The 144179-nt window shown below is 36.5% G+C and overlaps 2 long non-coding RNA genes across 2 annotated transcripts; both read right to left on the bottom strand.

Annotated features, from left to right (window-relative positions):
• Positions 1 to 32932: 32932 nt before the first annotated feature.
• On the bottom strand, positions 32933 to 126705 carry LOC145525367 (uncharacterized). The gene is made up of 10 exons (XR_014068142.1): positions 126543 to 126705; positions 115097 to 115170; positions 111284 to 111443; positions 104883 to 104939; positions 79109 to 79159; positions 76493 to 76563; positions 70842 to 70878; positions 64776 to 64859; positions 64285 to 64504; positions 32933 to 35819 (listed from the first exon to the last, which is right to left on the bottom strand). It is a non-coding gene; the product is annotated as an uncharacterized LOC145525367 (long non-coding RNA).
• On the bottom strand, positions 95743 to 99295 carry LOC145525368 (uncharacterized). Its single transcript, XR_014068143.1, has 2 exons — positions 99253 to 99295; positions 95743 to 96954 (listed from the first exon to the last, which is right to left on the bottom strand). It is a non-coding gene; the product is annotated as an uncharacterized LOC145525368 (long non-coding RNA).
• Positions 126706 to 144179: the final 17474 nt, after the last annotated feature.

Genomic DNA, 144179 nt, shown 5'->3' with positions numbered 1-144179 from the left:
GCCAACCTTAAAGGATTTTGAGCATTTCCTGGCTAGCATGGGAAATGAGTGCAACTGTACTGTAGTTTGAACATTTTTGGCATTTCCCTTCTTTGGGATTGGAATTAAACTTATCTGTCCAGTCCTTGTGCCTCTGCTGAGTTTTCCAGATTTGCTGGCATATTGAATGCAGTACTTTCACAGCATCATCTTTTAGGCTTTGAAATAGCTCAGCTGGAATTCCATTACTTCCACCAGCTTTGTTCGTAGTAATGCTTCCTAAGGCCTGTTTGACTTCACACTCCAGGATGTCTGGCTCTAGGTGAGTGACCACCTTAGTGGTTTTGTGGGTCATTAATACTGTTTTGGTACTGTTCTTCTGTGTATTCCTGCCATCTCTTCTTAATCTCTTCTACTTCTGTCAAATCCTTACTATGTATGTCCTTTATTCTGCCCATCTTGCATGAAATGTTCCCTTGATGGCTCTAATTTTCTTGAGGAGATCTTTAGTCTCTCCCATTCTATTTTCCTCTATCTTTGCATTGCTCACTTAAGAAGGCTTTCTTATCTCTCCTTGCTATTCTTTGGAACTCTACATTCAGTTAGGTATATTTTTCCCTTTCTCCTTTGTTTTTTGCTTCTCTTCCCTTCTCAGATATTTGTAAGGCCTCCTCAGGCAAATGTTTTGCCATCTTAAATTTCTATTTTGGGGGATGATTTTGGTTACCATCTCCTATACAATGTTACGGACCTCCATCCATAGTTCTTCAGGCACTCTGTCTATTAGATCTAATCCCTTGAATCTGTTTGTCATTTCTACTGTATAATCGTAAGGGATTTGATTTAGCTCACACCTGAATGACCTAGTGGTTTTCCCTACTTTCTTCAATTTAAGTCTGAATTTGACAATAAGGAGCTCATGGTCTGAGCCACAGTCAGCTCCCTGTCTTGTTTTTTGCTGACTATGTAGAATGTCTCCATCTTCGGCTGCAAAGAATATAATCAATCTGCTTTTGGATCCGGTGATGTCCATGTGTAGAGTTGTCTCCTGTGTTGTTGGAATAGGGTGTTTGCTATGACCAGAGCATTCTATTGGCAACAGTATATTAGCTTTTGCCCTGCTTCATTTTGTACTCCAAGGCCAAATTTGCCTGTTACTTCAGGTATCTCTTGACTTCCTACTTTTGCATTCCAGTCCCCTTTGGTGAAAAGGGCATTTTGTGTGTGTGTGTGTGTGGGGGGGTGTTAGTTCTAAAAGTACTTGTAGATCTTCATAGAACTGTTTAACTTAAGCTTCTTCAGCATTAGTGGTTGGGGGCATGGGCTTGGATTACTGTGATGTTGAAAGATTTCCCTTTGAAATGAACTAAGATCATTCTATTATCTTTGAGATTTCACCCAAGTGCTGCATTTTAGCCTGGAAAAGGGCATGGTAACCCACTCCAGTCTTCTTGTCTGGAGACTCCCATGGACAGAGGAGCCTAGTGGGCTATGGTCCATGGTGTCGCACAGTCAGTCATGACTGGAGGGACTTAGTTAGCATGCACACAAGCACTGCATTTTGGACGCTTTTGTTGACTGTGACAGTGAAAGTGTAAGTTGCTCAATTGTGTCCGGCCCTTTGTGACCCCATGTACTATACAGTCCATAGAATTCTCCAGGCCAGAATACTGGAGCGGGTAGCCTTTCCCTTCTCCAGGGGATCTTCCCAACCCAGGGACTAAACCCAGGTTTCCCTCATTGCAGGCATATTCTTTACCAGCTGAGCCACAAGGGAAGCCCTGTTGACTGTGAGGGCTACTCTGTTCTTTAGGGATTCTTTCCCACAGTAGTAGATATAATGACCATCTGAATTAAATTCGCCCATTCTGGTCCATTTTAGTTCACTGATTCCTGAAATGTCAGTGTTCATTTAGTTTTTACACATGTTAATTATCTTTGAATTCTACTTCATGGATAAACATTGCTACATATGATATTCTTTTAAGATCTATTATGCAACCAGCGTGACTTTTCTAAGTAATCATTTGCTCCATGATATACATAATATTACATATACTTATGGGACTTCCCTGGTGGCTCAGACAGTAAAGCGTCTGCCTACAATGCGGGAGACTTGGATTCAATACCTGGGTGGGGAAGGTCTCCTGGAGAAGGAAATGGCAACCCACTCCAGTACTCTTGCCTGGAAAATCCCATGGACGGAGGAGCCTGGTAGGCTAGAGTCAGTGGGGTCGCAAAGAGTCGGACACGACTGAGTGACTAACACTTTCACTGTCACAGTCAACAAAAGTGTCCAAAATGCAGTGCTTGTGTGCATGCTAACTAAGTCCCTCCAGTCATGACTGACTGTGCGACACCATGGACCATAGCCCACTAGGCTCCTCTGTCCATGGGAGTCTCCAGACAAGAAGACTGGAGTGGATTACCATGCCCTTTTCCAGGCTAAAATGCAGCACTTGGGTGAAATCTCAAAGATAACAGAATGATCTTGGTTCATTTCAAAGGGAAATCTTTCAACATCACAGTAATCCAAGCCCATGCCCCCAACCACTAATGCTGAAGAAGCTGAAGTCAAACAGTTCTATGAAGATCTACAAGAACTTTTAGAACTAACACCCCCCCACCCCACCCCACCCCCACACACAAAATGTCCTTTTCATCAAAGGGGACTGGAATGCAAAAGTAGGAAGTCAAGAGATACCTGAAGTAACAGGCAAATGTATACATCTATATATGAATTGAGGATACTCAAGGGAGATGTGCTGAATTAGAATTCACTTTATGTTTTGTTTTACTCGACATAAATTACAGCATAAGACAGTATGCAATATGTAATGAAAATTTTGTTAACTATTAGGCTCTTGAGCTTTGGTCATTGTTACCATTTTGTATTCTGATGTAAATATTGGTATGTCTGATTTAGAAATTATAAAATGCTTTAAAGATCTACACTGGCAATGATAAAAATAAAAGGACTATCAGTTCTCATGTTTCAAGGTGCTAGCTGCTTTCCAGATGGCTTGAAAGAAAATATACCCTGTGGTACGGTATTAGGTGTATTAACTAGGTTTTATGTTTTTTTTTCTTTAAAAGTTAGCAATGGTGACTTTGGAACAAAATAGTCAAATAAATGACACTTTATTGTGCTTTGCCAATTCCAGCAGACACTTTTCAGTTTGTATAACATCAGAAATCAAACACATCTCACATTTCTTTTTTTGTTTGTTTTTCTTTTTTTTTAAATTAGTTTATTTATCTATTTTTTAACTTCACAATATTGTATTGGTTTTGCTATACATTGACATGAATCCACCATGGTAAACATGTGTTCCCCTTCCAGAACCCCCCTCCCACAGAGACACATCTCACATTTCTATAGCTTTCACAAAGTACATGATATTATTGCTACTTATGAAATATTGAACATTTCTTCCTTTTTCAACACATTTTAACAGATAAGTATAACTTTTATTGTAAAATTTGTAGGTAAAATATTCATTTAGCTCTCTAATCTTAAGTGCTGAATATTTCTGAAGGATTTTAAGAAAGAGAAGAATTTGATGTGTTCTGCTAAGTGCATAAGTCAAAAATGCAGTATTAATTGGATTTCAATGACTATATTCTATTGAGAATTCAATTGTTGAACTAAGAATTTAAAGTCTTAAACAAACTTAAAAAAATGAGTACAGAGATAGATTCTTTCTTCTTATAATTTGGCATGCATCACAGCTACCTGAAAATTTCTTTAAAATAGAAGATCCTTTCTAGGATTTCAGAGTCATTAATGCGTACCATAACATCAAGCTTTTAATCTTCTATGTAATGCTAAAAATAAGTGTGATGTGTATTTGGACAGTATTCCAAAAATATAAGTAATACTTCTGTTATATGTTTGAGTTAAAAAGTTCAACATATTTGAAATTGTAGTGCATATTTTAATAAATTTAAAGAGAATATTTTAATAACATTGGGTTAATAGATGAATATATCTTCTATATAGTTAAGTCTTTATTTTCTCTCAGTCACTTTATAGTTTTCAATGGAGATATTTTTCAAAATCTGATTATTCTTAAGCATTTTATATTTGAACAGTTATTTTAAATGCATTATTTTAATATTTTCCCCATTGATTCCTGACAGAAACGAACATATAATTGATTCTGTTTACTCCAGAGTAAATTGTAGAAATGTGTACCAGGAAATATTTATAAGAAATTTCTTTGCAGTACTCTTCACAATATCAAAAACTGCAAATACATGAAACAATAGTCTACTTTAAATAGGCTGAGTAAAGCATGATATTCACATATTGAAAACAAATGATGAGTATATGCAATATCTTAAATTAAAACATATATGAGAATGAAAAAAAGCTAGTTCTTGAAGACTACACATATTATATAATTCTGTATAATTTAAAAGCCAAACAATACGTTTTTAGATGAAACGACTTTTTAACATTATAGAAGTAGCAGGGACCGATTTGATTTAATTGTTACCAAGGAGGGAGACAAAATAATTGAATAGATGAGAAAAATACTGGTTTGGTAATACCAGTATTTAATATTTATTAAATACTATATTAAGTATATATTTAAATATTAAATGTAAATATTTAAGTATTTTATTTAAATATTAAATGTATTTCAAATACTGTATTAAGTATTTAATATTTAAAATGGAGGTATTTAATAGGTGCTTATTGTAATTATATACCGTATAATTATATATATTCTTCATCCAAATCATTATATTAAAAATAAAAAAAGTATGTTACATACATAGGTAAAAATCTGTTTTACAATATTGATATTTTATTCAGTAACTGATTCAACAAAAAATATCAATATTTGTTATTAATATTAATATGCCAGGAAGTAGTCTAGATTGTGTTTTGTACAGCAGAAGGGAGAAGAGCCAAAAATATATATATACCCTCCTTTTATGAACATTATGTTTTCATAGGTGCAGCTAGACTACATAATTGAGCAAATAACTATGAAACACAAAGACAGGGGTTATAAAAAAAAAAAATAAGGTGTGGCATCTGTGGTGAGGGGCAGAGAAGATAAAACCAGACCCATATTTATGGACATGATGTTATCAAGAGCATGGGGATAAGTGCTAGCATTAAGGGATTTGAAGGCTGTCATGTGCTTGAAAATGTTTACGGACTATGTGGGGTAAATATTGAAGCTCTCAGTTTGACACCACCATAAATGAGATGGGAGGGGGTGGCTCTCTGAAGGCAGTAGGAGCTGGCCCTAGCACACCAGGGTCAAAGACAGATGCAGGGAAGGTTAAGTAAGTAAGGTTCTAAACAGTAAGTAAGAAAAGAATGAGTTCAATTTGGAAGAGAATGAAAATGTTTAATAAATTATAGGTCCCATTACATTTGAATATTTATTGGAATTGGGACATTAGAGGGAGAATATTCAGCAGACATATGGCTGTGTTCCAGAAAGTGGCATTTAAATAGAGATAATGTCATTAGAAATAATAGGTTTTTCATATATCATCACATAAATGAGTAGCTGAGATGGTATACAGGATAAAAAGTCAAGGTAATAGAAGAATAGGCTACTGAAAGGATCTGATGTGTTGGTACTGAAATAATAAATTATATAAGAAGAGAGGGAAAATTCAGGTGTTAAAATCTTTAATCAATGTAAAGGAAGTGACTTGTAATTCCAGAGAGTTGAAGGCCTTGAGAGCCACAGAAAACTATATGCAAGTGGCTCTGAGGAGCCTGGAGATTATATGGTCAATCTCCAAGTTTCTGGGAATGGAGTTTGGTAAAGAGAACCCATTCTGTACACACACACATACACACTTGAGATAGTTGTGATTTTACACATCCTAATCTCTGAACAGTGGGGTCATGTTCATCAGCCTGCTTTGAGTAAGAGAGAAGGTGAAGAGAATACTCAGGGGGGGAATGGGGTTATTATACACAAGACTTTTCTAAAAATTGGGTTCTGTTTGCAGGAACACAGTAAAAGAGTTTCTAGGAATCAGTCAGTTCAGTCGCTCAGTCACGTCCTAATTTTGCAACCCCATGAACCGCAGCACCCCAGGCCTCCCTGTCCATCACCAACTCTCTGAGTTTACCCAAACTCATGTCCATTGAGTCGGTGATGCCATCCAACCATCTCATCCTCTGTCATCCACTTCTCCTCCTGCTCTCAATCTTTACCAACATCAGGGCCGTTTCTAATGAGTCAGCTCTTTGCATCAGGTGGCCAAAATACCGGAGTTTCAGCTTCAGCATCAGTCTTTCCAATGAACACCAAGGATTGATTGCATTTAGGATGGACAAGTTGGATCTCCTTGCAGTCCAAGGGACTCTCAAGAGTCTTCTCCAACACCACAGTTCAAAAGCATTGATTCTTAGGTGACAGCTTTCTTTATAGTCCAACTGTCACATCCATACATGACTGATGTAAAAACCATAGCCTTGGCTAGACGGACCTTTGTTGACAAAGTAACGTCTCTGCTTTTTAATATGCTGTCTAGCTTGGTCATAACTTTCCTTCCAAGGAGTAAGCGTCTTTTAATTTCATGGCTGCAATCACTACTGCTGTGATTTTGAAGCCCCCAAAAATAAAGTCACCCACTGTTTCCATTGTTTCCCCATCTATTTCCCATGAAGTGATGGGACCAGATGCCACGATCTTAGTTTTCTGAATGTTGAGCTTTAAGCCAACTTTTTCACTCTCCTCTCTCACTTTCATCAAGAGGCTCTTTAGTTCTTCTTCACTTTCTGCCATAAGGGTGGTGTCATCTGCGTATCTGAGGTTACTGATATTTCTCCTGGCAATCTTTATTCCATCTTGTCTTCATCCAGCCCAGGGTTTCTCATGATGTGATGGACAAGGGAGGCCTGGTGTGCTGCGATTCACGGGGTCACAAAGAGTCGGACATGACTGAGCAACTGAACTGAACTCTGCATATAAGTTAAATAATCAGGGTGGCAATATACAGCCTTAACATACTCCTTTTCCTATTTGGAACCAGTCTGTTGTTCCATGTCCAGTTCTAACTGTTGCTTCCTGACCTGCATACAGGTTTCTCAAGAGGCAGGTCAGGTGGTCTAGTATTCCCACCTCTTTCAGAATTTTCCACAGTTTGTTGTGATCCACACAGTCAAAGGCTTTGGCCTAGTCAATAAAGCAGACATAAATGTTTTCCTGGAACTCTCTTGCTTTTTCAATGATCCAGCAGATGTTGGCAATTTGATCTCTGGTTCCTCTGCCTTTTCTGAAACCAGCTTGAATATCTGGAAGTTCATGGTTAACGTATTGCTGAAGCCTGGCTTGGAGAATTTTGAGCATTACTTTATTAGTGTTTGAGATGAGGGCAATTCGGCGGTAGTTTGAGCATTCTTTGGCATTGCCTTTCTTTAGGATTGGAAAGAAAACTGACCTTTTCCAGTCCTGTGGCCACTGCTGAGTTTTCCATATTTGCTGACATATTAACTGCAGCACTTTCACAGCATCATCTTTTAGGAATTGAAATAGCTCAACTGGAATTCCATCACCTCCACTAGCTTAGTTCATAGTGATGCTTCCTAAGGCCACTTGACTTCACATTCCAGGATGTCTGACTCTAGATGAGTGTGAGTGATCACACCATCATGATTATCTGGGTCGTGAAGATCTTTTTTGTATAGTTCTTCTCTATATTCTTGCCACCTCTTCTCAGTATCTTCTGCTTCTGTTAGGTCCATACCATTTCTGTCCTTTATTGAGCCCATCTTTGCATGAAATGTTCCCTTGGTATCTCTAATTTTTTTGAAGAGATCTCTAGTCTTTCCTATTTTATTGTTTTCCTCTACTTCTTTGCATTGATTGCTGAGGAAGGCTTTCTTATCTCTCCTTGCTATCCTTTGGAACTCGGCATTCAAATGGGTATATCTTTCCTTTTCTCCTTTGCTTTTCATTTCTCCTCTTTTCACAGCTATTTGTAAGGCCTCCTCAGACAGCCATTTTGCTTTTTTGCATTTCTTTTTCGTGGGGATGGTCTTGATCCTTGTCTCCTGTACAATGTCATGAACCTCCGTCCATAGTTCATCAGGCACTCTGTCTATCAGATCTAGTCCCTTAAATCTATTTGTCACTTCCACTGTATAATCGTAAAGGATTTAATTTAGGTCATACCTGAATTGTCTAGTGGTTTTCCCCACTTTCTTCAATTTAAGTCTGAATTTGGCAATAAGGAGTTCATGATCTGAGCCACAGTCAGCTCCCGATGTTGTTTTTGCTGACTGTATGGAGCTTCTCCATCTTTGGCTGAAAAGAATATAATCAATCTGATTTCGGTGTTGACCATCTGGTGATGTCCATGTGTAGAGTCTTCTCTTGTGTTGTTGGACGAGGTTGTTTGCTATGACCAGTGCTTGCTTTTGGCAAAACTCTATTAGCCTTTGCCCTGCTTCATTCTGTACTCCAAGGCCAAATTTGCCTGTTACTCCAGGTATTTCTTCACTTCCTACTTTTGCATTCCAGTCCCCTATAATGAAAAGGAAATCTATTTTGGGTGTTAGTTCTAAAAGATCTTCTAGGTCTTCATAGAACCGTTCAACTTCAGCTTCTTCAGCTTTACTGGTCGGGGTATAGACTTGGATTACCATGATATTGAATGATTTGCCTTGGAAACAAACAGAGATCATTCTGCCATTTTTGAGATTGCATCCAAGTACTGCATTTCAGACTCTTTTCTAGGAGTAGGAGACTGTAAAATCTGCTCATATTTTTTTATCCATTTCAAATCTGGATTCTTTTGAGTTTGGAGAGTTATTTTTATAATGCAGATACAATCTCTGTGTTAGTTTATAAATAGATTCTCTTAGACTTCAGCTTTCCTTTTAAATGTATTTTTTGTTTGTTTGTTTGATATCTATTTGAAGTCCGTTATCTATTTTAAGTAATTTTGTATAATAAAGTGTGAAACATAGTGGGTTTTTTTAGCCGATAGATTTCCAATAGCTCTAGCATCATTTGTTGAAAAGGTTATCTTTCCTCCATTGAATTACTTTGCACCTTTGTCAGAAGTCATTTAGGGATATTAATGAGGTCAGATTTAGAGTTCTCCGTTCTGTTTGATTGATCTGCGTGTCTATGACTGCACCAGTATCGTTGATGTCTGTAGCTGTATAGTAAAATTCAGTATTGGGAAGAGTAATTTCTCCTTCCTTATTCTTTTTCATGATTGTTTTAGATGTACTGGGGCCTGTGACTTTACTGTATAAATTTTGGAACAAGCTTGTTTGTGTCTACATGAAATGTTCCTTGTTTGTTTGTTTGTTTTTAATAGGAAATGTGTTAATCCTGTATTGCAATGCGAAGAGATTTGAATCTTTGAGTTTTCCTTTACATAAACATTATGTGTCTTTCAATTTAATTGGGCTTTTTAAAATCTCTTTAATCATTTAGTAATTTTAAACACACAAACCATACTCCTGTTCTGTTATATTTTTACCGAAGCGTTCCATTTTCCTTGGAGAAACTGTAAGTGATATTGTGCCTCTAATTTTAGTTATCACGTATTTGCCATTTTTATATAGACACAATTGATTTTTCTGATTCTGCATCCTGCTAACTTGCTGGACTCATTTATTTGTTCTACAAGTATTTTTGTTGTGGTGGTTGTAATTTCCTTGAGATTTTCTATGTAGACTATCATTTCACCTTCAAATATAGACAACTTTACTTTTCTCCTTTCCAATTTTTTCTGCCCTTTAATTGTTTACTTTGCCATAATACATTGAAGAGCAGTATGAGAGCAAACATTCTTGCCCTTTTCCTAATCTTCCAAACAAAATGTTTAGTATTTCAGCATTAAATAAGATGTATAAGTTTTTTTGTTTGCTTTCAGATTCTCTTTATCAAATTCTAATGATATTTCTAGTTTACTGAGAATTTTTATCAATGGACCTTGGATTTTTTTTTTTTTCCAAATGATATTTTTCTCTGATTATATGATTTTTTTTATTATAGTGGATTACATTGATTAATCTTTGAATGTTAAAGCAGCCTTGCATACCCAGAAAAAGTTTCAGTGGGTTATGAGACTTAGAATTCTTTTTATGTAATATTATGTCCAATTTGCAGATATTATTTTGAATATTTTGTATAATAAAGTGATGGAAGATTTTTATCTGTATTTTTTTGCCATTCTTTGTCTAGTTTGGTATTATAGTACGACTAGTCACGTAAAATAAATTGGAAGGTATTACCTTTTTTAAAAATATTTGCAAATACATGAAAAAAATAGTAACTTTCATCTCACCAGTATATGATCTATTTGATGAAATTAATATAATAATGTGAAATGCTGGAGATAATGTGAATAGAACAAGTTGTTTCTAATAAATAGATGTGTTGTAATTCTGGCAGTCATTTTTTTTACTTCACTTGGGAAGATTAGCCAGGTAAAGAGGCAGTACTATAAACAAAAAAGTTCTACATAAGAATAATGAATGTGAACCAGTATATGATAGAGTTGTAATGATTTTTAAATAGTACTTTTTTGAGGATGTGAAAATCAATTGAGCAGACAATTGTTTATAAAGATTGATATATTATAAACAGATTTAGAAGTCAGCATGAAATAGATTATTTGACTGAGGGCAGTGATATAATTCTTGCCTGGAGAATCCCTGGGACAGGGGAGCCTGGTGGGCTGCCACTTATGGGGTCGCACACAGTCGGACACGACTGAAGCGACTTAGCATGCGTGCATTTATGCATTGGAGAAGGAAATGGCAACCCGCTCCAGTCTTCTTGCCTGGAGAATCCCAGGGACAGAGGAGCCTGGTGGGCTGCCGTCTATGGAGTCGCACAGAGTTGGACACGACTGACGCGACTTAGCAGCAGTAGCAGCAGTGACATAATTGTTCACTTTAAGTGGAAGTGATTCTTTAAAAAATTCCAAAAAAGAAGAAAATGTGAAGCGAGTCAAATATAAGTAATGTATAGAACCTTTATTGATTTTCTATTTCCTACTTGTAATGAAATTTTAACCACAAGGATAATTTGATACTGTTTATTTAACCTGAGCAAAACAACAGAACATCATGCAAATAAAGGATAACTGACAGACACATGAGGTTCACTTAATAATTATTATTTCGACTCCTCTATACACCAGGTTTTATTCTAGCTCCTGGGAAACATGCTAAGGTATTAGACAGTCAATACTTCAGTTCTATAAAAATTTGACCAGTCATTAGCAAGTAAACAAAGAAGATTTTTCCGTAGTGATAATTGCCTGAATAGAGGGCACAGAAACAGAATAGGGAATAAACTGAGTGAGTGGCTAGGCAAAGAGGGTCTACAGACAGTTGCATGTGAAATTTAACCTTCATGACTCAAAGAAGGAGAGTTAAAGAGTATGATGAAAGGTAGTATCCATCCTGGCTAAGATGTAGCTGCACTATAGACTTAATGGAACATCAGTGTGTTAATGAGGTACCAGTGGCCAGATTTTTTCCATTTTAACATAAATTAGAAATGGATCTTTATAGGAAAACTCAGAATTTTTAAATGTTGCCAATGAAGTTCAAATTGGAATCAAGACTGCCTACCTACTCAGTTCATTGCAAAGGCAACACATTTTTTAGTTAAATCCCTCAGGCCCCTAGTGTGCAATGTCCCTGATAGATCATCTTTGTATACATTTCAGCCATATACAGAATTCATTTGCTTCATTAAAGAAATGAGAATTTTTTAAACCCCGTAAGTCCAGTGAATATTTAGTCTCTTAATCCACCAGTTTGTCATCTCTATTGTAGATCATTAAATTTTCCCTTCTTCCATTCTTATAGAGTTCATATTGTTTAATTGAAGAAGTGGGAATTCTTAAAGTCCAGAGGTCCAGTAACTATTTACTGCCTGGTGATTTATATCATTTTACTCTATAGATTTTATAGGTTCACTTGTTACGGTCCATGATAAATATGCTTTGTCTGAGCTGTAGTTCTAGGATAAGCATCAGGTTGGGAGCCCCCGAAACAATTAAATCACCTCTCATAATTTTTGATGACTACAGGGATCTCATTATTCTGATTTTACGGAAGGAGTGCAAATAGATGGAAACTTTGGATATCATTTTCATCTTTCCTAATTATGTTTTGGAGTTTTAAAAATGCACATCCTCAATCATTATAATTTTCGGCATTATTTTTATTACACTGCTGTGTCACAAAGTCTGAATTATTTTCTTGTTTCATTGATTTAGCAGTGACAATAAAAGTCAAGGAATAAATAGCAATTGAAATATTAACACTAAAGCATTTTTTAGGGTAAAGCTTATAGGCATACCTAAAATAGTTTTAGTACTCTGAAAATCTAAAAGCAAACATAAATTATATTTTCTAATTAAAGACACAAATAATAATTGATTTCAGTGTATTTTACACACCTTAATCAACATTCCTAATTCTTACTTATATTTCATATTATTGTCTACATATAAGTGTATGAGGATAACTTTTGTCTAGAGGATAACTATTACTTACTTGCTAAATCTGTTTTGTCCCACTGACTACTTTTTCGTGTGAAAAATTCTGCCATTATAATTTCATGTAGTACAGACTTTCTACAACTAAGAAGTTCTTTGCATAATAACAGATGCATTTAGGGAAGCTCAGGGATTTGAAAAAGGTCATACATGCCCTTACAGATTAATAGTTGTTATCAGCAATTTTCTAGAAATCACCTGTTTACATACTTTCTTTTCTTCCTGATTAACAATCTCCCCCAATATAGCAATCCACAAAAATAAGAGAACAAATAAATCATAGTGCAATGGAGAAATCTCTGGAATTGTGTGCCACATTTTTAAAAAATTTGAGTCAGATTCATGCCCAATGTAAATTTTTTGAAACATGTTTTCCTTATATAAAGATAAAAGACATTGGATAGCTCATTAAAAACATTAAGTAACTACCTCATAGAAAAATATCATTGATTTTTTTGATATTTTTATAAACTTGATAACATACTAACATTAGGATTAACATTTAATATCTGTGCAAATTAGTTCTTTTAATTTTAAAAACATTTTAAAAGTTCTCATGCTTTTTGACATTTATAGAAAACAAACAACTACTGTTGTATTGAATTTAGTCATTTTATAAACTAATTTAGTGAAAATAATACTTGTTTTGGTTGTATTTGAATGATTTCTTTTTTGGATATTAACAATAGCCTAGAAAAAAAGATATAGGTAACTTAAATGCTCAAGATATGTTCACTGGCAGTGTATCACCAAAAAACTTACATTGATTTTAAAAAAGAAATTTTCAAAACTCAAAGTTTATTAATTCTTGTTTTGGGAAAAATAGACTTTTAAATTACTTCTTGAATAGATTTTCATTTTCTCTGTAGTGATGTTGAGACATGAATCTGGTTCTTTTGTTGAAATGGCAGGGCATAAATAAGTATTAATTGCTTAAGATTTTGTCAAAAAAATACTGTCCATGTTGTAGTTCAGCTAGCTCTCACAATTAATCGTAATTAAGGACCCTTCTCAGAGAAGGCAATGGTAACCCACTCCAGTACTCTTGCCTGGAAAATCCCAAGGACAGAGGAGCCTGGTAGGCTGCAGTCCATGGGGTCACTAAGAGTCAGACACAACTGAGCGACTTCACTTTCACTTTTCACTTTCATGGATTGGAGAAGGAAATGGCAACCCACTCCAGTGTTCTTGCCTGCAGAATCCCAGGGACGGTGGAGCCTGGTGGGCTGCCATCTATGGGGTCATACAGAGTCAGATACAACTGAAGCGACTTAGCAGCAGCAGCAGCAAGGACCCTTGTGGAGATGCATTATAAACACAAAGCAAGGAAAGCTGTATTTGCAATATAAGACTATGCTGGGGTTTATGCAGTGTGTTAGTATGTCAATAAACTTAAATATGTCATAAATTAATAATGGTAAAAATATGAGAGTTTAATATAGTTTATAGTAAAGAGTATATTCTAATATATAAAGCTATTGGAGGTGAATAATGTGACATCTGATGAAACATAAGAGATAAAGTATTTTTTAGTCCCAGATTTTCATCCTGAATTTTAGAAGATTAGAAAATTAATCGCTCTATTTCTAATTCTGCCAAAGTCTCACTTTATGTCTTTCCACCATTCTACATTCATCCCTTCTAAGCAACAGAGTTAGAAGTAACTATTTTTCATTCTTCTTATATAAAGAGACAACTCTCTTCAGAATACTAAATTTAAGAATATTGGAAATGAAGTACTAATAAATAAAACTTTTACTCAAACTAGTAAAAGTACTTTATAGAGATTCTTTCTCAAATTCCTCCTGGAACAATGTGGAAATAAAACATGTGCACATGCCAGTGGGCATGGTAAACATCCAAAAATATTACCAATAAACTGAGTAATCTTTAAATTAAGGAGAACCTGAAGAAAACACAATATTTTCCCTGGAGCTGTTTGCCATTAAATTATAGAGGATAATAGACAATAAGATGATAACTAGACTTAAAAATGGGATTTCAATTCATAAAATATTTTCCAGGTTGGCCCAATTTAGAATAAAATAATCATGAAAGTATAGGAGGAAACAAGTAAAAAAATTGTTCATTTTATTACATATGTCCTATGGCAGTGTTTACATAAGCTATACCAGAAAGTTTGATAGTGTTGATGTATATGGGTGTGAGTGTGTGTTCTGTGTGTATGTTTGTGTCTGTGGATATGTTTATTATTTGAAGACTAAAACTTCTTTCAAAGCACTTAATATTTTATAATCAACTAAAGAGCCCATTTGAAGTATAAACTTGTGTAATTTAAGTTAATAACTTCTCCTGCTGACAAAAGAACTCTACAATAGCCGGTTGTTTTCCTGACATAGCAACTCAGAAAGAGCCATTGTTCAATGGGTTTGTGGCCTTTGAGCATAGATAATTGATCATAAATCTTTAGGTGGCCCAGCTGGGCTTCCATATGACTGTAGAGAAGCACCATATGGCCTCTAGAACTCACAGGGATCCTCTGCACTCACAGGTTACAGATTGAAAATCTGTCACAGTATTGAGAAGCAAGCTGCTCTCAAACTAGTGCAAAATAACTGATATTCTACAATAAAACAAAGTGGAGATTTTCTTTAATAAGCTTATGGCTGTTTCTACAGTTCTCATACTTTTTTGATAATGTCCAGATAATTTTGGGTCTTCAACAACCCAGAGTGGATTGTCTTATAAGGTCCCTAAGCCTTGAAGAAAAGCACCTTGTAAGTCTTGGCTCATCCTAAGAGAACTGGGGACACTGCTTGGAGCTTACTATCTCGCTTCCGTGCTTTGTTCTGCATACTGGCATTATTTTCTTAGATTTTGGTCCTGATGGTTGAAAATAATTGCTTTCCAGATAGCGCTCTCCTATCCCATACCTCAAAGTTTCTCTAATTCAGAGAGACCTAGTATCCTTTCGTAATACTCATCTACCCCTATGTCAGAATAAATTATGTATTTGCGATCAGGCCAGAATACCAGAGTGGGTAACCTTTCTTCTCCAGGGGATCTTCTCAACCAAGGGATGGAACCAAGGTCTCCCACATTGCAGGTGGATTCTTTACTTGCTGAGTCACCAGGGAAGCCAGTACATCCTTAGACGTATGACAAAAAGAATGGTCCCCACTATATCAGTTCAGTTCAGTTCAGTCACTCAGTCGTGTCTGACTCTTAGCGACTCCATGAATCGCAGCACGCCAGGTCTCCCTGTCCATCACCAACTCCCGGAGTTTACCCAAACTCATGTCCATCGAGTCGCTGATGCCATCCAGCCATCTCATCCTCTGTCATCCCCTTCTCCTCCTGCCCCCAATCCTTCCCAGCATCAGGGTCTTTTCCGATGAGTCAACTCTTCGCATGAGGTGGCCAAAGTATTGGAGTTTCAGCTTCAACAACAGTCCCTCCAATGTATAGTGATGGTTAAAATAGAGGATAGCAAGTTCTCTGAAATACATGAATTGATGTTCATGAGGAAAATTTGTTGTTAGAAAGATGATGATCCATATGTCTACTCATTTATTTATGTTAGTTAGGATTCATGGACAATATCAGCAAATGTGGTAATAGAATAAGGTTACATCACATCTGCTGCTGCTGCTAAGTTTCTTCAGTCGTGTACGACTCTGTGCGACCCCATAGACGGCAGCCCATCAGGCTCCTCCGTCCACAGGATTCTCTAGGCAAGAATACTGGAGTGGGTTGCCATTTCCTTCTCCATACATCACATCTAATATGCAGTATAAACTGTATCATTTCTATACCAGAGGACATGCCCTGGGAGGAGTCTTTAGAGCCGATGAGTCATGATGAACCAAAACTGAGAGGTTCCCCTTCTGGGCCATATTCTAGGTATCCAGGACCTTAGAAGGCCATGTCTAAATGCCCAGACCTTGTTCCCAGTTACTGACTAAGCCTTTCCTTTGAGTCTGTCCTCCTTAGGGCAGAACACACTGAAGTGTACCTGCTTCTGACCCCAAAGAATGTCCAAGGGGAGGCTCCATAGATAGGTTGTTGGAATGGAGCCTAAAGTAACAGCTGGGATGTAACCACTTACATGCATGAGGTCCCTCCAGGAATAAGGAAAGACCAAGGATAATGGGGGCAAGCTGTGAGCTGAAGACATGAAGCTGGGATCTAGCTCTCCCCTGGCTAACACATTCAAGTATCAGGTTCCTGAGGGGCCTGAGAGCTTTAAATTCATCCTAGCCTTCCTGGTTGTTTGGAAGGTATATTTTTCATGGTGCAATATAGAACTAATTTTGACTGACAGTTCATTAGCTTGATTTAAAATCTCTAACAATCCAACTATGAACATCTATTTTTATTCGAAGTGTAGGGTCTGAAGGGAACCTATCCTTAAATGTGGATAAACTGTTCATCTATACTCGTATCTCCTCCTACCGTTCATCAAAGTGATTGCCTATCTAGGAAATTCCATATTTCAAGAGTTTAGTTATAACTTCTCAGAATGCAAAGACTTTTAGGTGGAAAACTTATAATTTGCATTGTGAGTGTGCAGTATTCAATAAATTGTTAACCTTTTAGACAACAAAGTTTTTTAGGCTTCAATAAAACATTTAACAAACAGTGGATCGGAGGGTAACCTTTATTAATAGTCTAGTTATAATTTAGGTTCCTCATTTGTAAAATGAAGCAAGATCTATCTGTCTGTCTATCGTAGGTGTGTCCTGAGGATTTATATAGCATTTAGGCACATTGCAAGAAATCTGTGAATATTACCTCTTATTTTTAATGAACATTCAGTTTTCCCAAATATCAGGGTGTATCAACTAATTGACTTAATATTGAGTATATACTGAATGACAACTGATAGAAAATTTTCAGATTTTAACCAGTAATTTAAATGTATAGCATGCAATGTATTTATTACATTATGATGCAGATTGAATTTTGAGTGTTGAATGGAAAAGAAAAGCTAGAAATACATTAATTCAAGAGATTTGATATTGACTAAAAGTCAAAATTCTCAGTTTGATACTCCTAAAGTAGGCTGTTACATAAACCAGTTTGACTTCAGTCATTATAAATTAAGGTTAAATGAAGAAATAACGTTTCTGATCTATATCATACTACTCATTTTAACTTAACTGAGTATTTTAATATTTGAGTATCGTTATTATATTGTTTTAACTTGATAGATATCATTGTAGCATTTTTAAATTCATAGAGAAAGGAGATACCCATCACAAAGAAAAAACTTAGTTTTTTATTAATAATGAGTTCTAATTCACAAAAATATAAAGTGATTATAAAATTGTTAGCTTTTTATATCAGGTCAGAATATGGTTATATATAAAATCTTATTTATTTGTACTAAAAACAAGCAACAACAAAAAATGTAGCCTCGTTGGACATTTAAAAAATTTAAGACCTGTATTTTTCTGAGATAACAGAATTATTGAATTCTTTGCAGAATATATTTTAACACATAATTTGTACTATTGAATATAAAGTTTTGGTGAAAGCTCTTTTCACTAAATAAATGTTTAAAAAAATGACCAATTATATATATGTGTGTGTGTATGTATATATTTGGCTTTTTCATTTTTTTTCATTTTTTTGCACTATTTTATCACACTATTGTTGATTCACACCATTATATTAGCTATAGATGTTCAACCTAGAGATTCAATATTTTTATAGACTATGCTCCATTTAAAGTCACTACAAAATAATGGCTATCTTTCCTGTGTTGTGCAATATACTCAATTCTCCAAGTTTACCAACAAAAAGGTAGTTGTTTATCTCTAAGAGAATATATAACCTTGAGACTGGCTTTTTCATTGGGCTCCTTCCTATAATTACCTCTTTATTATTGAGCTAGCATTAGACCTGTTGGGTGAAGAAAGTGAAAATGAGTAAAAAAGCCAGTTTCAGACACACACACACACACAAACACAATTTTTTTTGCCATCAATCCTATATTCATTAAGACTGTGATTCAGTATTTTTATAGATTATACTCCATTAAAAGTTGTTATCAGTTAAGTCACTCAGTCGTGTCTGACTCTTTGCAACACCATGGACTGGAGCTTACTCAAACTCATGTCCATCGAGTTGGTGATGCCATCCAACCATCTCATACTTTATCATCCCCTTCTCCTCCTGCCTTTAATCTTTCCCAGCATCAGGGTCTTTTCTAAAGAGTCAGTTCTTCACATCAGGTGGCCAAAGTATTGGAGCTTCAGCATCAATCCTCCCAGTGAATATTCAGGACTGATTTTCATTAGGATTGACTGGTCTGATCTCCTTGCAGTCCAGGGGACTCTCAGGAGTCTTCTCCAACACCACAGTTCAGAAGCATCAATTCTTTGGTGTTCAGCTTTCTTTACAATCCAACTCTCACATCCATACATGACTACTGGAAAAACCATAGCTTTGACTAGACAGACCTTTGTTGGCAAAGTAATGTCTCTGCTTTTTAATATGCTGTCTAGTTTGGTCATAGCTTTTCTTCCAAGGAGCAAGTATCTTTTAATTTCATGGCTGCAGTCATCATCTGCAGTGATTTGGAGCCCCCCAAAATAAAGTCTGTCACTGTTTCTATTGTTTCCCCATCTATTTGCCATGAAGTGATGGGACCGGATGCCATGATCTTTGTTTTCTGAATATTGAGTTTTAAGCCAACTTTTTCACTCTCTTCTTTCTATTTCATCAAGAGTCTCTTTAGTTCCTCTTCACTTTCTGTCATAAGTTTGGTGTCATCTGCATATCTGAGGTTATTGATGTTTCTCCTGGCAATCTTGATTCCAGCTTGTGCTTCATCCCACTCAGCATTTCCCCTGATGTACTCTGCATAGAAGTTAAATAAACAAGATGACACTATACAGCTTTGACTTACTCCTTTCTCAATTTGGAACCAGTCTGTTGTTCCATGTCCAGTTCTAACTGTTTCTTCTTGATCTGCATACAGATCTCACAGTTGGCAGGTCAAGTGGGCTCGTATTCCAATCTCTTTAAGAATTTTCCAGTTTCTTTTGATTCACACAGTCAAAGGCGTTGGCATAGTCAATAAAGCAGAAGCAGATGCTTTTCTGCAACTCTTGCTTTTTCTATGATCTAGTGGATGTCGGCAATTTGATCTCTGGTTTCTCTGCCTTTTCTAAATCCATCTTGAACATCTGAAAGTTCACAGTTCATGTACTGTTGAAGCCTGGCTTGGAAAATTTTGAGCATTACTTTACTAGCATGTGAGATGAGTACAGTTGTGCAGTAGTTTGAACTTTCTTTGACATTGCCTTTCTTTGGGATTGGAATGAAAACTGTAGCAGCTATAATTGCTGTACTATACAGTATGTCCTTGTTTTTCTATTTTAAAGATAATAGTTTGTATCTCTTGATGCCCTACCTGTATCCTGCCTCTCCCTACATCCTTCTCCCCACTGGCAACTACGAGTCTGTTCTCTATACCTGTGAGTCTGTTTCTATTTTGTTATATTTGTTCATTTTGTTTTATTTTTTAGATTCCATGCATGTGATAACATACAGTATTATTTTTTCTTGATCTAACTTATTTCACTAAGCATAATAACATTTAGGTCCATCTATGTTGTCGCAAATGGCAGAATTTCATTAATCTATGCCTGAGTAATAGTCCATTTTTTTGTGTTTCTTTTCACGGCTGAGTAATATTACATTGTGTGTGTATGTACTACTACTCCTTCCACCATTCATCTGTTGATGTACACTTAGGTTGCTTCCATAGCTTGGTTATTATAAATAATGCTCCTATGAATATTGGAGTGCATGTATCTTTTTAAATTACCATTTACATTTTCTTTGGGTATATACCCAGGAGTGAAATTGCTGGATCATATAGTAGTTCTATTTTTAGTTTTTTAGGAACTTCCATACTGTTTTCCATAGCTACTGCACCAATTTACATTCCCACCAATACTGTACTCGGCTTCCCTTTACTCCATATGCTTTCCAACATTTGCTATTTGTTTTCTTTCTGATAATAGTCATTCTGACAGCTGTGAGGTGACATCTCACTGTGGTTTTAATTTACATTTCTCTAATGATTAGTGATATTGAGCATCTTTTTATGTGTCCATTGGCCACCTTCTTAGAATAAGATGCAAATGGCTACTGACTGATGTGCAAGTATATTACAGGAAATATTCCTTCAGAATACAGATCATTGTTTGAAACACACAATTCCAAAATATATTGTATTATCAAAATTATTTTCAGAACTCAAAAAGCCCCAAGATAATACAACATAATAGAAAATAGAATATATAATAAAATATAAAAATAATTTAGAAAGAGATTTCCAAATATGCGTTCCTAAAGCACCAATTAAAGAGTCGTGATCATTTTACAAACACATTACAAAATAATTCAATAATGGAAAATGTGTGATTCAATATTTACTGCATCATTGAATTTGATAGGTTAAACACAAGCCATTCGATGTACTCTTAAAAATCGTAGAATTTTAGATGCATGAATTTGCCCAAGACACAAGTCTATATATTAGCGATAATTCATATCTTAAATGATATAAAAAGATTAAATATGTTTTAAATAAGATGAATCATGAGGCAAGTATATGATTCATGCTGAATAAATAGTGTATTTTTCTGGTTACATCATTACAAATCAATTGTAAAATATATATAAATAATATATAAACTATTCAAAGGTAAAGAAATTTATACCATTAAAAACATGACTTTGAATATTATTATAATAAGAGACCAAATCAATGTTAGAATGTAATTTAAGAAATAGTGAATCAATGTTGGGAATTATTTTTTAAGTGAACATTTAAAACCTTTAAGAAAATATCTAGTTATGATAACCAGGTTATAAAATGCTGCTGGAAAGCTATCTAAGTGGAGCTAGGAAGGACTTACAAATCATATAATCTGATATACTTACAATCTGATAACCTGGCACTGAGATCAGAGAACTGAGACTTCAAGAACGTAAGTTCAGTAAGCATTCTCTGTGCTCTAGACTCATACCCCAAAGAGAAGGAGCAGATGATAGTATCTAACTTCATGTGCGATAAATGCTTTTACAAAGATATAGTCCGAGAACTGCTCAACCAAGGAACTGGGTGAGTGGTAGGGTGAGGAGTCATATAAAGATGGTAAAACATTGCAACTTTCAAATTATAAACTATCTAGTAGGGCAACTGTGTAATTATACCAGTTATACCTCATCTGTGGGACAGCCCTGGGCAGTCCTGAACTGTGTACTGAAAGAGTTCCCCCTATTCTGGCAAAGGCATTTCTGGCCACTCCTGCCATCAGCTGATACTTTACTCCATTTGTAATTAGTTCATAGGATTAGTGTCTTTGTTATGCGCTCTGGATCTGTCTGCAAGACACATTGACTTGATATGTTGCTCAGTTACCACAAAATCATCATGTTCTAAGCTGAATACATCAGGCTGTTTCTCACCAGTGCTCTATCACCATTTATGACTCAAGGGCCCAAGTCTGAAACACGCAAACCCTTCTTTTCCTCTCTGTATGCCCTTCCTACATTCAGTCAATCCTGTTCTCACCATTCTACCTACAACACACAATTCTGATCCAACACATTCCTCACTATTCTCATCATTCATTAGGTATCAGAACCCCTCACCGAAGCAATTACATTTCCCTTTCTTGTACCTTCACAATTGTAACCCCTTTCTCTCCATTTTGTAGCTCATATGGCGTTCTAAACTAGAATGTATTTTAAAACCTTAATGTAGGTTAGGTGAGACCTCATGTCCTGGCTCATGACATTTTATCAGCCTCCTTTACTTAACATTTTCTACTTCACATCCCTGCTTAGCCATGATGAATTTCTTTTTCTGCACATTATCAATAAACCAAACTTCCCTTGCTTTCATGCCTTTGCACATTTTCTTTTCCCTTTCTACTACATCTCCACTTACCTATACAATTGTTTATCATGCTTTTTGTTTTAATTAAACTATTATGAAGAAGTTTTGAATATTATGAAATAACTTTGCTAGATAACATCTAGATAAGTTTAGACCCTCCTGTTGTGCACAGCAGTTGCTCCTTTAATGTAATATTGTTGGTCTAATTTGTTTAATATCTTTATCCCTGAAGAATGCAGAGCTCTAGGGGGGCAGCTACTGTGCATTTCCTAATCATGCCATATCTCCTGAACATGTTACTATGTGTGACATAGTAATTGCATAAAAATTATTCTTGGTGAACAATTAATGTGTCTTACAGTGGTTGATTTCCATTAAAATTCAAAGGTATCTACAATTCTGAGATAGAAAAAAAAATATTTGTGGTAGGAAACATTTGGTTTATGGATTTGACACAAATAAGGAATTATTTCTCACAAGCAACCCTATAGATTTTAATTTATAATAAATTTATGAACAACTATGAGAATGAGTTGTTGGATCTCTGTTGAATTAATCTATAAGTTCAATTTAAAAGCACCAATTCTTCCACCTCAAGAGTTCTTTTACTATTTTTCTGTCTGTTACCATTTCCACTTCCTGCATTTTTTAAGATGAATGTTCCCAAGAACACTGAACATTCACAGTGATGTCAGTTGAACTCATCCATATTGAGGAAGATCAATAGAGAATCCACACATGCATATAATTAAGAGGAACATATTGGTGGTAGAGGACATTGTTCTTTCAACACATGGTGCCTCCCTCGCAGATTATTCTGAATATATCAAGGGATAAGACTTTATAAAGAATGGAATTAAGGTTTAATATGCTCTTCCCATATTTTATACTGTGACTATTAATTTTTATAATTTATGCATGAGGAAAACCATACTATTAAAAATATGTACATATTTTTTCTTGATTCAACTTATCAGTCAGTCAGTTCAGTCACTCAGTCCTATCCAACTCTCTGTGACCCCATGGACTTCAGCACACCAGGCTTCCCTGTCCATCACCAACTCCCAGAGCTTCCTCAAACTCATGTCCATCAAGTCGGTGATGCCATCCAACCATCTCATCCTCTGTTTTCCTCTTCTCTTCCTGCCTTCAATCTTTCCCAGCATCAGGGTCTTTTCTAAAGAGTCACCTCTTCACATCAGGTAGCCAAAGTATTGGAGCTTCAGCATCAATCCTCCCAATGAATATTCAGGACTGATTTTCATTAGTTTTGACTGGTCTGATCTCCTTGCAGTCCAAGGGACTCTCAAGAGTCTTCTCCAACACCACAGCCCAGAAGCATCAATTCTTTGGTGTTTAGCTTTCTTTACAATCCAACTCTCACATCCATACGTGACTACTGGAAAAATCATAGCTTTGTCTAGATGGACCTTTGTCGACAAAGTGATGTCTCTGCTTTTTAATATGCTGTCTAGCTTGGTCATAGATTTTCTTCCAAGGAGCAAGCGTCTTTCAATTTCATGCTTACAGTCACTGTCAATAGTGATTTTGGAGCCCAAGAAAATAAAGTCTGTCACTGTTTCCATTGTTTCCCCATCTATTTGCTATGAAGTGATGGGACCAAGTGCCATGATCTTCATTTTCTGTATGTTGAGTTTTAAACCAGGCTTTTCACTCTCTTCTTTCACTTTCAACAAAAGGCTCTTTAGTTCGTCTTCACTTTCTGCCATAAGGGTGGCATCATCTGTGTATCTGAAGTTACTGATATTTCTCCTGGCAATCTTGATTCCAGTTTGTGCTTCATCCAGTCTGGCATTTCACATGATGTACTGTGCATCTAAGTTAAATAAGCAGGGTGACAGTATACAGCCTTAACCTACTCCTTTCCCAATTTGGAACCAGTCCATTGTTCCATGTCCAGTTCTAACTGTTGCTTCTTGACCTGCATACAGATTTCTCAGGAGGCTGGTAAGGTGATCTCATATTCCCATCTCTTTAAGAATTTTTCACAGTTTGTTGTGACTCACACAGTCAAAAGCTTTAGCATAGTCAAAGAAGCAGAAGTCGATGTTTTTCTGGAATTCTCTTGCTTTTTCTGTGATCCGACAGATGTTGACAATTTGATCTCTGGTTCCTCTGCCTTTTCTAAATCCATCTTGAACATCTGTGAGTTCTCCGTTTGCGTACTGTTGAAGCCTCACTTTGAGAATTTTGAGCATTGCTTTGCTAGCCTGTGAGATGAGTGCAATTGTGTGGTAGGTTGAACATTCTTTGGCGTTGCCTTTCTTTGGGATTGGAATGAAAAGTAACCTTTCCAGTCTTTTGGCCACTGCTGAGAAATCATTAAAGCAAATTATGGGAATTGACTTGCATTTGTTATCCATAATGTGTTTCTTCCCTGCAAATTAAAAAACTTTGGGGATTACTATATACAGACTAAGTTATTTGTCAAGTTATTATTTTATATTGAAGATAATTTACCTACCATATTGATCCTACAAAAAAAGGGGACTTCCCTGGTGTCTCAGATAGTAAAGAATCCACCTGCAATGCAGGAGATCCGAGTTCAATCCCTGAGCTGGGAAGATCCTCTGGAGAAGGCAATGGCAACCCACTCCTGTATTCTTGCCTGGAGAATTCCATGGACAGGGGAGCCTGGCAGGCTGCAGTCCATGGAGTCACAAAGAAGTGGGCACAACTGAGCAACTAACACAAAAATACTCAAACAAAATTTCTAATTGTGTACCTTTAAAAAGTAGCTGTAATTAAGATTTGGAGAAATTGCATCAGGCTCACATGCAGTGGTATTGCTGATGGAAATGACCTCACATTATGTGAGTCAGAAAGATAAATGGTTTTACTAGTCAGGGTTACAGTGGTAGTAGCGGCATAGGAATTACTTAGTTGAGGCTGTGTGCATGTGCAGTGAACACTGAGAGGGCCCATGCTAAATACATATTTCAACCAACTGTGACTATGAGAACATGTGCATAGGATATAAAGAAGGGTCCAGTGTAAAATAAAAGCCAGGGCAAATCAGTAAAAAAAAATATTTAACTCTGAGTGTACTTTTGGTGGTGCTAGTGGTAAAGAATCTGTCTGCCAATGCAGGAGATGCAAGAGACATAGATTAGATCCCTGGGTGGGGAAGATGCCCTAGAGCAGGAAATGACAACGCACTCCAGCATTCTTGCCTGGAGAATCCCATGGACAGAAGAATCTGGGGGGGCTACAGTCCATGAGGTCCCAAAGAATTGGACACAACTGAGTGACTAAGCACACAGTAGTAGTACTCTTCTTTCCACACAGACATTTTAGCAGAGAATGAAATATTTATTGACTCATGGAGTTTGGAGAAAACTGTTAAATAGTGACTAACCGCTAAGCTAAATAGACAAAGTAGTGACCCCTTGAAAGCCAAAGAAAAAGAGAAAATCTTGAAAGCAGAAAATCAGCTCGGTAGGTATACTTGTGCATTGATATACTTAATGATTGGCTTCTCATCTGAAACAATGAGGACAAAATGTATTAAGATGACATTACTTTCTAGTGACTCTTTCTAAGCAAACTTTTTCAATATAAATTGTTCTAACTATTGCTTAATCTTTTTTTTTAATTGTGGTTAAAAAAAACCCACATACAATTTACCATGCCAACCATTTCTAAGTATATATTTCAGTAGTGTTAAGTATATTCATATTGTTGTGCAAACAGTCTACAGAATTTTTCATTTGTAAAACTGAAGTGCTCTTTCTAATGAACAACTCCCCATTTCCTTTTCCCCACAAGCCACTGGCAACTACTATTATGGTTTCTATTTCTATGAATTTAACTACTCTAGATATCTCATAAGTACACTCATGCAGTATTTGTTCATTTGTGTGGTTTTATTTAACATAGCATAATCTCACTGATATTGTAGCATCTGATAGGATTTTCCTTTCTGTTAAAGCTGAAAGCTTCCTTTCCTTTTCATTGCATGTAGGTACCACATTCTGTTTATCCATTCATCCATGAATGGTCATTTAGTTTGTTTCCATATCTTGGTTACTGTGAACAGTGCTACATGATATTTGAACATGGGTATGCAAATATCGCTTCAGGATCCTGTTTTCAGTTCTTTTGAATATATACCCAGAAGTTGAATTGCTGGATCATATAGTAATTTAATTTTCTGAGGAACCTCTTTGCTGTTTTCCATAGCAGTAACACCATTTTACATTAGGACCAACAGTGTACAAGGATTCCGGTTTCTCTCAATCTTCACCAACGCTTGTTATTTGCTGTTTTGTTTGCTTTTAGTGGTAGCCATCCTGATGGATGTGAGGTTATTTTTCATTCTGGTTTTGATTTGCACTTCCCTCATGATTAGTAATGATAAGTACCTTTCCATATGTTTCTTGGCTTTTTACATATAGTCTTTGAAGAAATTTCTGTTCAGGTTATTTGTCCATTTTAAAATTGAGTCATGTGTTTTTATTACATTTTAAATAGATATTTTGATTTCCTTCTGGAATTGGTTAAGCAGCAGAATATGGGAGAATGTCTTAAAGATCATGTACTAGCTATATCTTCTTCCATTTCTGTAAGCCTCATTATAGTGACTATTTTTTATATCAGCAAATATTCATGAAAGAACATTTAAACTAAGTTGTTTAGACCAATTTTATTCCTTAGGGTACTAATATCTTACACATAATGTGAGCAAACTTGTCACAACACTTTTTCAAATTAAAAAACAAACAAACATGGAATAATAAAATGGTAATTCTCTTAAAAGTGATGTAAATTCAAGGTAATTTTTTTCTGTGTTATCTCATTTAATTGTTTAAGGATTTATCTTAAGCCATAAGAATAAATGTAAAGTAATTGATAGGTGTAAATAATACTCCCAAATATAATAATCAGAGGTTGTTTAAAATCTGTATTATTTAAACAACATGTTGGTTTTTATTACAAACTATAAATCATGGCACATCATAGAGGACCTCTGCATCTCTGTAGCTCAGCTGACTGAGCTTAGTGGATCTGCATCAAGAGGCAAAAGAAAACACTGCAAATAGCTTATCTTGGAATCCAACCAGGATGTTTTTGTCACACTTTTATTGCCTTCCAGTTACTCCAGGCTTGCACAACAACCTTTGCAAAATCCCATCAACATTTCCAGTCACCTCTGGGAATATTGTATTCTTTGTCTGTCTTTATTTTCTTTTAAGTATATAGAACTACTACTCTAAGACTAACTTTTTAAGGGTAATTTGAAAGCATAATTTTTGCTTTAAAAATGAACATATTTTCATAACATCAGTTTATACTGAGAGAAAATTATGTTTTAACAGGTAGATTCTTTTTATGCCTAAAGACGAAATTTGATTTTTACATATTATAGTGTAAAATAATTGAACATATATGTTACATTTATAGTGTAGTGACACAAAAAATAACTGAAACACATATGAATTCAGAACCCATCTATCTTTGTAACACTGAAGACTTAATATATTGATTTCCCATGATAAATGCTTCACAATTTTTCTGGAACTTATTTTCATATTAAGATTTCTTTATGTTTAATATTTTATACTTCTTTAGTATTTATCAGAATAAATACATATACTGCATACTATATGCAACCCATTTTCCTAAGTGATTTACATATTTTAAAACATTTAACAAAATTTAAAGGAAGAAATATCAATATTCCATGAAGTTTGAGAAAGATTAATCTGTTATTTAAAATGTCTCTTAATATAAGCATATGAAAGTCAATAGACTACTTAATATTCTGAATAATTCAAATAGAGCTGAACAATTTTGATTTTGTATGATAAAATATTTTCATATCACAAAATAAATTCATTCAGAATTTTAGAAACTCTTAACCATTTCCAAATGTCAACATGTGTGTTCAATTAATCTCAGAGGAAAATATGAAATTATGCACAAAACAACAATGGTAGTACTTTCCTTAAAATGAAATTAGCATAAACTCCATATGTTTCATTCACTTGTTGATGTAGAATCTGATACAAAACAATTGGCTTCACAAATATTGCTTAATTGAAACTTATCTCTCATTTTTAACCATGAAAATAAACATATTGATTATTATGGCTACACAAATACATGGTATTTTTTTAATGCCAGTTTGAAAGTAGGAAGCTGGCACCTTGATAATATCATGCTTCATCATCTTTAGCTGACCAGAGAATATGAAAAGAAAATGCCATGTTTTTTGATTCACAGAAAGTTATTTTATAAGCTTTAGTGTCAGATAAATAAATAGTGTTTTATGTTTTAAATAAAGTGTTTATTAAATAAATAAAACTATTAAATATATCTATTTACTAAATAAATAGTTTCACTGAAACAAAATTAGAATATTAGAAACAAATATTTGAAACTGACTATTAGAAACAAATCCATGAAATATTTGAATAGGGACACTATTTGAATAATGTTCCGGGTGTCTAAAAGCAATGCCTATAGAATATGGCAGGGTCATTTGAAAGGAAGTCATATACTCTATTTAAAGAGAACTAGAAATTTTCTGGGGCACAAGTGAAGGGCTGATTAACAGGAATAATCAACTTGGGAAAGTTGACTCTTCCGAGTAACTCAGGGTAAAATTAGGCACAAGAGAAGAGGAGCATGTTATGTTTCAGTGGTTGTGGTTGACTTTGTCACAACAGTGCAGCAGCCTTTAAAAGAGTTATCCCCCCAATCCTGCTTTTCCAGAAAGAACCATCAACTCTTCTGGTAGCGCTCCAACTGTTTGGTTTGGGTGGAGAGGAATTTTACCAGACTTCCATTGTGAAATGTTCAGATTTTTCCATGCAGCCTGCCAGACTGAGAAGGTAAAGGGAGCTGGACACAGGATTCTTAGCCATACCAAAGAATAGGCATTGAGAAAATTAGTTAAAGGTGACTCAAGTCAGCAGTTGATCATTTATCACACAGGATGTATTGATCTGGAATTGTACATGGGTTGGGAAATCTCAGTGTCATTCTAACAGATTTAGTCTGAGCTGCTGCACTTGACTGATGAAAGAGTGAGGACCACCGTGTTAGAATACTGGTGGTGAAGATGATGAAACCTGTACTTATTGTCAGACTCCTGGAGTTACCAAACTCTATACTGTCCTTAATCTAATAAATTGAGGTCTTTTGGAATGGAATGTGCATAATGGGATACTAAAGAGTTGCCTGAAGCTATTTAAAGGTCTGTCATATGGACGAGTGATGGTACTGAGCTACTCTATTTTCTGAAGTCAGCTGGGAAAAAAGCATAGGAATAGGCAGGTGAGACACACAGGGGGACGGACTCCTCATTTTTGAAGAATCTCATTGTTTCTTAAAGAAGCAAATTGTACTGATAAATTTTGGAAGGTTTCTCTTTACTTCAAGTCCATTACAAGTCTAAATAGTCTTGTTTAATTAACCCTGGAAGCTCTTCAACAATCACATTGTCGGAGAAAGGGAAGAGCCTCTGAATGGTAATACAGCCCTTAGGACAAAGGTTTTTGTTTTTGTTTTAATTAATTTATTCATTTATTTTAATTGGAGGAAAATTGCTTTACAATATTGTAATGGCTTTTGCCATACAATGACGTGAATCAGCCATGGGTACACATGGTTTTATTTCTTCTTTAGCTTCCATATTATCAGAGTGATTTTCTCTCATCAGATGTTCAAAGTGCTCTTGACTGTCTCTTACATAGGCCTTACCATCTTGGCTTCAATCATTTTTGACTGGTCTTCAGCCAGAGTGAAGTACACCTGCATTGAATGCCTCTCTGAACTAGGATGATCTTAACTGTAGTGCACTAGCCAAGATATTTCTCTTACACTGGACTGTCATTATGCCTTTGTAGTGTATGACTGTGTAAGTTAGATAGCCACAGGAATACATGCTAAATTCTCTTTAAGCTCCCAAACAATGGTTGGTCATTTTTTGACTACAAAGTGTTAGTCAAATTTTGTAGGAAAATATATTTTTTGCTTCAAATAATTTGGATGTTTTAAATATTCTAGTAACTATTTATATTTTCCAATAGTTTCTATTCTGCTTAAATAATAAAAATAAAAATATTAGTTTCCCTTTTTTTCTGGTTATCAATTAAATGTGATTAAGATGAAATAATTTAATATCAACAGAACATTATAAGAATGAAATAAATGAATACAAACATGAATACAAATGTATGTAAGGTATTATTTCAGTAAGACAATTATTAGTGTTATTATCCAGTGACTTATTTATTAATTTGTGTTCGTCATCTATAAAGTTGCAAGAAAAAATACCTATAATAAACTTACTCCCCTATAGTTGAAAATCTAAAATATAAAAGTTATAACTTTTTCCTATATTAATGAAGAATTATAAAATATAAACATTAATAAAAACTGCCCCAAAGAAGTCAGGCAGCATATTGGCACTGTCCAAAATTGTCTTACTGTGTTACGTGTGTGTGTGTGTACCACTGTCTGTGTTTAAGGAAATGCCTGAAATAAATGACCTTTAGATGGTATTAATAATGTTGTAAGTGACATGCTTCAGATTGTTGAGGTAACGGATCATAGGATATTTTCCCTCAGAAATGTAGGTTGATGTTGAGGTTGGCAGATTATTTACTTAGGGCTTATAGGCAACCTTGTAAGCATTTGCATTCTGAGCTAAAGGCCATCAAATTAATTTTTCCATATTTCTGATGTTCAAGAAATGTTGCTATATTTAGCAAATAACAAAGTCATTCAAATCCAAGCTGACTGGCTCTTGAGGCCACACTGTTAACCATGTCACAGCACGACCTCTCTCACTGCAGTAAGGTAAACAGACCTGGAGGGATATTCTAAACAAATCCTGTGGTCTAGGGAAAGTAAAGAATAGTAAGAAAAATGGCATCAGAGGAGACTTCATGGATTAATTAATGAATGGATGAATAACAATATTTTTAAATATAATTGTGGCATCTTTCTAGTGAATAAAACAAGATACTCTGTATTGTAATTTGGAGGTGGAAGGGGGTTCAGGATGGGGAACACATGTAAACCCATGGCTGATTCATGTCAATGTATGGCAAAACTACTACAATATTGTAAAGTAATTAGCCCCCAACTAAAATAAATAAATTTTAAAAAAAAGAAAGAAAAAAATTCAAAGTATTTATCAATACCTAAGAATTTGTTCCTTTTAAAAAATACCCCCTAAATACTTCAAAAAAAATTTCTGACCTGAGATTCAGAAGGTAAGTAAAAAACAATGTCTTGATAATGAAACTAATGTAGTCAGAGTATCACTATTTCCTTTAGGATTTTAAAAAAGTCTGTTTCTGCCTTTGGATTTGTCTATAGTTTAAAGAATAAAAATTAGATATGCTTGATTTGGTAACTTTTACTTGGATGCATCAAATAGTAATAGAAAAAGATTTTAAATTGACTCATAATTCATCTCATAAATCATTTTAACATAATATATTAAGGAGGAAGACATAAGCACTAAGTATAGATCAAGTCGTGTTTTACTTTTAATCAGGGATACTTTTGTGAGTCATATGTGGTGAGTTCATTTAGGAATCTCATATCTCAAAATATGAGCCAAATGATTTAAATGTGGGTATTTTTATTTCGTTTATTTCTTATTAAGTATTTGTTAGCTCTCTAATATACCAAATACTGTAAACACTAGGGATGCGTGTGTTTTAGAATCCAGAGCAGAAAGACACACATAAGACAATTAAACATAAATGCAATGAATTGTCAGAAAGAAGTATTGAATCTTTACAAAGTGTAGACTGGAGGAGCTAATGGAATTTGGGGAGAAGCTGTCATAGAAAGAGGAAGAGCTGATGGACACGTGGAATGTGGTGGTGGGTGTAGTATTCTTGAAGGGTGAGGCAAAGAGAACCCCATGCAGATAGAGAGGCCTATAGGTGGATAAAATTTGGAATGCTTGAGGGACTGAATAATTCTAGATATGATGCCAGAGAATGATGCTAAGCAAATTAGCAAGGGTGGATAGGAGGAAAACATTTGGGAATTACACATATTTGGAAATATGCAAGTTTTGTGTAAGAGTGGGTTGAAATGGCATGACAAACATGCATCTTTAATATTATTCAGTGAGATAAGAGCCTTTATAGGGAAAATAGTTAGAAATTTATTGGTGAAAAATGATAGTGCCTAGCCTTGACAGGTTGAAAAGAAGAGGTTTGATAAGATATTTATAAGACATATAAAAGTATTTAGGGCCTATTGTTGTTGTTCAGTGGTAAGGTGTATCCAACTCTGCGACTTCATGAACTGCAGCATGCCAGGCTCTTCTGTCCTCCACTATCCTCTGGAGTTTGCTCAAATTCATGTCCATTAGGTCAGTGATGCTCTCTAACTATCTCATCCTAGGGCCCAGAGATAGTTAAATATGGGAAGTGGTGATGAAGAACAATGTATGATGCACTGAGGCATTCAGCCTTGGTATAAATACTGAAAATGTTGCTAGTAAACAGCCTTCTTACAGTTAAGGGCATGTAAGAGACAGAGAAAGTTACTTTTTTTTTTTCTTTTCTTTATTTAGTTTCTTCTGTTTTTTTTCCCTACATTTTACCTGAAACATGCTTTATTTGTCCCAGGTCAGGGTGGATTATATATTAGAAGACACAATGGGTATATAGTATACAGTTTTGTAAACTGTAGGCAATATGTTATACAGTAGATCTAGGAGTTACTCATTTTGTGTATTTGAAACTTTCTATCCTTAGACTGGAGAAGGGAATGGCAACCCACTCCAGTATTCTTGCCTGGAAAACCCCATGCACAAAGGAGCCTGGTGGCCTACAGTCCATGGCATTGCAAAGAGTCAGACATGACTGACCAACTAGCACATACATGCAACATATATCCTTAGACTGTCTGTGTCCCCAATGGCTCAGTGGGTAAAGAATCTGCCTCCAATGCAAGAAACTTGGGTCTGATCCCTGGAGAAGGAAATGGCAACCCGCTCCAGTATTCTGGCCTGAAAAAACTCAATGGACAGAGGAGCCTGGTATGCTACTCTTCATGGGGTCACAAGAGTCAGACACCAATGAGTGACTAAGTATGCCGCACACGTGCTTAGATTAATACTTCCCTGATTTACTAAAAGAGTAAATCTTCTGTTGAGTGTTTCTGTTGTACAGACAGGCACATTAATAGTAAAGAAATAGTGCAGGAAAAAGCTTTTGGAGGGAATGAGTTTATGGCATATGTATGGTGATAGTTTCAGGAGTGTATACTTACCTTAAAACTCAATAAGTTAGTTAGTTCAGTCGTTCAGTCATGTCCGACTCTTTGCAACCCTATGAACCGCAGCATGCCAGGCCTCCCTGTCTATCACCAAGTCCCGGAGTCCACCGAAACCAATGTCCGCTGAGTCAGTGATGCCATCCAACCATCTCATCCTCTGTTGGCCCCTTCTCCTCCTGCCCTCAATCCTTCTCAGCATCAGGGTCTTTTCAGATGAGTCAACTCTTTGAATCAGGTGGCCACAGTATTGGAGTTTCAGCTTCAGCATCAGTCCTTCCAACGAATATTCAGGACTGATTTCCTTTAGGATGGACTGGTTGGATCTCCTAGCAGTCCAATGGACTCTAAAGAGTCTTCTCCAACACCACAGTTCAAAAGCATCAATTCTTCAGCACTCAGCTTTCTTTATATTCCAACTCTCACATCCATACATGACTACTGGAAAAACCATGCCTTGACTAGATGGACCTTTGTTGGCAAAGTAATGTCTCTGCTTTTTAATATGCTGTCTAGGTTGGTCATAACTTTCCTTCCAAGGAGTAAGCGTCTTTTAATTTCATGGCTGCAATCACCATTTGAAGTGATTTTGGAGCTGAGAAAAATAAAATCAGCCACTGTTTCCACTCTTTCCCCATCTATTTGCCATGAAGTGATGGGACCAGACGCCATGATCTTAGTTTTCTGAATGTTGAGCTTTAAGCCAACTTCTTCACTCTCCTCTTTCACTTTCATCAAGAGGCTCTTTAGTTCTTCTTCACTTTCTGCCATGAGGGTGGTGTCATCTGCATATCTGAGGTTATTGATATTTCTCCCGGCAATCTTGATTCCAGCTTGTGCTTCGTCCAGCCCAGCGTTTCTCATGATGTACTCTGCATAAGTTACATAAGCAGGGTGACAATGTACAGCCTTGATGTACTCCTTTTCCTATTTGGAACCAGTCTGTTGTTCCATGTCCAGTTCTAACTGTTGCTTCCTGACCTGTGTACAGGTTTCTCAACAGGCAGGTCAGGTGGTCTGGTATTCCCGTCTCTTTCAGAATTTTCGACAGTTTATTGTGATCCACACAGTATCTGTTAAATATGTATAGCTTTTATATGTTAGTTATACCTCATGAACTGATTAAAAAATGTAATAGGTCAGAAACTAAAGACAATAAGAGATAAGTAGGAGTCAAGGAAGAATGAGGTGGGTAAATAGAGCGACCAGAGATAGATGTACTTTGTGGTAGCCATGTAATAGACCTTTAGCAAAGGAGAAGAAGAATAAAATAATGACATGTGCAGTCTGTTCCACTATTTCTTCCTGAGCTTTTGATTTATTCTTTGAAACTTTCCATTTGGTGTTTCAGTGTCTCCAGCTTTTTTCATTTACAGGAGACCAAAAAATCCATAAAGAATAGTAAGTATTAACTTTGCTGTCATACAAATATAAAGTTTACATGCCAAAGTGTGAAGGAACAGGCTACTTAGCTGATAGGTGAACAGAAATGATTAGTTGCATTGATACTTAATTCAAGTGCATATATATATTATAGTAAAATTTTGCACAAAATTATGTGCTTTATTTGGACAGATAGTTCATAAAAGACTTGTTTAAAATACTAAGATTTACTTCTATGACTCAGATAATATATTGTAGAAATTTTAAATATGAAGCATACATAGTTTTTTTCATCATATTTGAAGGACAGATTTTATAAGGAAAGTTATAGATTAGAGTGACATTTGTAAATAAGAAAACGTGAAAATTGAGGGTCTAATAGATTGATACAGTTCTTGAGAAAATATTATTCTTCACAAATTGAATTCAGTTTTAACACTCCTAAAAATACATAGGACATTGGGTTTCCCAAGTTTGTTTCAGGAAACTTTAGGACAGAGTGCAATACAGCTGGAAGAAATTGCTCAGAATATTGCAACATATGTTAAAGCTAATATATATTTCATAGGATATATCTTAAGATAATTTAAGTGTAATTATTTTTAAATGAAATGTTTTAATATTTCGAGCTGTCTATTGGACTTAGATCACAGCAGTCATGAATAGAAAAATACCTGTGAGGTTATCGTGTCCATCCTGCTGGGGAAGGATCTGTCTCAATCCCAAGGGAGAGGAGTTAGCACTTCACATTTGCCAAGGAAGAATAATACTGTATAGGGTGCATAAGGGAAAGCTTGTTAGAGCCAAGTCAATATAGTGTTTGACTTCTATCCAATAAATCCCTCAAAAAATAAACGTTCTCTGTCAGTCCAACTACACAGATCCTGGCAATCACATTCTGTTCCAGTTGGAGCATTTGCAAAATCTTATCAAGAAAACCATCCAATAAGGATATATTGCCATGCTATTTAAGGAAAGAAAAATAGAAGAAAATATCTTCATGTTAAAGAGAACTTAGGATGAACACATTCCTGAAACAATATGTTGGATTACAAAAAATGTTAAACCGCAAATGATAAATATTTCTGATAAAAAGATAAACTGTATATTCCGTTTACTAGTTGAACAACTAGCACTGCAGCTTATGCCATGGGCGCATAATAAATCCTACATGATGAAGATGAACAGTAGGAGATGGAAGGCAATGTTGTGAACGACTTCAATACAGACTGTTTAATATTTGAAGCAGTTTCCAAGCACAAGGATCTGTTATCCCACAGCTTATCACCACTTGCTTGTGGATAAGGGAGTCTGTTAACTCCTTAAAATCACTGCATTTGTGTATCTCTGTTCATACATTCCCAGTCTCCTCTGTTGGTGTTCTTTTTTCTCACTTCATCTCTTAAAATGGGGTGGCTCTATGTAGAATCTGATCAACCATTGTGTTTTGTTTGGCACTCACAATGTTTAAAAATTTGTTAACAGTATTTAAACAATTATATGAATATCCAGAGTTTGAGCTTTCCTTGATACATTTTATAGTAAGAAAGATTGTTCAGAGTTAACTAACAGCTCTACCTGAAAGGCATCTGTTCTGTGGCCACTACAGCCTCCATCACCTCTTTGACCCTTAACCTTGAATCCCAGTGTCAGTGGTCATTTATCATCTCTTTATGCTATTACTGTTCTTTATTATTTGTTTATACCATCTGACTGGCCCCAGAAGAAATCTGAGTTTAAAATTTTCATCTCCTACTCTGGATTCCTTGATGATTCTGTTCAAGAACCTGTCATCTCTCCGGGTGAGATTAACAACTTTTATGTTACCAGCTCTATGTTGAAATTCCATAGTATTCTCTGTGTGGAGCTCACTGTTGAGTTCCAGATTTTTTTTTTATCTATTTTGCTAGTTGGATACTTTATAACATACAGGAAGGTTAGGTTCAATATGCATAAGCCTAAGCTTATTTTTCTTCTCGGTGTATTGATCTGTTTTATGATCACACAGTGTGGCACTACCAAACCCCCAGAGTCCTACCCACAATCTTCAGAGACATCCGTGATGCTTTTATCTGCAGGTTATCTATACGTAATCTACCACTAAGTTCTTAAATTTGTATATTGTAGATCTCTTTCAAATCTGTTCACTTGCTTGTCTTCACTCCCTCTCCTATAAACAAAGCTGGTATCATATCTTCAGTCTATACTAATATTTGGTATCCTTTGAATAACCCAACAGGCTTCAAACTAATATCTTTACCTCAAGCTGTATTTTTCTTCAGTTAATGCTCAACACTAGCCAGAGTGTTCTTTCAGATCAACCAATCTTTTGATGTAAGTGCCCTATATAAAATACTTTTCATAATTCCCTCTGAATAAAATTAAAACTACTATCCATGTCTTACCAAGGTCCAGATGACCTAAACTTGACTGATCTCTTTTTGTGATCATCTTCTTCCCTTACTAATACCCTTACTCAGGGTATTAATCCTCATTTAATTTCCAACAATTCACTACAGTGTTCACCCCTGGACATTCATTTCTCTTTTAAAAATGAATAATAAGTGCTTTTATCCTAAGTTTATATTAGATGATAATTCATGAAAAGTGTTGTTAGTTTCAGGTATACAGACAAGTGATTCAGTTATGAATAAGCATGTATCTATTCTTTTTCAAATTCTTTTTAAATTCAGGTTTTTACATAATAGCAGAATTCCCCATGCTATACCATAGGTCCTTGTTGATTATTTATTTTAACAGTAGTAGTATGTATATACTACTCAGTCTCAAACTCCCAATCCCTCCCTGCTATGTTTCTCCTTTGGTAACCGTAAGTTTGTTTTCTAAGTCTGTAAGTTTCTGTTTTGTGAATAAGTTCATTTATGCCTTTTAAGATTGTACAATAAGCAATATATTTGTCTTTCTCTGACTTACTTCACTTAGTATGCTAATCTCCAGATCCATCCATGTTGTGGCAAATAGCATTGTTTCATTCTTTTTATGATGGAGTAATATTCCATTGTGGGTATGTATGTATGTGTGTGTGTATATATATATATCACATCATTATTCCTCTATCAACGGACATTAGGTTGCTTCCATATCTTGGCTATTGTAAACAGTGATGCAATGAACATTGGGGTGCATGCATCTTTTTAAACTATGATGGTCTCTGGATATATGCCCAGGAGCAGTGGGATTGTTAGATCATACGGTAGCTCTATTTTTGGTTTCTGAAGAAACCTCCATACTGTTCTCCAATGTGGCTAAATCAATTTACATGCTCACCAACAGTGTAAGAGGGTACCCTTTTTTCTACACTCTCTCCAGTGTTTATTGTTTGTAAACTTTTTAATGATACCATTCTGACTGGTGTGAGGTGATACCTCACTGTAGCTTTGATTTGCATTTCTCTAATAATTAGAGATGTTGGGCATCTTTTTATGTGCCTGGTGGCCAGCTGTATGTCTTCTTTGAAGAAATGCCTGTTAGGTCGTCTGCCCATTTTTGAATATGGTTGTTTGTTTTTTATTGTTATTGAGTTGTATGAGCTCTTTGTATATTTCAGAGATTAAACATTTGTTGATTGCTTCATTTGCAAAGATCTCCCATTCTGTAAGTTGTCTTTTCATTTTGTTAATGGTTTTCTTTGCTATGCAAAAGTTTGTAAATTTGATTTCAAATTTATGCTCCACACTGTATGGATAAAATCAAAATGATGTACACAATTTCAGTGTTTTATCAGATAACTTCTAAGCTGAAAATTACTGCCATGATTTCTATCCCTAAGTTTAACCAGATGTAAATTTAATTATTTAATTGAAAAAAAAATATTTCCTGACTTTACTTACAAAAATATCATATTTCTGTAATCTCATACATTCATTCAAATAAATCATTATTGAGAACCTAATAAGGCAGTATCTTAGATTCAGGAGATTTTCTTTGATGAATAAGAAAATATTTTCTTTCTTGAACTTTAGATTCTAACAAATCTCGAAGACTTTAAATAGCAAGAAGATTTAGACACAGTTATCATAGCAATGAAAGCACAGTATATGAAAATTAAAATCCCAACTATATCTGGATAACATGGCCCTGAAAACACTGAGTGATGTAAATTCAAAATATTACAATATGCAGAATATAATTCAAAAACAGTATCTCATTATAGGATTTTCAGTCCAAATTGAAACTATTTTATTCCTATCGGTTCAGTTCAGTCGCTCAGTCATGTCCGACTCTTTGTGACCCCATGAACCACAGCACGCCAGGCCTCCTTGTCCATCACCAACTCCCTGAGTCCACCCAAACCCATGTCCATCGAGTTGATGATGCCAACCAGCCAGCTCATCCTCTGTCATCTCCTTCTCCTCCTGCCCTCAATCTTTCCCAGCATCAGAGTCTTTTCCAATGAGTCAGCTCTTCACATCAGGTGGCCAGATATTGGAGTTTCAGCTTCAACATCAGTCCTCCTGTACAAATATTTGTTAGGTGATCAACTGAATGAATGAAAGACTATGTCAGTACATCTTTCTCTTTATGCAGATCCAGTGCTTAACCTCAATCAGTGTATTTCATCATCTGGAAATTAGTTATAAAGCCTATCTCAAATATTTTTCTTAAAAATTAACCTGAGATAATGTATGAATTCTAATACAGTTGGCTTTTGTAAATTTTAGTTTCTTTGCTTCACTGTATACTTCTGTTTACCTTTAGAGAACAACAAAAAATAATAGAATAGTGAATTATGGAAACCAAAGATGAAATGGGGATGAGATTGTTGTTTTTATTTTTTAAAATTTAATTGGAGTCTAATTACTTTACAGTATTGTGGTGGTTTTTGCCATACATTCACATGAATCAGCCATGGGTGTACATATTTTCCCCATCCTGACCCGCCCCATCTCATCCTTCAGGGTCATCACAGTGCACCAGACCTGAGCACCCTGTCTCATTCATCAAACCTGGACTGGTGATCTATTTCACATATGATAATATGCATGTTTCAATGCTATTCTCTCAAATCATCCCACCCTCGCCTTCTCCCACAGAGTCCAAAAGTCTGTTCTTTACATCTGTGTCTCTTTTGCTGTCTCGGATATAGGGTCATCATTACCATCTTTCTAAACTCCATACATATGCATTAATATACTGTATTTTTGTTTTTCTTTCTGACTTACTTCACTCTGTATAATTGGCTCCAGTTTCATCCACCTGATTAGAGTTGATTCAAATGCATTCTTTTTAATAGCCGAATAATATTCCATTGTGTATATGTACCACAGCTTTCTTATCCGTTCATCTGCCGACAGACATCTAGGTTGCTTCCATATCCTGGCTATTGTAAACAGTGCTGCGATGAACATTGGGGTCTTTCAATTCTGGTTTCCTTGGTGTGTATGCCCAGCAGTGGGATTGCTGGGTCATATGGCAGTTCTGTTTCCAGTTTTTTAAGGAACCTCCACACTGTTCTCCATAGTGGCTGTACTAGTTTGCATTCCCACCAACAGTGTAAGAGGGTTCCTTTTTCTCCGCACCCTCTCCAGCATTTATTGTTTGTAGACTTTTTGATAGCAGCCATTCTGACTGGCATGAGATGGTACCTCATTGTGGTTTTGATTTGCACTTCTCTGATCATGAATGATGTTGAGCATCTTTTCATGTGTTTGTTAGCCATCTGTATGTCTTCTTTGGAGAAATGTCTGTTTAGTTCTTTGGCCCATTTTTTGATTGGGTCATTTATTTTTCAGGAATTGAGCTGCAGTAGTTGCAGTATTTTTGAGATTCTTTGTCATTTGCTTCATTTGCTATTATTTTCTCCCATTCTGAAAGCTGTCTTTTCACCTTGCTTATACTTTCCTTCATTGTGCAAAAGCTTTTAATTTTAATTAGGTCCCATTTGTTTATTTTTGCTTTTATTTCCATTACTCTGGGAGGTTGGTCATAGAGGATCCTGCTATGATTTGCGTCAGGGAGTGTTTTGCCTATGTTTTCCTCTAGGAGTTTTATAGTTTCTGGTCTTACATTTAGATCTTTAATCCATTTTGAGTTTATTTTTGTGTATGGTGTTAGAAAGTGTTCAAGTTTCATTCTTTTACAAGTGGTTGATCAGTTTTCCCAGCACCACTTGTTAAAAAGATTGTCTTTTCTCCATTGTATATTCTTGCCTCCTTTGTCAAAGATAAGGTGTCCATAGGTGCATGGATTTATCTCTGGGCTTTCTATTTTGTTCCATTGATCTATGTTTCTGTCTTTGTGCCAGCACCAATACTGTCTTGATGACTGTTGCTTTGTAGTATAGCCTGAAGTCAGGCAGGTTGATTCCTCCAGTTCCATCTGTCTTTCTCAAGATTGCTTTGGCTATTCGAGGGATTTTGTATTTCCATACAAATTGTGAAATCATTTGTTCTAGTTCTCTGAAAAATACTGACACTATCAATTCTGACTGGTAGCTTTCAAGAGCATTAAATAATTTCACCTCACACTGCGAGTTGCTGTTAATCTTCAGGGCATGCTGGAATCTCACTGTATGTGAAGTTTGGCTTCAAGGGCATTGATTGCCTTAAAAATAAACTTAGTATTACATTCCTATATATAATTAGCTCTAAAGTTTGGCTGCAGTTTCAGATAGCTTAGGAAAAGAGGATTTTAAGACTGCCAGTCAGATCATATTCACAGGCTCAAGAATCCTTTTACCAATTCCATCTGTGACCTTGGTTTTTCTATTCATATCATAGGTCCTGTGTAGCATGCAGTAGAAAAGAAGAAAGAGCATAATGTTTAGAAGCATTGAATATTGCAATTATACTTGAAAAAGTCTCTGAACACACAAGAGCATTTTAGAACTCAGTGAAACTGTTTAGCTTTTCACATATATTCCCAAACAAGTAATTGCCATATACCTACATTAAAAGGAATTTAGAATGGAGTAACACAAGATTTTAAAATACTGTGTGTGTGTGCATGCACACACATGTGGAAACAAGAAAATTTTAATATTGCCATTTGTAGTAGCACATTAACTGCTAGCATGATGCATTTCACTGCACCTGATACATAGGCATATGATAAATACAGTGGAAGGAAGAAAAAAGGAAGGGAGGGAGGGAAGAAGAAAGTTAGTTTAACTCTTTCAAGAACAGTTTTATTTTAACCTATCCCTTCATGCAGCTAGCAATGAAAATTTTTAGGATTTTGTTTAGGAGACCCAAGTTCAATCCCTGGGCTGGGAAGATGCTCTGGAGAAGAGAATGGCAACCCACTCCAGTATTCTTGCCTGGAGAATTCCATGGACAGAGGAGCCTGGCAGGCTACAGTCCATAGGGTTAAATACAGCTGGACATCAGTGAGTGACTAACACTTTCACTTTACCTGTAAAATTCTGTGAACTCCAGATTAGAATTGAAGAAAGTTGATTATACTTCTCTATTATTTAAGAATTTGGAGGAATGCAAACTTAAGGCCCAAATTCTGTTCAGTAAGTCTACTGTAATAACCAGGAGCTCTTTTTCCAAGGGCAAGAATACTAACCTGCCTAAAAATGTTAATGTCTCAATATCATTTGTGTCTAAATTCTTTCTTTAAAAAAATTTTTTTAAATTATATAAATCCAAGTTAACACTGAATAAATTTATATGGTTGTTTACACATCTTCTATGGAGACAATGAAATTTAGTAGATCCTCGTCTTCAAAACCCCTGTGACTTTTCAGTAATTACAATAATATTTTTCAGTAAATTCTATTTTAATTGAATTCTGTTGCTAAACTGAGAATATGACTTTGTATATGATTATCATGATGATATGATTATTATCAATCTACTCCAGAATGGTAGGGTATTTTATCAATCAGATTGTCAACTTCTAAAATATTCTCTAGTAATTTTTTTTCTATTTGAAGATACAAAGCAAATATTTCTTGCATTCAGATAAAAACCAGATTGATAAGGTAAGTACTACCTGAGTACTAGCAAGTGGGATCATGAACTTAAGAATTCGCCATATAAGGGTAGAGATTTTCATTATGTTGGGCAAAAAGGAAACAGAATAATTGATTTTTTTCTACAAATATTAATATTTTTAACTAGTATTTGACAGTATTAATTTTAAGCAGGAACATGATTGAGGTAGGCCTTACTATTATAAATATAATTTACATTTTGTCATATTTGGCAAAAGTTAGGACGAAGGGCTTCTAGATTTCTTAATTCAGAGTGCTTTGATACTTAATTTATCAGGAAGGAAAATAGCGGCATATTTTACCACTTAAAACTTAGCATACAATAGACCTATGCATTCATTAAGATAGTAAATCAAATATATACAAGATATAATATAAAATAATATACAAGGTATAAAACAATAAATCAAGAAATCAAATATTTTAAAATTTTATTTTATTGAAGTATAGTTGATTTACATGTTAATTTTTACTGTATAGCAAAGTTATTGTTACATACATATACACACATTTTCATATATTTTCCATTATGATTTATCACAGGATACTGAATGTAGTTCCCTAGCTATACAGTAGGACCTTGTTATCGATCCATCCTATATATAGTATGTATCTACTAAACCCAAACTTCTAATCCATCCCTCCCCCAAATATAGTGGAAGTGGGAAATAGATTCAAGGTATTAGATGTGATAGACAGAGTGCCTGAAGAACTGTGGACGGAGGTTTGTGACATTGTACAGGAGGCAGTGATCAAGACCACCCTCAAAAAAAAGAAATGCAAAAAGGCAAAATGGTTGTCTGAGGAGGCCTTACAAATACCCAAGAAAAGAAGAGAAGCTAAAGGCAAAGGAGAAAAGGAACAAGGAACGAGATACCCATTTGAATGCAGAGTTCCAAAGAATAGCAAGGAGAGATAAGAAAGCCTTCTTCAGTGATCAGTGCAAAGAAATAGAGGAAAACAATGGAATCAGAAAGACTAGAGATCTCTTCAAGAAAATTAGAGATACCAAGGAAACATTTCATGCAAAGTTGAGCACAATAAAGGACAGAAATGGTATGGACCTAACAGAAGCAGAAGATATAAAGAAGAGGTGGCAAGAAAACACAGAAGAACCATACAAAAAAGATCTTCATGACGCAGATAACCAAGATGGTGTGATCACTCAGCTAGAGCCAGACATCCAGGAATACGAAGTCAAGTGGGTCTTAAGAAGCATCACCACGAACAAAGCTAGTGGAGGTGATGGAATTCTAGTTGAGCTATTTCAAATCCTGAAAGATAATGCTGTGAAAGTGTGGCACTCAATACATCAGCAAATTTGGAAAACTCAGCAGTGACAACAGGACAGGAAAAGGTCCATTTTCATTCCAATCCCAAAGAAAGGCAATGCCAAAGAATTCTCAAACTACCACATAATTGCACTCATCTCACAGGCTAGCAAAGCAATGCTCAAAATTCTCCAAGCCAGCCTTCAACAGTACATGAACCATGAACTTCCAGATGTATAAGCTGGGTTTAGAAAAGGCAGAGGAACCGAGATCAAATTGCCAACATCCGTTGGATCATTGAAAAAGCAAGATAGTTCCAGAAAAACATCTGTGTCTGCTTTATTGACTATGCCAAAACCTTTCACTGTGTAGTTCACAAAAAACTGTGGAAAATTCTTAAAGAGATGGGAATACCAGACCATCTGTCCTGCCTCCTAAGAAATCTGTGTACAAGTCAAGAAGAAACAGAACTGGACATGTAAAAACAGACTGGTTCCAAATCAGGAAAGGAGTACGTTAAGGCTGTATATTGTCACCCTGCATATTTAACTTATATGCAGTGTACATCATGCAAAATGCTGGACTGGATGAAGCACAAGCTGGAATCAAGATTGCCGGGAGAAATATCAATAACCTCAGATATGAAGATGACCCCACGCTTATAGCATAAAGTGAAGAAGAACTAAAGAGCCTCTGGATGAAAGTGAAAGAGGAGAGTGAAAAAGTTGGCTTAAAACTCAACATTTAGAAAACTGAAGACTATGGCATCTAGTCCCATCACTTCATGGCAAATAGATGGGGAAACAATGGAAACAGTGGCAAACTTTATTTGGACTCCAAAATCACTGCAGATGGTGACTGCAGCCATGAAATTAAAAGACACTTGCTCCTTGCAAGAAAATTTATAACCATCCTAGACAGCATATTAAAAAGCAGAGACATTACTTTGCCAACAAATGTCCATCTAGTCAAAGCTTTGGTTTTTCCAGTAGTCCTGTATGGATATGAGAGTTGGACTTAAAGCTGAACCAGGAAGAATTGATGCTTTTGAATTATGGTGTTGGAGAAGACTCTTGAAAGTCCCTTGAACAGCAAGGAGATCCAACTTGTCTATCCTAAAGGAGATCAGTCCTGAATATTCATTGGAAGGACTGATGCTGAAGATGAAACTCCAATACTTTGGCCACCTCATGTGAAGAGTTGACTCATTGGAAAAGACCTTGATGCTGGGAATGATTGAAGGCAGCACAAGAAGGGGGCGTCAGAGGATGAGATGGTTGGATGGCATGACCACCTCAATGGACATGAGTTTGAGAAAGCTCCTGGAGTTGGTGATGGACAGGGATACTTGGCATGCTGCAGTCCATGGAGATGCAAAGAGTTATACACTACTGAGTGCCTGAACTACACTGAACTGATGTATAAAATAGTTAACTAAACTACTATAAAAATAGTTAACTAATATAAAATAGTTAACTAATGCAAACCTATCACATAGCACAAGGAAGTCTACTCAGTGCTCTTGTGGACCTAAATGGGAAGAAAGCTAAAAGAGTGGATATATATAGGATTCACTTTGCTTTACAGTAGAAACGAAACTAACACACTGTGAAGAAAATATACTCAAATAAAAATTAAATATAAAAATTGTGAATAGGTAATTAACTAATAAAGAACTTTAACTAGTAATTAAAACTATATCCATAAAGAAAGCCAGGCCTAGATAGTTTTACTGGTTTTTACTGATGAATTTTCTCTATATTTAAAGAAGAAAAATAACACCAGTACTTCAGAAATTCTTTCAGAAAAGAGAGAATTAGGGAGGCTTTCCAAACTCGTTTTATGAGGTTGTGCTCACCTATATAACATAGCCAGGAAAAGACATCACAAGGAAAGTAAACTAAAGGCTAATATCCATCACGAACATAAACATTAAAATCATTACCAAAATATTTTCAAACTGAATCCACAAACATGTATGTCTTGACCCCATTGTGGATTTAGCATGGCAAAGGCTATTAATGTGTCATAATTCATAAAGAAGGATTATAAAAAAAGGCTTATCTCAGCTGATACAGAAAAATCATTTGAGAAGACCCACACTGTATAAAAATCCTCAGTAAATTATAAATAGAAAAGAACTTCCTCAATCTGGTACGGGACATCTAAGTAAAACCCACAGCTAAAACCACACTTAAAGATTGAAAATAGAAGGGTCTCAGTCCCTTAAGAAAGAGAACAAAACAAGGATGTCCATCTACCCTATCCCATTTAATATAAAACTAGAAGTTCTAAGCCCTACAGTAAGGTACATGCACACTCAAGAAGCATGAGAGGAGGGAAAGAGATTAAAGGCACACATATTAGAAAGAAAAGAGTAAGACATTATCCTGTTTTTACAAATCACATCAACTAGTAGTTATATAATTCAAGGAATATATACACACACAAACATAAACATATCTTAGATATACACAGAAATACTTTAGAATTAATACATTGTCTACCTAGTTTGTAGAACTGTTGTTGTTGTTTGTGGAGTAGCCAAGTCATGTCTGACTCTTTGTGACCCCATGAACTGCAGCATGTCAGGCTTCCCTGTCTTTCATCATCTCCCAGAACTTGCTCAAACTCATGTACATTGAGTCAGTGATGCCATTCAACCATCTCATCCTCTCTCATCCCCTTCTCCACCCGCCTTCAATCTTTCCCAGCATCAGGGTCTTTCTAATGAGTCAGCTCTTTGCAACAGGTGTTCAAAGTATTAGAGCTTCAGCCCTTCCAATGAATATTCAGGGTTGTTTTCCTTTAGGGTTGACTGGTTGGATCTCCTTGCAGCCAAAGGAACTCTCAAGAGTCTTGTCAAGGACCACGGTTCAAAAGCATCAATTCTTCAGTGCTCACTCTTCTTTATGGTCCAACTCACACATCCATACATGACTACTGGAAAAACCATAGCTTTGACTAGATGGAACTCTGTCAGCAATGTGATAGCTCTGGTTTTTAATACACTGTCTAGGTTTTACATAGCTTTTCTGCCAGGGAGCAAGTGTCTTTTAATTTCATGGCTGCAGTCACCAACTACAGTGATTTTGGAGCACAAGAAAATATAGTCTGTCACTGTTTCCATTGTTTCCCCATCTGTTTGCCATGAAGTGATGGGAATGGATGCCAAAATCTTCATTTTTTGAATGTTGAGTTTTTAGCCACCTTTTTCACTCTATTTCACCTTCATCAAGAGGTTCTTTAGTTCCTCTTCATTTTCTGCCTTTAAAGTGGTATCATCTGCATATTTGAGTTTGTTGATATTTCTCCTATCAATCTTGGTTCCAGCTTGTGAGTCATCCAGCCCAGCATTTTGTATGATGTACTCTTCATATAAGTTAAATAAGTAGGGTGACAATATACAGCCTTGACATACTCCTTCCCCAATTTTGAACCAGTTCATTGTTCCATGTCTGGTTCTAACTGTTTCTTCTTTCGATGCATACAGCTTTCTTAGGAGGCAGGTTAAGGTGGTCCGGTACTCCCAAGTGTTTAAGAATATTCTTAAGTTTGTTGTGATCCATACAGTTAAAGAATTTAACATAGTCAGTGAAGCAGAAGTAGTTTTGGTTTTTAGAATTCCCTTGCTTTTTCTATGATCCAGTGGATGTTGGCAATTTGATCTCTGTTTCCTCTGCCTTTTCTAAATCCATCTTGTACATCTGGAAGTTCCCAGTTCATGTACTGCTGAAGCCTGCTGCTGCTGCTAAGTCACTTCAGTCGTGTCCGACTCTGTGCATCCCCATAGATGGCAGCCCACCAGGCTCCCCTGTCCCTGGGATTCTCCAGGCAAGAATGCTGGAGTGGGTTGCCATGTCCTTCTCCAATCCATGAAAGTGAAAAGTGAAAGGGAAGTTGCTCAGTCGTGTCCAACTCTTTGCAACCCCATGGACTGCAGCCTACCAGGCTCCTCCGTCCACGGGATTTTCCAGGCAAGAGTACTGGAGTGGGGTGCCACTGCCTTCTCTGACTGCTGAAGCCTAGTTTGAAGGATTTTGAGCATAATCTTGCTAGCGTGTGAAATGAGTGCAATTGTACAGTAATTTGAACTTTCTTTGGCATTGGGATGAAAACTGACCTTTTCCAGTCCTATGGCCACTGCTGAGTTTTCCAAATTTGCTGGCATATTGAATACAGCACTTTAACAGCATCATCTTTTAGGAATAGAAATAGCTCAGCTGGAATTCCATCACTTCCACTAGCTTTGTTGGTAGTAATGCTTCCTAAGGCCTGTTTGACTTCACACTACAGGATGTCTGGCTCTAGGTGAGTGACCACACAATGGTGATTATTTGGGTCATTAAGAGGAGCTTTTTTTTTTTTGGAGAGTTCTTCTGTGTATTCTTGCCACTCTTCTTCTGTTAGGTCCTTGCAGTTTTTGTCCTTTTCTGTGCCCATCTTTGCATGAAATTTTCCCTTGGTAGCTCCAATTTTCTGAAGAGATCTCTCGTCTTTCCTATACTAGTTTTTTCTCTATTTCTTTGCATTGTTCACTTAAGAAGGCTTTCTTATCTCTCCTTGCTAATCTCTAGAACTCTGCATTCTGTTGGTTATATATTTCCCTTTCTCCTTTGCTGTTCCCTTGTCTTCTTTTCTCAGCTATTTATAAGGCTTCCTTAGACAACCACTTTGCCTTGTTGCATTTCTTTTTCTCGGGGATGGTTTTGGTCATCTCTTGTACATCATACTTCCCTTTAGCTCAAATGGTAAGGAATCTGCCTGCAGTGCACGAGACCAGGGTTGGATGCCTGGGTTGGGAATGTCCTCTGGAGAAGGGAGTTGCAATCCACCCCATTATGCCTGTCTGGAGAATCCCATGGACAGAGAAGCCTGGCAGGCTACAGTTCATGGGGTCAAAAGGAGTCGGACATGACTGAGTGACTAACACACTCATCCTGTACAATGTTACAAACCTCCAACCATAGTTCTTCAGGCACTCTGTCTACCAGATATAATCCCTTGAATCTATTCACCACCTCCCCTGTATAATCATAAGAGATTTGATTTAGTTTCTACATGAATGGCTTCATGGTTTTCCCTACTTTCTTCAGTTTGAGCCTGAATTTTGCAATAAGGAGCTGATGATCTGAGTCACAGTCAGGTCCGGGTCTTGTGTTTCTGACTGTATAGAACTTATCCATCTTGGGCTGCAAAGAATATAATCAATCTGATCTCGGTATTGACCATTTGGTGATGTCCATGTGTAGAGTTGTCTCTTGTGTTGTTGGGAGAGGGTATTTGCTATGACCAATGCATTCTCTTGGCAAAACCCTGTTAGTCTTTGTCCTGATTCATTTTGTACTCCAAGGCTAAATTTGTCTGTTACTCCAGGTATCTCTTGACTTCCTACTTTTGCATTTCAGTCCCCTGTGATGAAAATGACATGTTTTTTGGGTGTTAGTTCTAGGAGGTCTTGTCAGTCTTCATAGAATTGTTCAACTTCATCATCTTCAGTGTTAGTGGTCAGGGCATCCACTGACTTAGATTACTGTGATGTTGAGTGGTTTACCTCAGAAACAACCCAAAATCAATCTTTCGTTTTTGAGATTGCAGCCAAGTACTGCATTTTGGCTTCTTTTGTTGACTATGAGGGCTACTCCATTCCTTCTAAGGGACTCTTGCTGACAGTAGGGGATATAATGGTCATCTGAATTAAATTCACCCATTCCTGTCCATTTTAGTTCCCCAATTCCTAAAATATCAATGTTCACTTTGCCATCTCCTGTTTGACCACATCCAATTTACCTTGATTCACGGACCTAACATTCCAGGTTCCTATGCAATATTGTTCTTTGCAGCATCGGACTTGACTTTCACCTGCAGCCATATCCATAACTGCATGTTGTTTCCACTTTGGCTCAGCCTCTTTGTTCTTTTTGTAGCTTTTTCTCTGCTCTTCCTCAGCAGTGTATTGGACACCCACCAACCTGTGGGGCTCATCTTTCAGTGTCATATCTTTTTTTAAAATTTTTTGTACTGTTCATGAGTTTCTCAAGGCAAGAATACTGAATATGACCCGGTAATTTTACTGCTAGGAATCTAACCAAGAAAAATAAATGTGTCATACAAGATTTGTAGGTAAATGTTCATAACAGCATTATTTATAGTAGCCAAAGCAGGAAACAATTCAAATGTCTACCCAATAAACAAATGTGGTACATCCATACAAGAACTTATAATAAAAGGTAGCGAAGTATTGATACATGGCACACCATGTATGAGTCTCAAAAATCAAACATTTTATCAATAAAAGAAGCCATATACAAAAGACCATAAGTTTCTTGGTTCCACTAATATGAAATGAACAGAAAAGGCAAATTTATAGTTAGAAAGCAATTGGTGGTTTTCTAGGACTACAGTTAAAGAAGGAATTAATTGCATACAGGTACAACTATCAATTTGGGGTGGCAGTAATGTTCTAACAGATGTTAGAACAACTTGATAGTTTTATTAAAATACCCAATTTTATAATTTTATTAAAAATCATTGAATTTTACACCTACAATGCAAAATATACTGTACGGTATATAAATTATCCCCAAATGGGGTGGTGGTGGGGGCCAACAGCAGTGTGAGAAACTCTTTGTAATTTACTCCTATGAATTCAAGGATTGCCTTTCATCAGGTCAATTCTTACACATCCATTCATGAAATAATTCCTGTGGCTACAAGGAAGAGATAAGAACCAAAATATCAGTAGCCAGCAATCAGTATCAGAACCAAATAAAAAGAAGTGAAGATGTCATCAGTGGGTCTGAAATCTTCCTATTGGGGATAGTGAAAAGACTGGGTACCTGGACTTCTCATCACTGCTTACTGGTCTTGGAGCACATAGGTGGGTCTGTCTGTTCCATGATTGGGTGTCTGTAGCATGATCCACAGTCCCGGCATGAAAACTATCCCTGGCTAATTTCCTACTTTTGAAGTGAAGATAAAAATTAGCCTCTAACATTGAAGGAAGGCAGAGAGAAAATGTAGTTGTAATTTATCCTTAATTTTAGTTGAACATCCTTTAACCTTGTTCTCTTTAAAGGTAGCTGAAATTCCAACATTCCAATATGTGCTTGTCTTACAAATGACTAAAAAATCTCATTAGATGTTTTTTCATGGCAAAGTTGAAAAGCAAGTCAATGAATTGGAGGAGATCATTAATAGGTTCTGACTCTGCCATGTGCTAACTCTGTTTTGGCACTAACATGACCTTTAATGTATCTGAGCTTTAGTTTTCTCATTATAAAGTTATGATAGCAATATTTTTCAACTCTCTTTATATGAAGTGAGAGACTTTATGAAATCACTCAGTAAATCACAGAGTTCTTTAGAAATTGAAGTTATATTTTAATTTTTATTAAGTCAATAAGTGTATTCTTCCTAGAAAGCATATGTTAAGTTCTAGACTTATATTAGATACCTCTGAAAGATACTCTAAATATATAGTATAGAAAAACTGCTTAAAATGCCAAGTATTTTCCTATAGAGTGAAAAGATTTCTTGGTTCTCCCACTGATTGTGTAGATTTTTTATACTCTGCCTGTCAAAGAGATTTGTTAAATATTACATTATTAAAGTTTTTATTTTAGAAATATTTCAAAAATGATAGAGTTCCTATATACTCCACACTTAGTATCTCTATTTTTAGCATCTGATATTAGTATGGTATGGAGAAGGCAATGGCACCCCACTCCAGTACTCTCGCCTGGAGAATCCCATGGACGGAGGAGCCTGGCGGGCTGCAGTCCATGGGGTCACTGAGTCGGACACGACTGAGCGACTCCACTTTCACTTTTCACTTTCATGCCCTGGAGAAGGAAATGGCAACCCACTCCAGTACTCTTGCCTGGAGAATCCCAGGGACGGGGGAGCCTGGTGGGCTGCCGTCTATGGGGTCGCACAGAGTCGGACACGACTGACGCGACTTAGCAGCAGCAGTAGCAGCAGCATTAGTATGGTATATTTGCCACAACTGAACAACTAGCACTGGTAGTTAACACCAGATTTATGCGGACATCCTTACCTTTTACCCAGTTTCTTTCTTCTCTTCTAAGATCTCATGTAGGGTTCACACTGCACGTACTCATTGGGTCTTCCTGGTTTTGATGACCTTGGTAGTTTTAAGGAATGCTGGTCAGGTATTATGTAGAATGTCTCTCAACTGGAATTTGTCTGTTCTTTTTCTCAGTATTACTTTGGTTTATGAGTTTGGGGAAGGAAGACCACAAACATGACATTTAATCATATCATATCTTTCAGTTCAGTTCAGTCACTCAGTAGTGTCCAACTCTTTGTGACCCCATGGACTGCAGCACGCCAGGCTTCCCTGCCCATCACCATCTCCCGGAGCTTACTCAAAACTCACATCCATCAAGTCGGTGATGCCATCCAACTATCTCATTCTCTGCCGTCCCCGTTTCCTCCTGCCTTCAATCTTTCCCAGCATCAGGGTCTTTTCAAATGAGTCAGTTCTTCGCATCAGGTGGCAAATGTTTTGGGGTTTCAGCTTCAGCATCTGTCCTTCCAATGAATATTCAGGACTGATTTCCTTTAGGATGGACTGGTTGGATCTCCTTGCAGTCCAACGGACTCTCAAGAATCTTCTCCAACACCACAGTTCAAAAGCATCAATTCTTTAGTGCTCAGCTTTCTTTATAGTCCAACTCTCACATCCATACATGCCTACTGGAAAAACCATAGCTTTGATTAGACAGACCTTTGTTGGCAAAATAATGTCTCTGCTTTTTAATATGCTGTCTAGGTTGGTCATAGCTTTTCTTCCAAGGAGCAAGTATCTTTGAATTTCATGGTGGCAGTCGCCATCTGCAGTGATTTTAGAGCCCCCCAAAATAAAGTCTCTCACTGTTTCTATTGTTTCCCCATCTATTTGCCATGACGTGATGGGACTGGATGCTAGATCTTAGTTTTCTGAATGTTGAGTTTTAAGCCAACTTTTTCACTCTCCTCTTTCACTTTCATCAAGAGGCTCTTTAGTTCTTCACTTTCTGCCATAAGGGTAGTGTCATCTGCATATCTGAGGTTATTGATATTTCTCCCGGCAATCTTGACTCCAGTTTGAGCTTCACCCAGCCCGGCATCTCACATGATGTACTCTGCATATAAGTTAAATAAGCAGAGTGACAATATACAGCCTTGACATACTCCTTTTCCAATTTGGAACCAGTCTGTTGTTATTAATACTAACCTTGATAATCTGGCAGAGGTAGGATTTGCCAGCTTTCCCTGTTGATCAGATACTCCTGTACCCGTTTTATATACTGTGATCTTTGGAAGTACATCATTATGTGCAACTCATGCTTAAAGAATGGGTAATTATATGCCGTCTCCTTGAGCATGAAATAATCCATAAATTATTTAAAATTATTTGATTTAGAAGATTTGTTTCATATCCTCTATGTATTTATTTATTCAGTCATTTCTATCAGTTGTAATTTAAATATTTATTTTATACACTGAGCTATAATCTAATGATATTTACTTATTTTGTTGTACAAGCTGTTCTCTCTTTGGCCACCTAGAAGCTCTCTAGTGGGTGCTGTGTCCTTTTCACATACCTCCATCATTATAGTTTGCTTGCTTTGAAGGGTTCCCTGCCTTCCAGGATTACATAATTTAGGCACATATTGTGTATTTCTCACCCTAGAACTAGACTCAACCAGTTCTCCAAAGAGTCCTGCCTCTTTTTTATTGGAGAATGGTATTAAAAGCTAGGTATGTTCTTTGCTTCTTTGAGTTCTTGTTTATAGGGCCTCCTCAGCTGACAAAGCCAGCGTATATTCACCCATGTAGTAAAACATATCTCTATAAATATTTCTATATGTAACCAACTATATTTATATTAAGCTGAATGTGAGTTCATACTGATGTCTATACCTCTAATCCATCACCATATGAATCATTCCAGCCTCCTCCCTTTAAATATAGCCTCCTCTCTATATATAACCTCCTATGCCAACAGTGAGAAATTTGTGTCCCATCATTTGCCATACATTTACTAAGCTGTTCGGTTCAAGTGTAAATATATCTATCCTAGGATCCCCCAACCTCCTAAGTGATTTTTTAAAATTTGCATAGTTTCACTTATGTTGTTGAGTTCTGTGGGTTTTGACAGATGATTTTTGGATCTTGACAATTTTTATTAAACTTGTTCCTTTTCAATCTTTCTTTTAATTAACTTCATCTCTGTCTTAGCCACTGACTTTGAAATTTATCTTTATAATATTCTTTAACTTAAAAAAAAAAAAAGAAATAGACCCACAGACATAGAAAACAAACTTATGGTTACCTAAGGTGAAATGGGGTTGGGAGGGATAAATTAGGAGTTTGAGATTAACATCATACTACTGTATATGAAAGAGATAACCAACCAATCTTTTTTAATCACCTATAAGGGAAAAGGACCTGGAGAAAAAAAAAAAAAACATATGCATGTATAGCTGCATCACTTTGTTGTACACTTGAAACTTAACACAATGGTGTAAATCGACTGTTTCAATATTTTTTAAAATTTATAAAAGTAAAATTTTTAATGAATGAAAGCTTCTTTAAATTCTACAGTGCATTATAATTTCAGAAGTTTACACACATGATTTCATATAATCCCGTGATAATCCTTTTACTCCCTACCCCAATATTATCCCTTCCCCCTTCCCCATCTCCCCTGGCATCCACTACTTTGTTCTCTATATCTGTGTTTGCTTCTTTTATTCACTAGTTTTATAGATTATACACATAAATGATTTCATACATTATTAGTCTTTCTGACTTATTTCATTTTGCATAGTGCCTCCAAGCCCATTCACCTTGCTGCAAAAATGAAAAACTTTCATTCTTTTTTGATAGCTGAGTAGCATTCTATTGTATGTATACCATATCTTCTTTATCCATTTATCTGCTGATGGACACTTAGGTTGCTTCCATACCTTGACAATAGTAACTAACATTACTATGAATATTAGGGTGCATGTATCTTTTTGAATTAGTATTTTGGTTTCTTTGGATATATTCCCAGGACTAGTGGATCATATGGTAGTTCTATTTCTAGGTTTTTTGAGAAAGCTTCATACTGTTTATCACAGTGGCTAAACCAATGTACTTTGTTACCAATAGTGTAGGAGTATTCCCTTTTTTCCACATTGTGGCCAGTTATTTTGTTTGTTTGTTTCTTTGTGGTCGTTGTGATGATAGCCATTCTGATAGAAGTGAGAGGATATCTCATTTTAATTTTGATTTGCATTTTTCTAATAATTAGAAATGTTCAAATCTTTGCATATTTTCATGTGACCATTGGCCATATGCATTTCCTCTTTGGAAAAATGTCTTTTCAGTTCTTCTGCCCATTTTTTAATCAGGTTGTGTTTGTGATGTTGAATTGTATGAGCTGTTTATATATGTTGGATATTAACTGTTATTGGTTGTATCATTTGCAAATATCTTCTTGCATTTTGTAGGTTGTGTTTTCATTTTGTCGATGCTTTCCTTTGCTCTGCAAAAGCTTTTAAGTTTAATTAGGTCCCATGTGTTTATTTTGCTTTTACTTCCTTTGTTTGGGAGACAGATCCAAAAAAATATTGCTGCAGTTTATGTCAGAGTGTCCTGCCTAGTTTTCCTCTAGGAGTTTTATGGTATCCAGTTTGACATTTAGGTCTTCAATCCATTTTGAGTTTATTTTTGTATATGGTATTATCAAATGTTCTATCTTCGTTCTTTTACATGTGGCTGTCCAGTATTCCCAGCATGACTTATTGCAGACTATCTTTTCTCTGTTGTATATTCTTGCCTCCTTTGTCAACAGTTCAGTCGCTCAGTCGTGTCTGACTCTTTGTGACCCCATGAACCGGAGCACGCCAGGCCTCCCTGTCCATCACCAACTCCCTGAGTCCACCCAAACCCATGTCCATCAAGTCGGTGATGCCATCCAACCATCTCATCCTCTGTCGTCCCCTTCTCCTCCTGCCCTCAATCTTTCCCAGCATCAGGGTTTTTTCCAATGAGTCAGCTCTTCGCATCAGGTGGCCAAAGTATTGGAGTTTCAGCTTCAACATCAGTCCTTCCAATGAACAGCCAGGACTGATCTCCTTTAGGATAGACTGGCTGGATCCCCTTGCAGTCCAAGAGACTCTCAAGAGTCTTCTCCAACACCACAGTTCAAAAGCATCAATTCTTCGGCGCTCAGCTTTCTTTATAGTCCAACTCTCACATCCATGCATGACTACTGGAAAAACTATAGCCTTGATTAGACGGACTTTGTTGGCAAAGTAATGTCTCTGCTTTTTAATATGCTGTCTAGGTTGGTCATAACTTTCCTTCCAAGGAGTAAACATCTTTTAATTTCATGGCTGCAATCACCATCTGCAGTGATTTTGGAGCCCAGAAAAATAAAGTCAGGCACTGTTTCCACTGTTTCCTCATCTATCTGCCATGAAGTGATGGGACCAGATACCATGATCTTAGTTTTCTGAATGTTGAGCTTTAAGCAACTTTTTCACTCTCCTCTTTCGCTTTCATCAAGAGGCTCTTTAGTTCTTCACTTTCTGCCATAAGGGTTGTGTCATCTGCATATCTGAGGTTACTGATATTTCTTCTGGCAATCTTGATTCCAGCTTGTGCTTCCTCCAGCCCAGCATTTCTCATGATGTACTCTGCATGTAAGTTAAATAAGCAGGGTGACAATAGACAGCCTTGATGTACTCCTTTTCCTATTTGGAACCAGTCTGTTGTTCCATGTCCAGTTCTAACTGTTGCTTCCTGATCTGCATACAGGTTTCTCAAGAAGCAGGTCAGGTGGTCTGGTATGCCCATCTCTTTCAGAATTTTCCACAGTTTATTGTGATCCACACAGTCAAAGGCTTTGGCATAGTCAATAGAGCAGAAATAGATGTTTTTCTGGAACTCTTGCTTTTTCAATGATCCAGTGGGTGTTGGCAGTCTGATCTCTGGTTCCTCTGCCTTCTCTAAATCCAGCTTGAACATCTGGAAGTTCACAGTTCACGTCTTGCTGAAGCCTGGCTTGGAGAATTTTAAGCATTACTTTACTAGCGTGTGAGATGGGTGAAACTGTGCGGTAGTTTGAGCATTCTTTGGCATTGCCTTTCTTTGGGATTGGAATGAAAACTGACCTTTTCCAGTCCTGTGGCCACTGCTGAGTTTTCCAAATTTGCTGGCATATTGAGTGTGGGTTTATATCTGGGCTCTCCAGTCTGTTCCATTGATCTATGTGTCTGTGTTTGTGCCTATACTGTACTGTTTTTGATTACAATAGTTTAGTAATATAGTCTGTAGTCAGGGAGCATGATTCCTCCAGCTCTGTTGTTTTCACATATCAAGTACTATGGCCAAGAAATATAATGATCAGAAAATTCCAAGTTTCTTTTTTGGTTCTGGGATTGATCTAAAGTAAATAAAATTAATAAATTTAATGAAATAATTAAGCAGTGGAAAGTAACAGAGAGTTAAGGAGCCATCCAGAAAAGGAGAAGGGGTACTGAGAATCAGTACACTGAAAGAAGAAATGGGAACACTGGGTAGGCTGTCAGACTTTGCAGAGGACACAGTTTAAAATGTTACCAGGTAGGATAGGATGGAATGAGCCCAAAGCCTATTCAATTTACTAGGTGACAGTCAAATTCGTTTTGGTTCCAGGCCTTTATTATCAGAATTAAACATCAGGACTAAGCTTCTTTTGTCCCCCAGAAAACATTAGACAGGAAGCTAATGATATATAAATTCTAAATACAATTTTGCTTACAATATGCTGGGTGATTTCTCGTTGTATTATCTGTGTAGAAAAACTATGTAACACATACACTTCATCTAGTATTGTATAAAGGAGAGAGGTTCATCTTTATATAGCAATACTTGAATTAATCTGAAAAAATTAGAATCTTGAATTAGAGGCTCATGAAATTCATAAAACTATTAAGTAAATTTTTGTCATAAATCCATTTTATGTATTTAATCATCATGTGACATTACAATTTTATGGCTAGGTAAATGTGCACTCAATTAGTTCAGGCAAAGCAAACAAGCTATACATATAGTTAAATAAATGTTTTATAGGGAAAAGCACTGAGTAAACTCTAAGAGGAGCTAGTTGGCTTAACTACTTCAGGAATTAGTTTGTTGGAAAAAACTAAATTGTGAAGCTATAGACAAACCTTAAGTTTGTGTAACAGCGAAATTAGAACTAGAAGGAAATGAAGTGATAAAAGGAAGAATATGAGTAATTTAGAAAATACACTTTTACTGATGAAGCAATAAAAAACTACATTCTGTGCTCAAAATCATTATTGTCTTTAGGTGTTACAGTGAAACGATTTTGGAGTTAACATTTGTTTTCTTTACTCAACTTGCAAACTACTACTAATTTATTGAGCACTTACTGTGACGCAGGCACCCTGTTAATGTCTTTCTAAACATTACTTCATTAAGTCCTTCCAACGATCTTGGGAGGCTGATATAACTATCTCCAGACATTTGAAAACAAATACATCAAGGTTTAAAAAGTTTTTATGCATGTGATTCATGGGCACACAGGTAGAATATACAGATTCAGTATTTAACCCAAAGTTTTACTTACATATGGATAGTGTGCATATGTACACACAAGTGTGTGTGTTGTGTGTGTCTGCTGATATTGTGAGGAATTCTTCTCCCATCAAAAAGTTTCAACCCCTGGGGGTCAAAATAATCTGTCAGATTTCTCAAAACAGAGGTTTTGGGAAAGATTTCAGAGTCACGTTGCACCCTATAGTATATTAGTGATGATGAATGGGTGAACCATGTATGAAGCAGCAGCAATGGAGTGATAGTATTTTCTTTCACATGGAAACTTTTGGGCAGCCATGAATATATAAAAGAATGACATTACACTGTATACATTTCAAATACTTCTTACAGTATATAATTTGAAGCTATCTGGAGTTCAAGCAATCATCCCCTTTTATATGTTTTAAAAATGTTTTGTAACGTTAAGACCTATGATACACAAAACTTCATAGATATATATTTTCTTAATTTGAAGGAATGCAATGAGAAAGAAAAATACTTGATCATAGAGAAATGCAAGACAAATGTAACTATATTTCAATTAATAGTTCATTAAACATTGTAAGGGCTTCCCTGGTGGCTCAAACAGTAAAGAATCTGCCTGCAATGCAGGAGACATAGATTCAATCCCTGAGTCAGGAAGATCCGTTGGAGAAGGGAATGACAACCCACTCCAATATTCTTGCCTGCAGAATCCCATGGACCAAGGTGCCTGGTGGGCTACCAACCATAGGGTTGCAAAGAGTTGTACATGACCTAAGTGACTGAGCACGCATGCACACACTGTAAATCAATAGCAGCTGTTCACAATGACCTTTGTAATCTAGAAGGATAGAGTTCCAGTGGAACTTGGAATCACAGAATTGGAGGATATCTTTGCCTTTGACTCCATTCAATATTGTGAGACCTCCCAGCATTCTAATATTCTACACATACCTGAAAATTTCACACAGGGTTGTGTGTGGTGCTAGCCATTCTTATTTTTCACACTCCCTGATGTCTGTTGATACAAAGCTTAAAATGCCAATGATAATATCTAAGCAGTGCCAATAATGCAGCTATTGACCCTGCAATGGTACCAGACTGACACACCCTATTCAGCCACTAATAGTGCATATTACAGCCCTAAGTTGCTACAGTAGTTTTAATATACAATTCTGTGTCAAAATTACCCTACTATATCTTCACCAGTCTTTCCAAGACTTCTGTCTCATGCTTCTAGTACTTTATAAATATTTTAATACAATTTTGGTTCTATTGCCCACTTTTCTGAAAACCTCAGGCTGGAGGTTATGGTGCATGCAGAGTTTGAGGTCAATCTGAATGATCAACAACACTGACCTTCCTATTAGTATGACCTACCTGTGGTCATAGCCTGTTCACTTGGCAAGGGCTCTTCCAGTTGAGGCTTCTGTGTCCCTTTTTACTCATTCTCACCTGTCTTGTTCTGTAGACATTTTATGCAGACGCAACCCTTCCTCACTCATCATTGCAAACATATTCATTTCAGTTGCTCAGTCGTGTCTGACTCTTTGTGACCTCATGAACCGCAGCACACCAGGCCTCCCTGTCCATCACCAACTCCCGGAGTCCAACCAAACCCATGTCCATCGAGTTGATGATGCCATCCAGCCATCTCATCCTCTGTCGTCCCCTTCTCCTCCTCCCTCAATCTTTCCCAGCAGCAGGGTCTTTTCAAATGAGTCAGCTCTTCACATCAGGTGGCCAAAGTATTGGAGTTTCAGTTTCAACATCAGTCCTTCCAATGAACACCCAGGACTGATCTCCTAATTCTTTGGCACTTACCTTTCTTTATAGTCCAACTCTCACATCCATACATGAGTACTGGGAAAACCATAGCCTTGACTAGACGGACCTTTGTTGACAAAGTAATGTCTCTGCTTTTTAATATGCTGTCTAGGTTGGTCATAACTTTCCTTCCAAGGAGTAAGCATCTTTTAATTTCATGGCTGCAATCACCATCTGCAGTGATTTTGGAGCACAGAAAAATAAAGTCAGCCACTATTTCCACATCTCTCTGCCATGAAGTGATGGGACTAGATGCCATGATCTTAGTTTTAAGCTTTAAGCCAACTTTTTCACTCTCCTCTTTTATCAAGAGGCTCTTTATTTCTTCTTCACTTTCTGCCATAAGGGTGGTGTCATCTGCATCTCTGAGGTTATTGACATTTCTCCCAGCAATCTTGATTCCAGCTTGTGTTTCTTCCAGCTGAGCGTTTCTCTTAATGTACTCTGCATATAAGTTAAATAAGCAGGGTGACAATATACAGCCTTGACGTGCTCCTTTTCCTATTTGGAACCAGTCTGTTGTTCCATGTCCAGTTCTAACTGTTGCTTCCTGACCTGCATACAGGTTTCTCAAGAGGCAGGTCAGGTGGTCTGGTATTCCCACCTCTTTCAGAATTTTCCACAGTTTATTATGATCCACACAGTCAAAGGGTTTGGCATAGTCAATGAAGCAGAAATAGATGTTTTTTCTGGAACTCTCTTGCTTTTTCGATGATCCAGCAGATGTTAGCAATTTGATCTCTGGTTCTTCTGCCTTTTCTAAATTAAGCTTGAACAAATGGAAGTTCACGGTTCACCTACTGCTGAAGCCTGGCTTGGAGAATTTGGGGCATTACTTTGCTGGCGTGTGAGATGAGTGCAATTGTGCGGTAGTTTGAGCATTCTTTGCCATTGTCTTTCTTTGGGATTGGAATGAAAACTGACCTTTTCCAGTCCTGTGGCCACTGCTGAGTTTTCCAAATTTGCTGGCATGTTGAGTGCAGCACTTTCACAGCATCATCTTTCAGGATTTGAAATAGCTCAACTGGAATTCCATCACCTCCACTAGCTTTGTTCATAGTGATGCTTCCTAAGGTTCACTTGACTTCACATTCCAGGATGTCTGGCTCTAGGTGAGTGTGAGTGATCACACCTTCATGATTATCTGGGTTGTGAAGATCCTTTTTGTACAGTTCTTCTGTGTATTCTTGCCACCTCTTTTTAATATCTTCTGCTTCTGTTAGGTCCATACCATTTCTGTCCTTTATCGAGCCCATCTTTGCATGAAATGTTCCCTTGGTACCTCTAATTTTCTTGAAGAGATCTCTAGTCTTTCCCATTCTGTTGTTTTCCTCTGTTTCTTTGCATTGATCTCTGAGGAAGGCTTTCTTATCTCTCCTTGCTATTTTTGGAACTCTGCATTCAAATGGATATATCTTTCCTTTTCTCCTCTCTTCTTTTCACAGCTATCTGTAAGGCCTCCTCAGACAGCCATTTTGCTTTTTTGCATTTCTTTTTCTTGAGGATGGTCTTGCTCCCTGTCACGAACCTCAGTCCATAGTTAGAGAAACACTATTCCACTGTCACCATGAATAAAATATTACCATAGTACTGAGCAGCTGACATTCTATGAGTGAAAAGAAATACCTGACTGCTTTGGGCTGACACATCATTTTTTCCTGCCTTTGGAGTGGACCCATACCATTAGCTCTGCTGTATCTCCACCTTGCAGATTGTAAATCTTAGAATTTAGCCTCCACTGTGAAGGGGGAAATGGTTCACATTCTTTTGAACCATTTATAATAAATTTTTAAAATAAATACATCTTCTTTTTCTCTTTTTCTCTTTCCTTCTCTATTCTCACTACTCTTTACTCTATTTTCCTTCCGCCCCTGCTACTCTCTGTCTCTCTCTATGAAGTGAGGTGAAGTGGCTCAGTCATGTCCAACTCTTTGCGACGCCATGGACTGTAGCCTACAAGGCTCCACTGTCCATGGAATTTTCCAGGCAAGAGTACTGGGGTGGGTTGCTGTTTCCTTCTCCAGGTGATCTTCCCAGACCAGTGATCAAACCCAGGTTTCCTACATTGCAGGCAGATGCTTTACCATCTGAGCCATATATGTATATATAATATACTGGTTCTGTTATTATTTCTCTGGAGGACCCAGACTAATAAAATATGTAATTATTATAGAGTCTAAATAAATATAATAAGTATATAATTATAATAGGCTTCCCAGATGGCGCTAAATGTAAAACACCCACTTGCCAGTTCAGGACAAGTAAGAGGCAAGGATTCGATCCCTGGGTTGGTAAGATCCCCTGGAGGAAGGCATGGCAACCCACTCCAGTATTCTTGCCTGGAGAATTCCATGGACAGAGGAGCCTAGAGGGCTATATAGCCCATAGGGTCGCAAAGAGTTGGACACAACCGAAGCGACTTAGCATGCATAAAAGGCCTAAATGCTATAAAGGAGAGTTCTATGTTGATGGGTACAAATAATATATGAGATACAATATGAGGATAAATTTAGGAAGTACCTAGGCAAAGGAGAGTAAGAGAGGATTTTGGACACAGAATGACATATACAAATGGCCTGCAATGTGAAAGAGGGTAGTATGTTCCACAAAGGGAAGGAGAGTTATTTCTCTGAAAGGCAGAGAGCAAGGAGGGAATGGTTAACAAGATGACTCTCTAAAGTTAGAGGGTAGCCTCTGTGTGCCTCAGTCATCATTTTGAGTGTGTCCATCTCTAGGACAATGAGACAACTCAGAAGTGTCTTAAAGGGGAGTAATATGATCAGATTTGCATTGTGAAGCAATCACTAAGTGAAGTTTGAACCGATAAAATAGATTTAGTGTCATAGAAGTTATAGTGTTGTTACCTTGATCTGTTTTGGTGCAGGCAGTCCATAGTTTTTAGATGGACTGGGTACAGCACAATTACAGAAACATATCTGGTTGCTGCTACTGGGAGGGGGAAGCCGAGAAGGGTACACAAGTGTGCCTTATAACAGTGCCCATAACGAGCCTTACTGCTCTTGTGTGGTTTATTAGGAATCATTTAAATGTTTATTCTCTCTGTTTAGGTAGACTTAACATAGATGTTTTATCATCACACAAGTCAGCTATATCTTTCAATGCTGGTAAGTACTGAGGCCTAGAGATAAAACTTAACCCTGTGTTTATTTATGAATATCAAAAAGAAACAGCATATATCTGAGGTATACAAAGTGCATAGACTATTTCAAAATGTACAATAAACTTTAAGAGTTTAAAATGAGACCTTGTATTTGATGTCAGAACTCCCAACATTCCAGTCTAACTCTCTGGATTGTTTTCTCTGTGTTACTCAAAATATCTTTGGAATTATTTAATGTAGGTCACATTTTTCTTCTAGAAAATCACTGTGGCAAACTGTTGGAGACATGTCCAACCATTCAAATAGCAGACTGAATTCAAAAATTATCTGATAGGTGTACTCATAGTGATAAATCCGCCCCATTCATATGTTCTTTCCAGCATGGTTTAACAGATTTGGAATTCATTCTAAAACATATTCTACATATTTATATTTCTGCCAATGTAAATTAAAAAAAAAAACTTACTTTTTTTTGGACAAAAAATTCACCTTGTAGAAGTCAGATTCTGTATTTGGCATGGAACATGCTGCAACTTCATTATAGGTCTGGAGGATATGCAGGTTGGTAGGTAAAGATCATGAATAAAATTTTCATCTTCTTGAAAGATAAATGATTGAAGCTGGCATTCTATGCTCTTCATTCAAAGCAGAAATAGATTCATTAGATAGGGGAAATGTTGCTTCTCCTAGCAAGGGAACAACAGCAGCAGTAAGGGAATGTACATGTTCAGACTTAGCCAAACCCACGATAATTTTTCTACTCTAATATGCAGATTCCCACTCTTTTCCAATCAAATTCCCAGATGTAGCACCAGAAACTGCTGAGACCATGATGTTAACTTGTTAACTTACTTCTTAATACTGTAAACCATTGAATCAAACTCAGTCTCTGGCTTTCATCAACGCAGGGTGACAATTCTACCAATGTCAAAGAAGTTTACGGTGCTCTGACTATACCTTGAATGAATATGTTAAAATCCTCAGCTTGTCAACTTGAAGCTCACCACTGCAGTCAGAAGTGTAGCCTAGAGTATCTGTGGGCTAAAAGCATAAACCATAACAAAATGTACATTTTAGAATATATGAATTATAAAATAATATTCCTCACCTCCTGTAAGTACAGCAAAGCCCTCAGATTAAGGCCCCACCCTTATGACATCATTTAACTTTAATGACTTCCTTAAAGCTCAACCGTCAGAAAACTAAGATCATGACATCTGGTCCCATCACTTCATGGCAAATAGATGTGGAAACTGTGGCAGACTTTATTTTTTGGGCTACAAAATCACTGCAGAAAGTGACTGCAGCCATGAAATTAAAAGACACTTACTTCTTGGAAGAAAAGCTATGACCAACCTAGACAGCATATTAAAAAACAGAGACATTACTTTGCCAACAAAGGTCCGTATAGTCAAGGCTATGGTTTTTCCAGTAGGCATGTATGGATGTGAGAGTTGGACTATAAAGAAAGCTGAGCACTAAAGAATTAATGCCTTTGAACTGTGATATTGGAGAAGACTCTTGAGAGTCCCTTGGTCTGCTAGGAGATCCAACCAGTCCATCCTAAAGGAAACCAGTCCTGAATATTCATTGCAAGGACTGATGCTGAAGCAGAAACTCCAATACTTTGGCCACCTGATGCGAAGAACTGACCCATTGGAAAAGACCCTGATGCTTGGAAAGATTGAAGGCGGGAGGAGAAGGGGACGACAGAGGATAAGATGGTTGGATGGCATCACAGACTCAATGGACATGAGTTTGAGTAAACTCCGGGAGTTGGTGATGGACAGGGAGGCCTGGCATGCTGCAGTCCATGGGGTCGCACAGCGTTGGACATGACTGAGTGACTGAACTGAACTGAAAGGTCTTATCTTCATATACAATCACATTGGAGGTCAGGGCTTTAGCATATGAATCTGCGAGGTGGGGGGAGAAGGGAACATAGTTCAGTCTGTATCATTTGATTTGTTGAAAAATTAAATTAGATCATTCATACAAAGTATTTGAACCTAGTAATCAATCATTCACTGTACCATCAGATACAACTGCTGTCGTTTGAGTACAGAGCACCATCTGACCAGGACAGCCAGATCTCCTGCTGGACACCCACTAGTAGGGTAGTTTACTGAGTACAAACTAGGTAAGAAAGACACAGTGCTGACATGTGGTATTAGACAGAGATTAAAGGGTTCAGCACAGTGATTCAGTGGCAGAAGCATGACTTAATTACAAGACTGGACTGTCTCATGCACAAGCTTGGTGCTGTGGACAGAGAGACTGGAAGATGTAGTCCCTTCCACAAAGTTATTATTTATTAGGAAGAGGAGCTGTTTGCTAGCTGTTTGCTGTTACTAAAGTCAATGCATATAATCACTTCTTGCAGCACTTTGAAAAGGCTCAAAGAAATACTCATCTGCCCATAAATGCACTGATCCGATAGTAGAAAGTGAATGGGAACTAAAGAGCCTCCTCTTGGGGGTGAAAGAGAACAGTGAAAAAGCTAGCTTGAAACACACCATTAAAAAAAACTAAGATCATGTCATCCAATCCCAATGCTTCATGGCAATTAGAAGGGGGAAAAAGTGGAAGCAGTGACAGATTTTCTTTTCCTGGGCACCAAAATCACTGTGGACAGTGACTGCAGCCATGAAATTAAAAGATGCTGGCTCCTTGGAAGGAAAACTATGAGAAACCTAGACAGCATATTGGAAAGCAAGGACATCACTTTGCTGACAAAGGCCTATATAGTCAAAGTTAATGGTTTTTCCAAGAGTCATGTACCAATGTGAGAGTCAGACCATAAGAAGGCTGAGCACTGAAGGATCGATGTTTTTGAACTGTGGTGCTGGAGAAGACTCTTGAGAAGAATGCCTTGGAATGCAAGGAGATGAAACTGGTTAATCCTAATGGAAATTAACCCTGAATATTCATCAGAAGGACTGATGCTGAAAAGCTCCAAAACTTTGGCCACCTGATGCAAAAAGCTGACTCATTGGAAAAGACCCTGATGCTGGGAAAGACTGAAGGCAATTGAGGAGGGGGTAGCAGAGGATGATATGGTTAGATAGTGTCATCAACTCAATAAACACGAATTTGAGCAAACTTTGGCAAACAGTGAAAGAGAGGGGAGCCATGTATACTGTAGTCGATGGGGTTACAAAGAGTCAGACATGACTTAGTGACTGAATAACAACAACATACTGAGCTGAAAATGAATATATAAATTGAGACAAAAGGAGTAAGGGCATTGTATCAGTTGGCTATATCTTGCTACTGCATAACAAGTAATTCACTCCAAAATTCAGTGGATTAAAACAGTAATCATTTATTCTTGCTCACAGGTCTGCAAGATATTGGCTCAGCTAGGCTAGTTTCAGCTAAGTGGCTCTGCCTGAAGCTGTACACCCAGTTGCAGTTGGCTCCATGCTAAAGTTCCCAGTGCATTCTTCTAGGCCCTATGTAGAGGAGTAGTAGATGCCTGGGGAAAGCTTTTCTCAGAGAGATGGGAGCAGTGATACCTTTTAAGTCCCAAGTGCAGAACTGGCACCGGGTAACTGCCACCCACATCCCATTGGCCAAAGCAAGTCCTAGCCAGTGGAAAACTCTCTTTTGTGGAAAGGGTTGCAAAGTTATATGGTAAAGGGAATAATTCCATCTATCAAAGGCATTTTTTTATTTTGATGGGGAGTGGCTGACACAGCAGAAGTAGAGTGGGTAGAGAATCTGTAAAATATCACTAACTTCCAAAAGGTTTGCAGGGGAGAATTTCCTATGAACAAAACACCCCATTTCTTCATTTTCCAGCAAGATAATGAAAGACAAACCCTCCCACTCTGCTGTCCTTTTCAATTTTTTAAAAAGTATACAAAATTGTAGGATGACAGAACATTAGGCAAGCCTGACTAAAAAGAGATTCCCCTAGTCTCAACTTTCAACCACCTATAAAAAGTAGTATTTAGAAAATACCTGTGAAAAATTGTGTTCTGCATTTGGATCTCAGAGTACCACTGGATGGTTTATTTATACCTATGTAATCTACAGACATACAGACACTAGCCTAACTGGTTGACAAATAGGAACAAGCATGCTTATAAAATAGAAAAAAGGAAACACTATAGAAAATAAACAATTGGAGACAAAGGAGACAAGAATATATAATGGAGAAAAGATAAACTCTTGAGTAAGTGGTGTTGGGAAAACTGGACAGCTATATTTAAAGACTAAAATGAGAACATTTTTCTAATACCATATACAAAAGTATGCTTAAATAGGTTAAAGACCTAAGTATAAGACTGGAAGCCATAAAACACTTAGAAGAAAACACAGGTGGAATACTCTACTCTGATAAAAACAGTGGCAATATATTTTGGATTTGCTCCCTAAGGCAAAGAAAAGATAAGCAAAAATAGAGGGGACCTACTTTAAAGCCTTTGCATAGCAAAGGAAAGCATCAACAAAACAAAAAGACAACCTACCACATGGGAGAAGATATTTGCAAATGATATGACCAATAAGGGGTTAATATTCAAAATGTATAAATAGCTCATGCAACTCAAACTCAATATCCAAAAGAAACAAAAAACAAGCAACCTGATTTAAAAATGAACAGAAAAACTGAACAGACCTTTTTTCCAAAGAACACTAACAGATGGCTTGTAGGCACACGAAAAGATGCTCAACATCACTAATTATTAGAGAAATGCAAATTAAAACAACCATAACATATCACCTTACACCTGTCAGAATGACTATCATCAAAAAGACCACAAAATGGGAAAAAATATTTACAAACCATGTATCTGATATGGGACTAGTAATGAGTTAAAATGCAATAAAGGACAAATAGCCCAATATAGAAATGAGTAAAAGACTTGAATATACATTTTTTGAAGAAAGTATACAAACAGCAAAGAGGCACATGAAAAGATTCTCAGTGTCATTTGTTATCATGGAAATGTCAGTCAAAACCCCAGAGACACCATTTCACACCCACCACAATGGCTGTAATCAAAATGACAGATGAGAGCAAGTATCAATAAGCAGACATTAAAACCCTCATAGACTGCTAGGAGGAATGTAAAATGATACAGCTACTTTGTAAAAACAGTTTGGCAGTTCCTCAAAATATTAAACATAGTTACTAGACAAACGAGAAATTCTATTCCTTGGTTATCTATCTATACGAGAGAAATAATAGATACACAAAAACTCATAAACAAAGGTTCATAGCAGCATTATTCATGATAAAGGGCCAAGATGTAGAAACAACCCAAATGCCCATTAGCTGTGAGATGGATAAATAAAATGTGGTACATCCATACAATGAAATATCACTAAGCCATAAACAGAAATAAGTACTGATATGTGCTACAACATGATGAATTTTTAAAACATTATGAATGAGTCATAAGACACCATATATTGTACAGTTCTTCTTATAGTAAATGTCCAGAAGAGGGACAAATCTAGATGTTTTATTTCAACAAAAACATAGTTCATCACTTAAAAATTGCATAGTGAAGTTTGTCAACAACAGTCTGTATGCTGAAGTCATACCAATGTGTGAAGTTAAAAAGTCCTTTGAAGACAGGGACTTCATATTGGTTTCTCTTAAACCATGTTTGCAATTATACGCAATTTAGAGAGATAGAAAATCTAGAGAGATAGAAAGTAGCTTGGTCTTTGCCTAGGACTGAGGGTGGAAGAGTGGAAGAGAGCAAGATTTACTGCTAATAGTACAGGGTTTCTTTTATTGGAGAGACCGAAATATTCTAAAATTACATGGTTGCATCCCACTGTAAATACACTAAAACATTGAATTGTATACTTTAACTAGATGAATTATATAGTTAATGAATTATATCTAAAAAGCAAAAATAACACAAATAACAAATGTTGGCGAAGATATGGAGAAAAAGAACCCTCATACACTGTGTGAATGTAAATTGGTGCAGCAACTATGGATAACAGTATGGAGACCCCTGAAAAATACTAAAAAATATAACTACCATATGATGCAGCTATTCCACCCGTGGGTATATATCTGAAGAATCTTAAGAAAACAAAAACATTAATTTGAAAAGATATATGCATGCCTATGTTCATTGCAGCATTATTTACAATTGCCAAGATATAGCAGCAATGTATTCATTGTATTTTATGAATGTTTACTTTTAATATTCTTCCCTTTCCCCCCTTAGGCCCATGTTGCCAAGTTTATTGCTGAATATGATTTCCTCCATCTATATAAATTCCCATTTCACGTATCTACGATTTTGTTATTCTTTCTTTCTTCCTCTCCTGTGCTCTGAATGCTTCCACTTCTTTTTCCAGACCACTACTTTAACTTCCTCACCGGTATTTCAAGTCAATATATAACTCATCAGTGAAATTATACTCATTTGTAATTTTCATTAGTTAGTAATAAATATGAGAATATATTTAGATTAAACAACACACTTTATACAGAGATAACACAAATATAATAAATTGCGTATAATTGCAAACATGGTTTAAGAGAAACCAATATGAAGTCCCTGTCTTCAAAGGACTTTTTAACTTCACACATTGGTATGACTTCAGCATACAGACTGTTGTTGACAAACTTCACTATGCAATTTTTAAGTGATGAACTATGTTTTTGTTGAAATAAAACATAGAATAACACTTGCGTGTAAGATTACCTCATCATAGGACTTTCCTGGTGGTTCCAGTGGTCTGAAACCTGCTTGCCAATGCAGGAACACAGGTTGAATCACTGGTCTGGGAAGATCCCACATGTCGTGGAGCAACTAAACCTGAGTACTGCAACTACTGAGCCCATGCTCTAAAGCCTGTGCTCTGTGACGAGAGAAGGCACTGCAATTAGAAGCCAGCACAGGGCAACGGAACAGTAACCCCTGCTTGCCTCAACTAGAGAAAGCCCCTGTGCATCAACAAAGATCCAGCGCAGCCATAAACAAGTAAATGCCACTGACCATAAATTGAATATGCTCAAATATATTAAAAAAAAAAAAAGCTTACCTTGTCAGTGCATGCCACTTGTCCAAGTATAATGATCCTAAGTAAGAAAATAAAAAAAATTCAGTTAAAATATAAAATCTTACTTTTCTCCATTTTGGTCTCCTACTTTTTATAGTTCTAATATATTCATTACCTTGTTATTAAAATTGTAGGAAAGCAGATGCTTTCTTTAAATAAAGCTTAATTAATATAATTCTATTATTCTCTATTCATTTTCTATATTGGTATGAAGAGTATGGAATATAAGAGGAGCAAGAGAGTGCTGGTCAGAGTGAGGTGCATACCACAATTGAAGAGAAAGGTCAACTTTCCATTGTTAATCAGATGAATCTTCTATTTTCTCTTTCCTGTGCCCATCTACCACTATACAAAATATAACTGTACATTAAAATGTGTAATCACACTAAGTTATAAACTGACCAAGAATAATTAATTTCATATTCATTCCACTGTACATACATGTATGTATACTTTCTAAGAGAATGAATGTTCATAAATCCGTATAAACTTGGTGTTTATCAGGTATCAAATGCTTATAAAATATTTCATAAGTGAATCCAAGCAAATAAAATATGCTATAATATTCCTTCTTCATATATATGATTGATTCTAATTATTCATGGATTCTGTATTTAAGGGTTTGCTTACTCACCAAAATTTATTTTTAATCCCCATCAGTACTTGTGGGTTTTATTGGATCATTTGCAGACATGCAGAACAGTTAAAATTTTGAGCCATCTGATGTGCACATTCCAACTGAGGTCAAACAAGGTGACACTCTGCCTTGTTATTTCAGCTCTTCTATTTAAACAAGTGTTCTTCTTATCTACTTAGCACATTTTTATCTTTTGCTTTTGTATGCTTTTGTCAATGATTTCACTGTTTAAATGGCCCCCAAGCATAGTGATGAACTGTTGTCTATTGTTTGTTAGCACAAGAAGTCAGTGATGTGTCCTTATGTAGAAGATACATGTTAGATAAACTTCATCCAGGCTTGATTTATACTGCTTTGGACCATTAAGTTTAACGTTAATGAATTAAAAATAGGGTACATCCAGAGAAAGAAAAAGCAAATTTGTATATCTGCCTCTGAGGCCACTCCAGGAATGCTAAGTAACATCTGTAACGTGGGATGAAGCTATGGAAATAATGAAAAAGAAGCCAAATTTGTGGATTCATGAGATGATGACTAATAATAAAAGTGCAGTTGACAGACTGTTGTGAAGTTGAAAGCCAGAGAAATTTATAGTCACTTTACGCTGGGTCATGAAAATGTTAAAACTTCTTGGTTAGTGTTGGCTGACTTGCACATTTCAAAAGGTGATACAGCTTGAAAAATGTTAAACATCCAAACGAGGCTGGTTCTCACATCAGGAGGCTGTGGAAGCAATTTTTAAAAATACCTACTAAGTGTTATACATGTAATGAGTTAAGAGCAGATTTTCACTGCTGATAAGATTGGCTTGTTTATAAAAAATCTGTTAAACAATTCTATGTAACACACATGGCCCCCAGAGCCTCTGACTTTACATTATTTCAGTACCATTAATCACTTATAAAAAATATATACTAAATAATATGCCTTTGAACAGAAACACACATAGAATAAGGTTATCACTTGATCAGCTGGCAAAAATGTTATAGTCAAATGGAACCTAACACTATAATTCCTTTAGGAGCAATGGTTCTGTATTTGCTTATGCAGAACCAATTTTATAGAACATAACTCCTGTGAATAATGTAAAAGGGGTTTATTCTTTTCAATAGCACCTAATAGTCCACTTTGTGAATGTAGCATAAACACTGCTAAAGGCTGAATATTTGTGCCCCCTTAAAATTATGTTGAAACATAATCCCCAATGTGATCATATTTTGAAATGGAGTTTTGGGGAGGTAATTAGGGCATAAGTCTATAATCCCCATCAATGAGATCAGTGCCCTTATAAAATAGATCCCAGAGTCCCCCCACCCACCCCACCCCTTCATCCATAACAGAACACAGAAGACAGTTGCCTATGAACCAAGAAGCTGGTACTTATTAACACTGAATCTGCTGCCACCTTGATGCTGGTCTTCACAGCCTTCAGCATTGTGAGAAATATCTTCTATTTATGAGTCACCCACACACAGTTGATGATATTTTGTTATAGCACCTTGAACAGACTAAGACAATAATTGGTAATGCAAAGTGGGGTGCTGATGCAACAGATACCACAAATGTCGAAGTGGCCTTGGAACTGGGTAACAGGTAGAGGCTGGAAGAGTTGTGAAATGTAAGCTAGAAATAAGGATGATTCTGGAGAGAGATGAGAAAGAAAAGAGGAAAGCTAGAGAGAAAGCCTCATCTTAGAGAATACCTAAGTCATCATGAACAAAATGTTGATAGAAATACAGATGGTAAGGATCTTTCTGCTGAGGCCTCAGAAGGAAATCAGAAACATGTTATCAGAAACTGGAGAAAAGCTGGTCTCTGTTATAAAATAGGAAAAAAGTTGACTGATTTTTGTTCATGTACTAGCGTTTTGTAGAAGTTAGACCTTGTAAGCAATGAAATTGGATACTTACCTGAGGAGCACTCTAAGCAAAGTGTTAAAGCTGTTGCTTGGTTCCTCCTAACTGCTTATTATAAAATGCTAGACAGGAGGAATGATTTGAAGATGGAATTACTGAGCTAAAAGAAAGCAAAACTTACAGTTTTGGAAAATTCTTAGCTCATCCATACGGCAATAAATTGAGAAAGGGTGTTCAGAAGAGAATACTCAGGGTGTGGCCAAGTGACTTTTTGATAAGGAGATTAGTGTGGATATAAACCATGGATCTTAATAGCCATCTTGTCAGGAGATAGGAACTGTTCTTCAAGACAAGAATGACCACCTGAAAGCGACTCAGAGGTCATCAGGGCCACCACTCCCACCACATTCCCAGGGGAAAAAACTACTCCAATGAATGAGGCCACCTCTCTAGTACCGGTGGGCCAGGATGTCCTGCCTAGGTCTCTCATGCCTGTGACCCCATCAGACTGCTGCAGCACAATTTACAGCCAGTGCAGTGGAGCCATGACATGAGAGGGACCGTGGCAAAGAGTCACAGTGTGGGCAGCAACCCTCCAAATTATAGGGAGACTTTGACAACCCAGTGGGTACAGAAGACAGAGCATCAAGCCAAAGAGGATTATTACCAAATGTTAGAGGCCTACTGGAATTTGCCCAATTAGGTTTTGAAGTTACTTTGGACCAGTCACTCTTTTCTCCCTTCTTATTTCTCCCTTTCGAGAATGGAATGGCAATATCTATCCTGTGGCAGTCCTACCACTGAATTTTAGAAAGCATATAAGTTGTTTGGTTTTACAGGTTCACAGCTGGAGAGGATTTTGCCTCAGGATAAATCGTACCTCAGATCTTATGCATACATGATTTAGATGACATTTAGATGAGACTTTGTAAGCTGAGTGCCGAAGAATTGATGCTTTTGAACTGTGGTGTTGGAGAAGACTCTTGAGAGTCCCTTGGACTGCAAGTATATCCAAACAGTCTATCCTAAAGGAAATCAGTCCTGACTATTCATTGGAAGGACTGATACTGAAGCTGAAACTCCAATACTTTGGCCACCTGATGTGGAGAGGTGACTCATTGGAAAAGACCCTGATGCTGGGAAAGATTGAAAGTGGGAGAAGGGGACAAGAGGGGATGAGATGGTTGAATGACATCACCGACTCAATGGTCATGAGTTTGAGTAAACTCTGGGAGTTGGTGATGGACAGGGAGGTCTGGCGTGCTGGAGTCCATGGGGTCACAAAGAGTCAGACGTGACTAAGCCACTGAACTGAACTGTGCACATTGGGCTTTTAAAATTGATGCTGGAGCAAGTTAAGAATTTGGGGAATGTTGGGATGGAATGAACATAGTTTGCATTTGAGAAGGGCATGGATCTGGTGTGTGTGGGGGAAGGGCTAGAATGCTATAGGCTGAATATCTGAGTCTTTTCAAAACTCATATGTTGAATCTTTATCCCCATTGTGGCAGTAATACAATATGGGGCTTTGGGGAGGTAATTAGATCATTAAGGTGGAGCCCTCATGAATAGAATTAGTGCCCTCTTAGAAGAGGCCCAAGGCAGTCCCCTTGCTCCTTCTTCAAAGAGAAGAAAGGCATCTATAAGCCAGGAAGAAAGTTCTTGCCAGACACAGAATTTGCTGGTGCCTTGATCTCAGTTTTCTCAGCATCTAGATCTGTTGAGGGGGAAAAAAAAAAATTACCTTGTTTACACATCACAGTGCAAACAGTATTCTAATATAGTAGCCCAAATGATCCAAGACAAAGCTGATAAAAATCTTCCCACTATACATCCAGCACTGTGATCACACTTACTGCTTCATGATAATCTTCTCTGGGATGTCTTGAGCCCTATCCTGATTTGTTCTCATTTGCCCCCTAAAAAACTGTTTTGGTCTTGTCCATTTTTATTTGTGATGAGGGAGTGTAACTAAATCCTGTTTGCTAATTTTGGTACTCTCTCTATATGCTCCACTTTTCAACAGCCTTGTCTAATATTGGGAATGGGAATAATGTAGGCTAAAATACCTATAAACTAAAATACATCAGAGATATTTGTTACTTCTGTTATATCACATATTTCGTATCTGAGAATGGATCAGCCACCTATTACTCACAGACTAAAGGCAGCTCACTATCTGCTTTTATAAATAAAATTTTAATAGAACAAAACCATACCATTTACTTATGTATATTTATGGTTGGTTTTATACTACAATGGCTATATTGTACAGTTATAACTGAATTCATGTTGCCCTCAAAACATAAAATATTTACTATCTAAAATGTTACAGAAAACCTTTGCTCATTTTTGATAAGACTGCATCAAAAAAGATGACATTTCACCTTCCTCATTTAGGTACGTACCTATTCATTTCTTAAATATATTAAGTATTATTATTATTAGCAAGTAGTAGTAGTAACATCTTCAATCCTAAGGTGTATTTTAAAAATTATGTTATAAAAACATTTCAAGTATTACGTTACCTAATTTTCAATTTTCCTGTAGGTAGATAGAGTGAATATAAAATAGTATTAAAGTTTCAGTATCAAATCTCATTTTATTTTCCTAATTTAATTAATTTTATAGCCTTAAATTAATCCTTAGCATTTTTTGTTTTCTCTACCTTGGTAGCACAGTAACTTTGAACATGGAATATGACCCATGTGAGCCTGAGTAAAATAAAATATCATCAACTGATTGGTGCTATTGTAAGTCTGAGGAAAATTATTGGTACATGACAGAATGTCATCAATGACTGCCATCATTATCATCACTCTCTACATAGAGCTTCAGCTCTGAAGAAATATTTGTGAATTTAACTTTGAAGTATTCCACTTAAATAAGTCAACTAACTCTCCATTTCTACCAATGACACCCAAATTTAATGGCTTAAAATAATAAGCATTTATTATCTCACATTTTCTGTGGGTTGAGTTGAGAATTTCGTCATTATTGCAGTCAAGGTGTTAGTCAGGGTTGCACTATCTGAAGGCTTGACCGTGGCCAGAGAATTCTTTTCCAAGTTTACACTCACAGTGGTCTATAGAAGGCCTCAGTTCTTGGCTATCTGCTGGTTAGAGGCCTGAGTTACTCACCATGTGGGCCTTTTCTCAGGACTTCTTGGGATCTCATACCATGGTAGCTGACTTCCCTTAGAGCAAGTGATCTGACAGAGATCAAAGGGGAAGCAAATGTGTCTTGTATGAAAGAGTTTTATAAGTCACACACTGCATTTTAACAACATTCTATTCACAATAAGGCAGGCACTGAGTCCAGCTCACACTCAACAGAATAGCACTGGGCTTCAAAGGAAAATAAAAGCAAGTATATAGACAGCTCTGTATTCTGGTATAAGTGTTTCTGTTCATCTTAGCCATAAATACAGAAAGGAGTATTCACCTGTTGAAGGAAGGACTACCAAAGAGTATGTGGATAACAGTTGACACTTGAACACCTCCAGGAGTTAGGGGCATCAACCCTTGGTACAGTTAAAAAAACCGATATAACTGAGAGTCGGCCCTCCTACACATAGTTCTCTGTCCACAGCTCTTCAGCTGAGGATCCAACCAACCATGGATTGTGGAGTACTTCACTAGTTACTGCTGAAGATTCCACATATAAGTGGATCTGTGCAGTTCAAGCCCATGTTGTTCAAGGATCAACTGTATATTAAAATTGCCTTACTCAATTTGCCTTAATTTCCTCATCTGTAAAATGAATATAATCAATGATAGAATGGAGATTATTGTTTTGGGATTACCAACATCTAAATCATATAGATAAGAACCCCCCACATGTTAGCAATCTAAAAATATGAGCTAATGTTAGAAATTTGGTTTAGTTTTTTATTTTTATAGAACAATGAGGACACTATTATTCTCACTTTATGCTTATTTCATTACATCATTATCTGAAGTTTAGAATTTATTTTCATTCTTTGGCAGAAAATTTGCCTGTGAGGTTCAATTATTGGTATTATGAAGGAAAAGCTTGCTTTCTTTTGTTTCCCCCATGTAAGAATTGATGTAACTTTTCAGTTATCAAAATGCTGCTCAATTTGCTTTTCTGTCAGGACTACCATATGTTTTCTTACGTTGTCCATGGTATAAATAGGCCACTTAGCAAAACAATACTCATAGTCACCTTTCTGTATTTATAACTAAGATGAACACAAACACTTATACAGGAATACAGAGCTGCCTATATATTTCATTTTCCTTTGAAGACAGAATATGACATTTAAAAAAATAAATGTTTAAATTAAGATATAATTGACATATAACATTAATATTAGTTTCAAGTATAGAACATAATGATTTAATATTTTTATATAGTGTGAAAGAATCACGATAAATCTTATATAATTCACATTCCTCTGTTGCTAAGTTATTTTGTTACTTGTTTTTCATTTTCTTAAATTTTACTCTATCTGCTTAGATTCAGAGTATCACAAATTACAATGTTTGTAGTGTAGTCTCATCCTATGAAATGTTAAATGATAATTATGTCATCAGATATAATGCCTCTTTGGGACACACACATACACACACACACTCTTATACACAAGCCAGGCAAGTCAAATTGCCTAGTTCTCTGCTTCTTTGGTAGGCATAAGAGCAGTTGAATATATAAACATTTATTAATAAAATATATTTTGGGGGAGATACTATATTCACTCTTTTCATAATATTTGCTTGTTTTATTTGGTTTGGGGACAAAGGTCCAAATGTTAGAATAAAATAACATCTATATCAAGTATGACTTGGTAGGTAGAAAAGATTTTCACTGCAATTGAAAAAAGCTGAAAAGCGATCACAGTTTATGATTTGTAGAAGTTTTCAGCCTTAACCTCATTCTCTCTGGGGAAATTTCTCTTACTCTTTTAGACTGGGCAAAAGTTTCCTTGTATTTCATCTCACAGCAGTCTGTTTTTTTTTCCTTATCAAAGCAATTATCACACATTGTATTGAAGTTTGTATTGTCTGAATTCAGTAAAGGCTCCAACTGATGTGCTGGCAAGATACAGTGGATTCTCTGCACACTACTGTATCTTCAGTGATTTTGCACATATTTGTGACAAAATAAGACTTTTGGAAGAAATTTTGAATAAAAGAGAGTTTTAAAGTTAGGATGAGGTTTATAATATGCCTAGCAAGGATTTGATCTCCCTAGAACTTCCTTCATTCCAACCACAACTTGAACACTGAAAATATTTGGTAGACTCAGACAAGAAGTCTGGAAGAATTAAAATTCATGAAAATATAATTATTTTATAATGGAATTTGCAATTATTACCATAAGTAAATCCCTGTCTGTTGAGGCTGTAAGTGGGAAGCTGAATATCAAGCTCTACTGCAACTATCATCACTATCAGCAACAGTATTATAAATACATGCAACAGAGACACAGCTTATTACACTCTTTCTTATATCCGTAACTATCTATAGGATTATAATCAGTTTATAAGGAGTTTAAATGGAGAATAAGAAATATGCAAAATGATTTAACTGCCCAGAATCTTCCAAAGGGTAGGCACTAATAAAGTTTAATAACTATAGATGGTATTTAACAGCTACTGTATTTCAGGCACTATATTTGGCATTTTATGAATGTTACCTTATGTAACCCACACAACCAAGCTATAATGTACTAGAGATATTACACTGAAATTAAATTTGGGTTCAGATCATGAGTTTACCATTTATACATACCTGTATATCATGAGCAAGTTAGATACTGTGTATAAGTATCAGGTTTCTCATCTGTCAAAACAGAGAAAACAGTTGTTTTCTTAAATTTACTTATATGTTAATAATAATTTTTATTACATTTGTATATATACAGAGCTAACAAGCAGCATATTATCAGTCTACATCTCCATAAATTGTATATGCACCAGTTTTTTTTCTCTTTTTTAATCTATTTATTGAGATGAAAGTGACATATGATTATCTTATTTTCAGCTATGCAACATAATGATTTGATATTTGTATATATTGCAAAATGATCACAATAAGTCTAGTAAACATCCATCACCATACATAATTATGATACATGCTAGATTTACACATTTTTTATATCTTCCATTTCACTTAAAAACATCCATGGTAGTTTACTCACCATGAAATAGACCAGACATTTTTGTTTCAATAGCATATCTGTGCTATTCCTCAATCTTGGGAAATCTTCCCCAATGTGTATACTTATGTGTTTGCCTGTGTGTGTGTATGTGTTCTTTGTGTTCATAAAAACATATCAAACCACTTGGTAGCACTTTCTGTTATTTTTCTTTTTTAAGGTACAGTGGAAGATTATAAATGGTTTGTAAACACTTGCCACTCCTTAGGTGACCCAATAAATAACTACTGTGAAGACTTTAATAGATATGCTGTGGTCGCCTGGAGTAGTTCAAATTCTAACTCTCAATTCAGACCTTTTTTTAGAGAATACATATACAACTTGCCATAAATAAAATGCAAGTCATTATGGTTCTCACAGAAATCAGTTTAAGTTTTCCCACTGAAGCCAATTTAGTTTAGTTATCATATTTTTCTCTTTTTACTTCCAACATATGATTATCTATGGAACTGAATACATCTTCTAAGAGAATTATATATCATCCACAGTGCTCAAAATACCCATACTGCTCAAAATTTAAATAACTTAAGCATAAAATGCAGGGTATGAATTTGTCAGATTAGATAATATTCATGAAGTAATTCAGTTGCCAAAACAATTTGCAAGCATTTAACTTTTTAAAGTTGTCAATTATGTCCCATAATTTTGAATTTTGAAACTGCAAGAATTCTAAAGATTGCAATTAATATTCTCAAAAAAACTGGCATATGATTTATTTCCCTCTACCTATAAAATGTAATAAACTTATTGACCATAATATTTCTCATAGTTGATGAGGAATCTTTGTGGATGAGACCAAATGCCATATGCATTTAATGTACTTCATATAGTTCTCTAAATACCTTCTATAAATTATATTCTAAAATTAAACAGGACATGACAGAATATTCCAAATAATCTACTTAAACTGATCAAAAAGTATTATGAAATTCAAAGTTGGTTTAAAATTGAATCATTGGACAAACTCTCTTGATAATAAGAACTTACCTATCTATAGTAATCGACTTAGTAATTCAAACATTCAGTCATTATCTCTAATTTACCTACAAAATTCCATCATCAAAAGCTATTAACTAACTTCAGTTGATTCAAGAAACAATGTGAGTTGGGTTTATAATAAAGTTATACAACTCAATAGATTTTCTGTGACTAGAATGAGCTCCAATATCTTATTAGACTTGTAAATGTAAATTTTAAATGGAAACATTCTTTTGAATATGAGAGCAGTTTATAGCCTTATCCTGGCACAAAGTGACATAATAAACTGCTAGAATTTAATTTAAAGCAAAGTTTAAAGGCTGTTGTGGTTTGCCAAGATTATCCTTCATAAAAATTTCTTGAATGTTTATTTGTCAACAACTTATGTGATTATCCTAAATTGACATGAAATCAAAAGTGAGCCCAACATTCTAAAATACTTTTGGAAAGCAAGAAACTTTTTTTCTGGTTATATTTTAATGGCCAAGCCAATAAAGTAAAGGAATCTAAGCTAAATAAGGAGAATGGGGGTGGGTAATGAAGAGTCAGCTTTTTCAGTGAAAACTTACTATTCACAAATTTAATTAGACATTTTATTTCTAGGATTTCAAAAACTCTGTGAGAGTCAACTAGAGGTGCTTCTTTGCTCTCAAGATTTTATCACAGATATTACTTTCACATTGAGGAAATTGTTACAGACTGATATTTATTTATGCTGTGGGGATCAATACAGATTGAATTAGAAAAACTTAAACTCATGAATGTCCTTCTCATGTTTAAGAAATCACTGCTGTTTTTAAGAGTTCTGTATTGAATGATAAGGACAAATTGAAATTAACACAATGGAGTGGAAAACCTTTGTTAATTATGATTGTTTACCTGGCAGTCTGTCAAGCAAGCACACTAAGACCACAAAAGCAAATTCTTTGTATGTTCTCTAATAGTTTTTAGCAGTAAAACAATTAGGACACATAAAATTTATTCTTTTTATATATGTGCATTTACGGTCTGGATCTTTTAACTTATACCAGAACAGCCTATGTAATGCAGTGACAGTTTAAGTGGGAGAAGGTTTTCAGAATGTAAAGCAGATAAAAGCAAACCTGCTCTGATTAAAGCACATTTGGGGAACTCAAAACATTGCTTACTTGGCCCTCAGCTCCCCCTCACTTACCACTTCTAATAGGTTTGTGTATCCTTAGAACTCTGATGGTTTGTAGAACACCCCTTCAAAAATACTGCCTGGAAAAGTAAAGTGTCTGTCTTTCTCTCTTCAGCTGTCCAAATGATTTGACATGGTAGAACACTCCATTGGCACACATGGTCAGGATCTTTCAGTAAATTCAATGGCATTTAATATGTTTACAATACAGTTCAGTTCAGTCGCTCAGTTGTGTCCGACTCTTTGCAACCCATGGACTGCAGCATGCCGGGCCTCGCTGTCCATCACCAACTCCCAGAGTTTACTCAAACTCATTTCCATTGAGTCAATGATGCCATCCAACCATCTCATCCTCTGTTGTCCCCTTCTCCTCCTGCCTTCAATCTTTCCCAGCATCAGGGTCTTTTCCAATGAGTCACCACTTCGCATCAGGTGGCCAAAGTATTGGAGTTTCAGCTTCAACATCAGTCCTTCCAATGAATACTCAGGACAGATCTTCTTTAGGATGGACTGATTGGATCTCCTTGCAGTGAAAGGGACTCTCAAGAGTCTTCTCCAACACCACAGTTCAAAAGCATCAATTCTTTGGTGCTCAGCTTTCTTTATAGTCCAATTCTCACATCCATACATGACCACTGGGAAAAACCATAGCTTTGACTAGATGGACCTTTGTTGGCAAAGTAATGTCTCTACTTTTTAATATGCTATCTAGGTTGGTCTTAGCTTTTCTTCCAAGGAGCAAGCATCTTTTAATTTCATGGCTGCAGTCATCATCTGCAGTGATTTTGGAGGCCCAAAAAGATAAAGTCTGCCACTGTTCCCACTGTTTCCCCAACTATTTGCCATGAAGTGATGGGACCGGATGCCATGATCTTAGTTTTCTGTATGTTGAGCTTTAAGCCAACTTTTTCACTCTCCTCTTTCACTTTCATCAAGAGGCTCTTTAGTTCTTCACTTTCTGCCATAAGGGTGGTGTCATCTGCATATCTGAGGTTACTGATACTTCTCCCAGCAATCTTGATCCCAGCTTGTGCTTCATCCAGCCCAGCGTTTCTCATGACATATTCTGCATATAAGTTAAATAAGCAGGGTGACAATATACAGCCTTGATGTACTCCTTTTCCTATTTGGAACCAGTCGGTTGTTCCATGACCAGTTCTAACTGTTGCTTCCTGACCTGCATACAGATTTCTCAAGAGTCAGGTCAGCTGGTCTGGTATTCTCATCTGTTGAAGAGTTTTCCACAGTTTATTGTGATCTACACAGTCAAAGGCTTTAGCATAGTTAACAAAGAAGAAATAGATGTTTTTCTGGAACTCTCTTGCTTTTTTGATGATCCAACGGATGTTGGCAATTTGATCTCTAATTCTTCTGCCTCTTCTAAAATCAGCTTGCACATCTTGAAGTTCACGCCTCACCTATTGTTGAAGCCTGGCTTGGAGAATTTTGAGCATTACTTTACTAGCACAAGGCACCTGCAATTGCTGGACCTGCATACTTGGCATAGGCTTTAAAATTCAGCAATACTTAAAATTTTATCAAGTGTGGGTGGAAAAGAGGAATAACTATGGGATATTGTCTAGATCTTTTCTGAGGTTATCATTCTCAGAGATGTTTGCATTGATTTCTTTAAGCTATTTTGTGCTGTTAGGTAGTTACAATAGGAAAAAGGAGTCCAAAATGGCAGTGGCTAAAAGACAAAGAAGGGAAAAGCCCAAGAAAATAGAACAAAGGAAGGTCTGAGGACCAGAGTGAGGATCTCAGGTAAAAAAAATCAGCACTCCTGGCTAGTCCAATTTACATAGGGCAAGCCCAGGGGGAGGAGAAAAAAAACATAAAAAGAGGAGCCAAAATTGGGTTGGGGGCCTCTCTTCTCTTCATGTCTTTTGGGTCAGCCTGACCTCACTCCTCCAGGATGTATTTTCCTTTACTTTCTAAATAAAACTGAGCTGTAACACGGAGCTATAACACTGGTCCGTCTGAGGGCTGTAACACTGGTCCGTTGCTTCAAATTTTTGTAACAAAGAGACAGAACTGAGGAAATTACAAACTCCCCTGACAGTGCATTTTACCCTCAAGAAGGATCACATATTTTTTTTTTTTTTTCATCCAAACTCTGCTCTCATTAACTCTTTAAAAATATGAGACAATGCTTTCATCAAGGTGTGTTTTGGGTCTATGACTTACAATATAGTCACTGGTAAAATATTTTTTGTTGTTCTACACATAGTCATAATGTTAATATCAAACACTGCCCAACTGAATGCTTATGAAAAATTTAAAGAAAGTCAGTATTATACAAATGCCATGCATATAATGTTGTGATCTGCCTTGGCTCCCCTGGTGGATTGTTTACTATATTCCCTGTTGATATTTCAAACACACTGCAGGCAGTTTGAAACAGTCAAGTTTTGGCAAAATCCAGGAAAATTACAAGTTTTCCTCATTAATTGTGTGCAGGCCTTCGTCTTCTACTCACCCCATCCCCACCTTCTTTCTATAACTTCCCGAATTTGTGAGATCTCACATATTTCCTTGAATTAGTGACAAACTACAGATTACCTTCTTGAAATGAATGACTGAAATGGATGAGGCAAATCAGAAATACAAATCCTAAAGGGAAGAAACATCTAGTTTTTAAAAGTCAGAAGATAGAAGGCAAAAGCCAAGGATACTCTGAAAATCTGTGGTTAATTGTGGTTGAGTCAGGAAAGCATGGCAGGGAAAGGAAAGCAATGATTTGGCTAAGAGTGAAATGAGTGAAAAACTTGGACACCTAATAAGTCCTTCCGTTGTATCACTTGAGCTTTTTCTCTTGTTGTGGATGATTTGCTGCCAGAAGCATTTCTCTTATATTATTTGTACTCTCACAGTTTCCTCCCATCCTAGTCTACTCTAAGTATCCCTTGCAGTCTAATGCTGAAACCCAATAGGCTCTGCTACAAATTCCTTTTACACTTTGCCCTGAGAATATGGAATGTGCTTTTCCTTCACTTCTCTGCCATGGGAATTAATTACCTGCAGTTTTCAGCACAGTATGAAAGTCTTATCTGCTTTCTTTGGCAGTAAAATATTACTGCAAAGCTTTAAACTAGTTTTGAAGTTTTATTGTCTTTTTTCCCTCTAGGTTTTAATTATGGATGTTTAAAATATTTTGTGTCAGTAGGTAATCTCATTGCTATTATGGTAAAAAAAAAAAAAAACAATGAAAATAATCAGACTGAATTCAACTATGAAAATAAAACTTTATACACAAGGCTGGACAAGCTTTTAAAGACCATTGTTTTACTGGGTGTTACAGAATTTTAGTGATTTGTGTAAAGAAGAATCAATATTATTTACTAATAGGCAACAAAAGTGGGTTATTTTCCCAAACTGGGTATCCATTACATTTAATCAGATCCAGATGATAATACTACTATTTATGATAGATCCCAACTTCAAAACAGAACATGAGAAGGGGAAGAAATAATGATTCAAACCTTACAGTTCCATGGATCAGTACACGTTCCTGGTTTCAAGGGGAAAGTAAAGTTTCAATATAAATTTGGAGAGAGTCAGAAGGACAGACATTTTATGTTCCAAGGGTATTCTTTAGTTCTTTTGGGCATGGTTTAAGTAGCGTATTTTTTTTTAATTTAAAGGAAATAAAAAAATTTAAATAAATAAAAGAAGTTATGCAATATACTTCCAAATCAACCAAATATTCAAATACATTAAAATTTATGAAACCTCATTTTTAGTTTATAAAACAGGAAGTGATAAAACTCAAATGTACAAGTCTAATTACTGACCTGCAATATTTTAAATACTTCCACTTATGCTTTATACATTTCACCTTTATTTTAATGGTCTACAAGCCTCATATTCAATTGTGCATAAATTTCCTGGTTGGATATTTTAAACATAATTTTTTCTAATTAATATTTTTTCATAGTCAATCTATAGAATATGTACATTCAGTCCAATTTAGAAAATGAAGTATAATATTACATTTGGTAGCAATAAAATATGCTCAAACATATTTCTGGTTAATGAATTAGATAACAAAATGAAAATCCAACTTGGAGAGAAAATTATTAAGATTGTCATATCTTTTAGTGTTTGAGACTTCTGTAATTACGGTTTTCTTTGAGAACAACTTCATTCTTGCTTAGATATGCATAATTGATGCTTGCTTATTCATGTCTAGTGAGATAGTCTTATTCATAAAAAATATTAATACATGATAAATTTCATTCAGTCACCATATTTTAAAATAATATAAATTTGAAAATTTACTCATTTTTATTTTCTTCAACATATATAATTTAAAATCAATAAAGTTATTTACATATAATAGATTTGCCTGAAATTAACAGACTTTTCTGATTTTCTGTCATTACTTCAAAATTTGGAAATTGTCCTAACTAATCAGTTATTAGCAATTCAGACAGGATAAACTTCCATTTCTTTCACTTGCATATTAACATGGTATTTGTTTTCAATCCTTAGAAACTATATATTATCGAGTATTTCATTTTAATCTACTTTTAGTAATTATATTGCTATAGAAGACATAATTTTCTTATGAAAGAAGACAAAATATGGTTTGAATCTTCAGAGTTGGAACTGAAATATAATTATTTCATGGTAATTCATTAAGGGTTTTTAGATAAATTTAAAGTATATTTGTTTTCTTTCTTTAATATTTTTTACTCTTATGTGAAAAGTGCTTCTAGATTCTTAAAACTTATAGGCTCATTGAAAGTATAGTCAACAATAGAGCACAATATTTAGTTGTTCCATTATCTGTATAATATAGCAAATAAATATTGTTCTGATATATCCCCAGTGGTTACTTCAGTAGAGCCTGAGAGGGCACCAAAATGAATATGCTGAACCTGAAAAAGAAAACTGCCTGCTGAAATACATATTTAAATAGGACAAATTATCTCCCAACATAATATTCAAATTATACATTATACAATTAAAAATACTTTATCATACCAAGAACCAAGAAAATCACAAATTAAATGATGAAAGTCAGTCAACCAATAGCTAAGAATTAGTAGAATTATCTGACAAAGATTTTAGAGCAGAAATCTTAAAAGAGGTCAACAAGTAATTATGCATTTATTTGAGACAATTGAAACAAAAGAAAATATCAACAGAGAAATAGAATTTATAAAAATAAGCCAAAGGGAAATGCAGAACTGAAAAATAACTAAATTAAAAACTTATATTGGAAGAGATCAATAGCCGAGTGTCAGTGATATAGAATCAGTGAGGGTGAGGACAGAGCAATAAAATTTATTTAACTTGAAAATAAAGTCTTAAAAAAAAAAAAAAAGCAGGCTCTCTGGGGACTAGGGCATAAGAACAATATCTAACATCTGTATCTTTGAAGTCCCAGAAAGTAAAGAGAAAGCATTTAAGCCTTAAAAGTTGAAAAAAGAAAAAAAAATAGTTGAAAATTTCCCAAACTTGGTGAAAGATGTAAACTTATATATTCCAAAAGTTAAGTGAACCACAAATAGAATAATCACCAAAATGTTCACACCAAAACATATATCAGAGTTAAATTTCTGAAAACTAAGGAAATGGCAGGGATACTGGAGTGGTTTGCCATTTCCTTCTCCAGGGCATCTTCCTGACCCAGAAATTGAACCCTGGTCTCCTGCACTGCAGGCAGATTCTTTACCAACTGAGCTACCAGGGAAGCCTAAACTCTTACACATATGGTTAATTCATGTTGATGTATGACAGAAATCAAACCATTATTGTAAAGCAAGCATCAATTAAAAAGAAATAAATATTAGAACAAACAAACAAAAAGAAATAATTAAACTCTTGAAAGCAGCCAAGGGAAAACATGAGTGTGTTACTAATAGCAGAACAAAGTGGAGGAAAATGGATCTCTCATTAAAAAATACTGAGGCTGGAAAGGTGCACAAAAACATGTTGCAAATCCCCAAAGACAATAATTTTACACTGTGATTTCCATATTCAGTTAAAGTATCCTTTAGGATTAAAGGGGAAATAAGGATACGTCCAGGTCAAGGAAAATTTAAAAATTCACCACTCACAGACCTACTGATAAAAGCTGACTGAAGCTCTCCAATAAAAATAAGACAATGATAGAAAAATGATTGGAACTTTAGAAAATAGTGAAAAGAAACAAAGTGGGTGAAAATATGGATAAAAACTTTTCAGGAGGTTCTTAAATTGTATTTGATCACTAAAGCAAAAATTACATCTATTATCTTGCTCAATATACATAGAGAGAATAACAGAGGCCATGATATTTAAAGTAGGAAGAGTAAATGGATCTTGTAATAAAGACTCTGACACCATATGGTATCTCACCAGCCTTAACAGTCTTCACAACTGCCTAGCAGGCCGTTTCTTAACCACATCCTCCTTTATCCAGAATACAAGTAAAATATGTCATTGCTGGTATCCTCCTCCAAGGAGATTTGATACACTTATTAGGACATATAAACGGTAACAAAGGAGCTCACATAAAGAGATGGATTGCTGCCCAACACATGGTAGAAGCCTCACCACCTTAGTTTTTTGATTTGCCAAGAGCCACTCTATCTCTGACACTGACAAAAAGTGAAAAAGTGAAAGTCGCTCAGTTGCGTCTGACTCTTTGTGACCCCGTGGACTGCAGCCCGGCAGACTCCTCTGTCCACGGAATTCTCCAGGCAAGAGTACTAGAGTGGGTTGCCATTTCCTTCTCCAGGGGATCTTCCCAATCCAGGGATTGAACCCAGGTCTCTCACCTTGCAAGCAGAATCTTTACCATCTGAGCCTCCAGGGAAGACCTTGACATTGTCAAGAAACAGCTATTTACCCTCTCAGCATCCACAATGTGAAAACAAATCCAACATATTTAAGTCTTTTGGATCTTGGAAACATATTCCTCATTTATAAATTTTACTTAAGCCCATATGTTGGTGTTGTATGGTCACTGAGTTGTTTCCTATTCTTTGTGACCCCATGGACTGTAACCCACCAGGCTCCTCTATCCATGGAATTCTCCAGGCAAAAAGAATGGAGTGGGTTGCCATTTCCTTCTCCAGAGGATGTTCCTGGCCCAGGGATCAAACCTGAGTCTCCTGCACTGGCATGCAGATTCATTACTGCCGAGCCACCAGGGAAGACCTAAGCCCATATAGGCTGTTACAAATCAGACCACCTTGAATGTAATTTCCCAGAAGTCTCTAGAATCTGTCCAAATTGCAATAAAAATATCACTCCCACTGTATCCCCAAGACTTCTTTACTATAGTTCAGTTCAGTTGCTCAGTGGTGTCTGACTCTTTGCAACCCCATGGACTGCAGCATGCCAGGCTTCCCTGTCCATCACCAACTCCTGGAGTTTACTCATACTCATGTCCATTGAGTCGATGATGCCATCCAACCATCTCATCCTCTGCCGTCCCCTTCTCCTCCTGCCTTCAATCTTTTCCAGCATCAGGGTCTTTTCAAATGAGTCACCTCTTCACATCAGGTTGCCAAAGTATTGGGGTTTCAGCTTCAGCATCAGTCTTTCCAATGAATATTCAGGACTGATTTCCTCTAGTATTGACATGTTGTATCTCCTTCCTGTCCAAGGGACTCTCAAGAGTCTTCTCCAACACCACAGTTCAAAAGCATCAATTCTTCAGGGCTCAGCTTTCTTTATAGTCCAACATCTATACATAACTATTGGAAAAACCATAGCTTTGACTAGATGGTCCTTTGTTGGCAAACTAATGTCTCTGCTTTTTAGTAAGCTGTCTAGGTTGGTCATAATTTTTCTTCCAAGGAGCAAGTGTCTTTTAATTTCATGGCTGCAGTCACCATCTGCAGTGATTCTGGGGTCCCAAAAAATAAAGTCTGTCACTGTTTCCCCATCTATTTGCCATGAAGTGATGGGACCAGATGCCATGATCTTAGTTTTCTGAATGTTGTGTTTTAAGCCAACTTTTTCCTGCTCCTCTTTCATTTTCATCAAGAGGCTTTTTAGTTCTTCTTTGCTTTCTGCCATAAGGGTGGTGTCATCTGCATATCTGAGGTTATTGGTATTTCTCCCAGCAATCTTGATTCCAGCTTGTGCTTTATCCAGTCCAGCATTTCTCATGATGCACTCTGCATATAAGTTAAATAAGCAGGGTGATAATATACATTCTTGAAATACTCCTTTCCCTATTTGGAACGAGTCTGTTGTTCCATGTCCAGTTCTAACTGTTGGTTTTGACCTGCATACAGATTTCTCAGGAGGCAGGTCAGGTGGTCTGGTATTCCCATCTCTAAGAATTTTCCACAGTTTGTTGTGATTCTTTACTATAGAGCTTTTTGCAATCTGTCCTTAGGCCTCCACAGCTGCACTCATTTCACATGCTGGCTAAGTAATGCTCAATATTCTGCAAGCTAGGCTTCAACAGTATGTGAATCTTGAACTTCCAGATGTTCAAAAGATGGCTTTAGAAAAAGCAGAGGAACCAGAGATCAAATTGCCAATATCCACTGGATCATAGAAAAAGTGAGAGAGTTCCAGAAAAACATCGATTTATGCTTCATTGACTGTGTTAAAGCTTTTGATTTGTAGATCACAAGAAACTGTGGAAAATTCTTAAAGAAACTGGAATACCAGACCACCTTATCACCTCCTGAGAAACCTTTATGTAGGTTAAGAAGCAACAGTTAGAACTGGACATGGAACAACAGACTGGTTCCAAATTGGAAAAGGAGTACGTCAAGGCTGTATATTGTCACCCTGCTTATTTAACTTCTATGCAGAGTATATCATGAGAAATGCTGGGCTGGATGAGGCACAAGCCCAAATCAAGCTTGCAGATATGCAGATGATACTACCCTTATGGCAGAAAATGAAGAGAAACTAAAGAGCCTTTTGATGAACGTGAAACAAGAGCATGAAAAAACTGGCTTAAAACTCAGCACTCAAAAAGCGAAGATCATGGCATCTGGTCCCATCACTTCATGGCAAACAGATGAGAAAACGATGAAAACAGTGAGAGACTTTATTTTCTTGGGCTCCAAAATCACTGCAGATGGTGACTGCAGCCATGAAATTAAAAGACACTTACTCCTTGGAAGAAAAGCTCTGACAAACCTGAACAGCCTGTTATAAAGTAGTCATTTCTTTGCTGACAAAGGAAAGTCTAGTCAAAGCCATGGTTTTTCCTGTAGTCATGTATGGATGGGTGAGTTGGACCATAAAGGAAGCTGAGTTCCGAAGAATTGATGCTTTTGAGCTGTGGTGTTGGAGAAGACTCTTGAGAGTCCATTGGACTACAAAGAGATCAAACCAGTAAATCCAAAGGAAATCAATCCTGAATTGGAAGGACTGATGATGAAAGCTGAAGCTCCAATCATTTGGCCACCTGATGCAAAGAGCCAACTCATTAGAAAAGACCCTGATGCTGGGAAAGATTGAAGGCAGGAGGAGAAGGGGATGACAGAGGATGAGATGGTTGGATGGCATCACCGACTCAATGGACATGAGTTTGAGCAAGCTCCAGGAGATGGTGAAGGACAAGGAGGCCTGGAGTGCTGCAGTCCCTGGGGTCGCAAAGTTTCAGACACCGCTGAGCCACTGAATAACTTAGGCCTCCTGGCGATTCTGTACCTACAATAGCCAAAAGTTGCTCACGACATTCTGGTGCAAGACACTGCACCCTTTTGCCCCACAGGGCACACTAATCTTTAAGCAAACACTGTCTGTATACTGAAATCCCCTAGAACAGCAGGCTTTGACAGGATCTGAATCTATACACCATGTACCAAATGGTCTATTCTGCTCTGGGTCATTAATGGTACAGTCTGCAAGCTGTGCATAGGTACCAGTGTCTATTTTCTAAAATAAAAATTGTATCTACAGGACAGAGTCAAATCTGGGCCCTCTAGTATAGCATATCTAGGAAGTTAGTGGCTTCTACTGTCCTTAAAAGCTTACCAGAGCCTACTGCACAGGAGAAAGCCATCCTTTGCCCAGAGTTCTTGGCTGCATTTGAAACTTTTGGGGACCAAGTGAGTGAACATCAAGGGAGTTAGTAGGCAGTGGATGATATTGAACCATAATATGACGGTCCTTGCTGCTGCTATTCATCCCTTAATCAAGATGTCCCTGATCATCAGCAAGCCCCAAAAGTCATGATGATTGGCCTGTGCTGTACTTGTGCTTTGCTTAGTCGGTCAGTTGTGTCTAGCTCCTTGCGACCCCATGGACTGTAGCCTGCCAGGCTCCTCTGTCCCTGGGGAATCTCCAGGAAAGAATACTGGAGTGGGTTGCCATGCCCTCCCCTCCAGAGGATCTTCCCAACCCAAGCATCGAACCCAGGTCTCCCAAATTGAAGGCAGATTCTTTACCATCTGAGCCACCAGGGAAGCCTGACAATTGGCCTAACTTCTAATCTTAATACTGCAGACCCTGGAAAAACAGCCCCACCCACACATGTTTAAAGGCTGTTGAGATATTTTCACTGATCTTTAACTACCTGGGCCAGCAAGCAACAGCAATTTCTTACCTAAGACTGCCTCCTTTGGGATAAAGAACACTGTGAAACTCCTGTCTCATAGATACCCAAAATATAACTTGAAGGTGAAAAATGCCTCTGCACATGATGGCCACATTACAAAGTCCCACCAAGACACTCAATGCCCCCTTTAGAGTTCCAGACATTATTGGTAGTGACCAATGCACACATTTCACTTCACAGAATACTTACGTTTGAGTTCTTAAACGAAGCATTCAACAGAAAATTCACCTTCCTTCCCTTTTTTATTTCCTTCCTCCCTCCATCCTTTCAACGTCCTTACTAGCTCTGGGCAACAAATATGTGCAAAAATGTCTTAATGACACAATGCAAATAAAACATGGCATATTTCAGTCACCTAGAAAACATTAGCGTTAAATGCAATGAAAAGTCTGAATTTACTTTTGACATTTGATAGCTAATGATGTTTATGCCTCAACATTCCCCAGTCCACCATTATACCACATCTAGAGAAATTGATATGAAAGCCCAGGTATTCCGTTCTTTGGGAATTTCAAACTATACAAGCCCCAGATCACACATAAGAATCTTATTCCAATTCCAAAGATAATCATTAAATGTCTTTTAACAGTTGAGGATTAAGAATAATTCTTATATAATGATTCTTCATAATTATACCCTAGTCAAAATTCTTTTCCAGTTCTCTTAAGTTATTTGTGGACCTGCTTGGGAGCTTTCCTGCTCATTATGTGACTGGAAATAAACATTTCATACCTTTTGGGGGCATGCATGATATTACCAGTCTAGATAATCTGAGCCAATTGTAGACTGTGTGGGGGTCCATCACTCCTCTATGAGCTGACTTTAACAGATCATTTGTGAAGTAGGCTTTCATCAGCTAACCTGAAGGGGTAAAATGCCAATATCAGTAGGCTGTAACAAGTTATGTTAAAGAATCCTAAAAAATAGAATATTGAAATAACCCATAGGAGGTCAAGAAAAGAGAAACAGGGGAATGAGAAAAAGGAAACACACAGAAAACGAGTAATAAAATATCAGATGTAAGCCTTAACATATCAATGATTATTTTAAACAAAATTATCCAAATATAGAGATTCCAGAATGGATTTCTTTGAAAGATCCAATTGTATACCATCTAAGAAACTCACATTAAATACAGTGACACAGCTAAACATAAAAAAAAAAAAAAGGAAAACTATACATCACGCTAATGTCATCAACTAATAAGCAGGAATAATTTTATTCATATTAAAATACACTACATAGCAAGGATAATTACTAGGAACAAAGAGGGACATTATATAATGATAATAGGCTTAATTCACCCCAAAGACATGGTGATCCTAAATGTATAAACACAAGAGATCTTCAACATAAATGAAGAAAATAACACTTGATAGGCATGAAAGAGGAAATTGACAAATAAGCAATAATTGGGGACATCAGTGCCCCACATTTAATTTTTTCCACAGTACTGGACAAAATTTAGTAAAGATATAGAAGAACTGAATAAGACTATCAATCAAAAGAATATAGTTGACATTTATAGAATGCTTCACCTCCAAAATGTAGAATACACATTCTTTTCAAGCATCCATAGATTAACCATTCTAAATCATATCCAGGTTTGTAATATAAACATTGACACATTTATCAGAATTGAAATCATACAAACTATATTCTTCGACCAAAATGAAACCAAACTAGAAATTAATAATAGAAACAGGGAAATATAAGGAAACAGGATAAATGACAGAAAAGATACTAAACACTTGGAATGTAAATAACATGCTACTAAACAACCCATACATAAAAGATTATATCTCAAAATAAATAGAAATATATACATCGGTCTAAATATTAAAATATTTTATATCAAAAATGTGTGGATGCAATTAGAGCAGTAATAAGAGGGAAATATTTAGCACTAAGTGCTTTCATTAGAAAAGTTTCTAATCAGTAATCTAAATCCCTGACACTAAATTAGGTCAAGAGCAAAAGAAAACCCAAAGTAAGCAGAAGGAAGGACAACAGTAATACAAATAAGAGCAGGATAAAATGAACTTGAAAAAAGGAAAACGGTAAAAAAGAATTAATGAAACCAGAAGTTAGTTCTTTAAGGAACAATAAAAATAGCATGCCTCTAACAAAACTGGGACTTCCCAGGTGGTGCTAGTGGTAAAGAACTCACCTGCTAATGCAGTAGATGTAAGAGATGCAGGTTTGATACTTGGATAGGGAAAAAAAAAAAAGCCCACCACCAACAAACAGAGTCAGACATGACTGAAGCGACTTAGCTGCTGCTGCTGCTGCTAAGTCGCTTCCGTTGTGTCCGACTCTGTGTGACCCCGTAGACAGCAGCCCACCAGGCTCCGCCGTCCTTGGGATTCTGCAGGCAAGAGTACTGGAGTGGGGTGCCATTGCCTTCTCCAGAAGCGACTTAGCACACACTAACAAAACTATTAAGATTAAAAGACAGATGGCACAAATCACAAATGTGAGGAATGACATGCCCATCAAGTTAAAATTCAAGTTTAGACCTGACAATTGAAATTACCAACCTTGTGTTTATCTTCTATGTGGTAGAAAGCTGACCCAAGTGGATTTCTCCCTGTTCAAATATACACAAATAGAAAGAAACAAAGCAACTAACTGAAACGAATAAAAACATCCAAATGAAATTATTGATTTGAGTAAGGATCAGCAATTTTAATAAATTGGTTTGTGAGGGAGCCAGATAATTTTGTAATACCAACATAGAACTATACATATAACTTTGCAAAGGGAAAGCGTACACAGTGAAAGAATTAGATTGCTTTCATTGTAATCCAATAGTAAGTCAGATATATGCCTCTCGATCTAAGGTGTAACAGACAACATCCATGATGTATTCATGTCAAAGTTTAATATCAGATCATCAGGAGGAACAGGGAATAAACAAACTAGACATCATCATACAGATGCAATGAGACAAATAACAAATATCAGGCAGTCTGTGGGACAGCAGGCCTGATCTCTTCAACAAGTTAATATCTGGAGAACGGACTGCACTGTATGGAAGGGGGCCAGAAGCATTTAACACAGTGTGATACCTGGTCCTGAGTTTGGTACTTATTTTGACAAACCATATTAAAAGGACAGTGTTTAAATAGTGCCTGTTTTTATAAACCAGGGTATGTTCTGTAAAAAAAAAAAAAAAAAAAAAAACCCAGCACATATATTAAAATATTCCTAGACATTAAAAAAATTAAATATGAGGACTGAAATGGGATATCACTACAGATTTTGCAGCCCCTGGAAAAATTATACAGGATACTTTAAATAATTATATGTTCATAAATACAACATCTTAAAATAATACAAATTAGCAAAACTCAACCAAGAGGAAATAACCTAGTTGTTTTGTAATTACTAAAGAAATTGAATTTGTAATTTAAAAAGTTCAGTGATACCAAACCTAATACCAAATTCTGTTTCAGTTACCGTTCACTGGAAAAGTGTCAATTTTTTTAATCTCTTCTAGAAAAATAGAAGAGAAAGGAACACTTCTTAACTAATTTTTATTGGGTTAGTGTTATCCTGATAATAAAACTAGAGAAAGGCAGTAAAAAAATAAAGATGACTATGGACTAATATCTGCATAACTTAGACACAAAAATCAAGAAAAGTATGAGAAAATCAAAACAATGTATAAAAATAATTATACACAACAAGAAAATAGGAGTTACTTCTATTATGGAAGCCTGGTTCAATATTACAAAATCAAATAATGCAACCTACCATATTAACAGGGTAAAGAGAATTCCCTAATGATCCAATGGTTGGAACTCCATTCTTTCACTGCTGGGGGCCTAGGCTTAATCCCTGGTCAGGGAACTAGGATCCCACAAGCTACGTAATGCAGCCAGGGGAGAAAAAAAAGAAAAGCCCACCACCAACAAACAAAACAACAGGGTAAAGAGGAAAAAAAATTGTAAACAAATTTAACATCTATTCATGAGAAAATTAAAATTTTAGCAAGTTTAATAAAGAACTACCTCAATTTGACATACCATCTACAAAATTATCAGAGCTAACACCAGATTAATGGTGAAAGACAAAGATCAGGAACAAAGCAATAAAGTCTGTCTTGTCATCCTATTCAAGGTGCTACTAGACATTCTAACCACTGCAAAAAGGCAAGAAAAAAAAAATACAGATTAAAAGGAAGAAAATGTTCACTATTTCAGAATGACATGACTGTCTACATAGAAAATCCCAAGAATATATAACAAAACTAAGACTAATAAATTACATTGACAGTGACAAATATAAGATCAATGCAAAAAAATAAAATAAATGTTTTTATATAGTAACACTGCACGTGTGGAACCAAAAAAAAAAAAGATTCACAACATCATTTAAAATTGCTACAAATAAAAGAAATACCTATGAAGTTAACAAAGCATGTACAGAATCTGTATGCTGCCAAATATAAAATACTTATAAAGGTATCAGAGTAGATCTAAATAAACTGATACTATGTTCATGGATTGGAAGACTAAGTATACTAAAGATATCAATTCTCAAATTGATATCAAGGGTGACTATAATTCTTATCAATATCTCAACAAGGATTCTTTTAGACATAGACAAATTTCTTCTAACATGTATTAATACATGGAAAAACCACAAGTCCTAGAACAGCTAAAACAATCTTTTAAAGAAGAATGAGGGAGGAGGAACCACTCTACCTTTATATCAGGTGGCTACATCATTTTAGTCTGTTACTGTGGAAGAGAAGACACAAAGATTAATGACAAAAAATATATGTAACTCAAACTCAGGCTCACAGAAATATTTCCAGCTGATACTTGATAGAGATGTAAAGGACTTTCAATGGAAGAAAGACAGCCTTTTCAACGTGTGATGCTGTTGCAATTAGATATCCATAGATCAAAAATGGGCTTCCCTGGTGGCTCAGCTGGTAGAGAATCTGCCTGCAATGCAGGAGACCTGGGTTCGATCCCTGGGTTGGGAAGATCCCCTGGAAAAGGGAAAGGCTACCCACTCCAGTATTCTGGCCTGGAGAATTCCATGGACTGTATAGTCCACAGAGTCACAAAGAGTTGGACAGTACTGAGTGACTTTCACTTTGACTTTCAGATCAAAAACAATCAAAAACAGAAAAAAGACCTTGAGCTAAATGTCACAGTTTACATAAAATTTAACCCAAAATGGTTTGTAGACTTAAAACACAAAACTATAAATGTTTTAGGAAAAATGTAAAGAAAACTTTTCAATATATGAAGCTAAGCAAAGTGCTCTTAAACTTGATACAAAAAGCACAACCCATAAAAGAGACTATTGATAAATCAGACTTTGTCAGAATCTAAGACTTTTGCTTTGCAAAAGACCAAGTTACCTACTGGGAGAAAATATTTTCAAACTCCATATTAGACCAAGGACTAGTTTCTAGAATACATCAAGAACTCTTAAAACTAAACAGTAAAAATAAATAAGCAACCTATTTAGAAAATGAGTAAAAGGCACAAACTTTTCATTTCAATGAGGAGGATATATGGATGTCAAATAAATACAAGAAATGTTCAACTTTTTCATTTACTTGCAAATGTAAATTGAAGCCCCAATGAGCTGTCTCTACATGCCTATCACAAAGGCTAAATAGTGACAATAATACATATTCGTGACATTTCAGAGAAACTGGATCACTTATGTATTGCTGTAGATTGTAAAATGGCATAACCAATACAGAAAATAATGTTTTAAATAAAACAAAACATAAAATTATCACATGACCCGGCAGTATTGCTCTTTGCAACCATCCCAAAGAACTGAAAACTTATATTCACACAAAAACTTGGGCATGAATGCACATAGCACCTTTATGTCTAATAGCCAAAAAGTGAAAACAATCCAAATATCATATAGTGGGAGGGGAAATGATCACTCCTCTCAACTTGGAGTTTCCAAATTTTAAAATTTCACTGAGAATAAAACATATTTTTAGCTTTCCTGGTAGCTCAGATGTAATAAAGAATCTGCCTGAAATGCAGAAAACCCAGGTTTGATCCCTAGGTCAGGAAGATCCCCTGGAGAAGGGAATGGCTACCCACTCCAGTATTATTGCCTGGAGAGTCCCATGGTCAGAGGAGCCTGGTAGGCTACAATTCATGGGGTTGCAAAGAGTTGGACATGACTGAGCTACTAACGCTTCACTTCACCATTACTTACCATTCCAATATAAATGCAAGTATATGGTCATTCCTCTCAACTGGGAGATTCCAAACTTTAAATTTTCAATGAGAATCAAACATATTTTAGTTACAAAAGGCACAAAGTAGATGAATGATAAAAAACGCATTGCCCTTTTTAAGCAATTTAGGGTTAGGAATCACTGAGCAATGTGATTTCTGTCTCATAAAATAACTAATGGAAAGAGTAAGCCATGCCTGCCTTTTAATTGTAAATTTATTGAAATCTATACTTTTAAAAAGCTATTCATTTTGCTTTTAAGGTTGTGTAAGGTAAACTTAACTTTAATTTCCCTGCTAGTAAACTCACAGTGAGATTATAGCAGACATGAATGCCCAGAGTGCAAATTCTCAAGTATTCAGAGAATACCACAGTGGGTCAGTCTTGCTGTACCTATCGGAAATGGAAATTGTTAGTTGCAGCTTTATTACTCCCAATCTGTCTGTCCTACCAAGAGTTCACTCATTTTCATTCATGTATCCATTTATATATTATATATTTATTGAGTATCTTACTATGAACCATGTACTCTTCCAGACTGAGAGATCTATAGTGAGAAAAACAGAAAAAGCCCTGTATTCATGAAGCTCATGTCCCAGCAGAAGGAGGCAGACAACGTGTTAAATAAGTAAGTATCTTATATAGTACATGCAGTGGAGAAAAATACAGCAAGGAAGGGGAATAGAGAGTGTGATGAGGAGAAATAGATGTTACGAGAAGACCTAACTGAGAAAGTGCTCATTTGAAAACAGTACTGAACTGCATTGAACACAAGTCCTGTGAGTTTGTAGGAAGTGTTATATTTGACTTACCAAAAGCTGTGACAGGAAAGGAAGGCCTTCTTTCATGTCTGCTAACTATTGGAAACTGTCACAGAGCCAGCTGGGGCAGACCAGTGAGAGCCAAGATCAAGAATCCAACTGGAATGACCTTGAAGACAGTGAATGTCTGGCAGGCACAGACCCAAACCCAGGAGGTTAGAAAACAGATACTGTAACTCCAGAGAGAGATGACGTGCTCCAAGTCTAATGACTCCCGTGGCAACAGGAAAGGAGCAAACAGGGCGTAAAATCCAAGTGCACAGTCTGAGGTCATCAGCAAGATTTCCAAATAGAGTGGGAAGAAACAGAAAACAAAGACCAAATGGACAGGGGGATTGAAGTGCCAGGGATTCAGACTAAGCTGAGAATGAGTGGCAGGAGGTAAAGTCAAAAGAAGCAGGCACATGTCAGCAGCGGGTTACAAAGAGGAAGCAAGTTTCTATGAAGTCAGGCAGGTCCACCAGAGAAGCACAATAGGTTCTGACAAAGATCTGAAATAGTGATTATATTCAGTATGGGGTGTGTGTGTGTGTGTGTGCGCGCACGTGTGTGCGTGTGCGTGTGCATGTGCGTGTGTGTGTTGGGGTGGGTGAGAGAAAAGCAGAATTAAACTCTCTCAGCTCCACAGGAGAACTACAGACGCTTGTTTTACCAGTAAGACTAATGACATTGCGTCAAAATAGGAGTAGGTTCTACCTTTGATTTATTGTTGTTCCTTTCTTTATGTCAAATTATCTTTATGCCTGTTTAAAAAGTATTTTATATTACTTTTTAATCACAGAAAATGTGAAATTTAAGACATAGAGTAAAATACACAGAAGATTTCCATATATTTTCTTTACTACTGTTATATTCAAACCCAATATTTCACAGAAAACATTACAGAGAATCTGAGTCCCAACAGATATAAAGTGATGTTATATTAAAATGAGTCTAGTAGTAAAATACACTTGGGAAATGTTGAGTTAAAAAAGTAATTTTTCTGATGCATTTTAACTGTAAGAACTATAAGATAAATATTTATGTTTGTTGTAAATGTGTATTTTGTAATAAATTTTGTTAAAAATAGACTTGGTGTTCAAAGCAGTTTTAGGTTCACAGAAAAATTAAGGGAAAAACAGTTCAATATATTCCCTAACCATTTATTGAACAGTCTCTTGTACTATCAAGGTCACACCTTGGATTGCTACATGTATTACAGCCCATGAACCTTTTTTGACATATTATCAACCAAAGTCCATAGTTTACGTTAGGGCTCATTCTAAGTGTTGTAAATTCTGTGGGTTTCAACAAATGTCTAATGACGTGTATCTACATTTCTCTTTACTTTTTCAATGATGATCAAATTTAAGGTTGGTTTATTACGAAAGAGCAGAGGTCACCAATGACTTACATATTTCTAAATCTAATTGCATTTCAGTTCTCACTAAACATAGTTGATTTTCAGCAACTTTCATAATGCAGACTTTTTGTTTTCTGTCTTCCAGGACATAACGTTCTCCCGGTTTTCTCTCTACATTTCTGGGTCTCCTTCTATACCTCTTTTGCTAGCTCAAACTTCTCTGGTCCTTAAGATTAGAAGTTCTATATGGTTCTTTTTATTATTTATTTTTACTTTGGTGATTTTACTCATATTTATAATTTGTTATACAAAGTCATATAAAAGTCAAAGACTCATTAGAAAAGACCCTATTGCTGGGACAGATTGAAGGCAGGAGGAGAAAGGGATGACAGAGGACTAGATGATTAGATGGCATCACTGACTCAATGGACACGAGTTTAAACAAGCTCTGGGAGATGAAGGAGAGGCTCGCAAAGAGTCAGATACTAGTGAATGACTGAACAACCACCACAAATACAAAGTCATAGCAGATTCATTTGAAGAGATCTTGATGCTGAGGAATATTGAATGCAAAGAAGAGTGTGGCAGAGGATGAGATGGTTAGATAGCATCACTGACTCAATGGACATGAATTTGAGCAAACTCCACAGATAGTGAAGGGCAGGGAAGGGAAGCCTGGTATGCTGTAGTCCACGGGGTCAGAGAGAGTCAGATACGACTTAGTGACTTAAACAACAACAAATACAGAGTCACAACTGACAAATATATCCCTGGACCAGAATTTAGTGGAAACACCAATTATATAAATAAACACTACTTCTTTGTCATTTCTGCTTGCATGTTTCTCCAGGTATAATGTGTGCAAGACTAAATTTGGGATAATTACCCAAAACCAATCTGACCCATTGTCTTTATGCTCAGGTAAAGAAATCACCAATCATGCAGTTCCACAAATCTTTGATGTCTCCTTCCCCCTCATACACCATACTGATAGAAATTTCTACCTATTTTCAGTTCAGCTCAGTTGTGTCCAACTCTTTGTGACCCCATAGACTGCAGCACACCAGGCTTCCCTGTCCCATCACTAACTCCCAGAGCTTGCTCAAACTCATGTTCATCGAATCGGTGATGCCATCCAACCATCTCATCCTCTGTTGTCCCCTTCTACCTATTTTACTCTTTAAATATTTCTCAAATCTATTTACTTCTCTGCATTACTATTGTCACTACCTAAATCAATTGCCATCATTTCATCTTGATCACCTAAATAGATTCCAAGTGTCCTTCCTGTATTGATGATCACTCCTGACAAACCCATTCTCCACAGAGCAGCCAGAATAAATTTCTCAAAACACTCCCCTGTTTATAACATAGCCATGGGTTCATACTGCTTTTAGGATAAAGGCCGACAATTCTTTAACATGGCCTTCAAAATGTGCATGGCTTGACCACCGCCCACCTCTTCAGCATCATTTTATATCCATCTCTCCTTTGTTCTTTATCTCTAGTAACGATGGGTTTCTTTGATTTGTCTATCATGATATGACTCAACTTACAATATAAATTACATTTATTGTCCTTTTGTCTACAGTGCTTTTTCACATTGCCCAGGTAAGTTTCATTCATATTTTAAGTTGCAGCTCACATATTTCACTTACTCAGGGAAGTCACCTTTGAACATCCCCTACTCCCAATCAAATGTATTCTAGGTCATTTCTTTGTTATACACATATACAGTGAAATAAGGTCTCCATCTTACTGACTGACTTAATAAGTTAATTTTACAAGTTAAATAGAATCCTAAAGAAAAGAGTAATTTTTTTAAAAGATTTAAATTATTTTTAGCACATGCTTTTCATTTAATTCTTATGCCATTCATTCTATAGCTAGTAAATAAAATATCTTCTATTATAAATTACAGATGTTGTGATTTATTCAACAGAATATTGAATTGAATACATACCATATACCACTACAAACTCTGGGTTCTGAATATGAAATTGTAAGTAAAGCAATGGCATTGATAGAGGCTAAATTCAAGGATAAGAATTTATAGTTATACTGTCAGACCTCCATATCTGAAGGCTTCACATCTGAGGATTCAACCAACTGTGGATTGAAAATGTTTAAAACAAATTTTCAAAAAGTTCCAAAAAGCAAAACGTAAATTTGCTATGCACTGGCAGCTCTCTACCTAGCACTGACATTGTGTTCACAACTATTCACATAATATTTATATTGTATTAGTATTACTGGCAATCTAGAGATGCTTTAAAGTATATGAGAGGCATGAAGCAGTTATATGCCTACCACACCAGTTTATATAAGGGACTTGACTGTCTGCCTGAATTCTGTTATCCACAAGGGTCCTGAAACCAATGAATCCTTCCCACTCTGCACAGATTAGGAAAGATGACTGTATGTACAAAAAAGAACACATCAAAAAAATAAATAGACATTAAAATGGCTTTGGAAGTGGACATACTGAGAATTGAAACCAACCTAGTATATTAACCAATAATGAGGCTGGATATAGTTTCTGTCGATAGGATTTTTTCCAGTGCTGCAACCAAGTGAAAATAATTTAGCCGCTTGCTTCAGAAAATACCTTGTCTCACTCTGACCACCAATTTGAAGCTACTGTGGTATAAACTCTGCACAATTCCAATCATTTCCTTACATAACATGAACTCAAAAATCTCTCAGACAAGAAACTAAATCCCTAATACCTATAAATACTCTGCCCCAATTTCCCCTTTTGTACTACTATGAATATCTGTCAAAGTAGTATTTAGCAAACCTAATAAAGTTAGTTTTGCCTTGTGTGCTAAGTTGCTTCAATCATGTCTGACCCTTGCGACCCTATGGACTGTAGCCCGCCAGGCTCCTCTGCCAAGGGATTCTCCAGGCAAGAATACTGGAGTGGGTGGCCATTCCCTTCTGCAGGGGAACTTAGTTTTGCCTTAACAATACCATTTGGGATTTTGGTTTTCTTTTTTACTTTTTGGTGTTATGGGAGAGTCGATAGTTAGAAATATTATTGCAAAATATATTTTAATACTAATAGTTAGTGAAGTAGATAAGAAAACAAGAGGGGTGTTACTGCAAAGGTGCTTGAGAATTGATTTTTAAAAGTGTGTTCTAATTTGGGAGGAGGGTGCCAAGATGCAAGTGGGGTCTGGCAAGTGAACTCATTTGGGATATTCTACTAAGTTTTGGTGCACAGAGGTACCCAGGAAAAATAAAAGCTAAAAAGCTCTATATTGGCAATAGAGGCTGGTGATGAACCCCAGTGGCTATAGATCTGTTTTACTTAATATCTCATAATTGCTTAGATAGGCAACAGGTGTGAGGTAGGTAATATGTATATCATGAAAGTGAAAGTCGCTAAGTTGTGTCGGACTCTTTGTGACCCCATGAACTGTAGCCTGCCAGGTTCTTCTGTCCATGGAATTCTTCAGGCCAGAATACTGGAGTGGGTAGCTATCCCTTTCTCCAACGGACCTTCCTAACCTAGGGGTTGAACCCAGGTCTCTAGCATTGCAGGCAGATTCTTGACTAGCTGAGCCACCAGGGAAGCCCACCAATACTGGAGTGGATAGCCTATCCCTTCTCCAGAGGATTTTCCCGACCCAAGAATTGAACCGGAGTCTCCTGCATTATGCTTCCCTGGTGGCTCAGAGGTTAAAGCATCTGCCTGCAATGCGGTAGACCCACGTTCGATCCCTGGATCGGGAAGATCCCCTAGAGAAGGAAATGGCAACCCACTCCAGTATTCTCGCCTGGAGAATCCCATGGACCGAAGAGCCTGGTCGGCTACAGTCCACAGGGTTGCAAAGAGATGGACACGACTGAGCGACTTCACTTTACCCTTTATCCTCCTGCATTACAGGAGGATTCTTCACCAGCTGAGCTACCAAAGAAGCCCATGTATATCATACGTAAATACACATTCGGCATTCAAATCAAGCAAATCTTTAAATATTCCCATTAGCTTTTTTAAACAGTATAGAACAAAGGAAATTAAGCCATATTTGAGTTTGTTCCCTGGTAAAAAGATTTATGTTCTGTGAAGTGGTCTATGGATGTCACTTTAGCGAAAAATCACTTCCTTGAGAACACAGTTATGTCAGACGCAAACAGATGTAAATTTTGCAGGTTTATAGACAGATATGTAACAAGGACTGTGGAAAATTTCTAACAAGGAGAAAACAGCTGATAGAAGAAAAGTTTATCATTTAAAAACAGCAAAATATAAAAAAAAAAAAAACAAACTCACTGTTCTTTGCAAACACCATCACAGAAGCTGTTATTCTATAATCTCTTCTTGTTAACCCTGTGTGGAAAGAAGTATGGAGGGAAAGAAAAGATGTTAGAACAGGGAAAAAGGTGCAATAATTTTATTTCACCTAGTAATGTTTTCCTGCAAGTGTCTTCTGTAAAAAAGAAGGTAGAAAATCACAAATACTTTTGTTTCCAAGAGCAGATTTATAGTTAGATGAAAAAAGGATACTATAGTGTTTATACTAAAACAGGAATCATTTCCATTTGGGGTTAAATAAGAAGGAATGAGGAGAAGGCAATGGCACCCCACTCCAGTACTCTTGTCTAGGAAACCCCATGGATGGAGGAGCCTGGTAGGCTGCAGCCCATGGGGTCGCGAAGAGTTGGACATGACTGAGCGACTTCACTTTCAGTTTTCACTTTCATGCGCTGGAGGAGGAAATGGCAGCCCACTCTAGTATTCTTGCCTGGAGAATCCCAGGGATGGGGGAGCCTGGTGGGCTGCCGTCTGTGGGGTCGCACAAGAGTTGGACACGACTGACGCGACTTAGCAGCAGCAGCATCAAGAAGGAATGAAGGCAGGTATTTACATGAAGATTCAAAATAGAGAAAAAATAAATTACATGTATAAAAATGTTTTCTTTAAATATATTGTGCTTTAAAACTATTAGTGTTGTCTATTACTATGCTTTTCAAAAATATGTTTTAATTAAAGGGAAGAAGTTTTAAGACAGTGGTTTTTCAAGAACAATTTTTCAACTATTAGGATTTCTAGAAAACCTTGAAGAGGCATTAAATGAAAGGAGAAGAATGGCCAAGTAGACTTTCTGGGTTAGTAAGACAGGCCATTCTACACAACTGTAATCTGAATGTTTACTTTATCAATAGTGAACTATTAAAGAATCATTTCACTAAATCCCACAGGAAGAAATGATGAGTAGTAAAAATCAGCCCTCAATATGGGTAGATTTTAAAAATTTATAGGATATCAAATGCAGAACTTATGGTATATCTGGCTTCTTTAAAGCATTTATTATGGTATTTAATAATAATAACATTGTAGATGGACTTAAGGAGAAATACTATGCATCTCAGTATGTTTGATAGCCTGGGGTAATGGAACAAATGTTACAAGATAAAACTGAATTTTGGTTTAAACACACAAAATCTTAGTAGAAAATGATAGACATATGAGCAGATGTTGATTTAATAACTACACAGGGATTTTAGTTTATAATAAATTTAATATGAATAAGCTGCATGTTATATGGGAGAATTACAGTTCAGAGAAGAGGAAAGATGATATTCTTGTCCTCTTCACTTGTCAAAACACATTCAAATATGTATTCTTTTCTGCACATTACACCTTCAGAGGGAGAGGAACACACTAGAAAATATTCCAGTGTACGAAACCCATATGTATAAAAGAGTAGTTTGGACAAAATTGTAAATGGGAAACTATAGTTAAAAACTAATATGGCAGCTTAGGGCTTCATATATAAAATACTTAAAATCAAAGAATCAAAATAGGATGGTACTGGCTCACAAAGAGACACATAGATGAATGATACAGAACAGAGAGAGCCCAGAAATAAACTCACACTTTTTGGTCAATTAATCTGTGACAAAGTAGGCAAGAATATGCAATTAGGAAGACATAGTCTCTTCATTAGTGTTGGGAAAATTGGACAAAACAATGATACTAGACCACTGTCTTATACCATATACAAAAATAAACTCAAAATAGATTAAGGACTTAAGTATAGACCTTAAACCAAAAAAAATCCTAGAAGAAAATGTAGGCAGTATATTTCATTTTAATTTCAGTTCAGTCACTCAGTTGTGTCCGACTCTTTCCAACCCCATGGACTGCAGCATGCCAGGCCTACCTGTCCATCACCAACTCCCAGAGCTTATTCAAACTCATGTCCATTGAGTCAGTGATGCCATCCAACCATCTCATCCTCTGTCTTCCCATTGTCCTCCCACCTTCAATCTTTCCCAGCATCAGGGTCTTTTCCAATGAGTCAGCTCTTCACATAAGGTGGCGAAAGTATTGGAGTTTCAGTTTCAGCATCAGACCTTTCAATGAATATTCAGGACTGATTTCCTTGAGGATGGACTGGTTGGATCTCCTTGCAGCCCAAGGTACTCTCAAGAGTCTTTTCCAACATCACAGTTCAAAAGCATCAATTCTTCCCACTCAGATTTCTTTATACTCCAACTCTCAAATCCATACATGACTCCTGGAAAAACCATAGCTTTGACTAGATGGACTTTTGTTGGCAAAGTAATGTGTCTGCTTTTTAATATCCTGTCTAGGTTGGTCATAGCTTTTCTTCCATGGAGCAAGTGTCTTTTAATTTCATGGGTGCAGTCAACATCTACAGTGATTTTGGAGGTCAGAAAATAAAGACTGCCACGGTTTGCATTATATCCCCATCTATTTGCCAAGAAGTGATGGGACCAAATGCCATGATCTTAGTTTTCTGAATGTTGAGCTTTAAGCCAACACTCCTTTTTCACTTTCATCAAGAGGCTCTTTAGTTGTTCTTCACTTTCTGCCATAAGGGTGGGGTCATCTGCATATCTGAGGTTATTGATATTTCTCCCAGCAATCTTGATTCCAGTTTGTGCTTCATCCAGCCTGGCATTTCAAATGGTGTAATCTGCATATAAGTTAAATAAGCAGAGTGACAATATGCAGCCTTGATGTACTCCTTTCCTGATTTGGAACAACTGTTTTTCCATATCCAGTTCTAACTATTGCTTCTTGACCTGCATACAGATATCTCAGGAGGCAGATCAGGTAGTCTGGTATTCCCATCTCTTTCAGAATTTTCCACAGTTTGTTGTTATCCACACAGTCAAAGGCTTTAGCATAGTCAATAAAGCAAAAGTGGATATTTTTATGGAACTCTCATTTTTTTTTTGATGATCCAGCGGATGTTGGCAATTTGATCTCTGGTGGCTCTGCATTTCTTTTTACTGCGTTTTTCCAGCTTGAACATCTGGAAGTTTATGCTTCATGTACTGTTGAAGCCTGTCTTGGAGAATTTTGAGCACTACTTTACTAGCGTGGGAGTTGAGTTCAATTGTGGGGTAGTTTGAACATTCTTTGGCATTGCCTTTCTTTGGGATTGGAATGAAAACTGACCTTTTCCAGTCCTGTGGCCACTGCTAAGTATTCCAAATCTGGTGGCATATTGAGTGCAGCACTTACACAGCATCATCATTCAGGATTTGAAATAGCTCAACTGGAATTCCATCACCTCCACTAGCTTTGTTCATAGTGATGCTTCCTAAGGCCCACTTGACATTGCATTCCAGAATGTCTGGTTCTGCGTGAGTGATCACACCATCATGATTATCTGGGTCATGAAGATCTTTTTTGTATAGTTCTTTTGTATATTCTTGCCACCTCTTCTTAATATCTTCTCCTTCTGTTAGTTGCATACCATTTCTGTCCTTTATTGTGCCCATCTTTGCATGAAATTTTCCCTTGGTATATTTAATTTTCTTGAAGAGATCTCTAATCTTTCCTGTTCTATTGTTTTCCTCTATTTCTTTTCACTGATCACTGAAGAAGGTTTTCTTATCTCTCCTTGCTATTCTTTGGAACTCTGCATTCAAATGGATATATCTTTCCTTTTCTCCTTTGCCTTTAGATTCTCTTCTTTTCTCAGCTAATTGTAAGGCTTTCTCAGACAACCATTTTGCCTTTTTAAATTTCTTTTTCTTGGGGGTGTTCTTGATCACTGCCTCCTGTACAATGTCATGAACCTCCATCCATAGTTCTTCAGGCACTCTATCAGATCTAATCCCTTGAATCTATTTGTCACTTCAACTGTATAATCGTAAGGGATGTGATTTAGGTCATACCTGATTGGTCTAGTGGTTTTCCCTACTTTCTTCAATTTAATTATGTGTTTGGCAATAAGCAGTTCACGATCTGAGCCACCGTCAGCCCCCAGTCTTGTTTTTGTTGACTTTAGAGAGCTTCTCCTTCTTTGGCTGCAAAGAATATAATCAATCTGCTTTCGGTGTTGACCATCTGATGATGTCCATGTGTAGAGTCCTCGCTTGTGTTCTTGGCAGAGAGTGTTTGCTATGACCAGTGCATTCTCTTGGCAAAACTGTTAGCCTTTGCCCTGCTTCATTTTGTACTCCAAGGCCAAATTTGCCTGCTACTCCAGGTATCTCTTGACTTCCTACTTTTGCATTCCAGTCCCCTATAATGTAATGGATATCTTTTTTGGGTGTTAATTCTAGAAGGTCTTGCAGGTCTTCATAGAACCATTCAACTTCAGCTTCTTAGCATTACTGGTTGGGGCATAGACTTGGATTACTGAAGTATTGAACGGTTTGCCTTTGAAATGAACAGGGTTCTCTCTGTCGTTTTTGAGATTGCATCCAAGTACTGCATTTCGGACTCTCTTTTTGACTATGATGGCTGCTCCATTTCTTCTAAGGGGTTCTTGCCCACAGTAGTATGTATAATGGTCAACTGAGTTAAATACCCTCATTTCAGTCCATTTTATTTCACTGATTCCTAGAATGTTGATGTTCATTCTTGCCATCTCCTGTTTGACCACTTCCAATTTGCTTTGATTCTTAGCCTTAATATTCCTGGTTCCTATGTAATGTTGTTCTTTACAGCATCAGATTTTACTTCCATCACGAGTCACATCCACAGCTGGGTGTTGTTTTTGCTTTGGCTCCATCTCTTCATTCTTTCTGGGGTTATTTCTCCATTGATCTTGAGTAGCATATTGGGCACCTATCGACGTGGAGATTTCATCTTTCAGTGTCCTATCCTTTTGCCTTTTCATACTGTTCATGGAAACTAAGATAAGAAAACTAAGATCAGGGCATCTGGTCCCATAACTTCCTAGCAAATAGATGGGGAAACAGTGAGACTTTATTTTGGGGGGCTCCAAAATCACTGCAGATGGTGACTGCAGCCATGAAATTAAAAGATGCTTGCTCCTTGGAATAAAAGTTATGATCAACCTAGACAGCATATTAAAAAGCAGAGACATTACTTTGCCAACAAAGATCTGTCTAGTCAAAGCTGTAGTTTTTCCAGTAGTCATGCATGGATGTGAGAATTGGACTATAAAGAAAGCTGAGCACCAAAGAATTGATGCTTTGAACTTTGGTATTGGATAAGACTCTTGAGAGTCCCTTGGACTGCAAGGAGTTCCAACCAGTCCACCCTAAAGTAAATTAGTCCTGAATATTCATTGGAAGGACTAATGCTGAAACTCAAATACTTTGGCCACCTGATGCGAAGAACTGACTCCTTGGAAAAGACCCTGATGCTGGGAAAGATTGAAGGCAGGAGGAGTAGGGGACAACAGAGGATGAGATGGTTGGATGGCATCACTGACTCAATGGACATGAGTTTGAGTAAACTCTGGGAGTTAGTGATGGACAGGGAGGTCTGGCATGCTGCAATCCATGGGGTTGCAAAGAGTCAGACCCAACTGAGCAACTGAAATGACTGACTGTTCCTGGGTTTCTGAAGGGAAGAATACTGAAGTGGTTTGCCATTCCCTTCTCCAGCGGACCATGTTTTGTCAGAACTCTCCACCATGACCCATGCATCTTGGGTGGCCCTCCACGGCATGGCTCATGGTTTCTTTGGGTTAGATAAGGCTGTGGTCCACATCATCAGTTTGATTAGTTTTCTGTGATTGTGGTTTTCATTCTGTTAGCCCTCTGATGGATAAGTGTAAGCAGCTTATGGAAGCTTCCTGATGGGAGGGACTGACTGAGGGGAAACTGGGTCTTGTTCTGATGGGCCTGGCCATGCTCAGTAAATCTTTAATCCAAATTTCTGTAGATGGGCAGGGCTGTGTTCCTTCCCTGTCATTTGACCTGAGGCCAAACTATGGTGGAGGTAATGAAGATAATGGTGACCTCCTTCAAAAGGTCCCAGGCATATACTGCTACAGAGTGCCTGGGACTCTGCAGCAGGCCACTGCTAACCCACACCTCTGGCAGAGATTCCTGGACCCTCACAGTCAAGTCTGGGTCAGTCTCTTTTGGGGTCACAGCTCCTTTCTCCTGGGTCTTGTTTGTGCCCTCCAGGAGTGTGTTTCCCCATCCTGTGTAAGTCCCCCTTACACTTACACTGGTGGCTCTTTGGTGGGGTTAATAGTGACCTCCTCCAAGAGGGCTTATGCCATACCCAGGTCAGCTGCACCCAGAGCCCCTGCCCCTGTGGCAGGCCACTGCCGACCTGTACCTCTACAGGAGACGTTCCAACACAGTTCTGGCTCAGTCTCTGTGGAGTCTCTAGGTCTTGGTGCCTGCAAGGTTTGTTTGAACCCTTCAAATGTCCCTGGCAGGTATGGGGTTTCATTCTAAATGCGATTTCGCCCTTCCTACCGTCTTGCTGGGGCTTCTCCTTTGCCCTTAGATGTGGGGTATCTTTTTTTGGTGGGATCCAGCATTCTCCAGTTGACAGTTGTTCAGCAGCGAGTTGTAATTTTGGAGTTCTCACAGGAGAAGATGAGCACATGTCCTTCTACTCCACAATCTTCCTCTACTACACTCAGAAAGCATTTTATTTTTCATTTAGTAAAATTAAAGAGAATAATGGCATACAGAGTTGATTTGTTATACACAGAGAAGAAAAGCTACTGATGGCAGAGAGTCTGAATAAATTTAAAAGACTATTTACAATTTAAATAATGTTTAAAATGAAAACATATCATTAGCTTAACGAAAGCTAGAATTCAAGAAAGAGTATCATATATCATTAATAATATAGTTATATCTTGATTAGGTATTAATTGTAAGTGGGAGATAACCATTCAATATTACTAGTATATTTTATATCAGAGGGTTCCATTTTGTGAACTAAGTCACTTGTAAGTTGCAAATCTGCAACTTGAGCTGATTAATATTAAGCCTTGAGAATGTTAGTCACTAAGCTGCATCCCTTCCCTCTGTATTCAGATATAGGAACCACATCCTTGGCTGTGGAGAAAATTACTATACAATAGAAAAGAAAATGTGTTTTAAAAGAAGTAAATATTATAGAAACAGAGTACTCAGTAGATGATCATGAAGAAGACCCTCTTAAGTAATAACTACAAAACTATACACATACTTTCAGTATTAATTTTTTTCAGCATTTGCAAGTATAGTTCTGATATATTTATCTTCTATAAACCATCAATACCTTTTAAGGTTCAATTTTTAAACTATTATCCCACTCCAGGAAGAATGCAAAAAGATGGCACAATTTCTTCTCTGATGTCTTTTAGATTTAGAACTTGAAAAAAAAAAGATTACCACTCTTTAGAACAGAGTAAAAGTCTATGTGTTTTCATCTATAAGATTGTGTGTTAGTCACTCAGTTGTCTCCGACTCTTTGTGACCCCAGGGACTGTAGCCCACGAGGCTCCTTTGTCCATGGCGTTATCCAGGCAAGAATACTGGAGTGGGTTGCCATTTCCTTCTCCAAATTTATAAGATTAGTAACAATAATTAGCAATGCATCAACATTGGTAATAGTAATAAAAATAATATATTGTGGAATTGTTTTTCTTTGTAATACATTACATTGGAAAATTCACTGTTTTGTATTTTTAATCATTTTATAGTCTTCTTGATATCTATCATTAATAATATTTTGAATATCTCAAGATGTTAAAGGATAAAAATGCCTATTTGAAAGACATATTTTCTGCTGACAGCCATATTCATATAGAAGCTATTAAGCCCAGATACACTGTTTTTCATAACTGCTTAGTCATCTGATGGTTATCATGGACCATGAAATTCAAATGACTGTTTGCCATCCCCTTACTGGATGTGACTGAAGACACTTTTCTAATCAATGAAAACTGGGGATTTTAACTTAGTGTATATGTATGATGGTCTCATTTCATATTATCTAGAGAACTGGTTTTCAGTGATGAGTTAGCATAACCATCATGAAATTCCCTTCCCATTTCTGGTACTTAAAAATCTTTGATTTTCTTTAAATAACTTCTTCATTGTCAGTCTTTCCTTGACTGCCAGGTAAACATGGTAAGGATGGATTTAGTTATTTATTTATGTTCTGGTGGTCTTCATTTTTAAAATAATGTATTACAATGATTTTTCATATTGAAACAGAGAATGATATGTAAAATACTGTTAGAATTTCATGTTTTAAATCATAATGATTTGTGTAGCCCTTTTAGCTCTTTTGCACTAAACTATACATCATATTTCACATGTGCCAATGTAATCATCTGTTTTGGATTAAGGAGAAAATGATTGAAGTTCACCTGGATTTGGAACAGTTCCAAATGTTTGACTCAGTATGCAATCTTACACATCATTTTTTTAAAGAGGCCAACCAAAAATATTGAACTCTTTGGTTAACTAACATTTAGTTGGAGATGCACATCTTATTTCACTATCCCCAGAAATTATAGCTCAGAGTAAACTGGAAGAAGCTCTTTAGCACTGGGATAAGGAGGTATAGTGTGAAACATACAGACAATGAGTAATTATTTTGTTAAATATATATCTGAGCAAACTTAACTATGATTGTTTTTATAGAGGGAGAACACTGAGAATGGATAAGGATTATTTTTCTGTAACGGAGGAATGACAAATACATATGATAAAGCAACGGAAGTCATAATTATACTCAACAAGCGTATTTGTATATAAATAACATTTGGTAAATAAATTTTTTTAAACTTTCTCAAGCTTCTCTGGTGGCTCAGTTGGTAAAGAATCTGCCTGCAATGTGGGAGACCTGAGTTCAATCCCTGAGTCAGGAAGATTCCCTGGAGAAGGGAATGGCAACCCACTCCAACATTCTTGCCTGGGAATTACCACGGACAGATGACCTGGTGAGCTATTCTCCATGGGGTCACATAGAGTTAAACACACCTGAGTGACTAATATTTCTACTTTCAAGCTGAATTAACTCTATGTAATAGGAAAGTGAGTAACAGCCAACAGAAAGATTATGTTAAGTAAAATATGTATACAGCACTAGACACAGAAACTAGCATATTTAAAGTCTTCAATTAATACTCATGTTTCCTTGGGTGTGTTTTTTTTTCTCTCTCTCAAAATAACAGAGTGGTGGGATTTTGGTCAGAAGTAGTGCCCTCTCTTTACATTAATGTTTCTGTGCTGCCCCCTCTGTCTATAAATATCATAGATTCTATTGTAACATAAGTATGAAAGAGAAGGTACAGTTGGTCTGAAAAGAGAGAGAACATCCTGGAAAGAAGAGAAGAGAAAAAAAGCCCTAAGGATAATAGTTTTCATGTGAGATGGAAGCATGCCCTCATGTGTTGGCCAGATTCTGTGCCCCTGGATAGGTTCTGTTTATTGGGACTCATCTCAGGAACCTCAGCCAAAGGGGCTGACTATGGGAGCACAGGAAAGGTGGTGAGGGCTCAGGGGGGGTATGTTTTTTTTTCCAGTGGGGGTGATGTCTGTTCTTTGAATTCCAGGTCAATGAGAATGTCTGGAAAATGGGTTCCATCTGGTTACATGACTCCATGAAGAAGCTGTCATTGTGTACAAACTAGTGAATCAGACCTAAACAAAACCCAGAGCTAAGGGAAGTAAACTTTAGAGAAAAATTCAGCTCCAGAGTAAATGCCAACAAGTTGGGTAAGCTTCCATCAGGAAGTAAGGGACACCAAAAGGGGGAACCTTTCAGAAATGAATTCCAGATGGAGTACTGCCATGTGACAGATGTGTGAGGCCCTGTGCCACAGGTGGCTTACTTCTCTAGTTATCATTAGGCATCTGGACATTCTGGATGAAACCACTTGTTGCATGAACTTCTTGAATGTTCAATTAAGGACCTGGCCAAGCATTAGGAGCCCACTCAATTCCAGACACAGTCTCCTTGAATGTTTTCAAATTAGTTACTTTTATTCTTCTGTTGAAACAGTTACTAAATTACTGTTTCATCATGTATCTATCTGGTGAGCAATATTTTTTTTCAAAAACCAAAAAAAAAAAAAAGAAATTTTTAGGAGATGATTGGGTTGTAATTGCAGTCACTTTAAAATTAAAGCTCACATTATGTTGTTGGCATTTACTTATACATAGTTTGCATTATCTAAACACTAAACATTAAAAAACAAAACAAGACCAACTCAAACAACAACAACAAAAACAAGCCCTTAAATTTAGACTTTGTATTCCCTATAAAAATATGCTACTCACCTTTCATAATCACAGAAAACAAGATACATTAGTCTGTTCCACTTGAATGAGCACAGGCGAGAAAGACTTCCAGACTAGGGATTAAGAAGGACCAAATCGGTGACAATGATTCAACACTTATTATGTGATTAATTTTGACAAAGTTAGCTAATCCCACATGGACTCTGATTCTTTATCTGCAAATTATTATATCTAACCCACTTCCTGCCTAAGATTTTATGATATAACATTGATTTTCACTTGTAGAATACGTTGTTCAAACTGAACTATGGTCGAATAGGACAGTCTACATTCTATATGTAGTCTGAAGGATGATTAATTTCCATGGGGGAGACATAAAAACAAAAGATTATCTCATTTCCAAAATTGTAATAGTTTATCAGTGTGCTAAACTGGTTATTGTATAATCCTTTAAAGATTAACATTGTTTTATTCATCGTTAATTCTGATGAAAGTATACATCCTTACTTTTCAGATCAGTATTAGGACCAGAAAGGAATAGTGAGTAAACAGTCACAGTATGACATTTGACAAAGTTCCATTTTAATCTGTGGTGATGTGTACACATATCTGCATGTGCAATGTGTGCAAATACTGATGTAAACTCATCTTAATGCATGGGCTGCAGCAGGATGAACTATCAGGGTTCATCCAAATCTGGAAACCAGATTTATCATGTCGGTGTGACAGATGGGGCTAATAGCTGTACAACAAATCCCAATTAGCATTTTTGTATAGACCAAAGGACAGTGGTCTTACTCAGAAACCTAAACCAGGGTCCAAAACTTCAAATCAAGTCAAATGGGAAAAGAAAAACTGTCAAGTTGAAATGAACACAAAGACAAGGTTAATTGGAATTCTTAGGCAAGAAACAAGGTCAAAAGAAGCAAGATAGAGAATAATGACTGATAGGAGAAGGAATTAGCATTTCCAGGAAAACTACAGAGGATCACATTCTAAAACAATTAGTTTCTACTTGTATAAAAACTTTGTAATGGGAGGTATGGTCTACTTCCCAGACTAAAATGGGGCTCTTGGTGTTTATAACCAACGATTACAGCTTAAATTGAAAATATTTATTCAAATATTTTTGAAACCCTTGAATATCTTGAAAATGTGTGTGTGTGTGTGTGCATACATCCATGCATTCATATGAACACCTTCAGCTTATTGTATGTGTTAGTCATTCAGTAGTGTCTGACTCTTTGCGACCCCACAAACTATAGACTTCTCTATCCGTGGAATTCTCCAGGCAAGAATATTGGAGTGGATTGCCATTCCCTTCTCCAGAGAATCTTCCTGACCCAGAGATCGAACCCTGGTCTCCTGCATCACAGGCAGTTTCTTTACTGTTTGAGCTATAGCGAAGTCCTTATATTACATGTTATACTCATTGTATAACATACATTGTGTGTGTGTGTATGTGTGTGTGTGTAGTGGAAGTTGTAAAAATTGCTAAGATTCATTGGGTTTTTATTTGTTCAGACACTATGGGCTATCTTGGTATGTGATAATACATGTTGAGATCCCCACATTGATAACACTAGGAAATGTTGCTGTTTTTATTCAAAAGAAGAAATAGAAATTTGGGAAAGGTAAGTTATCTTCCCACATTGACAAAATTCAAAAAGCTGAGGTCAGGATTCAGATTCAAGTATGAATGTTTCCAGAGTCCTTTTTGTTTGTTTTGACTCTTTCCCCACAGGATTTTTCATGCTGTTCATGAGGTTTTTAAGTCAAGAATGCTGAAGTGGCTTGCCATTCCCTTCTCCAGTGGACCACATTTTGTCAGAACTCTCCACCATGTCCCGTCCATCTCGGGTGGTCCTACATGACATGGCTTCACAGTTTCATTGAGTTAGACAAGGCTGTAATCAACATGATCAGTTTGGATCTCTAAATTCTTAGAGATATGGGAATTTTGGATTCTAAATTCTTAAAGAGATGGGAATACCAGACCACCTTACCTGCCTCCTGAGAAGCCTGTATGCAGGTCAAGATGCAACAGTTAGAACTAGACACAGAACAAATGGACTGGTCCCAAATTGGAAAAGAGTACCTCAAGGCTGTATATTGTCCCCCTGCTTAATTAACTTATATGCAGAATACATCAAGTGAAATGCCAGGCTGGATGAAGCAGAAGCTAGAATCAAGATTGCTGGGAGAAATATTAATATGCAGATGATACCACACTTAAGCAGAAAGTGAAGAGGAACTAAAGAGCCTCTTGATGAAGGTGAAATAGGAGAGTGAAAAAGCTAGCTTAAAACTCAACATACAAAAAAATAAGATCATGGCATCCAGTCCTATCACTTCATGGCAAATAGATGGGGAAACAATGGAAACAGTGACAGACTTTATTTTCTCGGGCTCCAAAATCACTTCAGATGGTGACTGCAGCCATGAAATTGAAAGACGCTTGTTCCTTGGAAGAAAAGCTATGACAAACCAAGACAGCGTATTAAAAGGCAGAGACATTACTTTGCCAACAAGGCTTTGCTGAGGCTATGCTGGCTGGGGACTGACGATGTTGAAGGACTGAACAATAGTGAGCCTTGGAGGTGGGGAGGTGAATGGCTCTCTTCTTGGGGAGCAGGGCCCCATCTGCCACTTAGATCTGCTTGGAGACAGAAAATCCATTTGCCAGGGGGTCCTTTTAGGGCCTGCTATTTATGAAGCAGGCCTTTAGGGCCTGTAAATCCTGAAGGAAATCAGTCCTGAATATTCATTGGAAGGACTGATGCTGAAACTACAATGTGAAACACCTGATGCGAAGAACCAACTCATTGCAAAAGACCCTGATGCTGGGAAAGATTGAAGGCAGGAGGAGAAGGGGACGGCAGAGGATGAGATGGTTGGATGGCATCACTGACTCAATGGACATGAGTTTGAGCAAGCTCCGGGAGATGGTGAAGGACAGGGAAGCCTGGCATGCTGCAGTCCATGGGGTCAAAGAGAGTCAGACACAGCTGAGTAACTGAACAACCACCACTATAGAATTTTATTTTTTTAATTGAAGTTGATATGCAGTATTATATAATTTACAGGTGTCCAATACTGTGATTCACAATTTTAAATGTTATACTAAATTTATAGTTATTATATAATATTGGCTATATTGCTTGTATTATACAATATATTCTTGCAGTTTATTTTATACCTAATAATTTGTACTTCTTCACCCCTTGCCTCTGTATATCCCCTCCACCTTAATCTCTTCATTGTTCTCTATGTCTGTGAATCTACTTTTTTGTTACATTATTTAGTTTTTAGATTCCACATATAAGTGATATCATATAATATCTGTCAGACTTATTTCAGTTTGCTTAACGCTCTCCAAGTCCATCTGTGTTGCAACAAATGGCAAAATTTCATTCTTTTTTTTTATGTCTGAGTAGTATTCCATTGTGTATATCACAGGTTCTTTATCCATTCATCTGTGATGGACCCTTGGGCTTCCCAGGTAGCTCAGTGTTAAAAATCTGCCTACCAGTGCAGGAGACATGCATTCAATCCCTGGGTCGGGAAGATCACCTGGAGAAGGAAATGGTAACCTACTCCAGTATTCTTGCCTGGGAAGTTCCATGGTTAGAGGAGCCTGGTGTGTTCTAGTCCATGGAGTCCTAAACAGGAGGACACAACTAAGAATCTGAGCACAGCACAGTCAGTCATGGACACTTAGGATGTTTCCATATCTTGGCTATTGTAAATAATGCTGCTGTGAACATCGGGATGCCTGTATCTTTTCAAATTAGTGTTTTAGTTTTTTCAAATATACAACTTAGAGTAGAATTGATGGGTCATATGACAGTTCCAGTTTTAGTAGTTTGAGAAGTCTCCAAACTCTCTTTCATAGTAGCTGCACCAATTTAAATTCAGTCTAAAAGTGTTGCCTTTTCTCTATATCCTTGCCAATATCTGACAATTGTGTTGTTTTTGACAGCTCTTCTGGCAGGGGTGAGGTAATATTTCATTGTGGTTTTGATTTGCATTTCACTGATGATTAATGATGTTAAGCATCTTTTCATGTGCCAGTCATCTGCATTTGCTCTTTAGAAAAATGTCTGTTTAGTTCCTCTGCACACTTTTGATTGGGTTGTTGTTTTGTTTTTTTGGTGGTGAGTTGTCTGAGCTGATTATGTACATTGGATGTTAACCCCTTATCAGTCATAAGATCTTCAAATATTTTCTCCCATTCTGTAGGTTGTCTTATTTTGTCCATGGTTTTATTTGCTGTGCAAAGCTTTTAAATTTAATTAGGTCCCATTTATGTTTTGCTGTTACTTTCCTTTGTTTTAGGAGACAGATCAAAAGAAAAAAATTGCTGTGATTTATATCAAAGAGTGTTCTATGTTTTCCTCTAGGAGTTACATGGCTTCCAGTATTACATTCCGTAGACAGGGGAGCCTGGCAGGTTACAGTCCCTAGGGTCACAGTTGGACATGACTGACTTTCACTGTCATTACATTTATGCCTTTAATCTAATTTGAATTACTTTCATATACAGTGTTACAGAGTGTTCTATTTTCACTCTTTTACATGGAGCTGTACAGTCTTCCCAGCACTGCTTATTGAAGACACTGTCTTTTCTCCATTGTATATTCTTGCCTCCTTTGTTGCTGATTAACTGAACATAATTGTGTGAGTTTATTTCTATTCATCTATACCATACTGTTTTGATTACTGTAGCTTTGTAGCACAGTCTGAAGCAAGGAGTGTGATTTCCCCAGCTTTGTTCTTCCCTCTAAGATTGTTTTGGCTATTCGAGGCATTTTGTGTTTCCATGCAAATTTTAAAAATGATTTCTTCTAGTTCTGTGAAGTCCTCTGTTCTTAATCTCAACACTAGATTCTATGTTAGACTAGGCTAATATTACTTTACCAAAATGCTCTCAAATATCATGTTAAATAATTCAATACAGCTGCTAAGAAACCATGAATTTAGGTAATTTTAATTGCACTTTACTTATATGCTAATTAACATACAATAGACAGAAAAAGGAAAAAAAAACAAGAACTCAAAGAAAGAATACTAAAGAGTATATTGTACAATATATGCCTAGAGACTAAGATAAAATATACTGAAGCAAGAGAGGTACATGGAAGAGGAAAACGTCCATCTTTTGCCAAATTTCCTCTTTTTCCTCATACTTTTTCTCCACTAAGGCACTCTGATTTATTCCTTTTTACAAAATAAAAGTCAGCATTTACATAGTTAAATTTTGAAATGGAACAAAATTTTACATGATAGATGAGAACTTCTGACTTAGATTCAGTTCTACCTTGCTTGGCTAAAATTGAATTGTTTTGTTAATAGAATGACCTTTCTTTTTTAACTTTTTTTTCCTCCCAATTTTAGGGGAAATGTGTGATATATGTAGGTCTAGAAGCCAAAGAAAACTATATCTTTATGACATTTTAAAAATTATATAACTTTTTTGCAATGTTATATCACTGTTACAACTTAACAGTCATTTTACTGACAGTAAATGTTTTAATTCATAAACTAGAACTTTCACATTTCAGAGGAAGATTATAATGAAACTAGGGAAGTCAAACAAAAGGGTTTATGAATCTCTTTCATTTACACTCAGTCCTGGTAAATACGCGAGATAAATAAAGGCCATTAGTAAAAAATAAAAATAAATTTTAAAAAATTGTTTACCTTTAAACCTACACAAGTGTGGCAATTTCACACTTTGAACTGCTTAATCTGCACATTTTGGAGATCATAGAAAGCTTCCACATACACTGTGGATTTTAAGCTAAAAAGAGGTTAAGTAAAATAACACCTGATTTGACCTCTCCTGTCCTTCCTTTAATTGATTCAGTTAATTGTCCCATGTACAAATGCCTCTAGTTGGCCAATACTCAAGGTCTCCATCATGACTCATGATCATTGTCTGGACACTATTATTGTTTAAAAGGAATGTCCCTGAGTAAACAGGGAAACACATGATTAAACTGTGTAATTGAAGCTAGTTCTTATACAAATTCCAAAGATGCATAATAAACCACTAATTCCTTATTTACTCTTAAATCACTAAATTGCAGGTTTATTGAGTAAAAGAATCATAGCAACCACTTCCTCAGTGTTTTACAGAGAAGTACTAAATAAATACTTTTGGCAATAAATGTTGTTATAGCTTTTGTTTCTATTTTATTTCTCTAATGAAAACTTGAAGCAAGCTTTTATGCATCTGAAATCAGGCCAATTGAAAATAATCATATAATTTGTTGTAATAGGGCAAAATTAGTCATGTGAAAATTACAGGTTTCTTTGTTTTACAAGGCATGAAAGATATAAAGACCATCACTTTTTTAAGTTAGGTTTCTGTGAAAGGTTAATTTTCCCTCTCCCTTTCTTTTCTTTTGTTGGTATACTATCTGCTCTTTCAGATACACTTAAAGAGAGCCTACTGTATGCAACACACTGTGCTAAACCTGAGAACAAAATAGAAATAGTGTGTTTATGGTTAAGCACTCCAAAACTTTGGCTACCTGATGCGAACAGCCGACTCATTAGAAAAGACCCTGATGCTGGGAAAGATTGAGGAGGAGAAGGGGATGACAGAGGATGAGATGACTGGATGGCATCACTGACCCAAGAGACGTGAGTCTCTGGGAGATGGGTAAAGGACAGGGAAGCCTGGTGTGCTGCAGTCCATGGGGTCACCAAAAGTCGGACATGACTGAGTGACTGAAAAACAACAATGGCTAAGAGCAAATCTAAAGCAAGAAAGTGCCAGTACTGAAGCAGCTCTTTGGTTTAGAGAGCATACAAGAGCTCATTCTTTTGAGATTAACGGAGATCATATTTCTTTAAAAAAAATTAGTCTTATTTACAATTTAGTAAAGGGACATAAGAATTTGTATTCAAAGTTATGTTAGAATTAACTATATTCAAAATAATATTTTTCCTCACCATGTAATGTTGTGAAAAATATTCTATGGAGATATGAGAAGGAATAGCTAAAGATGTCTTAAACTTGCTTATTCTCAATAACTGTTTGCTAGCTTTAAAATGTACTCAGGAAGAGTTGGAAATGAGGATTAAGACTCAATAAAACCAAATGGGAATAAAAATTGAACAATGAGACCATGGTACTATAAGGAACCTTGAATATCCTCCATGATTTTAACTTTTTGTTTTAAAATTACCGTAGAGATAATGATCTGAGCATAAGTGTTTGTGTGCTGAGTCATTTCAGTTGTGTCCAACTCTTTGTGACCCTGTGGACTGTAGCCTGCCAGGCTCTGCTGTCCTTGGTTCTCCAGAAAAGAATACTGGAGCAAGTTGCCATGCTCTCCTCCAGGGGCTCCTCCCAACCCAGGGATCGAACCTGTGTCTCTTATGTCTCCTGCATTGGGAGGCAGGTTCTTTTCCACTAGTGCCACCTGGGAGCATAAGTGCACCAACATCAATTGTCCTTTCTACTTAAAAGCACAGTAAATGACAGAAAGGGAATTCCCTAGCGGCTCAGTGGTAAATAATCCTCCTGCTAGTGCAGGAAAAAGGGTTTGATCCCTGGATCAGGAAGATCCCCCTGGAGAAGGAAGTGACAACCCACTCCAGTATTCTTGCCTTGGAAATTCCAGGGACAGAGGAGCCTGGCAAACTGCAGTCCATAAGGTCACAGAAGTGTTGGACACAACTTAGTGACTAAATAGCAACAACAAAAATGATAGAAAAGACTTTTGTAGAATGAGTAACTCCACTGATAGCAAGAATAATTACAAAGAAAGAAAAAGAAAAAAGAGAGACACAGAGAGAAAAGAGAGGTAGACAGAAAATCAACTATGTAGGTCAATAAAACTAGATAAAAGCTTAGCCAATCACAAATAGTGGTGAAAATTAGAGCAGGGTTAGAACAAGTGGGTGTGATTCTTGGGAGCTCTAATATCACCATGAGAATACACAAGGAGAATACACTTCGGGCTCTGGTCTGGTGATGGCCTGGGAGTGTCTTGGACCAGCTAGGGTTCTCTGCCATCCTCGTGCCCCTCTGGAAAACCGTGTAAACACGCTTGTAGGCTCAAGTTCTAGTTTGGATGCTGAAGATGCAGAGTAGTGTCCAAGGCAGTTACTTAGACCTAGGTGCAGGGCACACTTTGGAAACACCATTGAAAAGTCTCTGGTTTTGTCAGTAGCCAGAGGGGCCAATAATGAACATAACAAAAAGATGAAAGGGATTTGTGAACAAAAATGTGTCACAAAACATTTGAGGAAATCATCCCTTTAAACAGCAGCACAAAGCCTCAAAATAGAGCAAGTGACACATTATGAAAAGAAAAAAAAAAGAAAGTTACACTCAGTAACTTTTATTAAGTCAGAACTCCTTCAGGGAAAAAACTAGGCAACAACCATTTTTGCCTGTCCCTTCTAAAGTCACAATGATTAAATATCTACCTCCACAAACAATTCTTTTCTCTTTCGTGTCCATTGTGTAACTAATACTTAGTTTTCTTCTTTCTTAAGCAAATCACAGCTAAAGCTTAAAACATAACATACATTTACCTGTTAATGTGTATATTTACCACATCAAAAATGTGTCTCAACATAAGGAAAACTTGTAATCACATTTTGTCCACAAAGTTGTCAGTTCTCCTATACTTTCAGGGCATTAAATTTGTTTAAAAAATAAGACACAATAAATAAAGTGTCTAGGATTTGTTTTCTTTCCCCATTAAAAGAAAGCAAAGAATCTCTAGTAAAAGTGGTGAGACAAATTCTGCCATTAACATTATTCAAAAATTCTTCATCTGTTACTTTTATGTTTATTCTACATACATTCTAAATTTTCTTTTACCTTTTAATCAAACCATTCATTACCAGAGTATTCTATACTCAGCTCTTCCAAAGGAGAGCCTTTTAACAAATGAGTTATATTTGAATGTAAATATCTTAATATTCAAGGATGGTTTTTATGCATAAAAGTTAAAGCATAGTAAAGAAAAAGAATAAATCTTAAACATTGACATTTCAGTAAGCAGGAAATGGATAAGGGCCTCTGAAAGGTATGAAACTCTCAAAATTCATAACATGTTGTCAGTGAATGATGTTTTAAGTAATTCAATATTTTACTAGAAAACCTCTGATTCTAATATTCTCTTTCATTTAAAAAAAAAGTTTCAATTATAGTTACCAATCTTCAAACCTTACTGTCCCTGTAAAGGTCAATTAAATGTCATTTTAACAAGACCTGATAAAAAGAATGTTTCTCTAACTAGATATTGTAATGACAAACTGGGTGACTTTCATGACCTTCACAAATGAAGCTGGTTGACAAATAGGTAAAGTTGATCATGTGGTCAAATCAGTTTATACTGATGACTATGGCAGCTGCACTGATTTGAACAAAAAGCTATGGAAACATCCATGCTTACTATTTCAAAGATCCCACATTATAACTTGTCATTCTCAAGAGGTAAATAACACAGGCTGTTTCTTCCATATTTCATTACAGACAGGAGTCCAAGTAGGAAATTAAATTTAGATTCTTTAAGTGATGAATTGTGTAAACATTTATTACATTTTCATCTGAGTAAGACAGCTAAGCTGACCTATTTTTTACAAGGATCATATAAAAGAACATAAGGCAATAATCGTGCATGGATCCAAATGCTCCATCTGTCTTCATGATCTTTTTCCATTGGCTTCATGTGAAACTTACTAGTTCCTAGGGTCGGCAGTGCATATTGAAACTTGATTAAAGTTGTAGATGAAATAGCAAGGCCTCTTTAGTCCTCACAAACTCAATTAATCTAAGACTTCACAAGTTCTTCCACAAATGATTAATGCCACTCTCTCTGCCTGAATGACAGTGTGCTTTCAAAGCTCCTTTTTTTTTTTTTACCATAGCCAAAATACTTAGATTTAAATATATCCTGGCAATGCCACCTTGGGCAACTAAAGTCACTTCACTGAGCTAGTGCTTTCTGATCTGTAAAATGATGGTTTTATTTACCCTAACAGTGCTTTTGTGAGAGTAAAAGCGATGCTGACTATAAAGCACAACCAAAGACCTGGACATAGCAGGAGCTCAAGAAATGTGTGTTGACCTCCCTACTCACGTCATTATTGCTAAAGCAAACGTTGATTTCAATTATTAATTTCATGAGAGGTGGGTTGATTCATATTATTGTTACTTTATTTTCATTGTCTTTATGAATATATTCAAATCATATAAACAAAAAATATACGTCTCTGATGAAAAGACGCCAATACTGACATTTTAATTCAAAGATCTGCTTCTAAAGATCAAAATGAATCATTTTGTCTAGAGCTGTTTGGATTTTGTAAATCAAAAAATAAACGAACATACAGCAGAATTTGTACAGATTCAAGATAGTTAATCAGTTAGTCACATAAGTCTCATTATGAACCTGCTCACTCATCTCTGTGACTGCTTTTTCTTTTTTCTAAAAAATATCTCCTTATGTCTTAACTACAGGATAGTGTCTGTAATGACAGTGAAACATGCACTTTTTAAAACTCCTTTTCTTCAATTCAGTGCTTGTATCAATTACTAAATAACAGAACCTCCCCTACATGGTTGGTTAAACATGATAGAAGTTTATTTCTCATTCTGGAAAATCTGGATGTGAACAGCCTATGGCTGGTTTATAATTCTTAGCAGTCATGTGGAACTCAGCCTGCTTCCAGATTTCCATCTGCCAGTGCTAGTGTTTGGACCCCAATCTCATGGACCAAGAATAATTTTTAGCCATCATCTCTATACAAGACTGGCTATAAATTTTCCCAGGGCACAAAAGAAAATAAAAATATGGGACTCTTTTCAAAAAACAGGAAAAATATATTGTTAAAGGTACTAAAAAAATATATATAGGCACTTATTTCTTCTGCAGTTTCTCAGCTTATTAGGGTATTTTTTTTTATTATTAATGCTATTCTAAGAAAAGTTGAATTTTTTTATTATTTGCATGAATTTTATCACTTACCTTTGTATTGTATGATGCTAGTTTTAGATTCAAATATAAAAGCATTTAATGCATATATGCAATAGCCAAATACACAATCCATATTTCATACCTCATACATCCAGGATGATGAAAACAGAACATGAAACTAACTCGAATGTTTTTGTTTCGTTTGTTTGTTTTTTAACATGTGCACAATGTACCACCACTCTGTACCTTCACCTTACTGGTGAGTAAAGGAAGAGTGAAGAGACAAACAAGTATAGATTGCCTTATCTCCCCCTTTCCTTTCCAGTCATCATTTTTGGCATAAGTGGTTGACTAATCTAAGAAATTAAGGACATGAGTAAAAAAGGGTATGATAGGGGTGCCTATCCTTTATGTTTCTTTGAATATCAGCTGCCTTGTTTCTAAATTAGAAGCAAGTTTTTCTTCAAACATAAAGCATGGTCTCTTAGCACTGAGAGCATTCACTACTCATTTAGTCAAACAGGTAACATGTTTACCTTCACTTTGCATCTTGCTGAACTCCCACATATTGTCCACTGGGATTCTTACTTCATGAGGCATTGAGAATGCTGTACATAAAGAAATAATAAACATATGAAACACATACTGCATATATGTTCTGCACTTCAGTTACAAAGTGTTATTTGCTCAGTAGTGTCTGACTCTTTGTGACCTCATGGACTATAGCCCACCAGGCTCCTCTGTCCATAGAATTCTCCTGGCAAGAATATTGGAGTGGGTTGTCATTCCCATCTCCAGGGGATGTTACCAACCCAGGGATCGAACCTGGTTCTCCTATATTGCTGCTGCTGCTAAGTCGCTTCAATCGTGTCCGACTCTTTGCGACCCCATAGACAGCAGCCCACCAGGCTCCCCCATCCCTGGGACTCTCCAGGCAAGAATACTGGAGTGGGTTGCCATTTCCTTCTCCAGTGTATGAAAGGGAAAAGTGAAAGTGAAGTCGCTCAGTCGTGTCCGACTCTTAGCGACCCCATGGACTGTAGCCTACCAGGCTCCTCCGTCCATGGGATTTTCCAGGCAAGAGTACTGGAGTGGGGTGCCATTGCCTTCTCCATCTCCTATATTACAGGCAGATTATTTACCATGAGTCACCAACGAATGCCCTCATTTACACAGCACATGCTCAGATGTGAAATTCAGACCTTCTAGAGGGCTATAGTAGGCCAATTAATCAAGTGTGAGGTACTTCTGTGTACCAGGTCCTATGAGATCACACTGTCTCAGTGGCCATGATGCTGGTCATGTGTGTGTGCTCATTTGCTCATTCATATCCAACTCTTTACAACCTTATGGACTGGAGTGGATTGTCATTTCTTCCTGCAGGGGATCTTCCCAACTCAGGGATCAAATCTGTGTCTCCTGCATTGCAGGTGGATTCTTTACCACTGAGTCATGTGGTGAAGCTTGTTGTTATCTCCATAGTCTACTTTAAAGGTTAGGAGGAGAGGAGAAGGGGCCAAGAATCTGTGTTAGCTCTCTTTTAAGTAGATTTCTCAGAAGCTGTCACATTATACTTCTATTCAAACCCAGCGATCATAACTCTGCTATGAGGTTACAATTAGCTGCAAGGGAAGCTGGGAAACATCATCTTTATTACAGGCAGCCATGCACTTGACTCAAGATGATAGATGTGGAGACAAATCTATAGCAAAAATCTGGGCTGTAAAATTTCTTATGTCAAGTACCACAATGGGGAGGAATTGGTCAAAAGTGATTTAGTTTTTCACTAGAAGACCATTTTCTTAATAGCTTTTAAAAATTAGATAAACATTGGTGAATAGTCACTTTACAATTAAATAACCAACTAACCCTATTTTAAATTTTAATATTTGATCATAATGCCTATTTCTTTATGAGAATACCTTGTCAGGCCAGATAATCTTGCAAGATGAGTTGGAAAATTTTAAATTGTTTCAAATCCTAGTTGTTTCTGCTTGTTTTTAATCAGACATATACAGAAGCATATACATATAAAGCATATAAACTTATCTAAGACTTTCTCCATTGCCATTTATAGATTTCAATTAAATTGTAAAATCATCCCCTTATTTGACCCTCGTGATAATAATTTTTCAGGGGAGATACTATTATGTATTTTTTTGTATGAGAACAAAACAGGATTTTGAGATAATGAGAAACTAAAACTCCCACTGCTACAGACAACTTTCCTTCAAATACTGGTCCTTATATTTTAGTATCAGTTTCCATTTTGGATATAATTCCTTGGAGAGAGAGAGAGTCTGTATAAATTTGTGAAAAGTTCAGTATTCTGAAAGAACTAGCATATCTGAGTTCTAGATATTATTTATCTCAATGAGTAGTTGTGCTATTTAAGAAAACTGTTTTAAACTCTGAGTATAAATTTCTTCATGTTAAAGATTAAGAACATTATTTCAGGTCATCAATTTTTGACCTATGGTCTATGGACTTCTTGTTTCAAAGGCCCATAAAATTGAAGTTACATTTAATTTTTAATAAACAGTTAATTCTCATCATTCATGTTAGTTGTGTTCCAGAAAGTTGCCAAGAACATTAAACTAGCAAATATTAAATAATTGCTCCTGGGGAGGATTCTATATAAGTATATGTATGTATGTATGTATGTATGTATGTATGTATGTATGTATGTGTGTGTATATATATATAGGCACACACATACACACAAACCAGGCACAGGTATTATAACTTTAAATCTTAAGTCTCAGATTAAATCATAACAACTCATTCTGGGAGAGTCTATTTTCTTTCTTTAACAAAAGAAAAGAGCATATTCACAAGTGTTAAGTTGCTCACCTGAGGCTGTCCAACTAATAAGAGTCCAAGTTGAGATTCAAACCCCTCCAACTGGCCCCAGGACAAGAGCTTCTTGCACTGCACTGCCTCCTACTGTTTCCATCCTCTGCTGGTCTCTGAATGAGAGCTGAAACAAACAGGCAGCCTCCTTGTTCCACTTCAGCTGGCAACAGGGGTGTTGGGCAACTCAGTTTTCTTTCAGCTAAGCACACGTCTGGAAATGACTTGAAAGTGCAGTATTGAATATTGACTTGGGGGTTAAAATAAGTTTTAGCAAGTGGATGAACATGCAAATATGGAACTTGAGAATAATAAGGATGAACCATGTTGACTTTTAAACAAATATGAAAGAAGATGCATAATCACTGTATTACATTCCATGCTAATGCACTAATAAACACCATCTGTATTTCAGTGCAAACATGAGTATATAGTTTAAGTTCTTAAAAATGTGTCATCTATCAGGAAGGTGTCAGTTTTGCATTTGTCTTTCTCTCAACCTCTTTTTCCCTCTTAATATATGCCTGTGCATATCCACTCATATGAAAATGTGCTGGGAGTACATTACTCCAGCACGTGCAGTGCCTTCCTCAATTAAATGTCAGGCAAGACTTGAATGCATCTGTTTGGTGCATGTTCTTCTCATGGTGTGATAGTCCATAGTGATAAGTTCTATGGAGGGAAAGGTATGTGAGCTGACCCCGTCTTACAGGAGGTCTGACCTGATCCTGAGAGGGAAAGAAGTAGAGTAAGAAATGCTCCCTTGAGGGATGACTTAGGAGTTAACTAAGGACAAAAAGAAGCGAAAAGAAGGCTCCAAACAATGTGAACAACTTGATAAAGATCCACTAGGGGTCTGAGCCTCACTTACAGGAGGGGAGGAAAGAACCTGCCTGATACTGAGCACAGAGATCTGGGGATGTGGACAGTGGCTGGGGCACACAGTGCCCTGTAGGTCTTTGTCAAAAGAGTGATAGAAAGACAAAGTGTGGTCTCAGCAGAGAGTGTCAGGCTCAAATATGTTTTTTTGAAATGGTTGCTCAGTATGCCACGTGGGTAAGTGATCAAAGGGGAAGCAAAAGTTGATGTGGAAAATTGGTTAGTAGGTATCACAATAGATAAGAGAAGGGATGATGGTAGCTTAGACTGATGACATGTGGTACAGATGAAGATAAAATTAATGCCATACATATAATTAATTAATTTGTATATAGTCTTATTACCATTTGAATAAAGTTTAAGGATCTCTCTGAGAAGAAAATGTTTTTGGATGAGTACTTGCATGTATTAGACAAGAAATAATTTCTGCATTTTAAAGCTACCATGAAATAATCAAAGAATTAGAAGTCTAAATGATGGCTATTGCCATCAACAAAGTACTTTTAATGTCAGTGTGTATTTGGTCATTTGTAGTACTGATATATGATGGGAGGAAAAAGGAATCTATAGATATAACATAACAGTATCTACCAGCAGCTATTTCTGATCAAGGTGTATTTTTAAATTTGTAAAATAAGAATTCTATATGTGTCATATACATGTGTTTAAACGTGTTTATATACAACTTGGCAGAATTGAACGATAGTGATACCGTTAGTCAATTATTGGCAATATGCTTTAGCCAAAAAGATCTGGAATTATTATCTTAGCTGCTAACAAGTGTATTATTTTTTCAATGTTAAAAGAAAGACCTTAAAATGGTAACAATTATATGCTCAGATTTTTCTCCAGCTTGTTTAGGATTATTTTCCTTCAAGTATTACTAAGCCTGCTTGGCATAAGACCGCCATGTGAACCTTGACAGTTCCTGTCAGAATATTAATATTTCCTGTGTTTTCAAAGCAGGAGATTTAACAACCTAAAGAAAGGCCATGGTAAGCATGGTTTCAGCTCATTTTCTCCTCACTCTTTGTGCAGTGAAGATGCATTCCATCCAAGACCTTAAAATAGAACATAACTCTGCCATAGTATCTTAGCAAATTGTTACTTACAGGTGGGATTTTTTTTTTCTTTTTAATACACCATAGCAACGTTTTCTCTTCAGAATGGAAATACAGGAACATGTCTGATTCCTTCTGAAGACAAAAGCACACTCCATCCAGCATATCTAGCAGATGTTCTCTTCATAGGCAGAGAGAAAACATGGCAAGTCACTGTATCCAGCTGGTTCCTAAATCATTCTGAAATTCACCCTGTCTACTCCCAAAAGATGTAAATTGGCTCATAAAGAGAACGGCAGACAACATGACTATAAATAAAGGCCACAGAAGAACTCATATTGCAGGAAGAAGCTAATGAAAGCTAGGAAAAAATGACCATTGTTTGAGTGAAATAAGCAAATTAAGACCTCTCTCTGAATTTATTACTACATACAGAGGGTTTAACTATCAGGCAGGAAGTATTTATCTTTTGTTTCTTTCATTCTCAATCATATATTGTTTTATTTTCCAATTTGCCAGATCCTTATTTTGACTTTGTCAGAGGACCTGAAACAATGACATATGATGAATAATTCCTATGGGTAGAAATCTCTAAGATGCAATACTTGAAGTTTTGGTTTCTGATCCAACATGTTACAAGCTTGGAAGTCATCACTCCTTCCTCACAACAAGAAAAAAGCTGAACAAACTAAAAATCAACAGCTCTTGTTAGACCAGAGAACTGAGCTCATAGGTAAAATGCAGCCCTGGAAACTGAAGAGACAGATAATCAGAGGCAGATAGTCACAGCTGATTGTGAGAAGCAGCTTAGCATCAGAAGCCCAAAACCGAAGCCTGTATCAGTAGAAACTTATTACACTATAATTGACAAATTGTTGGAGGCTTAGAGTGGACTAGATCCAAGGGAGTCCAATCTTGGAGGCCTCCACTCTTCCCTGAATTTTACTTCCAGAAGCCCTATCAGGTCTCACTGTGAAGATCTGAGAAAAATCCTTTTGTGCTTCCAGCAGGGAGAGGGAAAAAGCAATCGTTCTGAAATAAGACAAGAGCTCTCTGTTTTTCTTCATAAGGCTTCTCCTCAAGGGAAACTATTTTACCAGAGCCTGACCAACTAAGGTTTAACCAAGCCCACCAATCTGGGGAAGGGTAATAACGCCATGCTGCTTTAGCTTTAGATGTGAAGAGGGTACTGTCTACCTCACGTTCATTTTATGTTCACATCAGTAGGGCTCCTAGATGATAACCGGAGATGGTAGCTAAAATTGCTATACTGCTCAGGCCCTTTTTTAGGAATCCATAGGAAAAAAAAAAAAAGGCAGTGAGGGTAGGCCAAAAAGAACACTAGGGGAAGTTTTGGCCTCTAACACTACAGCTACAGCAAGCAGAGCCTAACTTCTAGCCAGATAAACACAAAACCTCACACACGAAAGACCTATTTGTTGTAGGTGCTTTTATGCAATACATCATGCTGGGCTTTCAACAACAACAAAAATCAGGAAGACTAACTTAGAAAGATGCTTGCACCCCAAAGTGCGTAGCAGCATTACTTACATTTGCCAAGATAAGGACGCAACCTAAGTGTCCACCAGGAGAGGATTTGACAAGGATGTGATATACATATGAGTATATAGAATGGTACACCGCTCAACCATCTAAGAATGAAATTTTGCCACTTGCAACAACACGGATGGACATAGTATTATGCCAAGTGAAATAAGTCAGGCAAAGAAAGACAAATACGATATGATATCACTTACCTGTAGAATCTAAAAACTTTAAAGACTAGTAAATTTAACAAAAAAGAAACAGACTCTCAGATATAGAGAACAAAGAAAGTGGTAACTAGTGGGGAGAGAGAAGGGAGGAGGGGAATGTTAAGGGTAGGGTATTAAGAGGTACAAATTATAACATATAAAATAAGTTCCAAGGATATATTATATAGCACAGGAAATATAGCAAATATCTTAAAATAACTATACATGGACAACCTTTAAAATTATGAATCACTGTTGTATACCTGTAACTGACATAATATTATATGTCAAGTATACTTCAATAAGAATGAATTAATTGGTTCTAAAAATTAACGAGAAATGTTTACTACAGGCCCAGGAAGCTCAGAGATCACCAACCAGGATGAACACCAACCAGGATGAACACACACACACACACACACACACACACACACACACACACACACACACACACACACACACATCATGTGCAAATTGCAGAAAATCAAAAAGTCTTGAAAGAAGCTGGGGATAGGGGTGAAGAGAACCTTATCTATAGAAGAACAAAGGAAAAGAGCTACATCAGACATCAGAAACCATGCAAGGAAAAAGAATGGGACACAATATTTCAGGTGTTAAAGTGTCAATAAAGAAAAAAAGTCGCCAACCTAGTATTCTAAACCTAATAAACTACCTTTCAAAAATGAAGGCAAGATAAAGGCATTCTGAGTCAAAACTGAGTGCATATGTCAGCAGCTGAACTGCCTTTTAGAAAAATGATAAAAGAAGCTCATCCAGGATATACATAAATAAAGAAGCATTCTAGAGAAGGAATAACTGAGGTAAAACAAAATATTGTCTCTTATTCTTAATATAATAAATATTCAAGGTAATAGTTACAGTATATTTGGTGATCACTGCTTATGGATATGTGAAATGACAGCAACGTTATAAGGGTTGGGAGAGAGGAATTGGACATACTTAGTTATAAGGTACGTGCATTGTTTGTGAAGTAGTGTTGTGTTATTTGAAAGTGAAATTGGATCACTTGTAAAAGTATATTGCCAATCCTAGGACAACCATTACATTAAGAAAAATAAGTATAATAATATGGTAGGACTGAAGGAAAATATAATAATATAAAATGCCCAATTAAAATTAGAGAAGCTAAAAAAAAAAGTGGAAGACAAAAAAAATAATAAAAGGACAATAAATCGAAAACAGTTATAAGTATGGTGGATATTAACCCATTATATTAGCAGTCATTTTAAATGTGAATGTTCTAAATACTCCAAGCAAGAGAGATTGTCAGAGTGGATGAAAAAACAAGATCCAATCATGGGTGTCTATAAGAAAATGATTTTAAGTACAAAGACATAGATGAAATAAAGGATGGAGAAAGATATGCTGCTAACACTAATTTTAGAAGACTAAAGTAGCCATGTTAATTTTAGACAAAGACGCAATACCATATTTCATTTATATCTATATAACCATCAAAAGTAGAGTGCAAAACACTTATCAGGCACTGTCCCAAGCATTCTACTAATATTAATACACTGAATCATTTAGTATTCATAGAAACTGTGGGCGAGCAGCTATTATTGTCACCAGTTTACAGACAGGTAAACTGAGGAATATATATCAAGTAATGGGCACACTTATTAATGTGCACCCCTAAGGGAAGTCAGTATTGCAGCCAGATAGGTTTGCTCTGAAGATCTGTCCTTGAGCACTATACCTTATTCCTTCCTACCACCATCCATGTATTTGTATCATTGCTCCACATTGTAATGCTATTGAGATTCTATCTTGAGGAAGATAGGATACATAAACAAGTACTGTAATACAGGATGCTGTATTATAAATACTTAAATTGCATTTTTGATATAGGAACTGTGCTACATGTTGTGCATTAGATGACTGTTTGATTAAAATTTAAGGTTTTTATTAGTCAAGACATTGGAAGGTGCTACATGTTGACACTTTGATATTTCCAAAGCTTCAAAATAATAGTGCCCTGATTGTTTTTCTGCTTAGGTAATGGAAACTTGCCAGCACAGTACCAGGCTCATTCTCTGATTGTTCTTTTATTAAAAAAATCCTTTTCTATAGCTTAGGGGGATATGTTTTTCCATTTTGTTTCCAGAATTGTATGTTACTTCTGGTGTGTTAATTTTTTCTTATTGTTTATCTCATGGGCAATCTGCCATATAAAAAGTTTTCCTCAAATGCCTGGTGATCTCTGGTTGCTATTCATATTTACGAACAAGATAGGAAAACTGCCAGGAGATTGCGTATGAAAACAGGACTGGTTGAGTAGCCTTTGGAATTTATAAATGAGAAGGCTTTGTCCTGAGGTGCAAGCACCCTCAAAAAAAAAAAAACTGCCTTGTTTATCCTGAGGCATTTCATCAGTCGCTCTTTAGAAGAATATGACAGTATTTGGCCTGGATAGATAGCTAGAAGTTAGAAATTATGGTGAGAAAGGTAAGCCCAGACTTGCCCATTTACAGGCTTTGTTTTCAGATCCACTTTTCTCTTTCAACCTGCAAATTATATGAAACATCTTTGAATGATCACATTTGACTATTTTCTCCTGTGTCCATATTCAAGGCTATTTTTTCCACTATTGGATTTCCCTCATTAACTACCCCACCAGTGGATTTATACTTTCTAGAAATGTGTACGAATCTCACAGTTATTGCTGTCGTTTCTCCTGTTCTCTTTATAATGAGGGATTATGACTTTCGTATTTCTTTACCATCTTTTCAGTTGATTTTAAGAAGGGAGGAGATAAATGGTGGAGTATGTACTCTATCATGTCTACCATACTAAAATGGAGATACTCTATTTTACGCAAGAAGAAAAACATCTGTAACAATATAGCTAAAAGTTAGCAGTGTTATTTAGTTGACAAAAAACTTCTGTTTGCACAGCCTCATTTCTTCATTCAAGTAATTGTGTCAAGTAGATCATTTTTTCACCATTTTATATAAGAGAATGAATGGATAAATAAATGAACAAGCGAATAAATAAATAAAAAGAAGCACCCAAACCCATGGCTTCTTATTCTAAATCCTGTGCTATTTCTTCTAGTTGGTGATGTTCAATATTCCATTCAAAGCAAATAGGCAAACAAAATAACTTTCTACTCTACCATCTCACTAAGACCCCAGAAGGGAAAATAAATAATGGCTGAATTAAATTAAATTAGATGCTAAGATTCATTATTGATTCTTTGAGGCTAAGTAATCATAGAAGAAATCATGAAGATCTCTTTGGTATAAGCTGTTAAGTGTTGCAAAGATTGGCTGCTCAGGAGTAGAAGATTAGAGTAACAGAAATCAATAAAATATTTGGAAACACACACACACGTACTCATGGCAAGTGCTTTCTGCAAAATCTTTAAATCTCATCTCTATTCCCTCAATATGGTCTATATTTAATCCATTTTCCACAATGGTGAATTATTCGCTAAGGCAACTCCACATGCTTCCTCCACTCTCCCAAAGCTGCCCCTCAGTGGAATTACAAAACCATGTAAGATAATTAGGCCTGGGGACATGTGAAGATCATGAGATGATGGGTGGCCTAAAATTTGTTGTTCACTTTTGATATAAATGGGAAAGAAACAGGGGATATATAGAATTTTAAGAATTTATAGGATAAATTGTCACAAGGTATTACGGATAAGGAAAGAAAGATGAATAGGGAATGTAAATGTAGATAATAGCCAACTGCAATTTTTATTGACTATTTTAAAGGTACTTTGGAGAAATCTGAAAAAAGTAGACTGCTTGGGAGCCAGTTCAGGTGAAATAGAAAAAAACAAACAAACTGGACTTAAAAGATATCTGTTTGACTTTCAGAGCTACTGTTTGCTGTTTAATTCTGAGTAACTCACCTTTCCTTTCTGAGTTTAATGTCTACCATTTGTATAGTAATAGAAAGTGTAGTAACTTCCTCTTATCAGTGTGAAGTTTGAATCTGGTAATATATCAAAGAATTTTTAAATTACTGTAGACATGCGAAGTTCCATTCTCAATCGCAGTGTATGGGTGTCAGGTAACCTGGATTATCTGAATGTTTGACTCTTGGTCAAACCATGAAACTATGGGACAAATGATTCCTCATCTGTCAATGCTGTGTATTTATGGTAGTACAATTTATGATTATTATCTGGTTTACAGTCAAGGCTGGTGGCACAAATAGAATATGTGTACATGACTAGCTCAACATAGAAATCTTCAACACAAGCAGAATTTGGCTCATGGTACCAAGATCTTTCGCTGACGATTCAAAGCCCGATGACAATATGCATTTTTTTTTAACCTGGCCCAGGTGTAGGATACCACTGCAACTGAGATCTCTGGAGTCTTTTCAATGCATACCTTTCCTTTGTTGTTACTGTTCTGACTTTAGCCTGTAACAAAGGAGATCTGGGCATAGAAACTGAGTTTTTTTGTGTGTCCTCTTAGCAATATATTCCTTAAAGTGATTAGTAAATAATTAATACCAACCTGATAAATATCATACTTAAGAATAATGTTTTTGTGGGTCACATTTAGCATATGATTTGCAATATTCTCGAGTGCACATAAAGATTAAACATTAAGAAAAAAAAGTTTCTACATATCGGCAATATATAAACAAAAATATTTTGAAAGAATTTTCAAACATTATGTGATTTATAATCTTATGGTGTTTTATGAAGTTACTAAGGAAATTGATAACCGTTGTACATATAAAGGGTTTCGTAGGAAGCACAGTGGTAAAGAATCCACCTACCAGTATAGGAGATCCAGCAGACATGGGTTCAATCCCTGGGTCAGGAAGATCCCATGGAGTAGGAAATAGCAACCCACTCCAGCATTCTTGCCTAGAAAATTCCATGGAAAGAGCAGACCAGCAAGCTACAGTTCATGGGGTCACAAAATGTCGTGGACACAGCTGAGCGACTGAGCAGGCACACAGGTACATATAAAAGGGCTTCCCTGGTCACTCAGTAGTAAAGAATCTGCCTGCCAATGCAGGAGATGTGGGTTCAATCCCTGGGTCAGAAAGATCCCCTGGAGTAGGAAATGGCAACCCACTACAGTGTTGTTGCCTGGAAAGTCGCATGGACAGAGGATCCTGGTGGGCTAGTCCATGGGGTTGCAGAGAGTCAGATATGACTTAGCAACTAAATAACAACAACTACATATAGAAAGGTTATAAAATTAGCTTATTCTACAAATGATGATCAGACTCCTGCAGTGTCCAAAGCACTGTGCAAAGTTCAGAGATACAAGAGGATACTCCTGTTGCTATGTTGCAGAAACCAGTAATCGAGAAACCAGGCACCACACTTGAAGAGTTAGAGAACTCAGGTTTATTACACTGGTGGACCCAGAGGAGTTAACACTCCAAGCTCTGAGCCCCGAACAAAGGGGTTACAGAGTTTTTATAGACAGACTACAGTGGGCAATGCTAGCTGCTAATAGGCTGGTTTAAACTAAGGGGTTTGTGCGAGCAGGAACAGCAATCAAGATGGGGAGGAGGATGCCTGACCTTTACATGGACAGGCATGATTAAGCAGGTTTGCAGGGGCAAGTCAAGGGTGAGTGAGATACGCTCCAGTTCCTAGTATTGTAAGTTCCCACTTTCTGAGACTATGTGACCTATGTGATCCAGACTTGCAAGGAGCAAGCTGAGTTAGAGAGGCAGAAGGAGCAGGAGGTTGTGTAAAATTTTAACTTTTCCTCTTCAGTTATAGAAAGCTTGGCACACACACACACAAAAAACTTATACTTTATATATATAAAATAAAATAGTGTTCTGAGAGCAAATAATGGCAGGGGGTGACATTTGCATTGATTTTCCATGATGACTGTCTAGAATCTGTATAGATACTGTTTCAGTGGCAACTTGAATAAAAATAAATTAGTAGAGAAAAGTTTGAGAGGAGAACATTCTAGGCAAGAAAAGCCAGCATATGGAAAGATATGGATGAATTTAAGGTGTGTTTTGGCGGTTAAGTATTAAAAATTTGGAAATGGTTTAGATGAGGAAGATGAAAAAGTGTGATTGTGACTAGATATAGAGGAGAGAGAGAAAAGGTTGAGTTCCAAAAAACTCTGAGATTGAGATTCCTGTGAAATGTTCAGATAAAGTATTTAATTTGCATACAAATCTAGATTGCAAAGGAAACTATAAGGTAGAAATGGCTAATATTCCTTAAGCAAACACTGTAAGAATGGGAAAAGGGTCCAGAGTCCTGCAAAGAAGAATTTCACAAAACTTGGAAGGCAGAGGAGAATCTTGAAAAAATAGAAGGCTCAGTTATCTTGAGTGTTGTTATCTTCAGGGTTTGAAACTGTTAAATCAATACCAGATCATACAATACAAACACACCAACCCACTTCTCACTAAAACAGAGAAAAGGAAAGTTATTCCCAGATGAGAATTATCAGGCAAGTGGGAGTAGAGAAATGAAGTCACAGGATGCTCAGTATGCATTTTTCATAGTACTTCTGCCTTTCCAAGGTTACTCCACCACCATTCCTGTCTGCAAAAGGTACATTGAAAATAAACTGAAAAGGAAATGAATGACTGGTCATCCTCCAACTCCAAAAGCACTTCAGTCTTATTTGCTTGTTTAGCACCTCTGCCTTCAATTTTTTCATCATCTTCAACCTGATACTTCTTGGACCTAGCTGTGCTGGTGAATCAATTCTGTCCACGTGAGCAGTGCATACTTACACTACAGGTCATGGTAAGAGCTGCGCCATGCCTGCTTCCTCAGCTCTGTCTGGTACAGGTTTGCTGCCTGGCTAACACATTGCCTGCCTTCCCTTCTTCCCATCACTCCCACCTAGAGAGCAGTGGTGGACACCCACAGTGCAATGATATAGGTCAACTAAATGAAGCAGGATAAGAGGTTACCACACACTGAAACACACTGTGCTCTCACTTATGTTTCCCACATGTGAAATCTGTCCTTTAAAGACCTGACTTAATGCACACGCTTGTATTGTTTAAGTCATAACATTCTCCACACTTTTTTATTTTTTATTTTCTCAGTTTTTGAAGCTAGCATAAGGATGTTATAACGTACCATATGCACATTATTACCGTCACTGTAGGTGTCTATTGATAGTATGCATTCTTCTATGATTCTAGAATGGAGCAGAAATATTGTAGTTAGTATATAATCTCCCTGTAACTGAGAAAAATATTGTAAAAGGATTTTATCCTATTCATCTGCAGATTAATGTTTCCTGTGTTTTAAAAGACACGTTACCAGCAGCAGATGAATGGTATAAAATGTTTAATTAAAGTCAGTCATAGCCTACTGGCAAGAAGTGACCTTACCTTCAACTCAGCAGTGGGGTGGGACCCAAGCATCTATTGTTTTCATCTTAAAGGAATTCAATGAAGAATATTGTTTCTTGGCTCAATTCACAAAACATTTATCGAGTGCTTATTATATGCAAGTATTTGGAGGAGGGTAGACATTGAGGAGTTTCAAACATAGATATGAAAGTATTTTGTCTCTAAGAAGGCCACAGTCTGGTTGTCCAGATAAATGTATGCCACAGGCTGTGATGTGTGTCCTACCTGGGAGAGTGCAAAGATAGGGACAAGAGAGTCACATTGAGGAAGTGGCGGGGAGATTTCAGGGATGCTTTCTTTGATGAGGTATATTTCAGATGGGTTATAAATAAAGACTTGTATTTTCAAATAGTAGAAAATAGAGAAGAAATATGAGAGTCAAGCAAGTTAACTTTCCCTGATACACTGCAGTGGTGAGTGTATGGTTAATTTTTGATTACTTATTAAACCTTTACCTCCCATACATCCTGATCTCATCAGTGACAGTACTTCTGAGAAATGCTCCCAAGTCAGAAAGTTGACAAGCCTCTTTGAGTCATTTTTAATTATTTCCCCACAAATTCTGTCAATTACATCTTTAAATATTTCTCAAATTGGTCCCTTCTTTTCAAACGTCCCTGTCTTCCACTATCTAGCTTCAGACAGTTCTAATTCCTCATTTGTGCTACTTAAAACAGTCTCTTAATCAATGTCTTAATCGATTCCCAGCCACAGTTTATCCTCTACATTTGAGCCAGAATGAACCTTAAATTGCAAATATAACTGTGTCATTTTTCTACTAAAAATCCTCTAATGACTTCCTAATGCCTTCAAGGTTCTTTTTCGAACTCCTTGACCTGCTAGAAAAGGCCCTTCATAATTTGACCCAAACTTCATGTCTTTCACTCTGGTGCTCTTCAGACTTCAAATCAACCTTTCCTTTCTCTCATAATACACACACACACCAGAAATATACATACACCTTTATATTTGTGGTTCGTTTACTTACGACACCATCTCTCTTGCCATTTCAGGAAGTTGACTCTTTCATGTTTTAAGACTTATTCTTCATAGACAGCACCTTTACCATCAGGTAGAAGCTCTAACTGACCTCTGAAACTGATGTAAATGGGTACAGCCACTATGGGGAACAGTATGGAGGTTCCTTAAAAAATGAAAAATAGAGCTACCATATGATCCACAATACCATTCCTGGGCATATACCAGAAAAAACCATAATTTGAAGAGCTACATGTACCCAATGTTCATTGAAATGCTATTTACAGTAGCCAGGACATGGAAGCAACCTAAATGTCAATTGACAGAAAAATGGATAAAGATGATGTGGTACATATATACAGTGGACTATTACTCAGCCATTAGAGAAAACAAAACGTCATTTGCAGCGACATGGATGGACCTAGAAATTTTCATACTGAGTGAAGTAAGTCAGAGAAAGACAAATATAATATGATATTGCTTATATATGCAATCCAGACAAATGGTACAAATAAACTCCTTATAAAACAGAAATAGAGTCACAGAGGTAGAAAACAGACATATGGTTGTAAAGGGGGAAGGGAGACTGAAACTGACATATACACACTACTATATATAAGAAATAGATAACTAATAAGGACCTACTCTACAACACAAGGAGCTCTACTCAATACTCTGTAATGGCATGGCAATAGAATCTAAAAAAGAGTGGATATTTGTCTATGTATAACTGATCCACTTTGATATACACCAGAAACATAATACTGTAAATCCATTATACTCCAATAAATATTTTTAAAAATAAGTTTCAAGCTCTTTCTATATGTCTTTATAGCACATTTTACATATCTTTGCCATAGCATTTATCACAATGTAGTGTAATTGCTCATTTGTTTGGTTTTTACTTGGTTGTCATGAATAACTTGAGAGCACTGTCATAATCAGACTTTTTTTTTTTGGTTTTTATCTCTCAGTTCAGTTCAGTTGCTCAGTCATGTCGCACTTCATATATTACTTGCATATAGTGAATAGGAAACTTCTTAAATATTAATGAAAGAACAAGTGAACAAATAAAGGGGTGAACATATCAATATTTGTTTTTTGCCCTGAACCCTTCCTTTTGGAGCTAACTTTGCCCAGCTGTTGGAGTTGTATACCACAATCTATTTTCTAAATCTAGATACATGCAGGTAGTCCCAGCTATTTGACACAGGAGATGTTCAATGGATTCTTGATTACCAATCTTAGAATATTTTATTAATAGTCAAGCATCAGAGGAGGTGTTAGATAAAATTTTAGTTTAGGTTATGTGATTCAACAAAGGGGAATACAGGAGAAATTCAGCTTTCTTCTTTTAGTAAGGATTAGCTATTACCTACCAAGGGGCCATCCACCGGGTCATCCATGTTGGCTCACCTCAATTTTAAGTGCCCAATCTCTCCTACATGATTTAGACTTAAATGCCTCTCATTCTTAATCAATCACACATTTTCATTTTTCATGTCAGTGATTTGTTTAGAGGTCAAGGTGATATGAAGTAATGTCTCCTGGGGAATTTCAGAAATATGTTACCTCCTTATTTAGGAAGGCGTCCTTTTACATGAGGTAGAGAGTTTTACCTCTGCTGTGCCACTTCTGTAATGATGACAGTTACCCTGAGATGAGAGATAACCAACTTGAGGCCAAGGTTACGCACTCAGAAGAGCAGACTGAAGAGACTCAAAAAAACTGCATTTTTGATAAGGATATTAAGTTGCTGAATTAACCATCCTAGATCACCCAGTACTGAGAATTCTTGCTATGTGAGGTGGTAAACTGTCCTATTGTTTAATCTAGGTGAGATATGATTTCATGTTACTTGCAACAATAGATAATCATGCTATTAAATTACTCAAAGTAATGAAAATCATAATCACATTTAATTGGGGTTTAATTTTTTTTCTTTGACTGCTAGAATTCCAATTTGAACTGTCCAAATATTTTTGTAACATTACCTTTCCTCAAAATTCAGTCAAATTACTTGAAAATTAAATAAAACAAACAAAAGTAATACTATATATGAAATGCCAAGGTATGAAGTATAGAGAACTAAACTATTCAACTGATAAATGTGTGATACATTAAGATTTGATAGAAGTTTCAGATAAATATTGGAGAAAACATGATATTAATCCAAGCTACTCACAGAATATTCACTTTGAGCTATACTGCATAATCTTACCTTAATTGAAATATGAGTATTTTCCGATGAGGTATCTCAAAACAATCAACAGTACTACGACTGAAAAAAGAAACTTTTTTTCCAAAGGCTTGGCAATTATTGCTCATGTCATTTCATTTGTATTTTAATTAAATATGTAATAATTATCACATAAAATTTCCATATAATTAATCATGGTAAAATGAAGCAATGTGTAATACACAATAATAATTGCTTAAGGGAAATCTGCTTTATAACTGACTCAGCAATATATATACTGTTAAGTATAAATATTAACTTCATTTTACAGAACACATATTTAGATAATTGTCCATTGGGGTATATTGTTATAGAAAATAAGGAAATTAATAATCATTGGAAAAAAATACCTTTGAAATTCTAATGATTTTCCATTTATATACTGAGTGAGATCAGAAAAATTAAGGAAAATATAGGCCACACAGACTGCAGATAGCCAAAAGATGAGTTATATCTAGGTTTGTCCACCTCCTAAAGATGTAGACTTTCTATTTAATACTCTACCACATAGTATCAGATGGGGCATCATTGCTTAGTAAGATCATTAAGAAAATGATTTATCCCCTCTCAATAGACACACTCTTTCTTATACTTTAGTAAAAGTATGAATCATGGCTTATTGCAAGCAGATGAAGGCACAGAGTTCATTCTGGAAAGAACACTCATTTGGCCTGGAGAAAAGCAAAACATTTTCAATTAAAAATGATTAAGACATGAAAAACTATCATGAAATGCTACAAAGAACTTATTAATTTTAATATTCATAATTATTCCATATCTACAAGCATAAAGAAAGACAGTATATTTATCCTATAGCAAATACTTCAACTTTCAGTCTCCTAAGATATTCCCCCTTTCTAAGACAGTAAACTTTACATCAAAATTCAAAAAAAACGAACCAGGATTTTCTATAAAGCAAGTTTTACTGCAACATAGATTTTCCATAAAATCATAAAACAGGGAAGGCTGCACATGTTGAATTTGTAACTTAATTTAACGTAAGTTATACTTTTGATTGTACGTCAAGGTCTAGAAAACAGAACATGATTATAG

The sequence above is a fragment of the Giraffa tippelskirchi genome, chromosome 11, assembly GCF_054371585.1.
Source record: "Giraffa tippelskirchi isolate mGirTip1 chromosome 11, T2T-mGirTip1v1.2.pri, whole genome shotgun sequence".
Lineage (NCBI taxonomy): Eukaryota > Metazoa > Chordata > Mammalia > Artiodactyla > Giraffidae > Giraffa > Giraffa tippelskirchi.
Note: the sequence above shows the minus strand (reverse complement) of the source record. Positions and strands in the feature narration are given on the sequence as shown.